This window comes from Prionailurus viverrinus, chromosome E3, assembly GCF_022837055.1.
Source record: "Prionailurus viverrinus isolate Anna chromosome E3, UM_Priviv_1.0, whole genome shotgun sequence".
Lineage (NCBI taxonomy): Eukaryota > Metazoa > Chordata > Mammalia > Carnivora > Felidae > Prionailurus > Prionailurus viverrinus.
The window spans coordinates 9,215,216-9,351,121 of NC_062576.1; the positions used below are offsets into that span (position 1 = coordinate 9,215,216).

General features: G+C 53.2%; 6 protein-coding genes and 1 long non-coding RNA gene across 16 annotated transcripts; 3 read left to right on the forward strand and 4 right to left on the reverse strand.

Moving 5' to 3' along the window:
* The first annotated feature begins 19,840 nt into the window (after positions 1 to 19,840).
* Positions 19,841 to 54,769, forward strand: PRKRIP1 (PRKR interacting protein 1). 4 transcript variants are annotated; one of them, XR_007147792.1, is made up of 7 exons: positions 19,874 to 20,414; positions 21,112 to 21,190; positions 22,460 to 22,560; positions 30,882 to 30,967; positions 32,263 to 32,330; positions 53,446 to 54,378; positions 54,422 to 54,769. XR_007147792.1 is itself a non-coding variant. In XM_047838754.1 (6 exons), exons 1-6 carry the CDS (start codon positions 20,139 to 20,141, stop codon positions 45,194 to 45,196), a joined length of 831 nt encoding a protein of 276 aa, XP_047694710.1. In that variant the 5' UTR covers positions 19,841 to 20,138; the 3' UTR covers positions 45,197 to 46,160. The 4 variants fall into 4 exon arrangements, 3 of the variants coding, with proteins under 3 accessions (XP_047694710.1, XP_047694711.1, XP_047694712.1); XM_047838754.1 differs by lacking the exons at positions 53,446 to 54,378; positions 54,422 to 54,769 and adding an exon at positions 44,976 to 46,160 and having other exon boundaries at positions 19,841 to 20,414; XM_047838755.1 differs by lacking the exons at positions 53,446 to 54,378; positions 54,422 to 54,769 and adding an exon at positions 47,240 to 48,280 and having other exon boundaries at positions 19,847 to 20,414.
* A 4,638-nt stretch (positions 54,770 to 59,407) lies between these two features.
* Positions 59,408 to 72,417, forward strand: ORAI2 (ORAI calcium release-activated calcium modulator 2). Of its 4 annotated transcripts, none has more exons than XM_047838759.1 (3): positions 59,408 to 59,535; positions 65,838 to 66,125; positions 70,593 to 72,417. In XM_047838759.1, exons 2-3 carry the CDS (start codon positions 65,901 to 65,903, stop codon positions 71,130 to 71,132), a joined length of 765 nt encoding a protein of 254 aa, XP_047694715.1. In that variant the 5' UTR covers positions 59,408 to 59,535; positions 65,838 to 65,900; the 3' UTR covers positions 71,133 to 72,417. The 4 variants fall into 4 exon arrangements, with proteins under 4 accessions (XP_047694715.1, XP_047694714.1, XP_047694713.1 ...); XM_047838758.1 differs by lacking the exon at positions 59,408 to 59,535 and adding an exon at positions 60,255 to 60,357; XM_047838757.1 differs by lacking the exon at positions 59,408 to 59,535 and adding an exon at positions 62,392 to 62,797.
* On the reverse strand, positions 59,423 to 62,479 carry LOC125154438 (uncharacterized). The gene is made up of 3 exons (XR_007147793.1): positions 62,404 to 62,479; positions 62,116 to 62,272; positions 59,423 to 59,510 (listed from the first exon to the last, which is right to left on the reverse strand). It is a non-coding gene; the product is annotated as an uncharacterized LOC125154438 (long non-coding RNA).
* Positions 72,418 to 76,360: 3,943 nt separating the features above from the next.
* Positions 76,361 to 82,717, reverse strand: ALKBH4 (alkB homolog 4, lysine demethylase). Its single transcript, XM_047838753.1, has 3 exons — positions 82,565 to 82,717; positions 80,026 to 80,223; positions 76,361 to 77,258 (listed from the first exon to the last, which is right to left on the reverse strand). The coding sequence occupies exons 1-3, from the start codon at positions 82,685 to 82,687 to the stop codon at positions 76,671 to 76,673; spliced, it is 909 nt and encodes a 302-aa protein (XP_047694709.1). The 5' UTR covers positions 82,688 to 82,717; the 3' UTR covers positions 76,361 to 76,670.
* Positions 82,718 to 82,777: 60 nt separating this feature from the next.
* LRWD1 (leucine rich repeats and WD repeat domain containing 1) lies at positions 82,778 to 89,544 on the forward strand. The gene is made up of 15 exons (XM_047838752.1): positions 82,778 to 83,009; positions 83,575 to 83,809; positions 83,910 to 84,026; positions 84,496 to 84,636; positions 84,876 to 84,980; positions 85,242 to 85,364; positions 85,450 to 85,564; positions 85,762 to 85,871; positions 86,058 to 86,265; positions 86,767 to 86,839; positions 86,922 to 87,062; positions 88,359 to 88,450; positions 88,834 to 88,989; positions 89,083 to 89,195; positions 89,276 to 89,544. The coding sequence occupies exons 1-15, from the start codon at positions 82,930 to 82,932 to the stop codon at positions 89,414 to 89,416; spliced, it is 1,950 nt and encodes a 649-aa protein (XP_047694708.1). The 5' UTR covers positions 82,778 to 82,929; the 3' UTR covers positions 89,417 to 89,544.
* Positions 89,545 to 89,822: 278 nt separating this feature from the next.
* Positions 89,823 to 93,324, reverse strand: POLR2J (RNA polymerase II subunit J). Its single transcript, XM_047838762.1, has 4 exons — positions 93,182 to 93,324; positions 91,994 to 92,083; positions 90,617 to 90,791; positions 89,823 to 90,002 (listed from the first exon to the last, which is right to left on the reverse strand). The coding sequence occupies exons 1-4, from the start codon at positions 93,232 to 93,234 to the stop codon at positions 89,967 to 89,969; spliced, it is 354 nt and encodes a 117-aa protein (XP_047694718.1). The 5' UTR covers positions 93,235 to 93,324; the 3' UTR covers positions 89,823 to 89,966.
* A 1,823-nt stretch (positions 93,325 to 95,147) lies between these two features.
* Positions 95,148 to 119,397, reverse strand: RASA4B (RAS p21 protein activator 4B). Of its 4 annotated transcripts, none has more exons than XM_047838747.1 (21): positions 119,217 to 119,397; positions 114,327 to 114,383; positions 112,197 to 112,310; positions 111,622 to 111,683; positions 110,342 to 110,474; positions 108,688 to 108,769; positions 108,048 to 108,179; positions 107,706 to 107,797; positions 106,335 to 106,452; positions 105,920 to 106,070; positions 105,599 to 105,663; positions 105,177 to 105,289; positions 104,743 to 104,935; positions 104,390 to 104,527; positions 103,702 to 103,846; positions 103,177 to 103,343; positions 100,532 to 100,669; positions 99,371 to 99,506; positions 97,758 to 97,878; positions 95,941 to 96,005; positions 95,148 to 95,793 (listed from the first exon to the last, which is right to left on the reverse strand). In XM_047838747.1, exons 1-21 carry the CDS (start codon positions 119,279 to 119,281, stop codon positions 95,672 to 95,674), a joined length of 2,409 nt encoding a protein of 802 aa, XP_047694703.1. In that variant the 5' UTR covers positions 119,282 to 119,397; the 3' UTR covers positions 95,148 to 95,671. The 4 variants fall into 4 exon arrangements, with proteins under 4 accessions (XP_047694703.1, XP_047694704.1, XP_047694705.1 ...); XM_047838748.1 differs by having other exon boundaries at positions 112,197 to 112,305; positions 119,217 to 119,355; XM_047838749.1 differs by lacking the exon at positions 119,217 to 119,397 and adding an exon at positions 115,149 to 115,358 and having other exon boundaries at positions 112,197 to 112,305.
* Between the last annotated feature and the right edge of the window lie 16,509 nt (positions 119,398 to 135,906).

Sequence of the window (135,906 nt, forward strand, 5' to 3'; positions counted from 1 at the left end):
GGTTCAGTCGGTTAAGTATGCAACTCTTGATTTCAGCTCAGGTCATGATCTCACTGTCTTGAGATCGAGCCCCGCATTGGGCTCAACACTGGGCAAGGATCCTGCTTAAGATTCTCTCTCTCCCTTTCCCTCTGCCCCTCCCCAACTTGTGCAGGCACACACGCATTCACACACAGACTCTTTCTCTCTCTCTCTCTCTCTCAAAAAAAAAAAAAAAAAAAGACATTTCTCCCAAAAACATATACAAGTGGCAAATCAGCTCATGAAAAAATGCTCAACATCATTAGTCGTTAGGGAAATGCAAATCAAAACCACAATGAGATACCATTTTACACCCACCAGGATGGCGGTAATCAAAAAATTGGAAAACACCATGTGTTGGCAAGAATGTGTAGAAAAATGGGAACTTTTTTATGTTGCTTGTGGGAATGCAAAACGGTAGAGCCACTTTGGGAAACAGCTTAGTAATTCAGAGTTACCAAATAACACAGCAGTTCTGCTCCTAGGTATATACCCAAGAGAATTCAAAGCGTATGTTCACACAAAAATGCAAACATGAGTGTTCAAAGCAGCGTTATTCATAGTAACCAAAAAGTGATGACAACCAAAATATCCATCGGTGGATGAATGGATAAATAAAATACATTATAACCATGCGATGGAATACTCTTCAGCCATAAAAAGGAGGAAGTATTGATACATGCTGCAACATAGGTGAACCCTGAAACATGCTAGCTGAAAAGAAGTCAGACGCAAAATGCTGCACATTATAATTATTCCATGTAGTCTGAAATGTCCAGAATAAGCAAATCCGCAGAGACAGAGAGTAGATTAGTGGCTGCCAGGGGCCGGCAGGGGGAAGAGGGCAATAGGAAGTGATCGCTCTGAGTACAGGATTTCTTCTGTGGGCCATGAAAATGTTCTGGAGTCAGATAATGGTGATGGTTGCACAGCTCAGAGAATATACTGATAACCACTGAACTGGTTACAGTTCAAAAGGGTGAATTTTAGAGGCACCTGGGCGGCTCAATAGGTTGAGTGTCTGACTTTGGCTCAGGTCATGATCTCACAGTTCGTGGGTTCAAGCCCCACCACCTCTGTCTCTGCTGACAGCTCAGAGCCTGGATCCTGCTTTGGATTCTCTGTCTCTCTCTCTCTCTCTCTCTCTCTCTCTCTCTCTCTCTCTTCCGCCCCAGAGTCCCCACCTGACTCTGTCTTTCTCTCTTTCAAAAATAAATAAACATTGGGGCGCCTGGGTGGCGCAGTCAGTTAAGCGTCCGACTTCAGCCAGGTCACGATCTCGCGGTCTGTGAGTTCGAGCCCCGCGTCGGGCTCTGGGCTGATGGCTCAGAGCCTGGAGCCTGTTTCCGATTCTGTGTCTCCCTCTCTCTCTGCCCCTCCCCTGTTCATGCTCTGTCTCTCTCTGTCCCAAAAATAAATAAACGTTGAAAAAAAAATAAATAAATAAATAAATAAATAAATAAACATTAAAAGGTTTTTAAATAGATAAACATGAAAAACAATTTTTAAGGTGAATTATAATGTAGATGTAAATACGTGAATTACATGTCAATAAAGCTACTGAGATAAATAATTTACAAATGAAGTTATTAAAGAAGACTTCATACAAATCTCAAAAATAATTCTATGCTTGAAAAAGGAAAAATTTACACAAAATTCTTTGTGTAAAATTTCAAGATAATTTTTTTAAACCTCCATATATACATATTATATTTAAACTTCTGATTTTCATTTTTGTGTTTTAAAAAATAAATGTATGATGGTGCCCCACTAAGTCAAAATTCTTTTTTTTTTTTTTTTTTTTTTTAATGTTTCACTGTCAGCGCAAACTCCAACGTAGGGCTCGAATCCACGAACCACAAGATCAGGACCTGAGCCGAAATCAAGAGTCAGATATTCAACTGGCTGAGCCACCCAGGCGCCCCAAGGCAAAATATTTAAATATCTGGAGTAAACACATAAAATGCTTTAACTTTTACCACTTCTAGGAAAATCCATGGATCCCAATATTCAAAATTAATAAGGCTTTGTAAGGTCCCAATACAGTATAACCGTACCTTGGGTTGGTTTGTCAGTTGCTAATCTTCGTGTTTCTGAAATGACTTATTTATGGAAAAAGACAGCCTCACTGAGGGGAGGTTAAACTGAAATACAAGAGAACAAGATCCCCAAAACAACGATCAGCAGCACGTTCTCCACCAAGGCTGAGGTCAAATGGGAAATGGGAAGTTTCTTTTTAAGTTACTTTAAAATCCTGCCCGGAGGTCATGCATGGGTTTAGATTTTTGCACCGAATTCAAGGTAGCTTACGATGTCTGTTCTAGTGACTGTGGCTGCATAATAACTCACCTCAAAGCTTCATGGCATAAAACAACAACAATCATTTTATTATCTCTCACGGTGGCTGTGCATCAGAAATTCACGAAGGGCTTGGCTGGGTGGTTCTGGCTCAGGTATCTTACGCAGTTGCAAATAAATGGTGGTTGGAGCCTAGCAGCTAGGGCTGGCCAGCCTTCTCATACTCTTCCAGTAGCCTTGGGGCCTCTCCATTTGGGCTAGTTGGGGCTCCCTTACAACATGGCGGCCTCAGGGCTGTTGCATTGCTTATGAGGTGGCAGAAGGCCACTCCAGGGGGAGTAATCTAGAAAGAAAGGAACTGAATTGCATTTTTATGACCTAAGCTTGAAAAACATCTGGTGTGGCTACTGCAAGGTTGGTTACAAGCCTGCCCAGAATTCAAGGGGAAGGGACTCAGACAGCATCTCTTAGTCGTAAAAGTGGTAAGGTCCTCAAAGAGCATATGAGATAGAAGATTTTTTTTTTTTTTAAGATTTTATTTTTAAGTAATCTCTACACCCAGCGTGGGGCTCGAACCCACGACCCTGGGATCAAGAGTTGCACGCTCCACCTCCTGAGCCAACCAGGTGCCCCAAGATGAAAGATATTGTCGTACCCATCATCGGAAGATAGAATGTGTTCAGTGCCCGTGGCTGTAGCTCTCATTTTTCTCTGCTGTGGCTCATTAAACTCTGAAGTATACCACCAACCAAAATGACACTATGGAGTTTATAAATAAAATATAAGGGTGGATGGGCAGCTCAAACGTATATTAAGCAAGGGTGCTGGTGGAATCTGTTTATACACTGGCTCTTGAGGAACTCGGATAACCGTATAACCATTCCGTGGACTTACGGAAGGTGTTTCATGTAAGTTTTCTCGGCACGGTTTTTTATTTTGGTAAGATGTGTGTACCTCACAACGTACCACTTTAACCCGCTTTAAGGATATAATTCAGTGGCATTAAGCATATTCATGTTGCGTAGCTGCCGTCACCAGCCCTTGCAGAACAGACTCAAACTCTACGCCTAGTAAACAGCAGCTCCCCATCTTCCCCCTCGACCCCAGTCTCGGGATGGTTTGTTTTGTTTTGTTTTGTTGTCAGTAGGCTCCACGCCCAGTACGGAGCCCAGCATGGGGTTTGAACTCACCATCCCAAGATCAAGACCTGAGCTGAGATCGAAACTCAGACAGTTAACCAACTGAGCCACCCAGGTGCCCCTTGAGATAGTTTTTTGGGTTTAAAAAAAAAATTTTTTTTTTTAACGTTTATTTATTTTTGCGACAGAGAGAGACAGAGCATGAACGGGGGAGGGTCAGAGAGAGAGAGAGGGAGACAACAGAATCTGAAACAGGCTCCAGGCTCTGAGCTGTCAGCACAGAGCCCGACGCGGGGCTCGACCTCACGGACCTCGAGATCATGACCTGAGCCGAAGTCTGATGCTTAACCGAATGAGCCACCCAGGCACCCCGAGATACTTTTTTAAATGTAGTATTTGACATACTTCTCTGGTACTTCTTATTAATTTTACTTAACATTAGTGCAATTGAATTTTCTGATTTTAGCTTTTATAAATTTGTATCTGCATTTATCTGCATATAAACACTAAAAGTGCCTATGATAAAGAAATAAATAAACAAGGGGCTCCTGGGTGGCTCAGTCAGTTGAGCATCCAACTTCAGCTCAGTCATGATCTCATGGGGTTCATGGGTTCGGGCCCCATGTTGGGCTCTGTGAGGCCCAACAGCTCAGAGCTGACAGCTCAGAGCCTGGAGCCTGCTTCAGACCCTCTCTCTCCCTCTCTCTCTGCCACTTCCCAGCTTGTGCTCTCTCTCTCTCTCTCTGTCTCTCTCTCTCTGTCTCTCTCTCAAAAATAAATAAACACAGGGGGTGCTCAGGTGGCTCAGTTGGTTAAGTGACTGACTCTTGGTTTCAGTCCAGGTCATGATCTCACAGTTCGTGGGTTCGAACCCCACATCAGGCTCCATACTGACAACACAAGAGCCTGCTTGGGATTCTCTGTCTGCCTCTCTCTCTGCCCCTCCCCGGCTCGAGCTCCGTCTCTCAAATAAATAAACATGAAAAATAAATAAATAAACATTAAAATAAAATGAATGGTAATTAATGAAAGGACAAAGCTAAGGTTCTAGACATCTGCCTGAGTCAACACGGGGTAGCATGGACCAAATTCACTCTCCATCTTCAGACAGTGCCATGCAGAACATTGGACAACGGGAGGGAACAGCGATGTCTGGCAGATGAGCTGCAAATGAGCTGAGCCCCACGAGGGTCCCAGATTACCGCCTGGAAAAGGTTTCCAGGCTGCGGTGCAGGGACGGGGGAGCCAGGAAGAGCCCAGCAGCCTCTGAAAGCTGAGGAAGCAGAGGCAGAAATCTACAAAGTAAGATGGCTACAGTCCGCAGGGCAAGTAGCGGGAAGAGCAAGCTGCATGGTGACAGAATTATGGAGACCGGCCGAGGGCCCTCCCTGAGCGTTCAGTTGAGAATACTGAATGCACCTGCAGTATGTGATGTGAAGAAACTACCAGAGGCCAGGAAGAGAGCCGCCTGGAAGGATCAGTGGGAACAGGGCGCCGTACCCACCGCAGGGCCAACAATAGTGCATGAGTCCAACAGCCAGAGTGGGAAACCTCCAAGTCCAGAGAACATCAGAGTGCAAGGCAGGGTGTGGCCTCAGCAGTGGAGAGAATCAATCCCGGACCAAACAGCACTTCAAGTTTAAAAGGAATAAACTGGGAGGGGGTGGGGGCCTGGGTGGCTCAGTCGGTTAAGACTCCGACTTCGGCTCAGGTCACGATCTCGTGGTTCGTTGGTTCGAGCCCTGCGTCGGGCTCTGTGCTGACAGCTCAGAGCCTGGAGCCTGCTTCGGATTCTGTGTCTCCCTCTCTCTGTGCCCCTCCCCTGCTCACACTCTGTCTCTCTCTGTCTCTCAAAAATAAATAAATGTAAAAAAAATAAAATAAAATAAAGGAACAAACTGGGGGCGCCTGGGTGGCTCAGTCAGTTAAGTGTCCAACTTTGGCTCAGGTCATGATCTCGCAGTTCGTGGGTTTAAGCCTCATGTTGGGCTCTGTGCTGACAGCTCAGAGCCTGGAGCCTACTTAGGGTTCTGTGTCTCCCTCTCTCTCTCTCTCTGCCCCTCCTCCGCTCACGCTCTGTGTCTCTCTCAAAAATAAACAAACATTAAAAAAGAAAAAAGAACAAATTGTCTCCAAGTAACAGAACAGTGTCCCAGAACAAAACTCAAGGATATTTAGAAGAATATAAAAATACCCATGGGGTGCCTGGGTGGATCAGTCGGTTAAGGGTCCGACTTCAGCTCAGGTCATGATCTCGCGGTTTGTGGGTTCAAGCCCCGCATCGGGCTCTGTGCTGACAGCTCAGAGCCGGGAGCCTGCTTAAGATTCTGTGTCTCCCTCTCTCTCTCTGTCACTCCCCTGCTCATGCTGTCTCTCTCTAAAAATAAATAAACTTTTAAAAAAAAGAAAAACTTAAAAAAAAAAAAATTACCCAGCATCCAACAAGGTACAGCTCACAAGGTCTGGCATCCAGTTAAAACTTAGCAGGCGTGTGAAAAGAAAAGAAAGTTTAACCCATAACGAGGAAGACAATCAACGAAAAGTGACCCAGAAATGACATTGATGGTAGATTAGGAGACAAGGAGATCCGGAATGGTTCTTATGAGATTCCACATGGTCTAGAAGCTATACAAAGCAGTGAACTCGATAAGTAGAAACGTGAAACATACAGCAAGCAGAGTGCCCAAAGCAAGCTGCTAGAGATGAAAATTACAAGGACTAAGAAGAAAAATACCCAAGACCTGATTAACAGCAGACTGGGCCTTGCAAAAGAACAGGTTAGCGAGCTTGGAGGGGGAGTAACAGAAACTAACCAGAGGGAAACTGAATAAAAATTAACGGCCCAGGCGTGAGAAGACAAATATTGTATGATCACACTCATTTGAAATATCTAGAATCTGCAGGTTACACAGAGACAGGAAGTAGATCAGAGTTTACCAGAGGCTGAGTGGAGGAGGGCATGGGATTATTGCTTAAGGCTGCAGAGTTTCTGTTGGGGCTGACAAAAAAATCTGGGAACAGTGTGGTGACAGTTGTGCAACACCGCGAACGTAATTCATGCCGTTGAATTACAGTCAAAAAGGTCAAAGTGGCAAACTATATATATATTTATATAAATTATATATTTTATATATGGTAGATATTATTTATATATACAACAGATATTATTTATATATAAATGTATACCTGTGTGTTTTGATATATATATATATAAGTAATATATATTTATCCACAATAAAAGAATTAATAAAATGGGATGCCTGGCTGGCTCAGTTGGTAAAGCATGTGACTCTTGTTATCAGGGTCATGGGTTCAAGCCTTACAGTGGACATGAAGCCTACTTAAAAACTAAAAATTAAGAATAGCTAATAAATAAAATTAAATAAGATAAGCTGTTTTAAAAATGAACAGAGCATCAGCGAACTGTAGGAAAACTTCAGGCTGCTAAACATCCATGAATTTGGAGTCCCCAAAGAAGGGGAGAGGAGAGAGAGAAGGGGACCAAAATATTGAAAAAATAATGGCTGAAATTTTTTCCAAATTCATAACACACTAAACCTACACATTCAAGAAACTCCGTAAATCCTAAGTGCAAGAAACATGAAGAAAATTCTATCAAGACATATCACAATCAGGGGTGCCTGGCTGCCTCAGTCCATTAAGCATCCGACTTCAGCTCAGGTCATGATCTCGCGGTCCGTGTGTTCGAGCCCCGCATCGGGCTCTGGGCTGACAGCTCAGAGCCTGGAGCCTGCTTCTGATTCTGTGGCTCCCTCTCTCTCTGTCCCTCCCTACTCATGGTCTATCCTCTCTGTCTCAAAAATAAAAAAACATTAAAAAAATAAAAATAAAAAGACATATTACAATCAAATTGGATTGATCACTAATAAAGTGAAAATCCTAAAAGCGGCCAGAGGCAGGTGTGGGGGGACAAAATAAGGTGGGAACAACTCACCTCTTCATGTTACACTATCGTCTTTTGGGTGTCATCCTGTTGACTAAGGACGTGGGTTATTGATACTTTTGCCCAACTCGCTTTTGCTCTCTATGTAAATGACAAACTGTCAAATCTAAAAAGGTCTGGTCATTTCTTTACCAGCCAAATCTGTCAGACCGGCCTGACACCCCTCAGTGAGTTCAAGGTTGAGCCATAACTTGGTCTGAACAGGGACTATGTTCTACTGTTCCCTTTACAGTGACCAGAGGACCCTCGAGGAGCAGGCAGAAGGGACAAAGAGCACCTGCCCAAGTTTCCAGCCACGGGAGGGGAAAAATTACCCACCGGCTGTGTTGTTGTTGTTGTTGTTGTTGTTGTTGTTGTTGTTTTAATCATTCTATTCACCTCTCTGCTCCCAGGTCTACTAGATGTCCTCTTTGAAACACGAAAATGATGCTAAACATTTCAGAAAGTGTGTTTTGCTCTCATAAAACACCAGAGTTTTGTTTTCTGTTTTGCATAGTAATTTTTTAAGTTTATTTATTATTTATTTTGAGAGAGAGCAGGGCAGGGGCAGAGAGACAGGGAGAGAGAGAATCCCAAGCAGGCTCTACACCATCATCAGGAAGCCCGACGTGGAGCTCGAACTCACCAACTGTGTGACGGTGACCTCAGCCGGGGCCAAAAGTGAGGCACTTCACCGACTGAGCCTCCCAAGCGCCTCTGTTTTGCACAATAATTTTGATTCAGCATTGTGTTCGGACTGGAACTAAGTTCTTGTCTCTAGCGTTTGAGGTGTTGGGGAAGAGTGCTTCTTTCGTGGAGAACCATCCAGACTACTGGTTTCCGGAAGAAACGGAGCGCTGTCCCTGGGAATCATGGTCTATGGAACTGGAGCGGCTGTCATGAGGGCGATGGTGTGAGATCCACTGGGTCACGAGGCTGGATGGACACAGTGCAGTCATCGAATAGTGGAGATGGTACGTTTGGGATCTGACTGAAGCAGGTCCAGAGAACACAAGTAAAAGAAGCAACTTCCTTTGCTTCTAGCACATCATCACTGTCAGCATCACCCTACGGAGGAAGGCGTGGGCAGTATCCCGAACTTGCCCATGTTCGCAAACCGAAACGCTCTCCCCTTTAAACACTAGCTCCCCATTTCCCTCTCCCAGCCCCTGAAAGGTGATTCCACTCTGTCTCTCTGAATTTGACAAATCCCGGGACCTCATATAAGCAGAGTCATGCAACACGTCATGTCTTATGTGTCTCCCTTGTTTCTCTTAACATAATGTCTTAATATTTTTAAAATTTTTATTTATTTTTGAGAGAGAGAGAGACAAAGAATGCACAGGCGAGGGGCGGGGTGGAGGGGAACACAGAATCTGAAGCAGGCTCCAGGCTCTGAGCTGTCAGCACACAGCCCGACACGGGGTTGGAACCCAGGAGCCGTGAGATCATGACCTGAACTGAAGTCGGACGCTTAACTGACTGAGCCACCCAGGCGCCCCTTTGTTTCCCTGAATTTAAAATGCCCTCTTCCTCTGGCTGTTTAAGAATTTTCTCTTTCTCTCTTCAGTCTACTGAAGTTTGACTTTGATATGCCAAGGTATGGTTTGCTCTGTATTGAGCCCATTGGGGTTTACCGCGCTTCTTAAATATGTGGATTCATACCTTTCATCGATTTTAGAAATTTCTCAGCCAGTAACTCTTAGTACTCTGGTGCTTTTTCTCCATCTTCTCCTGCTGGCTCTGGTTTTCAGCACTGACTCGCCTCCAGCTACTGGAGATGAGACGTCCCTTTAAGGGTTGCATCAAGGCACTGTCTCCGTGCTGGGTTCCACTGGCGGTCCTGAGCTTGTTATTTTCTTCCTTCAAGTTTTCTCGGGCGGTAAAGAAAAGTCAGCCAACGCCACAGTTCATAGAATTGCCATTGCCCCCATATCCTTCAGGATCTAAGACTCCAACATACGTGAGATTCTTGGCAACTGTCGGGCCACATCCACAGGAGCAGAGAGGCACAGACAGTTGAGGTGTGTGGCTCTCAGGGCACGTGGTAAACTCAAAGGTCAGCCAAAGAGATGTGGGTTATAGCTTCGATAGCATTATCTCTACAAGATAACCAGATGGGCAATGAGGAAAGCTCTTTAGAGAAAAATACCAGCTAATAAATGCCTAAGGAATGATAAAATTCAACATCTTATAGCACTCAGGGAAATAATGGATGCAGGAACAACCACCACGGGCTGCAAAAACCATTAGGTCAGGTTTTTGGAGCTTTATAATGGATGGATTGGCCTGCCAACTTCTAACCCCCAATCAATCCTATCATGACTAAAAGCGAGTCCTGAAGTGAGATGATGGAAAGAACATAGAACTTCTTATGAATCAAACAAATAAGCAAAAAAATTGAACTTGAATCCAATCACGTCTCTAGATCTAAATATGAGTTTATTTAAAAGATTATTGTAATACGGGGATAGATGAACATGTCAAAGAACACTTGGGGGGGAAAAGGGGGAGCCACCTGGGTGGCTCAGTTGGTTAAGCATCCTAATCTTGACTTTGGCTCAGGTCATGATCTCACAGTTCATGAGTTTGAGCCCTGAGTCAGGCTCTGTGCTGACAGCACGGAGCCTGCTTGGGATTCTGTCTCCCTCTCCCTCTGCCCCTCCCCTGCTTGCTCTCTATCTCTCAAAATAAATAAAAATAAACTTAAAAAAGAAAAAGAAAAGAACACATTTAGCCAAATCTAGAACTGAGAAAATCTACAGGAATATATACTCTGTTTCTTCAACAAATAATTGTCATGAAAAAGAAAAATGGGAGGGGATGGGGCGCCTGGGTGGCTCAGTCGGTTGAGCGTCCAACTTTGGCTCAGGTCATGATCTCACAGTTCGTGAGTTCGAGCCCCGTGTCGGTCTCCATGCTGACAGCTCAGAGCCTGGAGCCTGCTTTGCATTCTGTGTCTCCCTCTCTCTCTGCTCCTCCCCCGCTCACACGCTGTCTCTCTCTCAAAAATAAATAAAGATTTAAAAAAAACAATGTTTTAAGAAAAAAAACGGAGGGGAACTGACATAGATAAGATGTAGGAACTAAATGAAATCATCCAACTGTAAAAAAAAAAAAAACCCAGCATTTTTGAGACAATTGGCAATATGAGAACATTGGGTATTAAGCATAAAAGAATTCTTGTTAATTTTGTTAGGTGTGATAGTGGTATTACGGATTTTTTTTAAGGTTCTTATTTGTTAGGGACACATGCAGACATATTTACAGATAAGACAATATGATGTCTGGAATTCGCTAATATTCCAGTGGGGGTGGGGTGGGGGCAGGGACAGAAACGAAAGTGTTGACAGGTGTTGAAGCTAGGTGATGAGTACATGGGAATCACTTTGTATTCGCTCTTCTTAGGGCTATTTTTTATAACCATAATTAAAGTTTTCAAAAAGCACAAGTTGGATGGTGAGGAGAAGGAAAGCCCCTACACGGGGACGTCGAGTCTGGAGCATGTTTATATGTGGAAGGAGGGATAGAACGACAGAAAAAGAACTCCCCCGTGGAGCCAGGGCTGGCGGGTCCCGGGAAAAAAAGGATGCAAAGCCCAGGTGGCAGGCTTGACCTTGGCGAGGGTGGCAACTACAGTCCAGCCTCCGTTAGATGAATGCCAGCTTGTGCCCTATTCACACGTTTGATCTTAATTGGCCCTTATAGCCATCCCATGAGATGGCGTCATTATTCCCATTTTAGAGATAAGGAATCGAGACTCCGAAAGATGGGTGGCTCACTCAGGGTCAGACAGCCCGTAAACGGCAGATCCTGGATTGAAACCAAAGTTGCCGTACTTCCAAAGCTCGGAGCTGTGAGGCGGGATGAAGGTGGTGAGAGCGGAATGCCAACCACTGGAGGTGACAGAGGTGACAACAGACGCAGCCTGTGCGACTGGTCGCCTCTCTTCCTTGGGCAGCTGGATGGGAGCTGTTAAGGACAGGGTGCCCGCCCTGCTGGTCACACTGGGCCAGCCGGGGAGGCGGAGGTGTCCCCACAAGGAAATGCCACAGGGAGAATTGTCAGGGTGCCTCACGTGGCCCCCTCCCACTCGGCGGCAGCTTCAAGAGACAAAGGTGCAAATACAGAGAGTGTGAGTTGACCTGAGCTGCATATGAATCAGCAGAGGGTAGAAGGCTTCCAAATAAAGCTCATGCAAATTCAGCTGCTACCAAGAGCCCCAGGAAGGGGAGGCGATGCCCAAGACTACTCCCATCTCACGGTGCTGTGACTGCACCTGAACTTCCATTCTCTGTGCAGCTCTGCCCTGCTCCTGCGTAGACACCTGTTTCTGAGCCAAATGCACAGACACCGGAGGGGCTTCAGACAGAAGCTGAATGACCAGCACCAGACGAGCCATCTTGTCTACCTGGGGTTCGTTGTCACTTTGGATGCCTTCTGACTTTCGCAGCCTGCCTTGAGTTCGTGGTTGGCCAACCCGAGCCTGCGTTTTCTTCTCTCGGCCCTTCTGAAGCAGTTGACAGGAAACAGCCCACAGCATACTTCTCACACTTTCCATTGCTCCGAAGCCTTTCAAGTGCCATCAAGGCGCATGAGCGAACACACCTTCCACCTGGGTCTTGGCTCCATCTATCACAGGAGACAGCAGGAGCGATCACGCTGCTGTTGCCTGCTGGGGGTTGTCACCACCCCCACTGACCCCTCCCACAGCCTACCCAGTGCACAACCCAATCCTACAATCCCCTCCTGAGGGGCCGCTTTCTTGAGTCACTTCTACTACCAACTGTCTTAGCCTGGGTTCCATCCAGAAGGATGAGTCATTTATTTTGGGAAACGATCCCAGGGTGACAGAAAGTAGGGGACAAGGAAGATGGAAATAAGGAAGAGAAAGAGCCAATCCAAGAGAGATTGATTGAGCTGCTCCCCACTGTGGGCGTTCTGGGGCTGAAGCCAACTCGGACCCTCTGCGAAGCCCCATAGAGCACATCTCAGAATTTTCCACTCCAGGAGCGGAAGACAGAAGCATTTATCCATCAATTCCTGTCCCCATCGGTCAAGCACCCCACATGTAACGTTAACTCCCTTCCGCGACCAGCTCTGGATCCGCGTGAGTACCAGTGGGCCCCAGGGCATGAAGCAAGACTAGTGCCATGCTCCAGGGGCAAGGCCCATAATTAAAGTCGGGTCGGGAAGATCTGAAGGGAAGGACAAGAACAGTGAGGAAAGGCAGTTTTTTCCGGTAAGCGATGCTGGGGAAACCAGATAATGAGATAACCAGAAAGCGAAATTAGTTCTTGACTTTACCTCAAGCCCTGGAAACAGTTTTAGGTAAATCACAGATCCAAATGGCAAAGGCAAGCTAACGGAGTGGGTAAGAAAAGAATTTCTTAAAGTAGGACACCAAAAGGGGTGCCTGGGCGGCCCAGTCAGTTAAGCATCCAACTCTTGATTTTGGCTCAGGCCGTGGTCTCATGATTCTCAGGATCCAGCCCCACGTGGGGGTCTACACTGACAGCTCGGAGCCTTCGTAGAGTTTTCTCTCTCCTCTCTCTCTCTGCTCCTCCCCCTGCCTCTTTCTCTCTCTCTCTCCTGAAATAAATAAACATTAAAAAAAAAAACCTTTCACATAGGACACAGAAGGCATCCTGATGGCTAACAGACACATGGAAAGATGCTCAACATCGCTCATCGTCAGGGAAAGACAAATCAAAACCACGATGAGATATCACCTCACGCCGGCCAGAATGGCTAAAATGAACAACACAAGAAACAACAGGTGTCGGCGAGGATGTGGAGAAAGGGGGGCCCTCTTGCACGGTTGGTGGGAGTGCAAACTGGTGCAGCCACTCTGGAGAACAGTATGGAGGTTCCTTAAGACACTAAAAATAGAACTACCCTCCAATCCAGCAATTGCACTATTAGGTATTTATCCAAAGGATACAAAAATACAGGCTTGAAGGGGTACGTGCACCCTGATTTTCATAGCAACAACAGCCAGACTATGGAGAGAGCCCAAATGTCCATTGACGGTTGAATGGAAAAAGAAGATGTGATATATATATATATATATATATATATATAATGGAATATTACTTGACCATCAAAAAGAATGAAACCTTGCCATTTGCAATGATGTGGATGGAGCTAGAATGTATTATGCTAAGCAAAATATGCCAATCAGAGAAAGAAAAATACCATGTGACTTCACTCATACGTGGAATTTAAGAAACAAAACAGATGAACATACGGGATTGGGGGGGGCAATAGAAGAGAGGGAAACAAACCACAAGAGACTCTTAATGACAGAGAACAGACTATGGGTTGAGGGAGGGAGGTGGGGGGGGGATGGGCTAACTGGGTGATGGGTACTAAGGAGGGCACTTATTGTGATGAGCCCTGGGTGTTGTAGGTAGGTGAGGAATCACTGAACTCAACTCCTGACACCAGTACCGATTGCCCTGTAGGTTAAGTAAAATTTAAATTAAAAAAAAAAAAAAGGAAAAAAATTAAATGGGACACAAAAAGCCCTAACCAAAGGAAATGGCGATAAATTTGACCACATTAGAATAAAGAGCTGGGGCACCTGAGTGGCTCAGTTGGTTGAACGTTTGACTCTTGATTTTGGCTCCGGTCATGTTCTCATGGTTCCCGAAATCGAGCCCCGCATCGCCAGCGCAGAGCCTGCCTGGGATTCTCTCTCTGCCCCTCCCCCACTCTCAAGCACTCCGTCTTTCTCAGAATCAGTAAACAAACATAAAAAGAATAACGGGGAGCTCCTTTTTGACAACTGATGGCAGTAAACAAGTAAACAGGTGAACACAGAGTGGAAGGAAGATATTTAAAATGCGTTCTGATGGATTCCGAGCATGTTGAGTTTCAAACATCTGACCGACCACATGAGTTTTAGAGGCATATGGTTAGAGGGTGAAACTATAAAGATTTAAGAAAATCGAGGAAGCCATTACCATTCAAGCCAGAAGAGTGGTTACCTGTAGGGGGAACAGAGTCATGATTTGGACGATTGGGAGTGGCCCGTGGGCTGTGTTCTAGCCCTTGACGGGAATGGTGTTGTATGGGTGTTTGCTTTGTGTTCGTTCATCGAGCTGTGTTTTGTCTGCGTACATTTTTCTGCGTGTGTGTTCTATCTCACAAGATAAAAGTTTAAAATAGTGTCTATCTCAGAAGGTTTTTGTGAAGCTCTGCGTGAAATACTGCACAGGACCCCATCACAAAGAGCCTGGCGTATGGGAAGGTACCCGCCAAGGTTAGCGACTCTGATTATCGTTGGGCTGGGGGTGTTTTGAATGTGACCTTGCATGTGGAACTTCGCAGATTTGTGGGCGGTCCACATGTATTCGCGGACGGCCACCCAGGGAAGGTGTGTGGGACACAGGTGGGGCAGATAGTGTCGGAAGGGGAGAGATGATGGCCCAACCCAGATAGGGCAATTCATCTCTCCCATTGGGTCCTTCAACCAGCAGACTGAAGTCCCCTAACCTTAGGAGTCCAAGTTCAGAAATAGGAAGGTACTTTAGTAAGTCAGACGGGGAGCTCTGGAGGATGGGGATTATGCACCTGCTGCTCTAAGCCCCTCCTACCATTGCTCAGTGTGGCCTGGGTCAGAGAGAGCCCTGGGCTTTGGGGGCTGACTTGCCTCAGCCGGAGCCGCCAGGACCCTGGCCTGTGGGTGTGTGGGGCCCAGAGGCGGAAACATGGGGGCTTCATCCACATTGGCCTCTGGGCTTTGGAAAACCTATGGCTGCCACCCGAGCCCTTAGCCCCACTCTGGACAGGCCAGAGCAGGGCACGTATACAGGGTTTGAGCTGCCTCAGGTGAGCACGATGGGCTCAAAGCTGGCAGTGCTCCCCAAAGCCACCCAGACAATAGGGGGTTGGCACCTCTGTAACCTGGCAGGTGACTTCTGTTTATTATGTCGAGTGTACTGGAGTATAATTATCACACAATCAAATTCACCTTTTTACATTTTTATTTGTATTTTTTTTTACGTGGATTTATTTAATTAGAGAGAGAGAGTGAGCATGAGTAGGGGAGGGGCAGAGACAAAGGGAAAGAGAGAATCCCAAGCAGGCGCCGCATTGTTAACGCAGAGCCCAATGCGGGGCTCAAACTCACAAACCGCGAGGTCATGACCTGAGCCAAAATCACGAGTCAGATGCTTAACTGACCAAGCCACTCAGACGCCCCGTAAATTCACCTTTTTTATATAAAAAGAATTTATTCTTGAGAGAGAGAGAGAGAGAGAGACCACAAGCAGGAGAGAGACAGAGAGAGAGAGGGAAATACAGAATCTGAAGTGGCTTCAGGCTGGGAGCTGTCAGCACAGAGCCCAATGCAGAATTCAAATCCACAAACGGTGAGATCATGACCTGAGCCAAAGTCAGACACTTAACTGACTGAGTCATCCAGGCACCCCTTAAATTCACTCTTTTTAAAAATTATTTAATTTTATTTAATTTAATTTAATTTTAGAGAGAGAGCAAGCGTGAGTGGGGGAGAGGGGCAGAGGGAGAGAGAGAAAGAGAATCTCAAGCAGCCTCCACACTCAGCCCAGAGCCCCACATGGGGTTCGATCCCCCAGCCCCGGGATCATGACCTGAGTGGAAATCAAGAGTTGAATGCTCAACCGACTGAGCCACCCAGGTGCCCCAAATTCATCTTTTTTAAGCATATACTGGGACACCTGGGTGGCTCAGTCAGTTAAGCATCCCACTTTGGCCCAGGTCGTGATCTTGCAGCTCGTGAGTTTGAGCCTCGTGTTGGGATCCGTGCTTGACAACTCAGAGCCTGGAGCCTGCTTCAGATTCTGTGTCTCCCTCTCTCTCTGCCCCTCCCCCGCTCGTGCTCTGTCTCTGTCTCTCTCTCAGAGGTGAATATTAAAAAAAAAAAAATTTAAGCATATACTTCAATGAGTTTGACAAATGTGTGTGTTCACATAACCACAAGCCCAATCCAGACATACCACGTTCGTCACCCCCAAAAGTTCCCTTGGCCCCTCGACAGTCAATCCCCTCCCCCTGCCCTTGGCCCCTGGCCATCTACTGATCCGTGTTCTGTCCCCATCGTTTTCGGCTTTTCCAAAATGTCAAGTAATGGAATCATTCAGGTTGTAGTCTTTCAAACCTGGCTTCATTCACTAAGCATAATGCTTTTGAAATTCATCCATGTGGTTGCAAATATCAATAGTTCCTTCCGCTTTATTCCTCAGAAGTGCGTCACTGTACGGATATATCACAATTTGATGGTCATTTGGGTTGGTTCCAGTTTGGGGCAATTATGAATCAAGCTACTATAGGTATTTGCATACAGGTCTCTCACTGGACGCACATTTTCATTTCTCTAGGGTAATGCTTAGGAGTGAGATTTTTTTTTTTTTTAATGCTTTTATTTATTTTTGAGAGAGCATGGACAAGCAGGGGAGGGGTGAAAGAGAGGGAGACAGAGGATCTGAAGCAGGCTCCATGCTGACAACAGAGAGCCCGATGTGGGGCTTGAACTCATGAACCATGAGATCATGACCTGAGCTAAAGTCAGACTCAACCAACTGCACCACCCAGGCACCCCCCCACACCTTAAAAAAAAAAAAGATTAGATTTTTTTTAATGTTTATTTATTTTTGAGACAGGGGAGGGGCAGAGAGAGCGGGGACAGAGGATCTGAAGCAGCCTCCATGCTGACAGCAGAGAGCCAAAGGTGAGGCTCGAACCCACAAACTGTGAGATCATGACCTGAGCCCAAGTCGGACACTTAACCGACTGAGGCACCCAGGTGCCCTAGGAGTGAGATTTCTGGGATATATGGTACATGTATGTTTATCTCGATAGGAAACTGACAAACTCTTTTCCCAAGTTGGTGTATTCCACCTTAGTTTTTATTCCCCTTGGTGGAACTTTCCTCTTGTCATGTTTGGCAGGACCATTGTGGGAAGACCACTGACTCACTAACTCAGTGAGAAACTCAAATTATGGAATAGCCGTAAATATTTTTGGTGTTTCAGTTCTTTAAGCACCAACCACAACTCAAAGGATTAAAAGTAGGAGTGCCCACCCAGCTAGGGAAACTGACTTGCCAGTGTGCCCGAGATTCTCCTGGTTTTAACACTGAAAGTCCTGCATCCTGAGAAACCCCTCCATCCTGGCACCAAATGGGGATATGTGGCCACTGAATGCCAGGGCGCTGAGCATCCGTCACATCGTTTTATTCACGAGAAAGTGTCAAGGGTGGGTTTGTGCCCTGACTCGTGCATGAGGGAACAACCTTCTAGAGGTTAAGTTGCTTCCCCAGCCCACGCTCCAGAATAGGTGGAGCCAAACTTTGGCACCAGACCTGCCAGACTCCAAAGCATCCCCCCGGGGTCCTGGGCTTCAGGGGCACAGGCCAGCAGGTGCACCTGGGTAGAGCTCTGCTGCCCTCTGGTGGCAGCAGAGGGGGTACTCTGGGTCAGAGTCCGCTCTCGTGGGGCAGCCAGTGGTGGGAGCCGGAAGACACCCTTTCCCCCCAGGGAGCAGGACCTCAAATCTGGCCTCGGCCCTAGAAAGGTGCCACATGGAGGGACCCCACCAAGGCCTGCTGGGGGCCTTGGTCCAGCCGTCCACGAGTCACGTGATCAATCGGGCCCTCACAGACCTAGGGCCAGAGTGCTGGGTTTGAGTCTGTGTGTAATCCTGAGCCAATCACTCAGCCCTCGGGGCTTCAGTTCCTTATCTGTAAATCAGGATGATGAGCGTGTCGACACACTTAGACGAGGCTTAGACACTGAGGTTGTAATTACCAGCTCCATCACACCCACATGCCCCCCACCCTGGTGCACTCATTCACTCCGTTCACTGACTTAACTTCCATCCAGCAGCTATCTGCCAAGCACCAGCTTTGTGCCAGACCCGGAGGTGGAGGGGTGACAGAGACGGCTGCTCTCCTGGCTCTTAACTCAGCTGATCCACTATCTCATGCATTCATTCATTCCTGGAGTATCCATTTATTTATTGAGTGTTCCTTCGTTCTTTTTCAGACTCACTGAAATTCCTTTTTCATTCATTCATCCGTCCCTTGGTTATCACATTGACACATCCATTCTTTCTTTATTTTTTCAGGCAATTGTTGACTCCCCGCCCCCCTTCCTCCTTCCCTAATTCCTGTTTTGCAAGCATTCTGGAAGCACCACTCAACTCGAGGCCAGGATTAGATGCTGGCATTCTGGCTCAACCCTCCTCCCAGACTTGTGGGTAGGCAGATGGTGAGGACACGCTGTGCTAACTACCATATGCCAGCCATCAGGACCCAGAGCAGGGAGAGCACCAAGAAGGGAGCAACTGACTGCCTGGAGGAGGGAACAGGGGGGCAATCAGAAGAGGCTTCGTGGAGGAGTTAGCATTTAAACAAAGTTAAGAAGGGTGTAGGGCAGTTCTCCAGGGAGGGAAAGACACTCCAGGTAAAGTCTTTTTGTGTGTGTGGTACGTTTGGGGAAAAGTGAGGTACCTGGGTGGCTGGAGTATATGATGTAGGTCATGTGTCCATGACAACATCCAGGTCAGGCTCTCCCTAGGTTCCGGTGACAGTCATAGGCCAATCAAGGACTTCTAATCCCTCACCCTTGGGCACTGGAAAACCACCCACTATCGGGGGGGGGGGGGGGGTGGGCAGGAATAGCTTTAAGGCATTAACAAAACACCCTGTCACCGGGGTCACCTGGCTGGACTGGGACACTCAGTGAGAGAGCTGCCTGGATGAGCAGGCTGTGCAGACAGCAGCAACATTAGTATCTGAAGTGCCTGGCCCCCAGGATCCCATGGTCATCAGCAAAGGTTAACTGTGTCCTCCGTTGTGAGCCAGTCCTTGCCCCAGATGTCGAAATACAGCAGTGAATAGAATGCCCATTCTTTAGCTGGTGACGAATACAGGAGAAAACTAGCAAGTGTGAGGACCAGCAGAAATACACCCGCAGTTGAAAAAACAATTGGGGTCTGTTGCCTCTTTTAGGAAAGGAGACTACACTGACTTCAACAAGAGGGTGTGAAAGAGGACTTCTTGTAGCACTTGTGCTTGGGTGAAGTGATTTGGGGGAGGGTTCAAGTAAGTGGATTTAACTCTAGGTGCTGTCAGGAAGCAACACAATTCCATGACTGGCTGTCTTAATATTTAAAGAGAACCGGGGGGGAAAAAAAAAAAGAAAAGAAAAAAGAAAAAGGAAAAATAGAGAAAAAGAAATAAAGTGAACCGAGGCTAATGCTTTAAAGAAGCAGTAGTTACTCATAAGAGCCAGAATGAGGTTTCAACAATATTCCTGTTTTCATCTACTTTCAAACATGATTACAGAGCAGTCTTGTTTATGCCTTGTGTGAGGTCGGTGTTCTGGGAAATTGTTTACGTCCAACAGGAGGACATCAAGGTCTAGCTGTAAGTGCCAAGCCAGCTCCCAGACGGGAAGGGCCCTTTTCTCTTTCTCATAAGATTGTCATAAATGGGAGAGTGGACCAGCCCCGAGGAACGGCCAGGACAAAGGCCCGGGGGCAGGAGGAGATGCTGAGAGCCATTAGCAGGGCTCCCGGCGGCGCCACGACACGTACGCGGACTGGAGAGGGCGACTGGGGTCGCACCCTCGGGCGTGCAAGGCCACCTCTCGCATAGGAACTTGGGCTCTCGGCTGCCTCGATTTGTACAAACACAGGAAACGAAAGCAAACAGCTTTGATCAAGACAACCTACTCGGCCACGAGCTCATGAATATTCAGCAGGATGCTTCCGGCTTGCGACTCCGCCCCAGCCCCGCTCTGCGAGAAGACTGCGCTTGCCCCGCTTGCGCGCGGCTCTGTCGTCATAAGTACGCGCCGCCACCGCCGCCGCTCGCCGTGGGGAATTGGAAAGCTGTCATGGCGAGTTCGGCTGCTTCCTCGGTGCGACCGCCGAGGCCCAAGAAAGAGCCACAAGCGCTCGTCATCCCCAAGAATGCGGCAGAAGAGCAGAAGCTCAAGCTGGAGCGGCTCATGAAGAACCCGGTGAGACGAAGCACTGGTTCGACTCCTCCTCTGAGTCCCCTTCCGTTACGGCGCTGCTGGGGACCCACGGGCCCACCTCTCCCACCTCCAGACTTAGGAACTGAGTACCCGAACCCCAGGGCCAGCCCTTAGGAAGGAGCAGGCTACCTCGCAGACCTTGAGCTTCTTCTGTCCTTGTGTTGGAGCCCAGCCCGGATGAGGGTGCTTTTAGACACTTCGAGTCTAACCTTCTGTGAACAGAAGCGTTGACTGGAACGATAGCATTCATGGGTTAGCACAAGGGTTTATTAACTTCTAAACAGCACTGATTGTTAGAAAGGCTTTGGCTGAGCCACCCGGGGCAAATCACTCCCTCAGTCATAAAAATAATTGGGTGAGGTCTCTTACACCTTTGGCTAGAAAGGGTTGACTCCGCATGTAGTAGAGTTAGGGTTAGAAGTTTCCAGCCATAAATGGTGAGTTACGTTTCTGCGTTTTGTTTTGGAAAGTTAAGTGTAGCCCTGGCAAGGCCACGGGCTGTGGTAGACCCCAAAGATGTATGGGATGAAGTAAATCTAAGGCAGCGAAGAAAATCGGCTTTAGGTCCAAGGAGCAAAGCAGCCTTTCTTCACCAATCCAGTTAAAATGCCTTGGTTTTAAGAGATGTGATTGTCAGCAGGTTTGTGCTTAAAAACGCTTTTGTGTTTAAATGTTGCAGGACAAAGCAGTTCCGATTCCAGAAAAAATGAGTGAATGGGCACCCCGGCCTCCCCCAGAATTTGTTCGAGATGTAATGGGTAATGTCGTGTGTGTGTGTGTGTGTGTGTGTGTGTGTGTGTGTGTGTGTAAATATAGTTTTTGAAGCGTAGATCTAAAAATCCTGCAGTTAGCATTTAATTAAATCTATAATAGGAAAAAAAAGTTCACTGTTTCAGTAACTATGTACTTACAGCAAAGGGGTATTGTTGCTTACAGTTTGGCATTAGAGAATTTTCTTCTGCATTTAAAAAAAAAGTGTATTTATTTACTTTGAGAAACAGCGCAAGCGGTATGAGGCACAGAGGGAGAGAGAGAAATTCCTAAGCAGGCTCTGTGCTCAAACCTAGGAACTGTGAGATCCAAGACTGAGCTGAAATCAAGGTCAGGTGCTCAAGCCACCCAGGAATCCCTTCTGCATTGTTTAAATAACATATTTTTTTAAATCTAACTGGAAATAGCTTTATTATTTTGGGTGGTTGTAAATTAACATACTGATTATAAAGAGAACTAAGTAACAGAGGTCTGAAAAATTTTGAACCCCCATAATTCCATCATTCCTCTTATAGCATGCTGCTACAGCCTTCTAAACTCCCCTAGTCAAAATCACTCATGTGTAAGAAAAAATGATTTTTATTTTATTTTATTTTATTTTTAATTTTTTTTTAACATTTTTATTTTTTATTTATTTTTGAGACAGAGAGAGACAGAGCGTGAACAGGGGAGGGGCAGAGAGAGAGGGAGATACAGAATCCGACACAGGCTCCAGGCTCCGAGCAGCCAGCACAGAGCCTGACGCGGCACTCGAACTCACGGACCGTGGGACCGTGAGATCATGACCTGAGCCGAAGTCGGATGCCCAACCGACCGAGCCACCCAGGCTCGCCCCGGAAAAATGATTTTTAAAAATGTGGCCATTCTACACATACTATTTGGTAACCTACCTTTTTCCTTTAATATACATGGACATCTTTTCAGCTCAGTAGAAATTTAGCGTGTCAAGTGTGAAGTCATCTGGCAGGGGAGGGAAAGGTCTTAAACGATCTTCTAGGTTTCTGGTCACTTAACTGCAGACTGTTTCTCCTCTTACTACTGTGTTAGGGTGGAATTTTTAGTGACTTCCCCTTCAACATTCATGCAACAATTCTTTAGTGATGCCGACACTCTGCAAGTCACTGCTAGATTCTGGAGTTCAGTGGGGCATGGTCCTTTCCATTACTTCCAGTTTGGTTTTTTGGTCCTTTTTGATCAAGGGTCACCTGTGTCGGTAACTGGATTTCATTAAGAACTCTGGACTCTCCTGGCTATAGGTTCCAGCGCTGGGGCTGGCAGTGGAGAGTTCCATGTGTACAGGCATCTACGCCGGAGAGAGTACCAGCGACAGGACTACATGGATGCCATGGCTGAGAAGGTCAGTGAGTGACAAGGCTGGCTGAGCCCTTGGGTTTGGACAATGTACACTTGGGACTTTTAGGAAAAAGCTGCTGCTGCTGTTTTTGGCTTTTTTTTTTTTTTTTTTTTTAAAGAAAGAGAGAGTCCCAAGCAGGCTCTTGCAACACAGAGCCTGATGTGGGACTCGATCTCAGGAACCATGAGATCGTGACCTAAGCCTAAATTAAGAGTTGGGCGCTTAACGGAGCCACCCAGGCTCCCCAGGAAGAGGCATTTAAAGAAGAGAAGATACACCTGGTGTGAAGGCTGCCTTCTTAAGTCAGCATGGGAAACAGACGTCAAGTAAATCCAGGTTAGTGCTAGGTCAGATTCAGCACATCAAGATGCTCCCACTGGGAGATGTATGAGAGAAGGGAGACTTCCAGTTGGGGAGAAAGGACAGCAGAGGCCTCTCTCCCTTCCAGGCCATTTGCTGTGAAATGGAATAGAAAGCAAGATGTCCTGCATCACTTGAGTTATTATTTCTAATTCTGTTGTTCTCTTTTTGGCTGAATGCCTATAATTCCATTCAGCTATGTGTTTAGCGTGGATAGTGTGTGTGCGTGTGTCTACTTTGAGTTGTCTAGCGTAGAGACTGGCATTTCTTCATGACAGGTGTCAAATAAGAATTGGGAGTGGCTTTAGAAATTGAGGGGCACCTGGGTGGCTCAGGTGATTAAGGATCCGACTTTGGCTCAGGTCATGATCTCATGGTTCATGGGTTCCAGCCCCATGTCAGGCTCTGTGCTGACAACTCAGAGCCTGGAGCCTGCTTCAGATTCTGTGTCTCCCTCTTTCTGTGCCCCTCCCCCACTCATGCTTTGTGTCTGTCTCTTTCTCAAAAATAAAATCAGAAATTGTATCAACAGGGGTGCCTGGGTGGCCCAGTCAGTTGAGTGTCTGACCTTGGCTCGGATCGTGATCTCACAATTCGTGAGTTCGAGCCCCACATCCGGCTCTGTGCTGACATCTCAGAGCCTGGAGCCTGCTTCAGATTCTGTGTCTCCCTCTCTCTGTCCCTCCCCCACTCATGCTCTGTCCCTCTCTGTCTCAAAAATAAATAAACATTAAAAAAGATTTTTTTAAAGAACTATTAAGGTTTTTGTTACCTGACTGGAAGGGCCAGACACCTCTTTTTTATTGCTCTTAAAAAATGCTCTTTGGACATTTCGCTTATTTTATTTATTTTTCAGAGAGAGTTTTGCAGTTATTTTATCCACACCAAAAATTGTGTTGGATTTTTTTTTTTACTAGAATTGAGTTGAATCTGTCACTTAAATTGAATGAGAATGGATGTTATAGTGTTTAGTTATTCCCTCTAGAAACTTTTATCTTTTTTTGTTTAAAAATTTCTGTGTCTCTCAATGATGACTTATGGAGATTTGACACTTACCTCACTGTATTTGTTCATAGATTTTAAGTTTTGGCGGGGCTTGTTTTTAGGTAGGCTCCATGCCCAACGTGGGGCTCAAACTCAAGACCCTGAGATCAAGAGTCGCGTGCTCTACTGACTGAGCCAGCCAGGTGCCCCAAAGATTAAAAAATTTTTTTTTTTAAGTTTATTTATTTTGAGAGAGAGAGTGCAAGTTGGGGAGGGAGGGAGGGAGAGAGAGAGAGAGAGAGAGAAAGAAAGAGAATGAATCCCAAGCAGGCTCCACACTGTCAGTGCAGAGCTTGGTGCAGGGCTCGAACCCATGAACTGTGAGGTCATGACCTGAGCCGAAGGCGGACACTTAACCAACTGAGCCACCCAGGCGCCCCCAAGATTTTAAGGGATTTTTTTATTGCAGTGGTGCTAGGTGCTCCTTTATATTTTATTCTTGACTATTAGTAAAAATCAGAAAAAATCCTGATGTTTTAGGGCTCTTCTATTTTCCAACCTGGCTATTAATAAAAACCAGATATTATTTGGCAAATTCTTTGTGATTTCCCACATTTGATTTCTCCTTTTTAAATTTTTTTTATTTTTTATTTAAAAAAAAATTTTTTTAATGTTTTTATGTATTTTTGAGAGAGAGAGAGACAGAGCACGATTGGGGTAGGGGCAGAGAGAGACACACACACACACACACACAATCCGAAGCAGGCTCCAGGCTCTGAGCTGTCAGCACAGAGCCCGACACAGGGCTTGAACTCGTGAACCGCAAGATCATGACCCGAGCCGAAGTCAGACGCCCAACCGACTGAGCCACCCAGGCGCCCCTGATTTCTCCTTTTAACACGTATTAGAGATTGCCTCTCATTCTTAATCTTACAACATGCAATGTAGGACCTTTTCCTCACTCTGACTATGGTGCCTATTTTTTCATGGAATACGTTTGTGTGTTTTAGAGATTCACATGCTTTATTTTTATTTTTTTTTAATGAAATTTATTGACAAATTGGTTTCCATACAACACCCAGTGCTCATCCCAAAAGGTGCCCTCCTCAATACCCATCACCCACCCTCTCCTCCCTCCCACCCCCCATCAACCCTCAGTTTGTTCTCAGTTTTTAACAGTCTCTTATGCTTTGGCTCTCTCCCATTCTAACCTCTTTTTTTTTTTTTCTTTCTCCTCCCCCATGGGTTCCTGTTAAGTTTCTCAGGATCCACATAAGAGTGAAACCATATGGTATCTGTCTTTCTCTGTATGGCTTATTTCACTTAGCATCACACTCTCCAGTTCCATCCACGTTGCTACAAAAGGCCATATTTCATTTTTTCTCATTGCCACGTAATATTCCATTGTGTATATAAACCACAATTTCTTTATCCATTCATCAGTTGATGGACATTTAGGCTCTTTCCATAATTTGGCTATTGTTGAGAGTGCTGCTATGAACATTGGGGTACAAGTGGCCCTATGCATCAGTACTCCTGTATCCCTTGGGTAAATTCCTAGCAGTGCTATTGCTGGGTCATAGGGTAAGTCTATTTTTAATATTTTGAGGAACCTCCACACTGTTTTGCAGAGTGGCTGCGCCAGTTTGCATTCCCACCAACAGTGCAGGAGGGTTCCCATTTCTCCACATCCTCACCAGCATCTATAGTCTCCTGATTTGTTCATTTTGGCCACTCTGACTGGCGTGAGGTGATATCTGAGTGTGGTTTTGATTTGTGTTTCCCTGATAAGGAGCGACGCTGAACATCTTTTCATGTGCCTGTTGGCCATCCGGATGTCTTCTTTAGAGAAGTGTCTATTCATGTTTTCTGCCCATTTCTTCACTGGGTTATTTGTTTTTCGGGTGTGGAGTTTGGTGAGCTCTTTATAGATTTTGGATACTAGCCCTTTGTCCGATATGTCATTTGCAAATATCTTTTCCCATTCCGTTGGTTGCCTTTTAGTTTTGTTGGTTGTTTCCTTGGCTGTGCAGAAGCTTTTTATCTTCATAAGGTCCCAGTAATTCACTTTTGCTTTTAATTCCCTTGCCTTTGGGGATGTGTCGAGTAAGAGATTGCTACGGCTGAGGTCAGAGAGGTCTTTTCCTGCTTTCTCCTCTAAGGTTTTGATGGTTTCCTGTCTCACATTCAGGTCCTTTATCCATTTTGAGTTTATTTTTGTGAATGGTGTGAGAAAGTGGTCTAGTTTCAACCTTCTGCATGTTGCTGTCCAGTTCTCCCAGAACCATTTGTTAAAGAGGCTGTCTTTTTTCCATTGGATGTTCTTTCCTGCTTTGTCAAAGATGAGTTGGCCATACGTTTGTGGGTCTAGTTCTGGGGTTTCTATTTTATTCCATTGGTCTATGTGTCTGTTTTTGTGCCAGAGATTCACATGCTTTAAAATGATATATATTTGTATTGTGAAGTCACCACCTTGAGATCAAGACCTAAGCTGAGATAGAGTCAGACACTTAACTGACTGAGCCACCCAGGTATCCCTTATTTGCTTTTTATAAAGGAGGAAACCACTTTGGGCAACAGCGTGTGATTTTCCAATAATTTGCTTAAAAAAAAAATAACTCACTGTAGAACTTCTTCCTATATAAAGGAAATAAAATGCTTTAAAAATTTAAAATAATCATTCACAAGGGGTACCTGGGTGGCTCAGTTGGTTAAGCGTCCAACTTCGATGCAGGTCATGATCTCACAGTTTGTGAGTTCTAGCCCTGCATCAGGCTCTGCGCTGACAGCTCAGAGTCAGGAGCCTGTTTCAGACTCTGTGTCTCCCTCTGTCTCTGCCTGTCCCTAGCTCATGCTCTGTCTCTCAGAAACAAACAAACATTAAAATAATCATTCACAAAAATAGAATACTACTTAGCAATAAAAAGGAATAAACTATTGATATATACAACAGTGTGGATGATTCTTAAAACATATGCTGAGTGAAAGAAGCCTTGCATAAAAGAGACCACACTGTAAAATTCCATTTATATGAAGTTCTACAAGAGGAAAAACTAATGTATGTAAAAAAAAAAAAAAATCAGGGGCTCCTGGGTGACTTAGTTGGTTAAGCGTCCGACTCTTGATTTCCACTCAGGTCGTGGTCTCAACAGTTTGTGGGTTCAAGCCCCGCACCTGACTCTATGCTAACAGCAGAGGCTGCTTGGGATTCTCTCGAGCTCTCTCTTGAGCTCTCTCGCTCTGTCAAAATAAACATTTTTTAAAAATCAGAATAGTTGTTTCTGAGAGTTGGATAAGAAAAGGTACGAGGGAACTTTCTGGTGTGATTACATTGTACACTCTAGATTTGATCGTTTTGTTGTATGTATTACCTTAAGTGGAAGAAAACAGAAAAACCGTTAACAAATATTAAACTCTAGTTGATGATATGCATGCTTAAATCTTTAGAGGTGAAATGTCCTGGTGTCTGCAACTTACTTTGAAATGTGTTAAAAAGAAATAAGATGGATTGACGGAAGGATAGAGGGATAGATAGGTGGACAGGCGTGTGCTAAAGCAAGTAGCAAAATGTCTGTAGGACTTAGTGGTGGGTATACGGACTGTATGATTCCTTCAACTTTTCTATGTTGGAAATTTTCCAACGTAAAATGCCAGGGAAATTATTAAAGGGATAGATATGATACAGAAAAAAATATGTAAAAATTTACTGGAATGGCCAAAAATTGAGTTTGAAAAATACCTTTATGATTTTGGAACAGAAGGGAATCATTGCCGTGGTGGTTTTCACCTGCTGTTTGCTTGTCCTGCGTCTCTTGGCCCCCAGCTGTTGGTGGTTCTTCTCCAGCTACTGCCGTCCTCTGGATGCGGCATTCTCAATTCTAGGGGGGAGTTTCTGGTGGCTGGTCACACCTCTACCTGGTCACTATAGTGGGTTTTCCACTACCAAGAATAAATAAAACTCTATGTAGAAACTATCTGAAGCTACTTTTGCTTCATTTTGAAACTACTTTACATATTGAAACTACTTTAGAGGGAAGGAAACAGCAGGCTGTTGGCTCAACTACCATCAGCTAGTCTGGTTTTTATACATCGATTAAAGACCCAGGGAAAATACAGAAAAATGTTTCACAGACCTTGAATCCACACAGACACGCAGGTTCTTATTTCACACGGTGAAAGACAGGCTCTGAGGTTAGAAGAAACAAAGAGGCAAGGGTGTCCTCACCTTTCACGGTGACTAACAGGGCGTCGCCACTGGAAGAGCTCGTGGTGAGCTCAAGTCCTGCCAAGCCCGATGGGGCTCCGGTGGGTCACTTGTTGGCTGCAGCTGCTCTGGCAGCAGAGTGAGTTTACGGTCCAGCTGTGAACAGACCACATGCTTTTCCTTTTAAGTCGTTTGCTTTCTGGTGCTCTAATCGGAACTGAGTTCCTTGAAAGGAGACCCTTCTCTCTTTTTTTTCTTATTTACTTATTTATTATTTTTTACTTAATATTTTAGAGTGTGAGTGGGGGAGAGGGCCCAGTGGGGGGAGAGGGAGAGAATCTTAAGCAGGCTTCGTGCTCAGCGCGGAGCCCAGCTCGGGGCTCCATCCCACAACCCTGGGCCGAAATCAAGAGTCAGATGCTCGACTGACTAAGCCACCCAGGTACCCTGTTTTATTTATTTTATTTTTTTTAGTGCTCTCTGTACCCAGCGGGGGGCTGGAACTCGCCGCCCCGAGATCAAGAGTTGCACGTTCTTCGGACTGAGCCAGCCAGGCGTCCTGACTCCTCTTATTTCATGATCTCTGCTCTCAGAGTTTCTGCGTCACTCTAAGCAGAGCCACACAGCCCTGGCAGTGCAGGCCAGCAGAGGGGTTGAAGCCACCTTGTCCTCTGCTGGCCCCTTATTTACTCTGTTGACCTTTAAGGCTTTGACTAGAAGAAAGAGATGGCATTTTATTATTTTTTTTAATTTAATTTTATTGTTTGAGAGGGAGAGAGACAGCGCAAGTGGGGGAGGGGCAGAGAGAGTGAGACAGAGACTCCGAAGCAGGCCTCCAGGCTCCGAGCTGTCAGCACAGAACCCGATGCGGGGCTCGAACTCACGAACTGTGAGATCATGACCTGCACCGAAGTTGGACGCTTAACCGACTGAGCCACCTACGCGCCTCAGAGACGGCATTTTAGATCATTGTATCTTTGTGGTTTACAAGTGCTTTCTAGTAGGTTATCGTATGTTATCCTTTCTAAAGGCTCTGGGAGAGAGGAATTGGTCTTTTCCCCATTTTATAGGTGAGAAAACGAAGGCTCAGAGACAGGGAGCTGCTAGGAAGGGATAATACAAGGGTTGGCTTTGTATGGACGTGTGTACACTCACGTATTCCTGTGTGACACATGTATGTGCTTAGTAGCAGTGATGGCACTGGGTGTTGTCTTGCTGTGGAATCAGTCACCTGATGACTGTCATCATTAGGACTTGAAAATCCCATGGTTCCACCTCTCTGGCTGTTCCATCTGATGAGCCCAGGTCACCGTAAGGAAAAAACGTGCTCCTGTGTGTCTCCTCTACTCTCAGTTCTCTGCTTCTCTTCTGACACTTCTGGTCACCAAGTATGTGGGGATTTCTCTCACACCAAGCAATTCTGTGACGCTAGCTGAGCATCCTACAGTTTAACTCAATCCTGATGCCATCCACCAGGCAAGAATGTCCAATGCCACATGTTCAACGGGCTCAGTCCCATGAGACTGCCTCCCCGCCCCAACCACCTCAAAGGCCAGGCCCAGGCCCAGGTGTTGTCCCCTGTCCTTCTGACCGACTGGCTGTGGATTAGAGGTCCCCCACCACTCCCTCCTCAGGTTCAATTAAGTTGCTCAGAGGGACTCACAGAACTCAGGAGAAGCCAGGTGGAAGAAGGGGGCACAGAGCTTCTGTCCCCTCCCAGCCCCTCCGCATGTTCACCAACTCGGAAACCATCTGAACCCCATTTTTTTGGGGTTTTGGAGGCATTAGTACTAAGGCACAATTGATCAACTCATTGGCATTTGGCAGTTAGTTCAGCCTGCAGCTCCTCTCCCTCCCTGGAGCACAGGAGGTGGGGCTGAAAGTTACCCCGGTGACCAGCCCTGCTCCTTAAGGGCTTTCCAGAACTCACTCGTTAACTTAAACTCCTGTGGTTGAAAAGGGGCTTGTTATAAAAAAAAAAGACACCATTTCACCTTTCTCTTGGGAGCTATTTCAGAAACTGGGAACATAATTAAGTATTATAATAAAAGGTGCCCCTGTGGCTCTTGAATAGGAAATTTATAGGAGCTTTTGGAACCACGTTCCAGAAGTAATGGATGAAGACCAAATACAGTTGACTATTAGCAGGTGATTAGGGGCACCAACCCCTCCACTATGCAGTAAAATCTGTATATAACTTTTGACTTTCCTAAAACTCTAATAGCCTTAACTATTGACCCAAAGCGTGATAATGTAGTCAGTTAACATATTTGGTTACGTGTATTATATACTGTATTCTTATAATAAAGTAAGCTAGAGAAAAGAATGTTCAATAATAAAGTAAGCTAGAGAAAAGAATGTTTCTCTTCCCGAGGAAGAGAAAATACAGTACTGGACTGTATTTATCGAAAAAATCCGCATGTAGGTGGACCCGCACAGTTCAAACCTGTGTTGTTCAAAGGTCAGCTGTATACGTTTCTTACTATAAATCACAATGTCACACTAGCCAAGGCCCTGGCTACGTAGCCGGTAACTCTTCCTCTGCCTTCAGGGAATACACAGTGTGCACCTTCTCATGCTCTCGTATTTTGTGTATGACTGCCACCCTACGGAACGAAGTAACTTTCGCCATCGGAGAACCAGATACTGGGGGCATCCTCTTAATGGTTACAGTGGCCCCAGAGACCCAGATGTGCCTATGGCACCCCCAGTGGTGTGACTTCCAGAGCTCCCGTACCCAGCCCAGAGTGTGTCTAAATGATGTGTTTTTTCACAGCAAAAATTGGATGCAGAGTTTCAGAAGAGACTGGAGAGAAATAAAATCGCTGCAGAAGAGCAGACAGCAAAGCGCCGAAAAAAGCGGTAAGGGCTTTGTGGCTTCTCATAACCGATGAAACTTAAAGGCAGAAATGTGAAAGCTGGGGAATGAGTCGTCCTTGCGGTCAGAAGTTCACCTTATGACCTGTCAAGGTCTTAGGTGTTACCCAGTAGAGGCATGGCCTTTCTTCCAATAACCGAGAAGAGATTAAGTCACTTACTACCACTACATCCCCCTTCCCCCGTACAGATTCTCCATAGCTCAGGTCAGCTCTTTGGTGCTCACATGGATTTCTGGGTCTCCTTCCCTTCTGTATTTTAACACCAAGTTTAACAATATGCTGTGAGTAAGGTTCCCTTAGCTTGTTCCTTAAATTAGGGTGTGTGACCTCCCTCAGTGACATCATGTGAGCATGTAGACTGCATGTGTGTGTGTGTGTTTTAATAAATACTCCCTCGACCTTTAAAGAGCTGAGCAGGATTCTGAAAACAGTCCTTAATTCTTATTTATTTATTTACTTATTTAAGTTTATTTATTTATTTTGAGAGAGAGAGCACGAGCAGGGTAGGGGCAGAAAGAGAAGGGGTGAGAGAATCCCAAGCAGGCTCCACACTGTCAGTACAGAGCCCAACGTGGGGCTCGAACTCACTAACCATGAGATTATGACCTGTGCCAAAATCAAGAGTCAGACGCTTGACCGACTGAGCCACGCAGGCGCTCCTGAACGGTCCTTAATTCTTAGTCTGTTTCTGGCAATCTGTTCGTGTAGTGGGATAGTTCTTTTTCTTTTGCTTTCCAATAGGCATAGTAAAGGTAGTTAAAGAGCACATCTGTATGCTGCAACTTGATTACATCTTTTTTTCTGTTTTGTATTTTTTCTTTTATCATGTTCCAGTTTCTGCATGTAGAATTAAATAAGAAACAAAACCTGTAAAGCTGTAACATTTCACATGGAAATGCTGCCCAGCCTTCACCAGCTTCGGAAATCTGACCTTTGCTGATGGCTGCAATGAAGTGCCACCTAAAAAAATAAATAAAAATAAATAAATAAAAACAGTCCCTAAACATCTTGGAATGAAAAATCTCTCCCAATATTTCTGAGATGGTTTTAATCACCTCAAGACTCTGAAAGGTTGTTTCATTTTGATTCAAGAAGAAAACAGCTTGATAATGTTGATGGTGTTGGAGTAGCAGAATCATGAGAAAGTATTTCTTCCATTTCATTATTGTAGTGTTTGTGTAATCGTAAGGTCTTTAAACATTCCATAAGTAGTTATTTGTTTTCTAAAATATATAGTAAGGTAGTGGGGGAATTAATAGATTTATTTTATATTTGTAGCCAGAAGTTAAAAGAGAAGAAATTATTGGCAAAGAAGATGAAACTTGAACAGAAGAAACAAAAAGAAGGTGAGTGGTACCTGCTTTTCTTGGTTGGGATCTTTCTCACCTATCAGGAGTGAGATTTAGAATTTGGAGCTGGTTGGCTGGCCACTGAAGACACGAGGACTTATTTCCATTACTTAGGACTCATTTAATTGCAAGTGTCAGAATGTTAAACTGGTGTAAGCAAAAAGAAAGATGCTGACTGGCATTAAGTCAGGACAGACCTCCCTTCAGGGATGGCTAGTAAATGAGCTCAGTGATGTTACTGGCCTTCTTTGTCTCCCTCTGTCCCCTGGCTCCTTGTCCTCAGGCAGGTGCATGTCCTCCCTGTGGTTGTGGGGTACCTGGGGCTGCACCGTGCCTCATTCTTGTCCAGTAGGAAAGACTGAGGGGATGTCCCTCGCAAAAGTGCTTTTGTGTTTTTTGGGCCCTGATGGAGTCACTTGGCAAGTCAGTTAAGAATGCTTTGGGTTATAAAAAAAACAAACAAACCAGAAAACTAGCAGTAGTTAAACAAAGAAGAGTTCATTTCTCTCACTTAATAAGAAATCTGGTGGTAGGTGGCAGCCTCTTGTGGTTCAGCAGCTCAGGAGTGGCAGGCCCAGTATCCCCTGCACTTCTCTTGGCCTTTACTTTCTGGGTGTGAGATGGCTGCTGTGGCTCCTGGCATCATACCTGTGTCCAAAGGGGAGAGAAGTGCAGGGGATGCTGGTATTTTAACAGAAGAGCAGAAGATCCCCCAGAAGTGCCCAACAGATGGCATTTTATATTTCACTGGTCACTTTGCCATCCCTTGCTGCTATTAGGCTAGACGAATAGAAAACCGAACTGTTGTGACCGTGTTTAACCTGTCATGATTTATCCCTGGGAGCCGGGTACATTGCCACCCTGGACTGGGATGAGATTTCGTTAACGAGGAGGAATAGGGGTGAGTCACGTGTCAGTGTCCCACAGTGCTACCAGTCCTGTCCACCTCTGAGCATTCCACATGGCCAGAGGTGCCAACCGCTCCCCTGAGAGCCCCTGAGCTGAGAACCCGGGACAGAGGGGCCTCAGATGGAAAGGACCGAAGATGCTAAGAGACCAAAAAACGACAAGTGCGTACACATTACTGAATTGGTGGTTGTTCCCTGATTGACTAGGCATGGTTCCTGGTTAGATGGTTGTGAGTTTTGGTCTTAAGATAAAGTCAGACTTTCACTGACACACTAAATATGATTGGTCCCTTCCAGGATCAGTTTCCTTATGGTTTGTAAATATACTGCGTGACACCCTCTGTATGGTATAGTCTTAGACTCTTCCTCCCCATTTCTTAGAATCATTTCTTTTATAACACTGAAATGTGATTGCTAGGACCTCATCCCTGAAAGAAACCACCTCATTACTTTCCCAGCCCTCTTCCTCCCCACACACACAGGAACATCCAGTACTGATCCAAGGGCTGGAGGATTGGGCACAGGAGCCAATCTCACGGTTTTTGGTTTTTTGTTTTATTTATTTTAGAGGGAGCGAGCGCATGTGTGAGTAGGGGAGAGAAAGGAGAGAGAATCCCAAACGGGCGTCACACTCAGTGCAAAGCCTGATGCAGGGCTCAATCCCATGACCCTGGGATCATGACCTGAGCCAAAATCAAGAGTCGGACACTGAACCGACTGAGCTACCCAGGCGCCCCGAGCCAGTCTCATGTTATATTGAAGGAGGTATTGTAACTTGGACCCATGACATCAGGATATAGAAAGGTCCTTGGCTCTAGGTGATTTATTTTTTCTTTGTGTTGTCATTGCTATTATTTAGTGTTTAGTGAATTTCCTGAGCTAATTTTGTAAAGCCTGCATTCTTTATCGAGTCTGCTTTGTTAGCTTAGTGGTCAGCTGAAGAGTAGAGATTTCTTTGAACTTCCAAGTCTCACAGCCTTTGCCGAGGGGCTCTATGTATCTGTAGGAACATGCCTTCAACGTGTTGGCAGGTGGTTCACAATTTGCTTTAGCCTTCATGCCCTCCTTGCACAGAGCTTCAAGGTCAGCCAGAGGTGAGATTAGGACCATCACTTGTCTTTCTTAGACATGTACACAGCTCTGCATGTGGCTGTCTAAAGTCCCAACTTTTCCTCAGGTTTTGATGGATTTCTTGATTGCTCCAGCTGTTAATACCTTAGGCAGCTGCAATGTTAAACAGTTGCCACTGGTTGTTTTTGACGACCACCCTTGAGAAAGGGCTGTTTGCACTAAGGTTGAATGAAGATAAGCCTTGGGAGTGGAAGTTTCTGGGGAGCAGCTAGACAGCTCACATAGGGACAGTGCTCTGAGTATGGAACTTCTGAGGACCTTCCAACAGTTTTCTTCCTCCAGTGGCTGCCAGGCGGTTGGCTTCCACAACTGCTGTGGTGATGAGGGCTACCTTGGATATGGTGAGAGAGAGATGTTAGAATGCCACAGAACTTGCTGTACTTACCAAGGTTCAGCCGTTTTTCTTGAACAATCCAAGGAGCGTTTCCAGAGTTCTGAAAAAGTTGGTTTTGACAATTGTTGATGTTCTTAATTATTTTTATGGAGGAGCAGATTTTTAGAGATCCTTACTCTGCCATTCTGAAAGTGCTTCCATCCTTTTAGACTTTACCCTGCCTATATTTGAAATGTTTCTTGGGGGCACCTGGGTGGCTCGGTCACTTGGGTGTCTGACTTCAGCTCAGGTCATGATCTGACAGTTTGTGGGTTCGTGCCCTGTGTCAGTCTCTGCGCTGGCAGCTCAGAGCCTGGAGACTGCTTCAGATTCTATGTCTCCCTTTCTCTCTCCGCCCGTCCCCTGTTTGTGCGTGTGCCTCTGTCTCTTTCAAAAATAAACATTTAAAAATAAAATGCACTAATAAACTTAAAAAATTTTTTCTTCTGAATAAATATGTTTCATGTAGATATCAGATGTTTGAGTCATGGGTTTTGTTCCCCCCCATTCTTAGAGTCTCTACCTTTTTATATTGATATGTTTGGATTTTAGGGCTACCATTTTATTTGGGGGTTTTTCTGTTGTTCCTTCTGTATTTCTCTGTTTCTTTTTCTCTGTCTTTTGTATTATTTGAACATTTTTTTATCTCACTTTAATGTATTGTGTTTTTAACTATATCCCTCTTTCTAGCTTTTTAGTTGTTCCTCTGCAGCTTGCTATATATGTACTCCTTTCACAGTCTACTTAGAATCGGTATTTAAGTGGAATGTAGAAACTTGTCACCATATAGGTCTCTTGACCTTTTATGTTGTGGTTGTCTTAAGTATTACATCTACATACGTTGAAAACCCTAGTGGATAATGTTATTTTTGTTTTCAATCATCCAGTACATTTTGAAGATCAGGAGGAGAATTGTCTAGAATAATAATAGTAACCAGATAGTTAGATTTCTGTTGTTCTTCCTTTGTCCGTGATGTTCCAAGCTTACCTCTGGCATCATTTCCTTTCTGTCTGAAGAACTTCCTTCAGTCATTTGGTTAGAAGAGGTCTGCTGGCTATGAATTTTCTTTGCTTTTCTTCACATGAGGCTGTCTTTATATCTATCACCTTTGTTCCTGAAGGACATTCTCACTAGATATAAAATTTAGGGAGCACCTTGGTGGCTCAGTCGGTTAAGTGTCTGACTCTTGATTTTGGCTTAGGTCATGATCTCACTGTTTGTGAGTCCGAGCCCCACATTGGGTCATAATCTCACTGTTTGAGCTCCGCACTGTCATTGTGGAGCCTGCTCTCTCTCTCTCTGCCCCTCCCCTGCCTGCACTCGCTTACTCTCAGTCTCTCCCCCTACCCCTCTTTCAAATAGATGAACTTAAAAAAAAAATTGGGGAGGGGCGCCTGGGTGGCGCAGTCGGTTAAGCGTCCGACTTCAGCCAGGTCACGATCTTGCGGTCCGTGAGTTCGAGCCCCGCGTCGGGCTCTGGGCTGATGGCTCAGAGCCTGGAGCCTGTTTCCGATTCTGTGTCTCCCTCTCTCTCTGCCCCTCCCCCGTTCATGCTGTGTCTCTCTGTCCCAAAAATAAATCAACGTTGGAAAAAAAAAAAAATTTTTTTTTTTTTAATTAAAAAAAAAAAAAAAATTGGGGGTTGGCAGTTTTTTCTTCCAGCACTTTAGAAATACCATGCCACTTTCTGTGGCCTGCATGGTTTCTGATGAAAATTTTGTAACTATTGAGATTGTTCTATCATTATTTTTATCTGGCTGCTTTTAATATTTCTGTCTTTAGATGTCAAGAGTTTGATTATGATGGGTCTGCACATGGATTTCTTTGGTTTAATCCTGTTTGGATTTCACTGAGCTACTCCAGTCTGTAGGCCTGTTTGTCTTTTGTCAAATTTGGAAAATTTTGGAAGCAAAAAGAATATAAAAACAGGGAGGGGGACAAAACATGAGAGACTCTTGAATATGGAGAACAAACAGAGGGTTACTGGAGGGGTTGTGGGAGGGGGGATGGACTAAATGGGGAAGGGGCATTAAGGAATCTACCCCTGAAATCATTGTTGCACTATATGCTGCAAATTTGGATGTAAATTAAATTAAAAACAAATTTTTTTTGGAAAAATTTTTATTCAATCGTTTTTGTTTCTGGTCTTCTTATTGGATAATTCCTACTGATCTGACTTCAAACTATCTCTTTCCTATGCCATCTATTGTGCTGTTGATCCTTTCCAATGGATTTTTTTTTATCTCAGTTACTGTGTTTTTTCAGAAAAGTCCTGAAATTTCCAGTAGATTCTTCTTTATATGCCTTCTATTTGCTGCAATTTTCTCTCTTTCCATTCATTTCAAGAGTGTTCACTCTTCCCGGAAAGATTTCTAAGCAACTGCTTTAAAGTATTTGGATACTCCAGCATCTAAGTCATCTTAGCATTGGCATTTGTTGATTGTCTTTCCCCGTGCAAGTCGAGATTTTCCTGATTTTTCATATGTCAAGTAACTGTCTACTGTATCCTGGGCATTTTGAATATTCTATCATGAGGCTTTGGTCTTGTTGATACTTATTTTAGCAGGCAGGCGGCCTGGTTCTCGCCAGCCTTCCGTAGGTTGTGGTTGCGGCTCCAGTGTCGGTTGGGTTCTCAGAGCATTTGGTATGAGACTAGGGCCGCATCCATACGTGTGCTTGTCAGCGTGAGCCCAGGGATTCGGGAGTTCTAATCTTTTTCTCCGTGACTGCTCCTGTACTCTCCGGATCCCTAGGACTCTCCTTTTCAGAACTCCAGGCAGAAAGCCGGGGCTTTAGTTACCACTCTGGTTCGTCCTTCCTCCAGTTGCGCCTGCATCCAGGGCGGAGGGGGAAAGCAGCAGGCTTGCCCGGCTATCTTAGGACCCACAGCTCCTCTGATGGGAGAGAAAGGCTCCCCTCTTTGGAAGTGTTTGTGCCAGCAGGCCCCCGTTGCCGCCGCAGTTGCTGTTGCCGCTGTGACTCTGGCAGAATGGCCTGGGAGCTAGGGTGTGAGAGAATGGAGAACAAAGAAGCACAGAATTTCCCTTACTCTGAGCATCGGGAACCCCCTTTCTTACTCCTCAGACTACAAGCGGAGGGTTTCTTGTGTTCTGTCTGCGCCCAGGCTTCACTTCTGCATGTTGAACATCTGAGTCTGGACTGAGGGATACTGGAGTGGGGAAAAACCCTAGGAATTCAAAACTGTTCCAGTGGCACTTTGTAGGCTGGTCTTTTTCCGCAGTCTGCTTGCTTCTCAAGAGTCCATCATTCTGTCCAGGTCCTGTCACTATATTCAGTGGAGAGAAGGAGTCCGTGTGCTTGCTTTATCTTACCTGGAACCTTCTATTTGTTTTTTGTTTTGTTTTGTTTTTAATTCAAACACGGACTTTAGCTCTTTTGCATTTTAACTTGGTGCTCTTGGCTCTGTTGATTCAGGTTCCAAAATCCTTTTGAATTCATATCCTGAAATCAGCATGTTGCCTACCATGTCTTTCTGATGTTGTCATAGGCAGATTTGATAAACATAATTCCCTTGTCATTGATAAAAATGTTGAACCAGACTGAGCCTGGGTGGGGGCCAGAGCCCTTTAACATCCACAGGAGAGTTCCTCCTTGTAGGCTGGCAGGAACTGGTTTGTTAAAACTCTTAGTGTGGAGTTAATTCTCCCACTAAGAAATCCACCAGACTCCCTCTTCTTTCCTCTTACCAACAGACGTGGCATAAGAAACTAAGTGGTAATATGAGATCATGGAGTGAGTACAGTAGAGGTAAGTTCTAGAGTTAGCTCTCCCTCTGGCTCACCCTGACCTCAAACATCTGGGTTCTCTTATTTGAAATTTCTTTTTTAGCTTATAACTGATAAGCTCTTTCTCGATCTAAAATTCTGTAGTTTGATAACTTTGCCAAATGCCTTGCTGTAATTACTATATTTGGGGGCGTGGGGTGGTCCCTCACCAGCGAGTCTAAAAACTCTTTCAGAACAAGAAACAGGTGTTAGTTTGCACTTAATGAACGAACCTGTATTGGGTCTTTGGAATGGCATATAAACTTTTTAGTAATCGGTTCTATAATTGAAGGGGACCAGTGGCACCATCACAGAGCTGGGGCCTCTTGAATCCTCCTTTTCTAACCTCTTCTAGACATTTGGTACACCTGACCGTACAGTTTTCTGTCGCCTTTCTTTAATTTGCCCGAGGCTATGAAGTGTATTTGAGATCTTACAGCAGGCTTTAGTGTTTTCGGGGAGATTTCATCTGGAGCCTCCAGCCTCTTTATAGCAGCCTTGTGCCCTCTCCCTGGGTCTCCGCCTGTCTTAAACTTCAGTCCTATCAAAAAGACAGATGTTTGTCATAATGCCACATCCTGGAGTCACACCACAGTAACATGGTGTTTTCTCAAGCCGAGGGTGTGATCTTCACTCGCTATGTCATGCAGTTAGTTTTGAGGCTGCAGCTGTCATTTTGCCAGACATCAATAGAACAGACTAGAAATTGTCAGAGTGCATCACACTCTGGTTAAGTATTTGTGAAATTTTCTTTCAGATTCTGAAAGAATAGTGTCAGCTATGGGCTGCAGACCAACAAATTTGAAAATCATTGTTCAGATTCATGGGCCCTGCTCTTATGCTTAATTGTGAAGTTAGCACCTGTACGTACTAAACAGTGATCAGTAATAATACATGGTTGTGTGTGCTTGGTACCAGTGAGCAGGATAGAGTGCTGGTCATAAAGACAGTGTGTGTGCCTTTTACTGTGCCTTCTCAGTTTCCTTCCTTATTTTTCATATTGTGAAAGAAAATAGATCTTCTTGTCTGATTGAAATGAATAGAAACTTAATGTGGTGATACCGAGTTGTGCCACAAGGTGGCTTCTGTGCACCGCTGTGTTCTTGATGGGCTTGGACTGAAATCGTTCCAGCTTTTTAGGCCCTTCTAAAAAGCAGCAAGGGACAGCTGGTTACGAGTTCCATTCTGTTGTTCACGAGGAAATCTCCCCATTTGTTGTCCTTGCCGGTCCAGTAATTCAGTGAAGACACCCTGTAGTGCAGTCCGAACAACACCACGGGATGGCATTAAGCCAATCTGGATTTTTGAAACCTTGAACTCCTGGAACGATGTGTTCTAACACCAATGTTACTTGTCCTGACATAGGCCTCCCTATCAAAGAAACCCAGGGTGGCCTCAGGTGATTTGTTGTTAGGTATGTCAAGAGCAGTTTCTCATCCTCTGTGCTATCCTGCTATCAACATTTTGGGCTGAAAAATTCTTTGCTGGGAGGGACTATATCCTGTTCACTGTGGGATGTTTAACTCTACCTGCTAGAGGCCAGTAGGACCCACTGTTACCTAGGTTACTGACAATCAAAAAGGTCTCCAGACTGGGGTGCCTGGGTGGCTCAGTCGGTTAAGCATCCAACTCTTGATTTTGGCTCAGGTCATGGTCTCACGGTTTGTGAGTTCAAGCCCCACATCAGGCTCTGCACTGCTGGTGCGGAGCCTGCTTGGGATTCTCTGTCTCCCACTCTCTGTCTGCCTCTCCCCCACACGCTGTCTCTTGAAAATAAATAAAACTTAAAAAAAAAAAAAAAAAAAAAGGTCTCCAGACATTGCCAGTGGGGAAGGGGGGACAAAATTGCCCCGGTCAAGACTCACGTCAACTGGTGTGTTCAGAAGGAACTCAGTATATGTTTTGGATTGAACTGTTTGTTTCAGTGCCAAAATTCTTATACGCGCTACGTTGAGAAACTATTCGTACTGTTTGTGTCTTTTGAGAATAAAGATAATATACGGTCATTTTAGAAATTTTTGGAATATGCAGACAGTTCCTGATCTCAAGGTTTGTGAGCTCGAGCCCTGCCACTTGCGCTCACTCACTCGCTCTCTCTTTCTCAAAATTAATCAGTCATTTGATTAAAAAAAAGAAATCTGGGGGCCTGGGTCGCTTCATCATTGAAGCGTCTGACTCTCAGTTTTGGCTCAGGTCATGATCTCACAATTTTGTGAGTTCCCCCACATCGGGCTCTGTGCTGACAGTGCAGAGCCTGCTTGGGATTCTCTCTCTCTCTCTCTCTCTCTCTCTCTCTCTCTCTCTCTCTCTCTCTCTTTCTTTCTCTGCCCCTCCCCAGCTCACACTGTCTCTGGATTTCAAAATAAATAACTTTAAAAAAATAAAAATTTTTGGAATATGCAGAAAAGAATAAAGTCAAAACTTTAATCCTGGGGCTTCTGGGTGGCTCAGTTGGTTGAGTCTCCGACTTTGGCTCAGGTCATGATCTTGGGATTTGAGTTTGAGCCCCGCATTGGGCTCTGTGCTGACAGCTCAGAGCCTGGAGCCTGCTTGGGATTCTGTGTCTCCCTCTCTCTCTGCCCCTCCCCCACTCACACTCTGTCTCTCTTTCAAAAAGTCAATAAACATTAAGAAAACACACACAAAAAAACTTTAATCCTTACTGAAAATAGTGACTTTAACACTGTAATGACATGTTTTTTAATCCCAGTTTTTAAGTGTATATTATATAAATCCATTCATATAAATGCTATATTTATAGTTATTCTAATTTTATCACATAACATTGTCTCATAAATATTTTCCCACATCCTTACAATTCAGTAGTACAAGGAAGGATTTTTTTTTTCCTAGTCTGTTCTTTCATTTGTTCTTTTAAAAAGTTAATACTAGTTTTGGGGCACTGACTGGCTCAGTCAGAAGAGCCTGTGGCTCTTGACCTCGGGGTCATGAGTTCAAGCCCCATGTTGGGTACAGAGATCACAAAGACCAATAAACTTTAAAAAGTTGGGGCACCTGGGTGGTTCAGTTGGTTGAGCATCTGACTTCGGCTCAGGTCATGATCTCATGGTTTGTGGGTTTGAGCCCCGTGTCAGGCTCTGTGCTGACAGCTTGGAAACTGGAGCCTGCTTGGGATTCTGTGTCTCCCTCTCTGTCTCTGCCCCTCCCCCACTAGTGCTCTGTCTCTCTCTCTCTCTCTCTCTCTCTCTCTCTCAAAAATAAATAAAATGTAAAAAAAAAATTAAAAAACTAAAATTAAAATTTTTAAGTAAAAAATAAAAAGTAAAGAAGCAAAAAATAAAAAGTATCCGTTTCAGTTACACTCAATGGCATTTACTTAGTATTCCTAAAATATGTGAATAAAGTCAGATTCCTGGATTTTAAAATGTTATGTAAACAATAGTATAGCACTAATGGAAACAGCTCAAATGTTATCCTAGTAAAGTCTCTTTCTGTTCTTTTGCTTCAGTCTCTTGCCACATGCACGTGTCATTTGTATGTAGTTACAGTTTTCTGTTTTGCTTATTTTATTTAATATTGTGAGAATTTCCAGTCCTTCCTAATTTTTTCAGTGACTGATGACATCCAGCAGTTGACGTGCTGTGATACGTCTAACCTTTTTCCCTTTTGTTAGACATTAGCTTGATTTGGTTTTTGTCTTCTTTAGAAGACACTTTAGCGACTATTATATACCTGTCTCCCTTCCCCCTTTATGGTTTATTTCCTTAAGATCCATTTCTAGCAGTGGGAATTACTAGATCATCGAATCTAAAAAGATTCCGTGCCTCTTGAAATACGCTACTTTCCAAAGGAGTAGTTCCAGTTGTTACTGTCACCCACAGAATGCAGTGGGGTACACTTCTGCCATATCCTTGCCAGCGCTGGCTTTTAAAAAATTGTTCCTCCAGGGGCACCTGGGTGGCTCAGTCAGCTAAGTGTCTGCCTGTTGCTTTGGACTCAGGTCACGATCTCACGGTTTGTGAGTTCGAGCCTCGCATTGGGCTCTATGCTGACAGTGCAGAGCCTGCCTGGGATTCTGTCTCTCCTTCTCTCCCTGTCTCTCCCCTGCTTGCTCTGTCTCTCTCCAAATAAATAAATAAACTAAAAAAAAAGTTTTATGTTCCTCCGCATGGATAAGAATGTGACTTCAAACAAAATTCATCTGAGTCAATTTGAGGATCAAATTGGCTTAATTTTAAGCGATTCATGAAACTGACACCATCCCATCTAGCAAGTGGAGAGATGCCCCCAGGAGGTGTACAAAATGGAAGGTTTTTATTGGAAGGAGGGTCAGGCAAGAAGATACAAGCAAAAGAAAAGAAAGGATTGTTTCAAGCTGGGAAATCTTTGTGGGGAGGGCAAAAGGGAATGGCAGGGTTTTTATCATTCAGATGACCTCTCCCGTGTAGATCTGGAAATTTCAGGTCCACTGTTTAAAAGTCACATTCCTGGCATAGGTTGAAACTGTCATTAAGTCTTGTTTGCTGGGGGGGGGGGGGGGCAAATGACTCAATTTTGGGCTTCTTTTTTCTTTTTTAACATTATGTAATACCAGGGGCACCTGGCTGGCTCGGTCGGTAGAGCATGTGACTCTTGATCTCAGAGTCATGAGTTCAAGCCCTGGGGGTAGAGTTTACTTAAAAAAAAATTACAATAGCTAACGTTTATTTAAAATTTATTATGTACCCCTGGCTGTACGAGCTTTGTGAATATTAACATGATCCTCCCGACGACCCTGAGAGACAGGCACTGTGGTATCCCCAGTTTACAGTTGAGGGACCTTAGGCACCAGACAGTGCTGGCACCCACAGAGCCGGAGGGAGGGAGGGGACAGGGCAGGATTTGACCCCAGGTGATGCGGCTCCACGTTCCGTGTTGGTTTTTTTGTTTTGTTTTGTTTTTTTTAATTTTTTTTTCAACGTTTTTATTTATTTTTGGGACAGAGAGAGACAGAGCATGAACAGGGGAGGGGCAGAGAGAGAGGGAGACACAGAATCGGAAACAGGCTCCAGGCTCCGAGCCATCAGCCCAGAGCCTGACGCGGGGCTTGAACTCACGGACCGCGAGATCGTGACCTGGCTGAAGTCGGACGCTTAACCGACTGCGCCACCCAGGCGCCCCTTCACGTTCCGTGTTTACCCACGAGGTGACCCTGCTTGAGATCTAGTCAGCAGCTCCCACGTTCCCAGCTCTTCCTTTCCAGCCTCTCCACCAGTTGGGTCTGGCCACTCCCTTCCAGCGGTTCTCTGCCCTCGCCAGGTGTACCCCTCTGTTCTCCACCTCACTTCATGCGCTCTGGGCTCTGCGCTCTTTCCTTTTTCCCGCCCCCTGAATCCCCCTCTGCCCAAAGGGCTTGTAGTCATCCCCCACCTTCCTCTTGCCATGTTTTCTCTCTTTGTAAAGCCTTACCTAACCTCGCTCCTCAACCTAACCAAACTGCCCCCTCCACCTTGCTCCCAGAGGGTGCTGCACATGCTTACTCGGTTTATAGAATCTGCTAAATCCTGTAATGTAGTTGTCTATTGAAGGAGCCAGGATCGGGCTGTCCCAAGATGGGGCATGTTGGCAGGAACATTATTTTGAGTTTGTTAACCTTAAAAATAAAAATTGCTAGTAATCTGGGGCCCCTGGGTGGCTCAGGTGGTTGAGCGTCTGACTTCAGCTCAGGTCATGATCTCACAGTCCATGAGTTTGCGCCCCACGTTGGGCTCTCGGCTGACAGCTCAGAGCCTGGAGCCTGCTTCAGATTCTGTGTCTCCCTCTCTCTCTGCCCCTCCCCTGCCCATGCTCTGTCTCTCTCTGTCTCAAAAATAAATAAAAACATTAAAAAAAAAATTGCTCGTTATCTTAGCAGCCAAAAGGCGGTTATTTGGAAATAGAAAAGAACCGCAGTCGGGGCAGACAAGCTGCAGAAAACCATAGGCAAGTCTGGGGAACAAAGGCGAGGTAATGCTTTTTTAAGAGGACAGGGGTAAGTTGGGAAGGCCGTTACAAACCGGAAGTCCAGTGGAGTAAACTGAGAACTCAAAGTATGGTGGCTTCTCAGTGGCTGGGCTTTTGGGGGGATACACAGTAAAACATTTCTTCCTCTGCCTGGGATAGAAGAGTAGTAACCACGTGCAAAGTCAAGCCCATCTCTCCCTGTTGGGTCTGCAGCTGACCTTGAATGGTAGGGTGTGAGACCTCCGCCTGCCAAAACCCCTCAACTCCATTTTGGTGAGGTTTCCCGTTACTAGTTTTCATAAGTTAAAAGCAACCAAAACCTAGCAGATTCAGGAAAAGCTCTGTACCTCCCCCCTCAACCGCCTGCTCTGTCAGGAAGAGAGCTGTTAATAGAGATTCCTCATTACCTAAGAAATTATCTGCACAATAGGACAACCTGTGTTTTCCAAACATCTCCTATCACCTTCCTGCTAACGGTTTTCCGCCTCTTTGTATCCTCAGGCTCCTGCCCTCTCCTATGCTCAGGATGTCACTCAAGCCTTCATGTTGCGTGTTCTTGGAATTTTGTATCTGTCTGGATTCCCCATACATACGAAACTAAATTCGATTTTCTCCTATTACTGTCCCATGTCAATTTGATTCTTAATCCAGCTAGAGGGACCTTGAAGGGCAGAAGAAATTCTTCCTCCCAACACTATTCAGCTGTAATCCCAGTTCCATGAATGTGGTACAGTGTCCTTTTTTTTTTTTTAATAAAAACTTTTTAACATGGTTTTAGATTTACAGAAAAAGTGCAAAAACAGTACAAAGGATTTCCATATACTCAGCTTCCTTTGTTATTAACATCTGAAGTTAACCGTTCCTTTGTCACAATTAATGAACCAATTATTGATAGATATATTAGCTAAAGTCCATACTTTATTCAGACTTCTTTAGTTTTCACCTCTAATGCCTTTTTCTTGTTCCAGAATCCCATCCAGGATATCACGTTACATTCAGTCACAGTTTCTCAGACTTTGCTTGTTTTTTGCCTTTGAGAGTTTTGAGGGTCTGGTGTCCTGTAGAGTGTCCCTCGATTGGGATTGGTCTGATATTTTTCTCATGATGAGACTGGAGTTACTTATTTTGGGGAGGAAGGCCAAAGAGGTGAAGTTCCATTCTTAATGACATCATGTCAAGGCTGTATACTGTCAAGATGACTGGCCCTATTGATGTGTTGACCTCGATCACCTGGCTGAGGCAGTGCTTGTCAGGATTGCCTACTGTAAATTCACTCCTTTCCCCTCCTTCCCACACTGTACATTTTGGGAAGAAGTCACTATGTGCAGCCCGCACGTATGGAGTGGGGGATTATGCACCCTCTCTGTGTGGGTGGGAATGCTATTATTGGAAATCCTTCACAGATTTGTCCCTTCTCCCCGTTTGTCTATTTATATCAATATGGACTTGTGGATATTTATTTTATACTTTAGGTCGATTCCAGTACCACTTTATTTATTTTGTTACTCAAATTGTTATAGCTTTGGCCACTGGGGGCACTTTGCTTTGGCTCCTGTGTCCCTTTTACATACTCCTGTTATTGTGGGATTTAGGTGGGGTTTCCTTCCTTCCTTCCTTCCTTCCTTCCTTCCTTCCTTCCTCCCCTCCTTCCTCCCTCCCCCCTTCCTCCCTCCCCTCCTTCCTCCCTCCCCCCTTCCTCCCTCCCCCCCTTCCTCCCTCCTCCCTCCCTCCCTCCCTTCCTCCCTGCCTGCCTGCCTTCCTTCCTGCCTTCCTGCCTCCCTGCCTCCCTGCCTCCCTGCCTGCCTGCCTTCCTTCCTTCCTTCCTTCCTTCCTCCCTCCCTCCTCCCTCCTCCCTCCTCCCTCCTCCCTCCTCCCTCCTCCCTTCCTCCCTTCCTCCCTTCCTCCCTTCCTCCCTTCCTCCCTTCCTTCCTCCCTTCCTCCCTTCCTTCCTTCCTTCCTTCCTGGCACTATAAGCTATTCCAGACTTAACTCATGTATTTCCTGCCCCAGACCTAGAAGCAGCCATTTCTCTGAGGAGTCTTGGTTTGTTTTATTGGGGAACGGTAGTACAAACCGAGATCTGGGGGTTAGATGTGCTCTTCGCTACTGGGGTGTGGTTGTTTGTAGGCCAAGGAAAAGTGCACGTGTACTGACCAGTGTATAAGTGCATTTTTATAGTTATTTCTATATATAACCATCCGTATTAATCTATATTTCACTCAAGGTGAGTTTATCTCGATGTCTCCAACCCTAATTCATTGCCACATGGATCATTCCAGCCTTCTCACTTGTTTGCCTATAACCTCCCACTTGTGACAGTGAGTAACCTGGCCCCTACTACCTACCGTTCAGTTATTCAGTTGTTCAGTTCCGATGGACGTGGATCGTGGCTCAGAATTGGTAACTGGTTACCCGTGCAACACAACTTTTATCAGCTGGTGCAGTGTTACGCACAGTTCCTTTGCCTTTGGTCTTACAGACACCGCCGTATCCAAAAGTACGTCGGGGTGGCACCCCACCCCCTTCACAGAGGTTGTTTCCTCCATTTGTTATACAGTTGGATTCATGTGCCACTTTTTGCATTCATCCTGGGATCCTGGACATCCTAAATAACTCTTTACATTTGCACACGTTAAGATTGATTCTTTGTGCTGTGAAGTCCTGTGAGTTTTGACGAAGGCACGATGTCACGTGTTCACTATTACAGTATCACGCGGAATAGCTTCACTGCCTTAAAAAGAATCCCCTGTGCTTCACCTCTCCAGCCTCCTGCCACCCGCAGTCCCTGGCAGCCTCGATCTCTTCACCGTGTTCCGCAGTACCAGATAGCCGGGGTCCCGCAGCACGCAGCCTTCTCAGACTGGCTTCTTTCACTCAGAGAAATACGTTTAAGATCCATCCATGCTTTGGCCCGGCTCTATAGCTCATTCCTTTATTGTGGAATAATATTCCACCATTCCGTCGTACAGATACACCATGGTTTCTTTGTCCATTCGTCTATTAAAGGACATCTTGGTGGCCTTCTGTTTCTGGTGATCGTAATGAAAACCTCTACAAACACTTCTGTGTGACTTTTGTGTGGATGTGTTTCCAGGTCAGTTGACTGTGTACCTAGGAGGTGATTGCTGGGTCACATGATAAGCGCGTGTAGCCGCATAAGAAACTGACGGACGGTCTGCAGAACAGCTGTTCCGTGTCGCCGTCCCTCCAGCAAGTGAGAGCTGCCAATGTTGCACATCCCCGCCAGCAATTGGTAGCGTCAGTTTGCATAATTGAGCCATTCTGGGGTGTGTGTTGTGGTGTCTCGTTGTTTTCATTTGGGACAGCATCTTTCTGAATTCTTAGGTCCTAGATACTAAACACAGTAGTAATGAGCACTTCGTTTTTTATTTCTTTACTATGTTGAAAGATGGAGCGAGTGAAATAATTTTATTGAATTACCAAAGGACTCGAATGTGCACCAGACTCCTAGGTTTCTCCTCTTTGAGAGCAACGCTTCTAGGCCCTGACATGTTTCCCACATATAGGAATCAGTTGTGTTTACTATTAGGTGAGGTACCACATTTTCAGGGGTTTTTCCATCACAAGGGATGATTCGAGCCCTCCTCTTCTTGTTAGCATCTCAGGCTTCCAAAACACCCATTGCACAAACACCCAGGTTAGTCAGCATCTCACGGTTTCTTCAAGATCAGAGTTGAAGGGACACCTGGATGGCTCAGTTGGTTGAGCATCTAACTTGATTTCAGCTCAGGTCATGAACTCAACAGGTAGTGAGATCGAGCCCCAAGTTGGGCCCCACACTGACAGCACAGAGCCTGCTTGGGATTCTCTCTTTCTCTGTCTCTCTGTCTCTCTGTCCCTCCTGCATATGTGCGCTCTCGCTCACTCTCTTAAAGTAACTTTAAAAAAATAATAAAAAGTAGAAATAAAATAGGTTTAAATAGAATTTTTTAAAAAAAGATCAGAGTGGAAGATCAAATCCTGTGCTCCTGTCCTGTGTTCAGACCTGTGCAGGGGTGGTTGGTGGTTCTTAGCCTTGAGACAGACAGAATATGGGCTCCGCGTTGGAGCCCACGTTCTAGAGCAGGACTCCCAGCTGGTATGTGGGGAAGGGGCTACAAGCGGCAAAGACTCTGCCTCCTTGTTCTTCAGGGTGGAGACCGAGTGCCCAAGGTCTTGTAGGCATCGCGCCGTGTGCCATAGAAATAACGTCCTTTTCCGTTGAGTGCTGTGCTCAGAGAGCTGAGGGGTAGCATCTGGGGCTCAGAGCCAGGTTTTCAGTCCATCTCTAGCTTTTCATCTTCTTTCCATGGTATGCGTCTCTCCCTCTTTTTTTTTTTTAACTGTGGTGAAATAACATTTACCTTTTTTTTTTTTTTTTTTTTTTTTTTTTGAGAGAGAGTGTGCAAGTGAGTGAGGGTGGAGAGAGAGAGAGAACCCCACGAGGGGCAGAGAGAGAGAAGCAGGGCCCAAGCTCACCCAGTGTAGGACTCGAACTCACAAACCGTGAGATCGTGACCTGCGCCTAAGTCAGATGCTTAACCAACTAAGCCACCCAGGCACCCCTTAACATTTACCATCTTAACCAGTTCAGTGGTGTTAAGTACTTTCTCATGGTGCCACCATCCGTCTCCAGAACTCTTCATCTTGTGAAACGGGAACTGTATCTATTCAACCCTGACTCCCCCTTCTCCCTCCTGCCAGCCCCTGGCACCACCCATTTACTCTCATCTCTGAGAATTGGACTGCTCTGAGCACCTCACAGAAGAGGACCCAGAGGTATCTTTTTCTCTGGCTTATTTCACTTAGTGTCATGTCCTCAAGTTTTCTCCATGTGGTGTCTGTCAGGCGTCACGATGTCCCTTTCTAAGGCTGACTGGTATTCCAGTCACAGACCACAGACCACACCCTGCTTATCCACTCGGTGTGCTCACCTCACTCCTGTCTCCTTCTTGTTATGCTTTTGCCTCAGTTTCCCTGTGCACTTGCGCATGCAAGGTAGGCCGAGTCCTAGAGAATCAGTCAGGTTAGAGGCCTGGGTCTTACCGATTATGACACGTTGAGTAGCAGCTACTTACTCTCTCTGAACCCCGCTCCTCATCCGCGAACTGGATCTCTTGTCGTGGGACTTGTCCAGAGACTTCTGTTAGAGTGAAGCAAGGCGCTGCGTGGAGAGGTGTTCAGTGCTCACTGTTTGTACTTTCGGCAGGAGGTTGAGGAGGAGGAGGAATACCCGAAAGTCATTAAATCTGAGAGGTTTCCACCCACTGCCGTGAGTGCTCTTTAGTGTCGCGTCCCAGGGTGTGCAGGTGAATCGTAGGCTCTGCTGTGTCCTGGGCACCCCACACCTCCTGCCTTGAAGCTCTCTGATGCAGTGATGACAGCGTAGCAAAGCTCCGGGTGCCTTGTGCTCTGGGGGTGCTGGACTGAGCTCCTGTGTGTCTGCTGGGAGGAGGTCCGTAGGCGGGCCCGGGGAGCCCACTGTGCCCGCAAGGGGCTGGAGGACCCGGCTGCTTTGGTGGCTCTGGCTCTGCTGTTCCAGCTCTCGCCCACTGCCCTGCTCCCACGGAGAGGAGAGAGGAGGAGGAGTTGGGAATAAGTTGTCTCTCTGCTCTGCTGTCGGCCAGCTCAGCTGCACTGTGGGTACCGGCAGTCGTGCCGGGGAAGCACTGGAATTCAGAGCTGCACGTGGAGTGTCACGAGAGAAGGTTTCTGGGCCTGTGGGAAGAGCGGGGAAGCTGGCCTGTTTGTTGTGGGCAGAGCCCTCTGCTACACAGTTTTCGAATCCTTTTGTGGACTGTAGTGAGAGCTTGAGACCTCCACAGGAGCATTGTCAGCCTAGTGTTAAATGCTAAAGGGCTGGCCGGGGACATCGCGCTGCCATGTTGACAGACCTGGGTGGTGGGGGGGGGGGGGGCATATAAAAAGGCAGACTTCAAGCTGTATTACAAAGCTGTAATCATCAAGACAATATGGTACTGGCACGAGAACAGACACTCAGATCAGCGGAACAGAATAGAGAACCCAGAAATGGACCCACAAACGTATGGCCACCTAATCTTTGACAGAGCAGGAAAGAATATCCAATGGAATAAAGACAGTGTCTTCAGCAAGTGGTCCTGGGAAAACTGGACAGCGACATGCAGAAAAATGAACCTGGACCACTTTCTTACACCAGACACAAAAATAAACTCAAAATGGACGAGAGACCTCAATGTAAGACAGGAAGCCATCAAAATCCTCGAGGAGAAAGCAGGCAAAAACCTCTTTGATCTTGGCCGCAGCAACTTCTTACTCAACACGTCTCCGGAGGCAAGGGAAACAAAAGCAAAAATGAACTATTGGGACTTCATCGAAATAAAAGGCTTCTGCACAGTGAAGGAAACAATCGGCAAAACTAAAAGGCAACCGATGGAATGGGAGAAGATATTTGCAAACTACATATCAGATAAAGGGTTAGTATCCAAAATCTATAAAGAACTTATCAAACTCGACATCCAAAAAACAAAGAATCCAGTGAAGAAATGGGCATAAGACATGAATAGACACTTCTCCAAAGAAGACATCCAAATGGCCAACTGACACATGAAAAAGTGCTCAACATCACTCGTCATCGGGGAAATAAATATCAAAACCACAAAGAGATACCACCTCATGCCTGTCAGAATGGCTAACATTAACAACTCAGGCAATGACACATTTGGCGAGGATGCGGAGAAAAGAGGATCTCTTTCGCATTGTTGGTGGGAATGCAAACTGGTGCAGCCACGCTGGAAAACAGTATGGAGGTTCCTCAAAAAATTAAAAATAGAACTACCCTACAACCCAGCAATTGTACTACTAGGTATTTATCCAAGGGATACAGGTGTGCTGTTTCGAAGGGGCACATGCACCCCAATGTTTATAGCAGCACTATGGACAGTAGCCAAAGTACGGAAAGAGCCCAAATGTCCATCGATGGATTAACGAATAAAGATGCGGTCTGTATATACAATGGAGTATTACTCGGCAATCAGAAACAATGCGATCTTGCCATTTGCAACTACGTGGATGGAACTGGAGGGTATTATGCTAAGTGAAATCAGTCAGTCAGAAAAAGACAAATATCATATGACTTCACTCATACAAGGACTTTAAGATGCAAAACAGATGAACATAAGGGAAGAGAAGCAAAAATAATGTATAAACAGGGAGGGGGACAAAACATAAGAGACTCTTAGATATGCAGAAAAACAGGGTTGCTGGAGGGGCTGTGGGAGGGGGGGATGGGCTAAATGGGTAAGGGGCATTAAGGAATCTACTCCTGAAACCATTGTTGCACTATATGCTAACTAACTTGGATGTAAATTTAAAAAATAAATTAAAAAAACACCTTATGGGGCGCCTGGGTGGCTCAGTTGGTTAAGCGTCCAACTTCGGCTCAGGTCACGATCTTGTGGTCTGTGAATTCGACCCCACATCAGGCTCTGTGCTGATAGCTTGGAGCCTGGAACTTGCTTCGGATTCTGTGTCTCCCTTCCTCTGCCCCTTTCCTGCTCATGCTCTGTCTCTCTTTGTCTCAAAAATAAATAAATGTTAAAAAAAATTTTTTAAATGATAATGTGCAATTAACTCTTTCTTTTTTTAATTTTTTAATGTTTATTTATTTTTGACAAAGACAGAGACAGGGCATGAGTGGGGGAGGGGCAGAGAGAGAGGAAGACACAGAATCTGAAACAGGCTCCAGGCTCTGAGCTGTCAGCACAGAGCCCGACTCGGGGCTCGAACTCACAGACTGCGAGATCATGACCTGAGCCGAAGTCGGACACTCAACCGACTGAGCCACCCAGGCGCCCCAAAATTTTTTTTAAATAAATACCTTATAATACCTTAAAAGGAATTGCCTTTCAAAAAAAGACAGTGAGGCCCACTAGATGGGGTGTTGGGCTCTCTTTATGGATGCTCCTGGACCTTCTTCACAAGGATGAGATCCACCTGCCAGCAGTGGAAGAGTAGTTCTGTGACTGACCCTTTATACCCGAGAAGTGGCGTGAGGGACTGATGGACATGAGGACCCCCTCTGGCCCCTCGCTCTACTGTACGGGAACAACTACAGCTGACCCTTGAACAACCTGGGTTTGAACTGCGTGGGTCCATGTAGACATGGATTTTTTTTTTTTTACAGTACAGCACTATAAATGTAGTTTCTTAATACCATTTTTTCTCTCTAGCTTACTTTATTGTAGGAATACAGTATACAATGCACGTAACATACAAAATTTTTTTAAATTTTTTTTTAATATTTATTACTTTTTTTTTTTTAACGTTTATTTATTTTTGGGACAGAGAGAGACAGAGCATGAACGGGGGAGGGGCAGAGAGAGAGGGAGACACAGAATCGGAAACAGGCTCCAGGCTCCGAGCAGTCAGCCCAGAGCCCAACGCGGGGCTCGAACTCACGGACCGCGAGATCGTGACCTGGCTGAAGTTGGACGCTTAACTGACTACGCCACCCAGGCGCCCCAATATTTATTACTTTTGAGAGAGAGAGACAGAGAGCAAGCAGGGAAGGGGCAGAGAGAGAGGGAGACACAGAATCCGAAGCAGGCTCCAGGCTCTGAGCTGTCAGCACAGAGCCTGATGTGGGGCTCGAATTCACAGACCCCAAGATGATGACGTGAGTTGTAGTCGGCCGCCCAACCGACTGGGTCACCCAGGCGCCCCAACATACAAAATATGTTAATGGACTGTTTACGTTATTGATAAGGCTTCTGGTCAGCAGTGGGCTGTTAATAGTTACATTTTGGGAGAGTCAAGAGTTATACAAGGATTTTTTACTGTGGGGGGTGAGGGGTTGGTGCCCCTAAGCTCTGCATTGTTCTAGAGCAAACTGTAGATCCTAATTTTTCCTCAGTGCTCCTCCATTTTTAAAGTGCCCTTTGCTTCTCTGGGTGAATTTGTATGTCTCTAATCAAATGTCATATGATTACAGGATCTGGTCAGTCCCAGGAGCAGCCATCCAGTAGCTCCGAGGAAGTGTCTGGAACGGAGGAGGAGGAGGAGGAGGAACAGCCCAGCTTCATCATGGGTCGATGACAGTGTTTGCTGTAGCAACTCTCTGCAGCCTAATCCATCCTGTGACCAGGACCTCAGGAAACTGTCCACACAACCCGAGGGAAAAGGAATGTGTGTTTCAACTCAGTTTCCCTCCCAACGCTTTGCTGGAGAGAAGCAAGTGGGATCCCCTCCTGATCATTCCCAGCCCCACCTGTCAGCAGGACTCTGAGCCTGTGGGACAGAGAGGACCGTCTGTTGGACACTGTCTCTTGGACACTCAGGGCTGCCAAGCAGAGTTCATTCACGTTCCTGCTGATGGGGAAGATGTGTAACCTTCTGCCCCTGATCCCTGTTCTGCTATTTGGACAGTGATGAGTTTAGGCTTCTGTGAAAGAAATGTTTAGTAAAGAGCAGAAACATCTTAGATTTTGTTCAGACCTGTGAAATGTTGTTCAGAAGCTATAGGGAAGGCTGGGACATGGTGTGACAGGGATGGTCCTGTAACATGGACCTGTTTTCCACACTGAAGGAAATGGCCTTGGCTCTGGGGCCGACGGTGCACCGCAGGGTGCTTGACCGCCATTTCCCTCAGCTGCGGGGCAGACTGTACCCTGTGATTCGTGCTGCCGCCCAGCTGCCCCCTGTCCACAGGTGTGAATCGGGAAGCCCCGCACGTGTGCAAGGGGAGATGGGGGGCTTAACCAGGGGGCCGAGCCATAGGAAGGGTGACTTGGAGTGTGAAGAGAGCTTTGAGGAAAACAAGAAAAATAAGCAGGTTGAGAATCCAGGCTGGGCTGAACCAGAGCAGAGTATGGGGAGTCCTGGCACAACCAGAAGTGGGGTGGGGGGGGGTTGGTAACCAAAAGCTGTGTCTTCATCCTGCAGAAAAGGGGGGCTAAGTAAAGTGGGAGGTGGCCAGGGGCAGCCTTTCAGGCCAGCGGGAGGGACAGAGATAGTGTGAATGAGAGCCTTTGCTCACTTTGGATGATTTATCTCCAATTCCAAGTTTCTAAGTATATTTTGTGCCTTTTATGGAGTTTGATAGAATTAAAGATACAGTGGTTTTGAGTGAAGGGAAACTAAGAAACATTCTACTTGTTTTTCATTTCTGCGGTATGGATTTCCCGGCCCCGCCCTGAGCCGGGCGACATCTGTGATAACTTCTGTCCTTTAAGCCATTCAAGCCACAGGAATTTTTCTTTCCCAGGAAGCTGAAATGGAAAATCAGCCCTAATAAATGGGCACGCCCCGTGGCTGTACGTTTGGAACCTGTGTTTCTCTCATCAGGAACTGGCTGGTTAGTTCTGTGCTGGTTTTTTGTTCTGCTGTCTTTGAGCCGCTGGTCTCCTTATCTCCCCGCAAGATGTGTGTCACAACTCTCGCTTTGAATCTGCAGCCTGGATCCTGTGGGTGTTCGCTTGCCCTGGAGGCTGTCGAGGGTGCCAGAGCTCGGAACCCAAAGACCTAAGGATTCCAGTTCTGACACCACCTCTGCCCGGTTCACCTGGTCAAGAGCTTAGTGACACAGCAGAGCAGATTGTGTTGGATGGGGCGGCATGTGCCAGAGCAGGTAACAGGGTGCCAGACTGGAGGTTTATGTTCTGCACCTTTACTGCATTTCAGAAGAGGATGTTTAGCTAGGAAGTGTCTGTGGCAATTTCTGGTGATTTTTAAGGTGCCGTCATACCTTCGGTTGAATGACTCTTGGTCTTCGGTGTATTGTTCGAGAAAAGAGAACAGTTAGGTGTCATCATTGAGAAGGGAGTGGGAGATACAGAGAGAGACACCCCCCCCCCCCCCGCCTCAAAAAAACCATGATGAGGGGAGAATCATTCAGTAATGTCCTCGTTCATTGGCTTGTGGGTGGAGAAAACTCTGGAATTGATCGACACAGGTGTGTATAACTTGGTCATGTCAAGAAACCTCAGGTACAGGAATTCGGACTTCCTCCCCACACTTATTGAGCACTTAATGAGACAGCCCTGCGCCAGCCAACGTACTTGTATTAGAGTACTCTGTCCTTCGATTAGATGGCCTTATAGGTTTACCAGACAAGATTCATGAACACAGGTCTGGAAACTTGCCCAGGTCACCCAGCCAGTAAGTGTAGAGCTGGCATTTGAATCCCAGCAGTGTGACTCCAGAACCCACCATTCTAGCCCCTGCACCACAGCACTGTGCTGCTCTGGGGAGACGCTGTGTGCAGCCCGGACCTAGTGACAAGGGGTGCCCGTGCACTGCTCTCTTAGTGCCAGAGCTATAGGCTGAAGGCCGCTTTTTTTTTTTCTTTAATATGAAACTTATTGTCGAATTGGTTTCCATGCAACACCCAGTGCTCATCCCAACAGGTGCCCTCCTCAGTGCCCATCACCCACTTTCCCCTCCCTCCCACCCCCCATCAACCCTCAGTTTATTCTCAGTTTTTAAGAGTCTCCCTCTCTTTTTTTTTTTCCCTTCCCCTCCCCCCTGGTCTTCTGTTAAGTTTCTCAGGATCCACATAAGAGTGAAAACATATGGTATCTGTCTTTCTCTGTATGACTTACTTCACGTAGCATCACACTCTCCAGTTCCATCCACGTTGCTACAAAAGGCCGTATTTCATTCTTTCTCATTGCCACGTAGTATTCCATTGTGTATATAAATCACAATTTCTTTATCCATTCATCAGTTGATGGACATTTAGGCTCTTTCCATAATTTGGCTTTTGTTCAAAGTGCTGCTATAAACATTGGGGTACAAGTGCCCCTGTGCATCAGCACTCCTGTATCCCTTGGGTAAATTCCTAGCAGTGCTATTGCTGGGTCATAGGGTAGATCTACTTTTAATTTTTTGAGGAACCTCCACACTGTTTTCCAGAGTGGCTGCACCAGTTTGCATTCCCACCAACAGTGCAAGAGGGTTCCCGTTTCTCCACATCCTCTCCAGCATCTATAGTCTCCTGATTTGTACATTTTAGCCACTCTGAGCAGCGTGAGGTGGTATCTCAGTGTGGTTTTGATTTATATTTCCCTGATGAGGAAGGCTGCTTCTTTAGTAACCTCCTGGTGCGTGCCTGCACATGCGTACATGTGATTATATATGATAATTTTAAATACAGTTGCCCCCCCAGGGGCGCCTGGGTGGCTCAGCCAGTTAAGCGTCTGACTTCGGCTCAGGTCATGATCTCACAGTTCGTGAGTTCGAGCCCCGCATCGGGCTGTGCTGACGGCTCAGAGCCTGGAGCCTGCTTCAGATTCTGTGTGTCCCTCTCTCTCTCTGCCCTTCCCCTACTCATGCTGTCTCTCAAAAATGAATAAACGTTAAAAAAAATTATAGTTGCCCTTTACCCACTCACAGGTTCTGTTTGTGAAGTCTCCTGTTCATTAACACTTATTTGTAACCCTAAGATCAGTACTCATGGTGCTCTGTGGTCATTTGCAGGCACAGAGTGGTGAGAAATCGGAGTTGCCTAATGCCCTGTTCCCAGCTGAGTTCAAGAAAAAACATTGTTTTTCTTGTTCAGCTCAAACACATCATTTAGTAACAGTTTTTTTGGCTTTTTCTTGATTTTGCCTTTTTTTAAAAAATTTTTTTAATGTTTATTTTTGAGACAGAGAGAGACCGAGCATGAACGGGGGAGGGTCAGAGAGAGGGAGACACAGAATCTGAAACAGGCTCCAGGCTCTGAGCTGTCAGCACAGAGCCCGACGCGGGGCTCGAACTCACGGACCACGAGATCATGACCTGAGCCAAAGTCGGATGCTTAACCGACTGAGCCACCCAGGCGCCCCGATTTTGCCATTTTTAAAACGGCCCTGAAGCATAGTGCTCAAAGTATTTTGTCTAGTGTCCTAAGAGCAAGAAGGCCAGGATGTGCTTTCCTAACGTAAGCTTTGTCCGGGCATGAGTTACAGTGCTGTTGGCTGCAAGTTTGTTGTTAATCAATATAAACGAAAGCTTTTTTAGTTTTATCTTTTAAAGAGTTTATTCTTAATCTCTTCAGCTAGTGTGGGGCTTGAACTCACATCCCCGAGATCAAGAGTCGCATGCTCTGCTGACTGAGCCAGCCAGCCACCCCCAACCAGGAGTGCTTTTGAACAAACACATAAAACAAGGTTATGTGTTGATCAGTTGACGTGACCAAGTCCCATGTTTCCCCAGATGGCAGCGGCCGGGCAGTCACTAACACTCAGTGCTCACAGTGACTTTGCAGAATGGAACTACCAGGAATAATGAGAACCGGCTGTGTATGTGTCAAATGTGAGCGAGCCTGGGCTTCCAGAGAGTGGTGTTTGCTAATGCAGGGGATTGGACTTGACTGGTGTGTTCCCTGCGTGAACGGTACTTATCTCACTGGGCATCAGGAGTTGAACTCCTCAGTCCCTCTTGGCATGCAAGACCACAGGTGTCACCTGGGAACCGGCACCCCCCCACCCATCCTTAGGTCTTCCCGAACAGGCTCATCTCCCACCATCTGAAAGGTGCTTTTACAGCACCTCCCCCTTCAGCAAGTAGCTCTCTTAGAGCAGAGAGAGCAGGAGTTCAGGCCAAGCCCTCATGCCCCAGGACTTCACACACCTGCCTTGGTTGCCCTCCCTGTCGCTGGAGCCACTGTCCCCCCCACCCCACCCCACCCCCGCCCCAACAACCTCCAGCAGTCATGGGGTCTCCCATTTGTGGCAACAGAGCAAAGCTCCAGGTTCTCCTGCACCTACCACGCCATTTATCTCCTCCCTTCTCAGCCCAAATCCCAGAGTTCTTCCGCCTCTGCAAGGTTTCACCCCCAAACTGAAAGCCTTCAGTTTCACCACATCCAACCCGTGGAGGCATCTGCACAGTAGAGAAGCCTGAACTCTCAGCATCTCTGACAGTGCTGCCTCCTGCCTTTCTTCCTGCCTTTCCCTGGCTGGCTTCTCTGCTCAAACTCTAAATGTTTGGGTGACCCAGTGCGCTGCCTTTTGTCATCGACACCCAGGCCCCAGGAGATCTTAACCTGACCCGGGCTTCAAATACCATCCTCGCTGATGTGTTCTGGGTTTGTGGCTTCAGGTTCCCTTTGGAGCCTCAGCCCGGGTCCGTACCCCACTCCCCTCTCGCTCTGCCTCTTCCTGTGCTGTCGGACCTCAGCTTTCCGCCCACCCTGTTCTGTTCCATTCTCTTCCTAGCATCCATCTCGTTGACTGGTCTGTACCCTGCCCCACTAGCACCCCTCCCCTCCCCACCTCAGAGCACCACGAGAGCAAGGACCTGCCTGTTCTGTCCTCTTCTGTACCTCTAGTGCCAGCACAGTGCCCGAGACACCACGGGTGCTCGATAAATGAGGGGTGACTGAGCAGATCTGTGACGGAAAGCAGGCAGGGAAGTTGCTCATACCGGAAAAATGGCTGCTACGGCAGGAAGAGCCTGAACAGGCGCACGTGGTCGTGTCTGCCGGAGGCCACTGGTGCCATGGCCCCGGCCACCGCGGAGCCCACCTCTGACATCTGGACTCCCCGACCGCGCCCCAGAGACCACCTCATGGCAGCTCAGGCATTTGGGACGGGCACCCCAGCAGATTCTGCCACAGGCCCCCCTTCGGAAACACTGGTTTAACCTATCAAGGACTGTTGCTAGCTTACTCTCCTGTTTTCAGCATTAACCCTTCTGGAAAAAGCGTGTTACTTAATTGAGTTAGAGGAGCGATGTTGCTTTTGGGAATGGGAATATCGCTAAATCAGTTTCGAGGCTGCATGGAAGGAGAGTTGTGAGGACAGGTGTGCCTTCTCCTCCCCCGTGGAAGTTTGTTTATGTTTAGTCTTTGGCACACTTGATTAAAGTGAGCTACCGTTACCGTATTTTAATATATTTCAGTCAAGAGAACACCCCGGCGCAAGTCCTGAAGCAGTTTTCTTTTTCCACAGAATATAGCAAATTGTTGAACACGACTGAAAGCTTAATCTGAAGGTTTCCTGAGTGTACCTGGCTCAGCAGTGGGGACGATGGTGAGCAAGACACAGGCCTTGCCTTTAAGGAGCTCCAGATCTGATAAGACACAGACAAGAAAAAGGTCAGCACAGTTGCACACAGCACAGGGTACAGCGTGGCATGTGACCCAGGCCTCGGGGATGAGGGCAGGTCTGAGCTGAGCTCCTGGGTAGCCCAGTAATGCAGGAGTTCTAAGAAACCAAGCCGAGGAGAAGCAGATGCCCTGTCATGGCCCTCAGTCACTAGGTGAGGGGACTGGAGTTGATCTAAGGCCCCAGGGAAAACCGAAGGGCTCAGTGGGGGCAGGGGAGAGACGGGAATCTTCCACTTTGTAGTGTGCAGATTAGATGGGAAGGGGACAGGTGGAAGGCACTTGCAGTAACACAGTGCAGAGGTGACGAGGGCCTGAATTAGTCTGAGACCTGTGGAGACAAATGGGAGACTTCACAGGACTGGATGGGGATGGGAGTAATCATTAATGACAGATCTGTAATGTCACCAGCTGCGTAGCTGCTGGGACTTCCTGACACAGGTAACCCAGGGCGTAGAGCAGACATGTGAGGGAAGATGGGGAATTCAGCTGTGAGCATGGTGAGGTGGGGGCCCTTGGGCCATGCCCTGCCGGGCTGGGGTGACCATTTGGAGTCAACAGGCTGCTTGGCACAAGGGGAATGGATGAAACCAGTCAGGGGAAAGTGGAGAGACATCCACATCTAGGGGACAGAAGAGGAGGAGACTGCACAGAGGTTTAAAAAAAAAAAAAAGGTGAGGTCACCAGAACAAGGAAAGAGATGTTTCTAGCTGGAACGACGGGTTCCCAAAGACAGAAAAGGGCACGGCTGACATCTGTCCCAGAGTCAGCACCATGCTGGCAGGCAGCTGCAGAGGGGCCGAGAAGGAGATGGTAAGGAGAGGTCACTTGAGAAGTTGGGCGTGAAGTGGAACGTGGTGGAAGGAGAGGTTGCGAGGGCTCAGGCTGAGTCAGAAAGGAGGCTGGGGGCAAAAAGCGGGTCTCAGCAGAGTCCAGGAAGCGAGGTGGTCGGCTGAGGACTGGGTGAGAAAGGGTCAGAAAGTGAGAGATGGGAACTGAAGATCTCATAAGGGGTAGTGACGAGGACTCAGCCATATGGCCAAGGGGACAGAACTGTCCGGACTGGTTACATAGTCCAGGGCAGCTGAGAGGCCCTCTGGATGAGAAGACTCAGGGAAGGGGACAGCAGGGCCACAGTCTTAGCTGAATAAGGGTATGCACTGATGGGGAAGATGAACGCGATAGGCCCCCGGGATGTGCCTCCAAGAATTGGTCTTTTTCAAACTGAGGCCTTGGGCAAGGGAGCAACTTGCCATGGCCAAACAGCTAGGGAAATCGCAGCCCAGACTGTCACTCAGACAACCCAACTGGGTGGCTGGTCCCTGTGGGCCTTTCCCTCACTTCTGTGTAACTCATGCTCAACTACCTGTGCACCTGAGGGGCCCTCCAACTATTAGTATTGTAATTTGTACCACCTTTCAGCATGGTGCCAGCACCTTCCTTACTCGTCTAGGTGGGGGTGGGGGGGGGAGCCATTTTCTGTGTTTGGTTAGGAAATGGACTCTGAAAAGTACAGGTAATTATGACTTAGATTTTCCTTTTGTCCAGACATGCTGGATAAATGTGCTTGAGGGTGGAGGCATCACTGACTAGTACCGAAAGCCTTCTAAAGGATGTGCAGTCAGATCGGACTCCAACGGTGAAAACTTAAGCAAGTGACTCTGTTGTGGAAAGAATGTTCATCTGTGATGCAATTACTCTAGTTTACCAAGTGTCGTCTTCCTGTTTTCCACATCATTTTACAAAGAGCTATTGCTTTTTGAGGATTTTGCCCTGTGAAATTCAGATGATCCCTTTCCTATAGCCATCTATAATGTGTGTGTTGATGGGGGAAGGTCGGTAATCAGACCCTGGGATTTCCTTATGCTGTGGTCTGTTTTTAAGTGTCTTCCTGGATTAAAAGGTGTCGTTCTGGCTCTCAGCAATGGCCTCTAAAATGCGCCTTGAGAGATTAATGGATTTGGCCTGACATCCGTTAACCTCTCCTCTTACAATTGTCAGAAACCTTGGACTGGTTGACACAAGTGGAATTTTTCTTTCATTTGGATAAATGTGTCACTGTCAGATGATGTTGTGACAGATGGAAAAATCCTATGTAGGGCACGCAGGAAGGACTGTGAGGAAGGACTGTGAGGGGCCCTCTGGCACAGGGGTTGATATGAACCCATCCTGCCTCTTATCGTGTGCACTTCCTGAAAAACGTTCCTGTTTTAGATCTCAGTATAACAGCTTGGTGGAGGTCTATCAGGGGCCCAGCAAGCTGCACCCAGCCTAGGACCCCAAGTGTCTCCCTAGGCCTGTGGGTAGGGGGTGCGGCGGATGACCACCTGACCAGCTCCTGCACCCTCTACGGAGTGCCACGGTCCACCCTGGCGAGCGGGTGTGGCTGCCTGAACCCTTACCAAATAGAGCCTCACCTTCCAGCCCTTTACCGCACTCACCTCACACCCACCCGCCCTGTGGCCTGGTAATGGGATACCTGTCCCCTCTCCCCACGGGGCGTGCCCTTCTGGTCTCTCCCCAGCCCTCCACCTGGCCCACAGCCAGTCCTGGGCATCCTTTGCGGCTCACCCTGGGGATTCTGTGCTCCTTTCCTCTACTCAGACCCACGCACTCGGGCCGACCAGGGCTCTCACCCTGTCCTGGACCTGTTGTCCAGATCCAGGGACCCAGAGAAGCGCTACCACATTGTCCTGTGTTCCATCGTCAGGGCCGGGCGCCCGCGCGGCTGGGGGGAAAAGGAAGGGAGGATGGTGAAAGCGAGGGATGCCCAGGCTTCCGGCCCCCTTCGCGGCAGCGCCAATCCGAGTGCACTGTAGCCCACGGCACGCCCGCCGGGGAAACGGGAGAGATGCGCACCTTTTACCGGTTTCCGCTCCCCGGCTTCCGGCCGGGTGGTCCTGGCTAGAACGGATCCCCGAAGCCGGGGTGTAAGGCAGGAGGGGCAGCGAGTCCCGCCCCTCCCCTCCCCTCCCCTCCCGGCCAGCCAGATCACGTGGTCCGTAGCGCCCCCAAGGGCCAGCCACGTGACGGCGGCTCGCCGTTGCCTTGGCAGCGGCTGCGGTGACCTGCGGGGGTGGGGCAGCCCGTGGGGGCGGGGCCGGGGAGGGGGGGACCCGGCGGGACGCACGGAAGGAGGGAGGGGGCCGTGCTCAGCGCCCCGGCCGGGCCACGGGGCCACAGGGCAACACGGCCACGCCGCATGCCACAAGCCTGAGTGGGAGCGGAGCCGGCCGGCAGGCAGGGCAGCTCGGTGAGTGCTGGCCGTGGGGGGCGGTTGGCGGAGTGGGGGGGGAGGTACCCCGCCCTGTTGGGGGACCAAAATTGCAATGGGAGACTCGACGCGGGGGAGGGGGTGGGCTTTCTCCTGGGCTGGTTTGGGATGGGGTGGCTGCGGATTTGGAGGGTGGCCGGGTGACCCCAACCCTAAGGGATCCTTGGGAGGAGTGCGGCGCTGAGAAGACTTGGAAGTCCAGAACAGGGGCCGAGTGCGGGTCCTGCTTCTACTGAGGCTTTCCTAGGGGAAGGGACAGAGATACAGGTAGACGCTTCTGGGAGAACCCTGTGGAGGCTGCAGGGGCCCCTGCGCCCCCGCCCCGCGCGCGCGGGTGTGACAGAGTCAGACTCGCCATTGCTCATGCCCCAGATGTTTAAAGGAAGTTAGGACAGGCAAACCCCAAACCTACCGCCTAGAAATGTTTCAGGCAGGCCTGCCAAGGAGAATAAATAGCTCATCTTTAGAGACACCATTATTCTTCAAGAGCTTTTTTTTCTGACTGCTCCTTACATATAAAAAACAAACAAAAAAGCCTCCGTGAAGTTTAGCCAGGAGGGCATCCTTTGAAGCCTCTGTCACCCGACAGAGATGTCAATTTTCATCTTGTCCCACCCCACCGCTACCCCAGCCCAGAGTGTGAGAACTCTGCCTCTCCTGGGGCAGGGGGAGGAGGCCTGGCAGAAGGTAGGACACCTGGACTGGGACGGTTAGGTGGGATATGAATCCAGTCCAGGCTACTCCTTCAGCAGGAAGTGGCCTCTCTATCTCCAGGACCCACAGGCCTGCCTCAAGACCCAGGCTCCAAGCAGACGGACAGCCTGCCCTTCCTTCCACTCCCTGCCACTCAGAGGACATCTGCAGGGCCAAGACTGCCCAGGCACTACCCAGAGGCCAGCGTCAGCCCTCATTGCCCCCAAAGCCCTCCCTCTCCACCCTCCAACTTGAGCCCAGCCCAGGCCCACCGATGGCCCCTGGGCTTGTCTTTTCACCCTTTGGAGGCAACCAGGTCCTCCTGCTCCTCCCAGGCAGCCAAACATTTCAGCGGACAACCACCCAGACCACACCGACCCCAGGCTGCTGCTCCCTTCACTAGCTCCCTCAAAGCCCCTGCAGCCTGGCACCACCGTAGAGTCCAGCAAGGTCACACTGCCTGGGCTGCCTTGGTCCTTGCTCCCTAGCAGGGACCTTCTCCCTGCCCAAAGTTGCTCCTTTGTCCTCACACCCCCTCCACGAAAGCAGCATTTAGCTCATTGGGTGAAAATCCCCCCCCCCCTTATGTTGCTTCCCCACCCAACTCACAGGATCCTCACCGTTTTCATCTCTGATGCCTAAGTACCAAATGCAGTCTGACCTTAAAGCCCAGTAAGAAGTGTCTTTTGGATGGAGAATGGAGAGATGGATACTCTGTGAGGGCAAAGGTTGTGCCTTTCACCCATCCACCTGCCATATGCTGTCTTCCTCATACCTGTTGGCTGGCTTCTGTTACGTATGGATAAAGAAAAGAGGAAAAGTCAATTTCCAAATGATGCCATTCTAAATTATTTGGTGCTAACCAATGGATTAGTGAGCAACGTTTCTCTTAATTCTCCCCGAAGGAAGGGACGGTCCAGTGATTGAAGAGCTGGAAAGCAATGCTTCTGGCTGCAGACAGGGGCATGGGGCAGTGACCAGGGCTCCCAAGCCAACTTTCCTAGAAACGACCTAGTAATTGGTATCCCCTGGCAGAAATAGGAGAACACAGAACTGTTCCCCAGGGTCCTGTTGGCCAGTAAAAGCTGTACCTCTGCAGCCTAGTAGAGAACAAAGAGGAAGGCACCCCAAAAGAGAGAGCTCTTCTCCACCTCTAGGACCCTCCCATAGAACCCTTTCAGAGATTGGTGTGGATAGATCAAGTTTGGGGCATTTCCACAGCCACTGACCCTGGCAAACACCCCTTCTACCACCTACCCACCCCCAGCTCTGCTCCCTGGGACCTAGAAACACTGATCTGTTTGTAATAGCCTTAAGTTGGCTTTTTGTGGGGCCTATGCGGGCCTGAACATACAAGTTCACATCTGATGCCAAGTGAGCTGCGAGGTGCCGATGCCCTTGAAGTCTGCCCTGCAGATTAATTAGAACCGATCCTGGCGTGCTGCTGCGCGGGCCGGTCCCTTGGGCCACATGAGACCGCCAATCCCCTATTTGGATTAGTGGAGATTTGGGTTTAAATTCACAAGTCTTGACAGATCGGCCCTTCTGATCTTCATTCCGTGTTATTGTCAAACCTGGTATCTACCTGGGATGACCGCAGAGGTCTCTGGTCTCCGTTTCTCTGTAACATGTGCTCATGTCAGTTGGTGGATTCAGCTTTTCCTTTTGCTCAGGGTTTCCACCGCAGCCTGGATGTGGCTTTTCCTTCAGTTATATAAACCAAGTATTTTGGGGGGTGAACTGCGCTGATTAAAATTTAAATTGGATTTGAGAAATTAGCTGCTGTTTGGAATTATTATTTTTTTTTCTTGTGGTTGGACCCTAGACACTGAAAAGCAGTTTTGAGTCTTTGGGTCTGTTATTTTGTTTAAGAGCCTTGTAAGGGTGGGGATGTCCCCCATCTGAAGATGCACAAGGTCAGAAAGTTCAGATGTCGTGCTCAAGATCACATGGTAGATTAAAATCCAGGCCTAGCCACTAGGTCCTAGGGTCTCTGTAAATGCTATAGCTCCCTATTCCCTGAGGATAGCAACAGATTGGAAGGTTCCTTAGGTGCTTTGGGGCTGACCTTAGAATTCCATTTACCCACATTTGACTGGAGCCTTTCTAACATAGGGATGGAAGGCCGGATTCTAGCTTTGTGGAGGGAGGCACAGTGGACACTGTGGTGGTTCGTGGAAGTGTACTCCTGACCCTCCTCTCCCACAGATGGTCCCCACGGTCCTGTGTTAGGGATCAGGGTCCCATACTCCCACTACCCCCCAGTGTCAGGTATAGACAGCAGGTCCCAGAGAAGGTCAACTTGCTTGGCTTCTGGCTTTTCCAGGTCCCGGGAACCCTCGGGGATGCCTGAGAGTATCTGCCTCCTGCCCCCAGCCTGGCTCCCACCATGAGCGCCGAGCTCAACGTGCCTGTGGACCCCTCCACTCCTGCCTGCTCTGAACCCGGCCACAAGGGCATGGATTACCGGGACTGGGTCCGCCGCAGCTACCTGGAACTGGTCACGTCCAACCACCACTCTGTGCAGGCGCTCTCCTGGAGGAAGCTCTACCTGAGCAGAGCCAAGCTGAAGGCCTCCAGTCGGACCTCTGCCCTGCTGTCAGGCTTTGCCATGGTGAGTGCAGACACGTGGTGGGGAACGCGGCCTGCAAAATGGGCTTTTGCTGTCGAGATCCTATGATGCTTCAGGGAGCAAAGCACTCCCTCTAGGCCCCACTGGCAGACAGGCTGGCTGCCAAGGATGGTCCCCAAGCAGTTACCTGGCAAGGAGGTTGAGAGTAATCAAAATAGCTTCAGTATGCAGGGAGAGAAGTACCCCCTGTGTGCTCCCACCTTGGGCACCCCTCAAGACTTTGGAAAATCTGAAGGATTTGAGCAGGACTCTTGCAATGATTGGGGTTTGCTCAGTTTGGCCCAACTCAGGACGCAGATGCCCCCCAAATGTGGCCTCTGGGGTGACAAAGCAGAGCCTCTGACCTGACTCCTGGCTGCCAGGCCACTGCCTTCCTTCTGAGTCATTCCCCAGCACAGGAATCAGTCTTGGGCCAAACTGCGGGCCCCGAGAAGGGCCATGTCACCTGTTGACCTCAAAGTCCCTGACTCACATGCCTTCAGGGAATTGTCCCAGAAGGTGAAGATGCCAGGATTCAGAGTGAGAACGCAGGGAGGGCCACCCCTCTTTCTTCTCCATTGAGTGGAAATAATTTTTTTCTTTTAAAAAAAAATTTTTTTTAAATGTTTATTTATTTATTTTTGAGAGTGAGATAGAGAGAGAATGTGAAGGAGGGGCAGAGAAAGAGGGAGACAGAATCCGAAGCAGGCTCCAGTCTCTGAGCTATCAGCACAGAGCCCGACACGGGGCTCGAACTCACGGACCGCGAGATCACGACCTGAGCCGAAGTCAAATGCTTAACTGACTGAGCCACCTAGGCACCTCCCCCCCCCCTTTTTTTTTAAAGTTTATTTTTGAGAGAGAGAGACAGAGAGAGTATTAGGGGAGGGGCAGAGAGAGAGAGGAAAACAGAATCTGAAACAGGCTCCAAGCTCTGAGCTGTCAGCACAGAGCCTGACACCGGGCTCGAACTCTGAACAGTGAGATCATGACCTGAGCTGAAGTCGGATGCTTAACCAACTGAGCCACCCAGGTGCCCCTTTAAAAAATTTTTTTAATGTTTATTTTGAGAGAAAGCAAACATGCAAGCGGGGGAGGGGCAGAGAGGGACAGAATCCCAAGCAGGTTCCATGCTGTCCGTCAGCACAGAGCCCCACTTGGGGATCCATCCCAGAAACCGTGAGATCATGACCTGAGCCAATATTAAGAGTCAGACACTTAATCGACTGAGCCACCCAGGCACCCCCAGGTCAGTAGTTTAAAGCAAAGGCTTTATTTATGTGTTGTATTGTGTTATTTATTTATTTTTAACATAACACCAAAAGCATAAAATCATATGGTGCACAACTTTGGCATATAGTTATTTTCTTCCTGTGGTTTCCATCACATGCAAAAGATAGAATGTTTTCTCAAGCTTAATTGTACAGAATGCGGGTAAGAAGTTTAAACGACTCTATGAAGGCTTGTTTTCCACATGGCAGAATTACAGTCTCAGGTTAGGTTTGTCTGGCTCGCGCTTGTGTTTTTAACTCTGGAAAACACACTGTGAGAAGTGCTGCGTGATGTGATGCAGTAAGACAGTTTCCTTTATGCGCGGGCCCGGGTCTCCGAAGTCACTTCCTATCTGCAGCTGTCTTCTTAGACCCCCGCCTTCCCAACACTCAGATCTCCAAACTCTGAGAAGCTTCGCGGTCTTCCCCAGCCAACGAAAGGCTCACCCAAGTTGAAGCCTCCCAAACTGCTTGTTTAAAGGCCCTGTGCATAAGGTTCTAAAACCTAGATCGAATTCTGGAGGACTAGTCTGACACTTACCGGCAGCCCGCAGGGGTACGAAGTGGTCTTAGGTTGAAGATAGTGACCGCAGGCAGAGACCAGGATGGCAGGGCCTGGATGCATCCTGCAGGTTGCTGTCTGTCCTTAGCTCGGCAATGGCAGTCACACTTGCCAGTGATCAGTCGTTCGTTTCTTCAACGTTTATGGGGCGTCTCCTCTACCAGTAAATGCTTCCTTAAGCAACCTGGGATACACTTCAGAAGCCATGCGGTGCTCTCACCTTCTCTTCTAGAAGGTTCCTCTCATGGGGGCGGCCACGGCCTAATACGCACCGGACATTCAGTGGTAATGGTGAAAACTGGAAAGCAGCAGAACCAGGGGTGGGAAAGCAGCAGTGGGCCCACTAGATTAACACGCCACCTGCAGGCCAGGTAACTATTCAGACTGTGGAGCAGCTTGCGAGAAAAAAGACCAACACAGATCATCGGATAGGATCTCAACAGTGGAAACCATGGCTGAACAAGGGCGGGCCAAGAAAAAGTGAAGAGTCCGTTTGCTAGGTGTCCCCGATTAGAATTGCAAAGCTGTTCTTTTGCCCCACAGCGAGCATTTATGCCTAACCTTAAGCCCGTTTGTTCATGTTTATCCTTCTGCTAACACAGAGCCAGTGAACCGTGGCCGCCTCATAAAATCTTTGCATAAACACATTGAAAAATGGCCTTTCGGCCTTTTCTCTCCATGAGGCTGAACAAAACTGCTTTCCTACTGCAGGCCCTTTAATTATCTTTGTTTCTTACCTCAATGCCCTCTGTGTTTTACAACGCCTTTTTGTTGAGCCGTCTCCTTTGTGGTAACGAGAGCCTGCCCAGGCCACAGGGGTCACTGAGAAAAGACCACCCCCTCAACGCGTGTCCTGTGGCAACTGTATGGAGCAGTGGTCAGTTCTGAGTTTCTGTTCAGCTGTGGTCCACTGGCACTGCCGTATCTTCTTTTTACCAACCAAATGTTCCATCTGTGCTGAAAGGATGAGTCTCTCACTCTAGGAGGCAGGACTTGCTAGAAGTTGTGAAGTTGTCTTTCTTGTAAAAATGTAAAAACAGAAGATGGCTCGGATCTAGGAAGCGAACACAGTGGGTGGAGAAGCCTTCCTCTGGCTTCTCTCTGCCTCCCCGTCCCCCTTCCTTGACTGGTCTGGTTTATTACCTGTGGGCCCCTGGGGGAAGACCCTTGGTGAGCCCCGGAGTCCTTGCCAGGCCTGGACTGCACCATCCACTGGGGGTGGTCCACTGTGCTGAGGGGCAGGGGAATGCCAGGCCACAGAGGGAGTTCTCGGTAGCCTGGGTCTGCCCTGGGGGAAGTGGGGGAGGGCCATGTTGCCCAGCCTGTAGTGTGAATGCCCTTAGGGCCTGTGGTGAGCAAATCCTGCCTGACTGGCTGTAGACATTCACTACTACAGCGCTAGGCTGGGGCTTCTGGTTCCCTCTGTGGGTCTTTTTTCCCTTTTATTTAAAATTAGTTTTGGGGCGCCTGGCTGGTTCAGTTGGTAGAGCATGTGACTCTTGATCTCGGGGTCATGGATTAAAATTTTTTTTTTTTGTCGGGGGCACCTGGGTGGCTCAGTCGGTTAGGCGTCTGACTCTTGGTTTCGGCTCAGGTCATGATCTCATGGTTCGTGGGTTCGAGCCCCACATTGGGCTCTGCGCTGACAGTGTGGAATCTGCCTGGGATTCTCGCTCTCCCCCTCCCTGTATGTTCCTCCCCCACTTGGGCTTTCTCTCTCTCCCTTTTGCTCTGTTCCTTCGTCACTTGTGCTCGCTCTCTCAAAATAAATTAATTTTTTTAATTAAAAAAGTCTTTTTTATTTTATCAAAATGAATACGTGCATGCAGTTTAAAACCAAACTGCTGCTGCAGGGCAGGTAAGCCACCCCAGCAACCCTGGCTGCCCACCCCCCGGCCAGCTGCGGCGCCCTCAGGCTCTTCGTTCTGAAAAACTTTCTCCAGACTGCTGTTTCCCGATTTATCCATCTCAGGCATTACCTATTGGCCCGGGCTTCCTGGGACTGCGGTTGATGACTCAGCTTTTTGCCCAGCCCAGCCCCCTCCCCACAGCCTCCCCCCCTCACCGTTGCCCTCGTTTTTTGTTTCCATTCCTGGCCTTTGAGATGCGGGCTTCTCCCCCGGGGCTTCTAGGGCTGTGAGCTGCACCCTGTGGCCTGTGTGAGGCTGTCTGGGCGTGCACCTCCGAGTCTGGGAACCTGGGGACCCACGGGAGCCTCCACGATTTCTTTTTTTTTTTTTTTTTTTTTTTTACTTTTTGAAAGGTTAGCTTTTAGTTTTTGAAAAACAGCCATTGTCTTGCAGCTAAGTCAGCAGCAAAGCCACCTGTTCCCAGGGAAGGGTGGCCTCCTGGGTCAGAGCTCGGTACCCCAGGTACCCCAGGTACACTCTTAGTTCTGGGCTGGGAGGGCCCCCCCGGGGGGTGAGCCCCACCGCCCACCACCTTGTGCTTTAATCTCCCCTGCATTTTCTGGATTCTTCCTTAGTGAGATGTGTCCTTCAGCTCATCAGAAAACAGGAGAATTGGAAGTATGTGGACAGTGAGGTGGGAGCCCTCTGCCCCGAGTGGGCCCGGCACGGGGAGGTGGGGGGGCGGCTGCGGGCACCCCGGCCCAGCCTCGCCTGCTCTGCGTTGCAGGTGGCCATGGTGGAGGTGCAGCTGGAGACGCAGTACCAGTACCCGCGGCCGCTGCTCATCGCCTTCAGCGCCTGCACCACAGTGCTGGTGGCCGTGCACCTCTTTGCCCTGCTCATCAGCACGTGCATCCTGCCCAACGTGGAGGCTGTGAGCAACATCCACAACCTCAACTCCATCAGCGAGTCCCCGCACGAGCGCATGCACCCCTACATCGAGCTGGCCTGGGGCTTCTCGACCGTGCTGGGGATCCTGCTCTTCCTGGCCGAGGTGGTGCTGCTCTGCTGGATCAAGTTCCTGCCCGTGGACGCGCGGCGCCAGCCCGGCCCCCCGCCCGGCCCCGGCGGCCACACGGGCTGGCAGGCCGCGCTCGTGTCCACCATCATCATGGTGCCCGTAGGTCTCATCTTTGTGGTCTTCACCATCCACTTCTACCGCTCGCTGGTACGCCACAAAACCGAGCGGCATAACCGCGAGATCGAGGAGCTGCACAAGCTCAAGGTGCAGCTGGACGGGCACGAACGCAGCCTGCAGGTCGTGTGAGGGCGCGGCGCCCCGGGCACAGGCCAGCAGCACCCCCCCTCCCCCCCTCCCCCCCCCCAGGAGCCAGCATTGAGCTGCTTGCCTTCTGGGGAGCATCACACGGGAACGTGGGGATTCCTGACAAGGCTGCCTAGGCACTGCCAGAAAGTTCCAGACCAAAGTCTTGTCCCTGTCCTCATGTCGGAAAACCTGGCTGGATGATGCTCCCGCAGAAAGTGGAAATCTGTAGTTAAAAGAGAGACTCTGTTGCCAAGAGCTGAGAGCAAAAAAAAAACAAAAAACAAAAAACAAAAACAAAAACCTGAGTCCTTGGGCCTGGGGATTCTCTGCGGCAGGGGACAGGGCTCCAGGCAGCACCCAGGCGTCATGGGCAAGGGCAATCTCAGACACGTGGAACAGGCGGCCAGCAGAGGTGGGAGAGCAAGGGGAGGGCGGAGAGTTTCAGAGAAGGGATTGCCCGGTGACACGTGAGGTGGGTCTCCTGGTGGCTGGGTGTCTGATGAGATGGGGTACAGACCCACAGCTTTGCCTGGTGGTTTCCTCTGCTGCCCTGGGGGGAGTCAGTGGCCTGGCTCACAGGAGGAGGGCAGGAACCTGGAGCACTGGTCTGCTCAGCTGGTGCTGCTGGTGTTCAGCCGGCCATCAGACTTGTCAGGCCCCTGGGAAGACATCCAAGGATGGAGGCCTGCTGGGGCTGGCAAGGCACATCTGTGGGCATCCCGTGTGAAAGGCCCTCTTGAGGAGACTTTTAACTGAGGGGTGCTCTGAGGCACACGGGGCTCAAATTCTCTCTTTCTAGCCAGCCTGGAGCCCAGTCACAATGACCCAACAAAGCCACTGGGTCAGGGAAAGGGCTCAAGTCCAGAGTTCTCCATGTTTGGGCTACAAAATGGCCTTGGAGCCCAAGTCAGCTGCCTCTCCAGGCTATGGCTGCCAAAGTCACTTGCTCAGGAAGCAGAGCCTGCTTCCTGTCTCCCTGCTGCCTTGTGACCCCAGGAGGCAGGAGGGGGCAGCCTGGGGGACTTTCTGTTTAGACAAGGCCATTGGCCGGCCCTGGCCAAATGCGGGTCCCGTTTCTAATGGAAGGCGAATCCCCATATAGTGTTCCCCTGCAGCAACCCCCAGTCCTCCCAGCTCCATGCAGGGGCCCAGCTCCTACATTTCCCAGGCCTTGTGCAGTGTGGGTTCTGCTGTTTTCATTAGACCATAGCCCATGTTCTTGGGTCATGCACATACATACTACAGCTCAGCTCAGGGGGAAGCATGCCACATCCTGAGCTGCTTTCAAAAACCAGGCTTACCACACTGGCCAACAGCCACCTAGAGAGGGAGACTTGTTTTCATAGTCCTCGGACGTCATGCTCTGATGGCATTTCTGTGGACAGCTTACTCTCTGTGGGGTCTGAGTCGCCCACGCCAAGAAATCCTGGCTGGCCTGGCTGAGGTTGCTGGGAATGTGACACACTGTTGAGGACACAAACCTTAACACGTAACCAAAATGCCAAGGGGCTGCCTGGGAGCTGTGCCGAGAATCAACCGTTGTTAAGTCGGGACATTGTGGGAGCCTGGACAAGAGCCTGGCATCTTCCAAAGGGCGTGTTCCTTGCATCCTGCAGATGTCTGTCGTTAATTTGCTTGCTCTCTGGTGCATGTCTGTTCTTTCTTGGGGTCTTGTTGAAAAGGCTTGTCTGGCTTACTGTGTATTTGCTTTGTGTCTGCGTCTCTGTAAGACAGCCACTCTGTCCTGGACAAGACAGGCTGGCTTCTCCCCACGGCTGGGAGTGGGCAGTAGGCCCTTCCTCCAGCCTGGGCCTTTTGAGAGGGGCCATCCTGGCCTCACTGTCCTGGGCCATCTGGTGCCTCCGCCCCAAGTGCACCAGATGTGCCAAGCTCCCAAGACTAGAAAGCACCCCCCGGTTCCAGCTAGGAGCCAGCTGTTAATGCCTGCTCCATGGGCAGAGCCTCGGGCCTGACTGCACAGGGCTACACACTGGGTTACCTGTGACTGGCACATGGGCAGGAAAGGTGCCACATCTCGTTTTTAACAATGATTGGAAGAGTGTAATTCTTGCTCTCTTTCATCCAGAGCATTCTCCCAGCTCCCAGAGGCAGGGGGCAAGCAGAGGAATTTCTGTGGGGACAGAGAGGACCATGGTCTGGGGACTGGTGGTCAGCAGGGAACCTTCCTGGTGGCCCCAGAGCTTCTGGGGAGATGGAAGGACCAGCTGCTATTTGGAGCTGCAGACACGACTCAGCGAGGTGGGTTGGGGGGAGGGGAAGGCACATTACAAACTAGAAAGTCACTTTCTGGAGGCTTAACCTGATTGTGAAGCGTTCCAAGTGCAGCGGCTGCCGGGTGGTGAGGCCACGCAGGCCGCCCCGGAGCCGGCGTGGGCTTGCCCTATTTTCCTCTGAGCGGAGCCTCCCCCACAGGTACGCTGGGGCCCTTTCCAGAGCACAGTCTCCATTTAATACCTGACCAGAAGTTTCAAAACTCCAGGTGTTTCTATTTTAGAAACTGCGAGGGCAGGATGTATCCTAGTGTCTTCTAGGAAAGCCTGCTGAGGCTAAAACCGCGTGAGCCCGGGTGTCGGCGGCTGTTCCGTCTTGCGCTGATTGACTCATTATGCATGACGCTGCCGAGATCACGTGCGGTGTACATAACCCCCGTCCCGCATGTGGGTTTTTAAAACAGTTGCCCTGGAGTGAGCTGAATAAACAGGTAAAGCTATGAAGCCCCTGGCTCTCCCCTAGTGTCTGATGCATCCTGGAAGACTGCTTCTCCTGAAGCCCCTCCTGCCTCTTCCTAATCGCTGGTCACCGGCCATGTGTCTCCCCGGACCAGGGCGGTGGACTTTTCTGGAATGGACAAGTGGGGGGGCCTGGACCCGGGCACGTTGCGAGGCTCCCTTCTGGCGGGGCCCCGGGAGAATGGGGCATCTCTGCCTGCTGCTTCCCTTCCCCAGCGGGCTCTCCCTTTCCAGAAACACAGCAAGAGACGGCCTCAGGGCTAAGTGCTGAAGGGGTCGGTTTGAAGGTCCCCGGATCGCCCAGTTGAAAACACTGGGGAGCCGCTGAAGCTGTGGTCTCATGGCGCCTTTTCCATCCCAGGTACCTGTGGCTGCGGGGTCCAGCCAGCCAGGCAGCAGGAATCCCTCCCACAGCCCAGTGACACTCATGAGGAAGCTCCCATTCTGTTTTGTAACTGTTTTCCACGGAGGCCTCCACCTAGGAAAAGATGTCTTGTATTATTTTTAACTTGCAGGCCCTTGAACCTAGCAGCTCCTAGGAATCAGGTGTGCAAAGCAACCAACACTGCTGTATGGACAGGTTCTGCCAGCCGAGGGGGGCCCTGCCGCTGCAGCTCGGGAGGATGACTTCCAAGGCCCCCCGGGTCTAAAGAAGCCTGTGTCCAGCGAGCCCACTCCATGGACCATTTCCCAGTGAGTGCGGCCAACCCATAGAAGGCTCATCGAAGTCTTGACTCATTGCCCCCAGTAGGTGGAGAGGTAGGGTCCACAGAGCCGGGTGTAGGGGCTCAGCGGGGTGAGTGGCACAGGACCGAGCCGGGATTCCTTGTTAGACCCTTTTAAAACCTGCTGAACCCGCTTTCCAACCCCGATGTCTCCAGCGCCCCCACGGTTACTGGGGACAGTACAAACAGGGATATCCATCTCAACAGGGATAACCCAGAGGATGCTTCCTGGACAGAGCTCAGCGTCTCCCAGCCCCCAGCTCCAAACAAGCAAATGGCCCTGAGCTTCCTTAACATCTTTCAAAACAAGCCAGGCTGAGGAGTATCAGCTGAGCTCTCCCTGGCTTACTCTGGAAGACCGTGCAGGAAGCCACCCTCAGAGCGGATGCTTCCACAGGAATACAATCCCATAAGGCTCATCCCTTCCTGTCGCCTGAGACGGTCAGACCATTGCAACAGACACGACTGTCTGCACGACACACGTGTGGTGTTTTGAGAGCACGCTGGCTGCAGAAACGGCCACCTGAAATACAGGGTTACTACCCCTCAGGCAGTGGCTGAACCACCCAACCTGGCCATCCCCAGCCCCATCCTAGTTGAGGGCGCAAGCAGTGGATGCGTAGGTGGACACACGGAATCTGATGGTCTTCATGGTGTAGTTTCAAGAACAAACCCGATGCAGGGTCACCGGTTTGAACGTGACATGATGCACGTCCCGAGGTGGGCTCTGCGGACTGTGCGGACCAGGTGGACCTGAGGTGCGCTCGGTAGGGCTGGAGGAAGGGCCCACTGTCAGATGTCTGGCAAGCACTGGGTGATTCTGGGAGAAGTGGGCTGCTTTGCTTAGTGGCTCTCCCGGCCCTAACGGGCCTCTCCCCAGCAGGCCTGGGTGTGCAGTTTCCCAGACGTACGTTTCCCGTGGAGCCCTTCATTGGCAGAACACCTTGCAGGCTCCGCGTACACGGTGCTCCAAGGCCCAGCCTGTCAGGGCAAAGGCCTCACAGGCCCCATGGGGTAGACCCCCCCCCCTCCCCACCGCCCCTCGCCAGCTTGCAAGCCTACTGCGTTGCTCACCGGCAGGCCTACATCTAAATGCCCAGTGCGGGGTCTGGGAGGGTCATGACCTTGGGAAGAAGCTATCCTCTACCCTCCTGCTCCAAGTGAGCTTAGGGAGCCACCCGCCCCGCAGCCGGGCTCATATAGCCACTGGAAACTCAGCAGCCTCTCCATGGGTCTCCAGATCAATGCCACTTCACAGTGTGTGGTGGCCAGTGACTCCCCCAACCTGACAGGTGATAGAAGGTTCTAGAATGAAGACCAGTGCCTACCATGAACCTTTCTGGGCTACGATGGGGCCCTGGTTCCAAAGTTTGGCACTGAGCACGTGGCTAGCGAGTATATTTTGTCTCATAAGCAGAAGAGGGCTGGCTGAGCATCCAAGGTGAGCACCCCACAAAACACCAGCGCCAGGAAGCGAACTACACTGCGCCTTCCCCTACTTTTTAACAGCACGGGATGGGGAGGTGGGACCAGACTCTCCGGAGACTTCCCTCTCCTCATTGCATCGCCCACCTCCCTGGGATCAAGCATGACCTGGGCAGAGCCTGGCTCAGAGGCCATCACCAGCTCTGAAGTCGGACATAATTTCAAATGTTCTGTCGATTCTGTTCTCCAACTCACTTCCCAAATGAAAGGACTGGAGAATGGGCTATCAGGGAACTTCATTAAGAGCGAGGGATAAAGGAGAAAACGGTTTCAGGTGGTACCAACGTGTTTAAGCTCAAACGATCCCACTGCCCTCAAACTGTGACAAGCCACACAGGTGGCCGCGGTGCGGGTCAAAGAGGACTGACCCGAGGCGCATTCCCATCACAACCAGCTCCCGGGCAGGGCTCACACTGTCGTGATGTCAGGGTGCTGAGCAGTCTTCTCTGAAAAGCTAATCGGCTGGGGAGAAAGCCCCTTGTGCTGGGCTTCCCGCCCTTCCGTCCTGGCAGGCAGTCAACTCTGGAGCTGGCGCCCTGGCCAGGCCCAGCGCCAGCTCCCGGCCCCAGGGAGGTGGCTCACATAGGTCTCCCTTGAAAGGAGAGAGAGATCTGCAGGAGTTCCTGCCCCAGTTCTTGCTGCCTCCCGCCGGGACGGAACTCGGCCGACAGCTCCCTGAAGGTGGCGCACACGCGGCGGGCCTCGATGTGTCTGCGGTGGATGGCGTGTTTCCACTGGTGCCGCGCGGCACCCGTGAGCACGAGCAGAGAGCGGCGGGGCAAGGGGACGGCCACCTCCACCTCCTGGCACAGGACGGACCTGCTGGGAGCCATCACACCCTCCACCAAGGCCTCCGGGAAGCCGGATGGAGCCAGACAGAGCAGCAGGCTGCCGGGCGCCTCCCGGGACATGGACAGCACGGTCGGGGACAGGAGGTTGAGGCTCACCAGCCGCTCCCCCCACAGCCAGGCATCGTCCAGGTGGGGGTCGATGGCCGAGCCCCGCTCAGGGCAGTAGTCCAGGTTACACTGCTCCACGGGCCGGAAGTCCTCCAGGATGGGGTACAGGCCCATCCTCCGCACCACCTCCCGGCTGAAGCTGGGGAGGCCTCTGAAGCCAGCGGTCTTTAGCTTCTGTTTCCTAAAGTTGACTTTGGGGCCATAGTCCTGAAGGGGGCGGACAAAAAAGAAGCAGAGAAGCGTCTTGAGTTTATAGGAATGGCTATCACAGACCAGGGCTGAAGAATCCGATCGCGGTGACCAAGACAAGCAAAAACTCCTGACTCCGTGGATCAGGATCTTGCTCTCCAGCAGCAGGAGGCCTGCACCAATGACAAACAGCCAACACTCAGACGTTGGTAAACACTAAGGGAGAAAATAAAGCAGGAAAAGGACGTGATGTGCTCAGGGGGATGTCTTAGACTCCATGCCCCCGAAAGCAGAGCTAAAGACAGAAGGCCCATATGCAGGTAGGGTGTTTTGGGACGGGAGACCAAGGGGTCGGGATGTGGGTAGGAGCGGCGAGGGAGGGCGGGCTAGCCCGAGGCAGCCTCATCAAGGTGATCGAAGCTGGGGATCAGAACCACGAGAGAGAAGTTAGCACACAGCCCAGGAGTCAAACTCCCAGCTCCACGCCCAGTCCCCAAAACACGGCCATGCAGACACTTGCCACGTGGGCATTCAAAGCAGCACTAGGGCACAATGGCCAGAAAGCGGACAACCCAGTGTCCGCAATCGGACAGATGGATGAAGCAATGGTGGCAGAGCCGCATGACGGAGGAGCTGTTTGTCCAGCTGCAAACAGCGTAGCACCGACACAGGCCGACGTTATGGTCAGTGAGAGGAGCCGACGTAAAAGGCCACATGTGATACAATCCCATTTGCATGAAATATCCAGAACAGGCAAATCCAGAAAGAAAGTAGATTAGTGGTTGCCAGGGGACAGGGGAACGGGGAGCGACTGCTAATGGGTACAGGTTGCCTCTGGGGTGATGGGCACATTCCAGAAGTAAGGCAGTGGAGATGACTGTGTGACATTATGAATATACCAAAACAAACCGTACGTGTTAAATGGGCAGATTTTACAGTGTGTGGGTTCTATCTAAAAAAAATAACCCCAAAACAAGTGTTAGGGAGGAAGCTTCTAGAATACACCTCAGACCTGTGGCCCAAGGGATGAGCATTTATCCACCGCCTCCTGGCCCCTGCAGTCCCCCTCTAGTGGAGGGGGGCAATGTCTGGTGGAAACATCTTTCTCCTGCCGGCTTTGGCACGACTGAGTGGCTGGGTCCCCCAGGCGGTGGCAGGCTAGAAGGGAGGGCTTGACGCTGGAGCATCTCAGGAGTACGGAGCAGGCTGCTGTGGGGACATCCCAGGAGCACCAAGCAGCAGGGGAAGCCCAGGCTGGGGTGGAAGGCCTGGCGGGTTTGTAGCAGAGCAGTGAGTCCATCTGAGGGGGCGTCAGTGGGGGTCACCTTCCTCTCCAGTGGAAAGTGACAGAGAGGGGTAAGGGAAGCTCCTGTGGGAATCCCAGGGACAGATCTGGGGGCTGGGACCTAAGGGGGTGGCAGTGGTAGGGGTGCTGTGTTCTCAGATCCCGAGTATGTCTGAAGGAAGAGAGCTGACGGGGATTACCAAGGAGACACAGCGAGGAATCTGGAAAGCTCCACGGTTGCCAGCCTGAGCAGATGGAAGCTGGAATTTGCCAAGGTGGGGACACTACAGGGGGGCACGGGGGTGGGGATGAAGACTCAAAGCTCAGTTCAGGTCTGACAAATAGGAGAAGCCGGCCAGAGACACGAACGTGGGAGTCGCAAACACGCACTCGTGTCAGAGCCGTGACTCATGGAGCCCGGCGAGGGGGCGTCTGGAAGAGAAGAGGCCCCAGGACTGAGCCTGAAAGTCGGCCACAGGGTTTAGGGCGCAGAGGCCGGGATGGAAGTGCTGAGTACAGTAAGCGGAACAGGAGGAGAGGAGCTGGAGACGGAATAAACAACTCTTCTGAGGAATCGGGCCGCAGAGGAGAGAGCTAGAGCTTACTGGCAGTCTGGTGGAAAAGACCCAGTTGAGGCAAAACTAATGTCGGAGAGAGAGGGGAGCAACACCCGCCAGCATCTTCTGAGTCAGAGGGGGCTCGGCGGAGAGCCGGCGGCGGGGGGGGAAAGGGAAGGTTTGGAAGGAGAGCCGCAAAAGGGCCACCTTGGGGGAGGTTGGCATGACCTCCAGAGCAGGACAGCCCAGCTCAGGGTTGGAGAGCCAGGGCTGGGAGGCGCCCAGCGAGAGGAGCCAGACTTGACGGGGGCTGTGGTTTAGCGGAAGGAGGATAGCGAGGGACAAAAGGGCACAGGAGCAGCAGAGGAAGTGGTGTGATAACTGGCCAGGCACCGAAGTGGGGACGGAAAAGCCCACAGGAGGGGGAGGGAAGGAGAGAAGGCGGCCGATGGATGGCTCTCCGGTCCTGGCCGACAAGGCTGCAGAAAAGAGGGGCTGTCATTCCTGACAAAGAGGAGGCCCAGGACTCGGAGCCCAAGTATCTCGAAACGGATGGGGAGAGGACTTCGGTGGGAAGGCGAGCGGCAGCCTTCCAGAAACCCTCTGAGCTGGGCACCAGTCTGCCTTACGGCCCGCCTCACCCGTCTCACCGAGTCTGGTGCGTCTGGGGAAGCGGAGCAGGCTGGGCCCTCCTCTGCCCCTCCCTCCGCCCCTCCCTCCAGCACACCCACGCCCCAGCTGCCAGAGCCCCAAGGTCAGAGGAGCTCGCCCCCTAGCGGCCCTGGTGAGGGGGTGTCACGGGTTGTGGCTGCCGAGAGAGGCGCTGGGAGGGAGGTGAGCAAGGCACAGGGCAAGGAGTGAGTGTGCAGGGGCCCAGCAGGGTGACTCCTCTCTGACCAGCCAGCCTGGCCCTCCTGGAGTCCCCGGCTCTGGGCCGTCCTACCTGCTTCCTCCGTCCAGACTGGGAGAGCTTCCAAGGCTCCCGGTCCATCAGCTGTACCATCTCAGCTTCTTCCTCCCGGGTCACGAAGTCCTCTATCAGCGTCACACCGGGGAACGGGAAGGCCCAGCCTTCAAAGTCAGACTCCTCAGCCCCCACGGCCCAGCCAGTGTCAGAGTAGTAAATGAAGCGGTGTGTTTTCTGCAAAAGAAAGACGAGGGACCTGGAGCCGCCGAAGCCCTTCCTCACACTGTGTGTGCACCTTCCGGAGGCCCCTTCTTAGGAGCGGCCCCTGCCGAGAGCTTCTCCCTCCCCTGGTGCCACTTTGGGAAGCAGCTGGAGTCCAGACTAGGCTGAGAGAGGCAGGGATGCAGAAGCCCTGCCTGGGGCCCTCTCCTTTGTCACATTCCTCAGCTGTAGGTGGGAAGAGCATCCATGTAACCATTTTCTGTTCTGTTTTAAAGATGGGGTGACCCAGGACGAATGAAGTTAAGGAACCGGCTGAAGGCTGCACAGCCCAAGGCTGCCCGCGAGTTCACACTGTTCTAGCGTCACTGTGGGGTGTCTCCTGCCCTCCCCAGCGTCTAAAGGAAAGGACCCCGGAGCTGTTCAGAGGGCGAGCACGTTGGACAGCTAGAGGGAGAGGTGGGGAGGACTCCGGGCCCGGCCCTCCTCTGTGGTTGCACAGGCACTGCCTCAATCTCCCTTCGAAGGAGAGAACTTGCCAGTCATCCTGGAGGAGTGCCCGGCTGACCCCCTCCTGCTGCAGTGCCTTCAGAATCTGCCCCATCCGGGTCCCAGGCAGCCCCCGGCCAATGACTCAGCGCAGGTCTGGCTTTTCATACCCAACATGGGACTCCTCTACCAGTCAGTCGTCTCCGGAGCTCCCAGCTGGGTTGGCCATGACTCTGTCCCAGCGGCGTGGCAGCACGAAGCCCTCCCTGCCCAATTAATTCTGCTCCCTCCCCTTTTGCATTTCATGGCCTGTTGCTTCCCACCCCATTGTCCTCTGTCTTCTAGCACTTCACACGGACATGTTACAGTTAGGGAGCCATCCTGGACCTTCTGCTCATCCCACAGACATCAAGTTGAGCAGGTGCTACCCCACAGTGCCCTGTGTCTCCACACCCATGGTCACAGGCAAAGTTCAGACTTTTGGCACTTTTCACGCTTTAATTGTGGTAAGAAAAAAAAAAGTATATATATGTACACACGCATATGTACATATATGTACACATGTAAGTATATACGTATATATATACATATATACATATGTGTATATATATATGTATATATAACGTATTCACCGCCTTCACCACCAAACCTTCACGTTGTGCACCCATCTCCAGCATTTTTTCATCACGTAAAAGCAAACCTCTGTACCCATTAAACCACAACTCCTTCTTCTCCCCCAGGCCCAGGCACCCATCATTCTACTTTCTGACTCTAAGAATCTGATTACTCTCTGAACCTCATATAAGTGGAATCCTACAACATTTACCCTTTTGTGACTGACATTTCAGTCAGTATAATGACCTCAGGATTCATTCATGTTGTGTCAGAATGTCCTTCCCTTTTAAGGTGCATAATATTCTACTGTACATATTGTGTCACATTTTGTTTATCCACTCATCCACTGATGGATGCTTACATCGCTTCCACTTTTTAGCTACTGGGAATGAGGCTGCTGTGAATGTGGGTGTACAAATCTCTCTTCAAGTGTCTGCTTTCAATTCTTTTGGGTGTATACCCAGAATTGCTGGATCATACAGTAATTCTACTCTTAATTTACTGAGGAATCACCATACTGTTTCCCAGTGACCCTTCCAAGCTTTTGCCAGGGACACTGTGACAGTTTCTTCCTTGGCTTCCCAGGCTCCATACTTTCCTATCCTCCCCTCCCCCTTCCAGGATCTTTCTAAAACTCACGTGTTAACTTCCTTTAAAACCCTCAGCAGCTCTCCATGGCCCTCAGGACAAATCCAGGCTATCCAGCAGCCACACACAGAGCCCTCTGTGATCAGGCCCCACTGATCACCCCCCCAAGCATCACCCTCCTTCCAAACACACGCACCTACCCCAGGCCTTTATCTAAGCAGCTCCCCCAGTGGAAATGTCCTCGTCCACCTCAAAGGTTCTAAGTACTTTTTCATTAATTAACAGGAATTAATTTCCTCCTTGCCCACTTCTGCTCAACGGTTTCTAGGACCTTCGCCTTGCCTGGTTTTCGGCATCCTTTCCTCTTTCCGGTTCGTCTCCCCACTCCGTGAAGCTCCTGGCCCCACGGGGGTTACGTGGAGGTCCGCTGTCACACTACCCCCCCACCCCCAGGGCTCAGAGGAGAGTTGCAGTCAGATGGCACCCACTCCAGCCCCTTCCCCAATCCAAACCCCCCTCAAAGCACTCATCTGGTCCTGCAACGCCCCCACGGCGAGGGTCTCTGACACGGGTTGAACCGGGGCCCATCTTCGTAGCCAGTTTGGGCCTCAGTTTCCCTATCTGAAGAAGGGAGTTATGGCACGGCCCCTCCCCCAACCCTCACCTGCGGGGGGTGCTGCCAGGGCGGGTCACCTCCGCGCTGCCGCTCGCAGATCAGACAGGTCCGGATGCCCTTGCAGCCGCATTCCCGGAGGACTTCGGGGGCCGCCACCGCCGCAGCCGCCATCGCCGCGTCCTGGCGGCCAAAGCGCAGGCGCGGGGCCGCGGGGGCCGCTGGGAGTCGTAGTCAGCCCGCGGGGCACGAGGTCCGCCGGGCCGCTTCCTTCCGGTCGTCGCCAGCGACGGGCTCGCGCGGCGCCGCCTCCAGAGCTCCGCCAGCCGCGGACGTTAACTTCGGTCTCCAGGAGGCACGGACTCGCTCGGACGCCGGTGCCGCCGACCGGCCAGCGCGGGTCGCGTCTCCTCGCCATGGGCCCCCTCTCGGCGCGGCTGCTCATGCAGCGGGGGCGTCCCAAGAGCGACCGGCTGGGGAAAATCCGGAGCTTGGAGTAAGAGGCGGGCCGGGGGCGACGGGGGTCCGCCGGGCCGGGGGTGGGGAGTGGGGGGCGGGGCGGGGGACACACAGCCCGCCACCCGGGCCTGCGTCGCCCGCTGGGAGTGAAGAAAGTCTGCGACCCATGCCCACTCCCTCCCTGGCCCCGTTATCGCCTTGTCGGTTAGGCGGAGGCTGATCACTCGGGCCAAACTCAGGGCTGCCGTTATGAGAGGGGCCGGCTGGGCCCTGAGTGGCCTTTTCCCTGAAGGGGGCCCGGGCTTAGGGGGAGACAGTCCTGCAGAAAGGGTATTGAGCAACCTGTTGAGCTAATTCCCGAGGCCCAGGGCAGCACAGAGGAGTTCCCATAGAGGATGAGGGAAAGCGTTCCGGAGGTGCCAGCTGTACTCAGTTGTAAAGTAGTTACTAGATTTTAAGAAGGAAAAGCTGTGCACGAAGGTGATCCTCTGCCGGAAAAGGCTTCGGAGGCACCCTGGACTGTCCTTGGGGGGGGGGGGGGGGCTCCTCCCCTCCCCTCCCCTCCGCCCTCCCCTCAGCCCTCCCTGTCTGCCCCCACCCAGCTTGTCTGGCCTGAAGCTGCTCTCGGAGCACTTGGACCCCAAGCTCCTGAGCCGCTTGACGCAGCTGCAAGAGCTGGACCTTTCCAACAACCAGCTGGAGACGCTGCCCGCCAATCTGGGCCTGTCCCACCTGCGCATCCTCCGCTGCGCCAACAACCAGCTGGGAGACGTCACTGCCTTGTGTCAATTCCCGCAGCTTGAGGAGCTGAGCCTGGAAGGCAACCCCTTCCTGACTGTAAGTAGGGTACCCCCTCCCCCACCTGCCCCGTACCCAGGGCCGGCACGCTTGGGCTGAGCCACAGGTGGACACTGAGCCACTCTCCCTCATCCCCCAGGTCAGTGACAACCTGAAAGTCTCCTTTCTCCTGCCCAAGCTCCGTAAGGTCAATGGCAAGGATGCTTCCTCCACTTCCTCTCAGGTGGAGAACCTAAACCGGGAGCTGACCAGCAGGGTAAGGGAGCCAGCGGGCTTCTCTGGTGTTTGGAAACGCTTGGGGACCTTGAGGAATGAGCAACACTGGGGGGACCCCGAGTGAGGGTCACGGGAGTGCTCTGCCCTGATACTGAGTGGCCTTTATGGCCTTTATGTCCTAGCCTGACATGTTGCTCTGAGCATGGCTGTGGTGCTTGGTCTCTCATCCTGAGAGGTCTGGCTCTCCAGGTGTGGGGGCGGGGCCTGGCCAGGGAGGCTAAGACACTTTCAAGTAACCTTACTCTGGGCCAGCTTCTCCTTGGGGCTGTTGCTCACGTGTGGGTTGTTTAGGACTGTGTATGCTGCGGCTAAGAAGGTGTGGTTCAGGGAGACTTCCAGGAGACAATGAGGTGGAGACAATTGGGGCCAGAAGATTGGATGCAGAGTTCCACAGAGGGTCCAGGAGATCTGGGGTGGGCTGGGCTTGAATCTGGTCCCTCTGGTGGCAGGTCACCGCTCACTGGGAGAAGTTCATGGCCACACGGAGCCCAGAGGAGGACGCAGAGAAGGCCCAGGCTGACTTTGTGAAGTCCGCAGTCAGGAACGTCCGCTATGGGCCTGAGTCCCTCAGCGAGTTCACCCAGTGGCGGGTATGGCCTCACCCTGCTGTGCTGGGAGTTGGTTCTCCCAGATCCTCTATGGCTCCCATGCCTTCAGCTGCCCCGGAAGCCTCTGGCCATAAGGATTTATGGGGGAGTGGCATGGGTCAGGGGAGGCTGACTTAATGGTTGCATGGGAAGCACAGGCTGTTTGTCCCAGCAGTGGGGGAGGGGCTGGGGGCCCCTAGGACTGCATGCACCCAGCTTCCTGATGTCCCGGCCCCACATAGGTGCAGATGATTTCTGAGGCGCTGGTGGCCTCTGGTGGGACCCAGGTGCATGAGACCGGCATCCCGGAGAGGCCTTCAAAAGCCACAGCCGCCCAGGAGCCCAGGGTAGGTGTATCATGCAGCTCTCAAGGCTCTACAGGCCTGTCTTGGCCTTTCCCGCCTAGGGAGACTAGAGGAGGGAAGGGGAGGGGTCCTGGAAAGGAGCCCAGGAGATGGCCTCTGATGCCTGGGCGAGTTCAAGCTGACCTTGGGGGCCAACCTTGGCTTTCTACATCCGTGGGAGAGTGATGCAGAGGAAGGAAGCCCTGGGAAGATGGGCCCATGGTCACCAGGCTCTTCTCAGCCCAGCCTTGACCCCCTCCACAGGCCAGACTGATGGCCTTGAAACGGTCGGGTGACGTCTCACTCAGCTTGTCTCCCAGCAAGCGGGGATGCCCCTCCCCACCGGCCCACGTGGAGGGCAGCCCCATGGGCTCCGATGGCAGCCAGGTAAGCTCACAGGGGCCAGGAAGCAGCTGGGCAGCTGGCAGGGAGAGGGCTGGGGCAGCTGTGAACCCCACCTCTGCCCCCACAGCCTTCCCTGGACCTGGAGCCCCTGCACTTTCTGCAATGTCACAGCAAGAACAACAGCCCTCGGGACCTGGAGACCCAGCTCTGGGCCTGCGCCTTCGAGCCGGCCTGGGAGGAGGGTACATCCTTGTGGGGCAGGCAGGGCCAGGGTGACAGCCAAGGGAACAAGCAGGAACAAGCTTTCTGGTCAGGGGGCCGCCTCGGTGGATGGGGGACCTGCGAGAGACAGCTCATGAAGTGTCGTCAAGGCCAGGAAGGAGCTGCTGGGGCAAACCTCACAGGAAATGCTTTTACTTAGGCTGACCCCTCACAACAGGGCAGGCAGGGGCCACATCACAGACCGTGGCCACGTGTGGCGGGGAGGCCGTGTGTGTGATAGACTGCCAGACGGGCATCGTACTGCACAAGTACAAGGCGCCTGGTGAGGTGAGTGCCGGGGCCCTGCTCGTGCGGGACTGTGGGCAGAGTGCCGGGGTTGGGGGCCCAGGCTCGGCCACCCGCTCGCTAGGTGACTCTGTTCTGCCGGGCTTCAGTGCCGCAGGCCTGACCTTGCAGGCACCGTGCGCACGTAGCCCTGCCCCTTAGTGACGCCTTCTCCCTCCTCTCCCCCAGGAGTTCTTCTCAGTGGCCTGGACCGCCCTGACAGTGGTCACGCAGGCAGGCCACAAGAAGCGCTGGAGTGTGCTGGCGGCTGCAGGCCTGCGGGGCCTGGTCCGGCTGCTGCACGTGCGTGCTGGCTTCTGCTGTGGAGTCATCCGGGCCCACAAGAAGGCCATCGCCACCCTCTGCTTCAGCCCCACCCATGAGACCCACCTCTTCAGTAAGACCCTCTCCCACACCCCTGAGGTGTCCCCAGCACCCAGACGCCTCAGTGCGCCCTCCCCAGCACAGTAGGGAGCTCCTGCGGCTGGCGGGATTCATGGCTGGCGCCACGCTCTGCTCTGGCCATAGTAGAAACAGCGTGGCTTTGCGGACTGACAGGGCGTCAGATCCTGGCTTTGCCCCCAGCTGCTCCATGGCCTTGAAGCTTTCCCACAGCCTGGGCTGCTCTGTGACTTGGGTGGACACCCCTGCTCCCCAAGAGTGGTAAGCCAGACAAGGGTGATGTGTGAGCAGAAGCCTAAGAAGATGGCTGCCTGACGTGGGGCATGTTAGATTAGGGCGAGGTAGGCAGCGTAGGCACTCGAGCCCTCCGTGGCCCAGGTGTGGCCTGGCCTGCCTCGGGCTGGCCTTGCGACCACGGCCTCAGCCTGGAATGGAGTCCGCGGGAGGGAGCAGGGCCTCCTCAGAGCCGCCTCTCCCCTTCCCATCCCCTGCCCAGCGGCCTCCTATGACAAGCGGATCATCCTCTGGGACGTCGGGGTGCCCAACCACGATTATGAATTCCAGGCCAGGTGATGATGCTGAGGGGCGGGGGGGGGGGGGGGGGGGCCGACACGGGGCCGCGGCCTCACACTCTTCCCCACCTGCCGGCAGCCAGCTGCTCACACTCGATGCTGCCTCCATCCCGCTGCGCCTCTGCCCTGTGGCGTCCTGCCCGGAGGCCTACCTGCTGGCTGGCTGCGAGGGTGGCTGCTGCTGCTGGGACGTGCGGCTGGACCAGCCTCAGAAGAGGAGGTGAGGCCGGCCCGGGAGGCCTCGAAAGCCTGGCCGCGGCCAGTCCAGACGTCTGACCCTGAGCGGGTCTGCCGGGGGTGGTGCCCAAGCTGTGCCCCGTTCTGGGCAGCCAGAGGCTGTTTTCAGGGGCCTCTTCCCAAGTCTGGTCTGTCCCCACCTCCTGCCAGTCTCTCGAGGAAAGCCTTGTGACCCATTCCTTCCCTGGTGGGGGGGGGGGGGCGGGGGGACCGGGCCGGGTCACTTCTCTGAGTTGTGATCACCTCACCTTCGAGGGCAATGGGGAGGCGCGGGGCTCATCTGTACCACCCGGTAGGCCAGAGACTGAGCTCAGCATAGCATCCCTGCCCTTGCGGGGCCCACAGCCTTGTGGCAGAGACAGGCATTAAAAAAGATGGCCCGTTACCCCCAAGGTGTGAGATCAGGTGCAAAGGAAGACTAAGGTACCATGTGAGCCTAGCAGGGAGTCAGGCAGAGGGAGGAGGTGCTCACACAGAGGCAGCAGCCTGTGCACAGGGTGGGGACAGCTGCCTGACCTGGGAGGTCTGGCCCAGCTTGGGAAGCTGGAGCAGATGGCACAGGAGGTGGTGAGGTTGCTCGGGCCGGGGCCACTGGCCGTCGGCCCCGGTAAGATTGTGAATTTTGTCCTAAATGCAATCGATGACCTGGGAAGAACCTTAGAGGTGGGTGACCGGAGTGAGGCAGCTGCTACATGGAGGCAAATCCCAGAAGCTTCAGCATGGGCTGGAGCAGTTGTCTGGCCCAGTGCCTGTGGTGGCCCTGTGCCACACCTGGTTAAGCCCTGGGCCTGCCCCCTACCCTTTGCCCACCCACATCTGTCTGGGGTCCAAGCCCTGTGGTGGCCCATGCCTCAGATGGGTATGCTGCTCCTCAGCTGCCTATCTGGCTCCAGGTGGCACGGGGACCGTGGGCAGCTGCCGGGCGGCCTTTCCAAGCAGCGTCGACCCCATACGCTTCTCAGCTTGGAAAAGTGCAGCAGTCACTTCCCACCACCCTCTGGCTCCCGGCACCGGCCCAGAACTGCCTGCCTCTCCAGACCATTCCCGGCCCCGCCCCCCAGGATGGGGTGGGAGAACCAGCCCCTCCTGCTCCTGAGTTCCCACCACCTGTGGCCGTGTCCCCAGAGGTGCTGGCTCCCCTTCCAGGGCAAAGCCGAACCCCTCCAGGGCCCGGGACAGATCTTGTCACATCTCCTAGTTGGGGCAGAGGGCATGTCTAGAGGCACACAGCTCCTGTCCATGCAGGGGTAGCTGACTGGCATCTGCTGCTGCCCCACAGGGTGTGTGAGGTGGAGTTTGTCTTCTCCGAGGGCTCAGAGGCACCAGGGCGGAGAGTGGACGGGCTGGCGTTTGTGAATGAGGATGTCGTGGGTGAGTGAGCCCTGCTCAGGGACAGCCTGGCTTCCTGAGAACCAAGGAGAGGCCCCGGTAAGGCCTTTGTGGGTCGCTTCTCCCTGGGCTGGGTTTTTTGGTTTAAAATTTTTTTGAGAGAGAGCACAAGGGGGAGAGGGGCAGAGAGGATAGACAGAATCCCAGGCAGGCACTGCACCATCAGTGCAGAGCCCGACGTGGGGCTCAAACTCCCCAACTGCGAGATCGTGACCTGGGCTGAGATTAAGAGTTGGATGCTTAACCGACTGAGCCACTCAGGCGCCCCTCCCTGGGCTGGGGTTTAGGGGCTCCTGAGGGGTCCCCGCTATGCAACAGAAGTGTTTGTGGAGAGGGCCCCCCCCAACCCCAATTCTCGCCCGCAGCCTCCAAGGGGAACAGCCTGGGCACCATCTGCCTGTGGAGCTGGAGCCAGACGTGGGTGGGCCGGGGCAAGCAGTCCACACTAGCGGTGGTGGTCCTGGCTCGGCTGCAGTGGTCACCCACCAAGCTGGCCTACTTCTCACTCAGCACCTGTCCTGGTGAGCCTTCCCCCTCCCCCCACCCGCCCCATCCTGCCCTCCACCTCCCGGAGCTCCGCCCCACCTTCGATCTCAACGTGTGTGTCCTGGCAGATGAGGGCATCGTGCTGTGTGGAGACGAGGAGGGCAACGTGTGGGTCTACGACGTCAGGCACATCCTGACCCAGCAGCCTCCACTGCCGGCAGCTCCGCAGGCCCCAACGAAGGTAGGCACCGCGTGTCCCTCTCCTGCCGCCGGGACTATCGTGCAGGAAGCAGGAGCCCAGCCCCCCTGTCTTCCCCCCAGATCCTTAAGTGGCCCCAGCCCTGGGCCCTCGGCCAGATGGTGACCAAGACCATGGTGAACACAGTGGTGGCCAACCCCACCTTTACCTACCTCACCGCTCTGACAGACTCCAATATCGTGGCCATCTGGAAGAGACCGTAGCCAGAGCAGGGCCTCCTGCCTGTCGCGGAGCACCAGGGACACAACTTAACTTATTCAGCTTTGGGGCTAATGACAGGGAGCTTTTTATCGGCGAATGTTTTTATTAAAGTCTCTACTGTTTAAGAGAAGACTGGAGAGCGGTTTGTGGCCCCGTCTGGCGTTCCTAGTCTGAGACGGGCAGGCGGACCTGGCAGCTGAGGGACTCCTGGAAGCACTGCCTCCCTGGCCGCCCCCCAGCTTTGTAGTTGTTGGTCTAGAATGAGGGATCGCGCCACCTTCTCAGACAAAACTCTGAGTCTTCCACTCTGAAATATAGCCCCAGAGTAACCGTGCAAGAGGTCATCTACCTCCATGGAGCCTCGCAATCCACGTGCTGTGTGGTCACCTTGCTTTAGCCCACATCCAGGTCTCTTCCTGCCACACTTTTATTTGGAAGGTAAAACAGACTCTATGTACATACACATTGGCTCTGGAGGGAGGGGCTCACCAGGATGTCCCCAAAGCTGGGGAAGGTTGCAGTGCAGGTGCCAAGCAAGACCCCTCCAGCTTTCTATTCGATGCCTTCTTGCTTGTCTTTGATGGCCACCTGAGCAGAGAGGGGCAGCAGCGCACTTAGCCAGAGAGGCCCGGGGGTGGGTGCCGGGAACACAACCCCAGGGTCCCTGACAGAGGTCTGCCAGGGAACTGCCACCCTGGCCCCTCTCCTGGGAGCCGGGCAGTCAGCAGTCATGTGGAGTGACCATTTCTAAAAGGCCTGCAGAGGGTCTGGTATCTGGCTTAGCAAAGGTGCAAGGTGCAGATGACACAGATGTTAAAATCTGACAAGCCGTGGATGTTTCCCGCTCTATCTTGGGTCTAGACTTTGAGCCCCCCTGCAGGGACAGGTGTGGCCATCCCCCCCCCTCCAGAAATGCCCTGGAAGCAGCCAGGCCTTACAAACCAGAGTAGCCGGCACCACAGAGAAGACTTGGGGGAGGAGCCCCAAGGGGCCATAAGAGCACCCAAGGAAAGCCTAGAGCCCTCAGTAAGGTCCCACCCATGCGTGCAGACAGCAGGCTCCAGACCTCAACTCCATAACCCCTTAGTCCACACTTGCTCGAGACTATAGTCACATCCCTGCTCTGTCACCACCTGCCCCCAATGGTTGCCCGGATGTGGGCACGAGAACATCCCCGCTCCCCTGCACAGCTGGCTCCTCACCCGGAATCGCTCTTCCAGCAGCGAGAGCTCGCTGATGAGGTCTGTGATGGCATTGGTGAAGGCCTCCTGGGGGCTGTAGTCCGGTGTGGTCTGCACCCGAATGATGATCTTGTGCTCCAAGGGGTGGGGGACTTTGTAGCCCGCAAACAGCACCTGGGGGTCCTTCAGCAGCTGTCTGGGACACACAGATGGCCAGTGTGACGCAGGGAGGCTGAGCCTAGCACCCCTGGGGATTACCAGGCCTATAACCAAGGAATCTTCCCATTGGGTTGAAACCTATAAGCAAATACAGCCGGGGGGCTGACCCCAGGTGGCTCCCTGCTCTTGATTTCCCCAAAAAAATCCTGAAAGAAAACGCTTCGAAGATAGACCACATAGGGAAGCCTCTCATAAACACATCTGTGGGAATCCCACGTCGTAAGCAGGATTTCCAGAAAACTTCCCTCAGGGGAAGTCAAAACCCTCCCTAGGCAGCCAGGATTCAGTAAACCAGAACACAAAATACGAAGCCCGGCTTCCAGCCCGATGAGAGCAGTAAAGGCAGCAGGGGGAGAAATCGAAGTCCTCTGGGCAACACGGGCTGGCAGCTGCTGTCCGCACACAGAGGGCCCCGTTCTGCAAGGCTGTGGCGAAGTGAACTGAAGCCCGGGGGACGTGCCTCGCCTTGCATGGGAGCAGCGAGGCCCCAGGAGGGCCTGAGCACCACCACCTGGCTCAGGGCAGGACTCGGCCAGAGAGAAGACAGGCGGCCAAGTTCACCTCCTCCTTTCAGCCGGGAGACCGGGCAGGCTCCTGCCCAGGGCCTCAAACCTTGGAAAGACCCGGCCTCACCGATAGTGCTTTTCAGCAGTGAAACTAATCCTTGGGCCAGAACAGCAGTCGCATCTGCCCGGGATCTCACTGGCGTAAACAAACACCCACCAACCAATATCCGCACTCTGTCCACAGGGGCGCCAGATCACCACAGCCTCTCTCCCACCTCTTTCCTTTACTCTGTACGTTACAGTCTCTGGCACGTGTTATCTTTGCATGCCAGGTGTTACTGGGGTCACCGTGACAAACCGGGGTGGCCGGGGTGGGGGGGCCACTAATCCTGACTGCTGCTCCGTGCCCAGCCCCAAAACACAAGTAGGCCTGCTTTCCTCTGGCTCACTGCGCGTTCGCTTCCTTTCCTCAGCTAGATGAGCCAACACAGAAACATGGCTACGTGAACCGACACGGGTCAGTGTCCTGCAGAAAATGCACGTTTACGTGTGAGCTGCCAGAACAAGCACCCAGATCTTCCAGTAGCTCAGAAAGACCAGGAAATCTGCAATTTCTGCTCTGCCTCAGAGAGCCCCCTAAACACTGCCCAAAAGCCTTTGACTTGGAACTTACGATTTAATGATGTTTCCTAGCGTGTGGTCTTCTTTGTTGATGGTGAACAAACAGGCATTGGGTACCTTGGTGTCCTTGTTAATGGTAATCCTAGGAAGAGACAAGAGCAACTGATGGGGAACAGGGTCTCTCCTCCCCCAAGTCTAAACCCTGCCCTTCAACGCTGGCTCAAGTCCTACCTCCTCCTGGAAGCCTTCCTCAATGTCTTCAACCATAAAGACCTCTGACTCAGAGCGCAGGGTGGCTACGCCCTGATTCTGCCGGGACCCTCACCTACTCTGGACTGTTCCTTGTTCCTAAAGCAGAGTTCCTCCACCTTGGCACCACTGGCATTTAAGGGCGGATAGTTCGTTTTTGTCAGGGGCTGTCTTGTACGCCGCAGGACATCGACCGGTATCCCTGGTCCCTACTCACTAACTGCCAGGAGCACCCCCTTCATGACAACGAAAAATGCAGACACTGCCAAAGCCCCCGAGGGGGGCAAAATGGGCCCCAGTCAACCCCTACTCCCAAGGGAGACTGGCTGGTAAGGGCTAGACCACAGAGCCCTCCCTGCATGCCAGGCTGTTAAGGAAAAGCCGATGCTTAATTGGCTTTCCGTAAATTACCTCGTTAAGCTCCCCTAAGAGAAAATCCTGTGATTGAATACAGCAAGAAGCCCATTTTCCAGAGGAGGCTTCAGATTAAGTCACTTGCCCAAAGGTATGGAGACGTTAAGTGGGGGATCCAGGAGCCAAGTCCAGTCTGAGGCCACGAGACACCCTTCTCCTTCCCCCTGCAGGCAAGGGGTCACCCAGGGTTCCCCACGGGCGAGTGAAGATCGGACTAGAGCCTAGGAGTCATCACTCTGGCTGCATCAGGAGGATGAAAGCGGCGGCCAGGAAGAGAAATGAGGAGGCTGTCGGATCCCAGAGGAAAAGCACTCTGGCATCAGGTACTCTGAGTTCCGATACAGACCGCCACTTCCTGTGTGCCGGGGCAGTTACTCAGCTTCTCTGAGCCTCAGTTTCCTCCTCTGCAGAATGGAGACATTCACCACCGCCCGCCAGGGCAGTCTCAAGTTTGGCGTACGCAGGGCGAAGCGGACGGGACGCCCAGTAAAAGCTGCTTCCGTCCTCCCAGCAGTGGACGAGCCGGAGGAGCCCCAGACTCTGCCCGCGACCCCCGGCCCGCCCCGCCTCCACTTACTTCTTCTCGCCCTCGAAGAGCAAGAACGACTCGAAGGCGGGAGGGGCGTTCATCCTAGCGTCGCAGCCGCCACCACCGCCGCCGGCAGAATCCTATAACACCACCTCTTCCGGGTTAGAGGCTGCTTCCGGGTTACTCCGGCCGGGCCGAACCCGTGTGAAGACCGGCTGATTGCCCCCTATCGGCCCGGAGGATGTACCGCAGGCACGAGAAAAGCCCATGGGACCGAAGGCGGGGGGGGGGGGGGGGGGGCTGGTGGTTCTGCGCATGCGTAAACCCGGAGTCGGCTCCATGTGTTCCTTCCCCTGTGGGCGCGCTTCGGCCCCCGCTCGCGGTGCTGGCAGCTGCTCTACTCGTGCTGAGAGGGCCTCACCGGGCTAAGCAGCAATGTGCCCCTCTCCGCTTCCCCGTGCCCCTTGATCCTTCTTTGGAGATGTGCCCTCGGAGTACCCAGCGAGGCCCTCGGAGGATGGAGCCAGGGCGCAGTGGGCAGCTGTGGCCGGCGGGGGGCGGAAGACGCCTCACGGGCTCCCGGTCCCCGGGCCAGTGGGTTGTGAAGCCCCGCCAAGGCCGCCTGCCACGGGCCCCCGGCTGTGCCGTCCCTGGCTGGCCAAGGGGGCTTGTGGCCTAATGAGCTTCTTGTTAGCCAGACAGCGGGTAAGGGCTGGGGACAGTTGTATCCAAGGGGGAGAGAGGAGCTTGGAGGGGCAAGTGTAGGAGTCCGTTTTCATTGGTTGGTATTCGGCAGACTACGGTTTAGGGGTTTTTGGTTTTTTAATGATTGCTGTTGAGATCTATCCCAAAGCCAATTTAATCTTTTTTTTTAATGTTTATTTTTGAGAGAGGGGTAGGGGGACAGGATTCAAAGTGGCTCTGTGCTGACAGCAGAGGGCCCCACGTGGGGCTTGAACTCAGGAGACCGGAGCTCATGACCCTAGCCAAAGTCGGAAACTTAAAGGTCAGAGGTTTAACTGAGCCACCCAGGCGCCCCTACTACTGTTTAAAGGCCCTGCCTGAGCTGGCTGAACCAAGGGCCTGGGTCTCCCATAAGCTACCGAAGCCTCAGCAGCGGAGGAGCCCCCAAGGAAACCTGGAGCTTCCACACCACTTCCTGGGAGGGGCTGTTTCCTCCTGAGCTTTGGGCCCCTGGGGTGAGGAAGTGGAGGCTGGCACTGGCCTGCAAGCCAGGCCACACCAGGCTAAGTAGGTGGGGAGGAATGGAAGGCACAGAGGGTGATGATGCCCTGAGGCTGTAACCCGCCCTTCTGGCCATCCTGGGAAAGTTTGGACCAGGGATTGCTACTTAACTGTTCTGGGCGGGGGTGAGGGGAAGAGGGGATGTCGTTTTCACCCAAATGGGACCTCATTCCCTGCCTGAGAGACCCTGGGGGTGCGGGTACATGGCCAGGCACTTTGTTGTAACCCCCTTTGGGCTGCAGCAGCCGCCCCACCCCAGGACCCTTTTGGAGGAGAGGGTGGTGGGTGACACTACGGGGCCGCGTGTATGCGGTTAAAGCCTGGGCTTCTTGTGGCAGCCCCTTAAGTGCACACCTCTTTCCCCTTCACTCTGCATTAGGGCACAGCAGACCCTGGGGTCCACAGTCCCTGACCACAAGGTTCTTGAAACCCAAGGAGATTCAACAGGTGTGCGGACTTGTGTGAGGCCCTAAGGAAGCAGCCAGAGAACAGACGCTGCTGGGGGGCGCAGCCTCAGCACCCCCTATGCCAGGAAGGGAAGGGGAGACAAGTCAGGCTCTGGAGCCTGTGGGGGATGGAGCCGTGGGACCCAGGGGTGTGGTGGGGACAACAGTTGTGGGGAGGAGGGAATCCCCCCGGGATTTGGGGGTGGGAGACAGAAGGGATACACAAAGGCTATGCTGGTGGCCCCAGTCCTTGGCCACCCACAAGAGCCACTGGAGTCCCCAGGCCCACTCCCTCCACCGACCCCCATCACAAGACCCCAGAGGCCAGGCAGTCACAGCAGGTTTATTGTCAGCGACAGAGCACCGCGAAGCTCTCCCGGGGGGCCCAGGCAGTGGCCGCAGGGGAGCAGGTGGGGGTGGCCAGGAGCGAAGGGGATGCTGAGGTGGAGGCCTGGCCTCCTAGGATCCGTGTCCCCTCCCACCTCTCTGGGCCCAAGAGCATCAGTCCAACAGGCAGGGGCCATCCTAGGGGTGGTTTCTGGCTAGATCTGTCCTGGGCAGGAGGGGTCCCCAGAGCCTGGGCCAGTAGCAGCGAGGGCTGCAGGGTCCGCGGGGAGCAGCCAGGCTTCACGGAGAAGCAGGAGCTCCCCAAGTCCCCTAGAGACTTGAGGTGGGTGACAATGGACCCCCTGCTGCCTGGTCCCTTCGGATTCACCCAGCCGAGGAGAGCCCTGAGCCTTGCTCCCCAGGGAGGGGGACTGAAGTGAAGAGCCAGAAGCACATGGGGGCGGGGGACGGGGTCTCCAAGCACCGGTCAGGGGGCTCGGCAGGGAGTGTGGGGCAGGCCTCACGTCTGCAGCTCCAGGAGGCAGCTGGGCTCGGAAGGCGGTGAGCTGGCTGGGCTGGATCTGTGGGCCTCCTGGAGGTCCCGCAGCACCTGCAGCAGCTGGGCCAGTGGGTCCTCAGGGGCTGGAGGCAGATGTGGGATGGGGGCAAGGTGGGGCCAAAGGCCAGAGAGCCCCTGAGAGTGGGACCCCGCCCATAGCAGCCCTGAAGGGAGCTCGGGCCCCTGCAAGAGTCCACACGGGGGGGGGGGGGGGGGGGGGGGTGACCTACCTCCACCAGGGCCTGTGAGCACAGAGCCCGCCTCTGTGCCCGCGCTCAGCTCCCGGTGCTTCTCCCTGCGGGGGAGGACAGAGTGAGGGCTCCTGGTGCCCTGGCCAGGAAGGCTGGGTGACCCCCCTGAGCTGGACGGGGTCCTAGGACTGAGGGGCTGACCCTTTCAGTCTGTGGGGAAGAAACAGAGGCCCAGGTCTTGGTCCCCTGGCACTTTTCCTCTTCCAGCCTCCTCTGGTCCTCCCCACTTTCAAAATGGGGCAGCGGGGGGGGGGGGTGGGGAGCGGGGGGCGGTGGTCATCAGAAGGCACCACTCCTATTTCAGAGGGCCCTGGGGAAAGGGGCCAACTGGGGCCTGAAAGTCCCTACTATTAACTGGCTGTGGAACCAGCTTCTTTCTTCTGGAAATAGGAAACTGACAATTCAAGCACGGTTCCTAACCGGGGTCCACCAGACCTGGGCCACCCTGGGCCCTCTCAGGTACAGTCCTGTGAGTTTGCACAGAGGGAGAGTGGGCGGCCAAGTGGACCCCAGGCTTGAAGTTCCTTAGTTAGGAATTCGACTGGCTTGGCCCTTTGGATGGTCTCCCTGATCTGTTTTGGAAGAGAGGTGTCCCTGTGCTAAGATCTAACGGGGTCCTCTTCCTCAGATCCCTTCTAGGTCCTGCGGGGTCGGTCCAGGCCCTCACCTGCTCTGTTCATTTACTTATTCGACATTTACCACGAGAGAATACATCTGCGTTGTTTCTGGCCACCAAGTGTCCAGTAATTGGTACCAGCAGCCATGGGAAGTGGGTACAGCAGGGCTGAGGACAGGCCACCATGTCAGTGGATCAGAGGTGCGGGTGGCAAGGAGGTGGGCACAATGAGAAGGGTGGCCGAGGCGTTCTGGAGGTGGGAGAGGCTCTCCAGGCAGGGTGCTGTGATTGGGACTATGAGCCCTGGTCCCGTGTTGGGACCACCCGAACACAAGGCTGCTTGGGTTCAAACCTTTGCCACTTCCTGGCTTAAATGGGGGTAACCGTGGGTCCCAGGAACAGAGCAGACAAGGTGGTGGCTTCATCTTGGAGGTGGAAGATGAAGTCCCTGAACAAGGGGGCCAGAGTAGGGGGTGGAGAGGGAGCTGGTGACAGGGCCCCACCGGCAGAAAGGAGGTGGCTGCAGGGTGGCCTGGAGGCTACTGGTGACTGTGGCTCACAAGGGGGCAAGTGGTTCTAATCTGACCGCATGAGCTTTGAAGGGTTTTGAGGAAGAGAGTTAACTGCTGGAAACAAGGAAAAGTCGTGAAGGAGCGAGGACCGTAGCCCCCCTCCCCCAGGGCCCGGGGACAGGAGTGTGGGAGAGAAAACCACCCCCATTCCGCAGACTCGGGGAGGCAGTACTCTCAGGAAACACCGGGTTGCTTAAAAATATCGCCATGCTGGCCTTGTCCTCCAGAGCCTCTGAGTCAGTGGGGTAGGGCGCAGGCATCCCGTTGGTTCCTGAGCTGGGGAGCTGGGGCCAGGGCTGGGAACCAGGGCACCACGGAGGTGGCTGAGGAACTCGGAGAGGTGGCCGAGGGCAACCCCTGAGCCCGAGGGCACAACAGGAAGGCTGGACAGGCTGGGAGGCTGGGGCTTCCACAGCCCATGGACCTTTGCCCTAAGTGCCTCATGCCACAGAGACCTATGTGTCCCTCCCCAGGTGTGGCCACCAAAGGCAGGCCCGTGCCGGGCCTGATGCGAAGGGAGAGACCAGCCACACAGAGCAGCCCTGAGCCCGAGTCCCAACTCTGGGCCTCGCCTGGCACATTCCCTGGGGCTGCACGGGCCCCCTCACCGCAGCGCAGGCTCCACGCCCAGCAGGTGCCGGTAGATGAGCTGGGCCTCCAGGTCGTGATCGAGAGGGTCATTCCACTCCTGCAGGGTCACCCGTGACCGGGTCTTGTCACAGCCCAGATCTGGGGGCACAGAGAGGGCAGGGTGTGGGCAGGCCCTGTGAGAGCTTACGTCCAACTTCCTGGGAGTGCAGGTGGGGACACTGAGGCCGGGAGAGGGACAGGAATACACTCAGGGGCCCCAGGAGGGCAGCAGCTCATCCCTCGGATTTGCTCCTGAGCCCTGGGACACACGAAGGCAGAGCGTGGGAGCTGCACAACCTTCTGGAAGGAAGAAGGGAGTGCCCTGGAACCGTAAGATCACGAGGAGGGAAGCTGAGGGGTTTGTGCCTTGGAATGAGCTGGCCCTGCCACTTGCTGGCTTTACGACCTTGGCAGAGGTACTGGCCCTTGGTAAGCCTCAGTTTCCGCCTCCATAAAATGGGCTACCAGACCCTGCCACCTAGTGCCCTGGGCAGCCCCCCTCACCAATGACGAGGGTTGTCACCAAGGTCAAAGCCAACGGCTCCAGGTCAGGCCAACTGACCAGCGACACCCTTGTAAAGACCCACCACTGCTCAGTCCCACACGCGGGCCCGAGCTAGAGTGGGTGGGTCAGCTTCCGAGGGCCTCCCGTGCCAGGCTCCAAGGGCTGAGGCTCTTCTGTGACTGGGGAGCAAGAATTTTGTGAAGCAGCCGGAGGTAAGGGAAGATCATCACAGTTCCAGAACTGAGTTGTGCGACAGGGTAGCCACTAGCCATGCCTGGGGGGGCTCAGTCAGTTGAGCATCCGACTTCAGCTCAAGTCACGATCTCGCAGTTTATGGGTTCGAGCCCCACATCGGGCTCTCTGCTGTCAGCGCAGCGCCTGCCTCAGATCCTCTGCCCCCCTCTCTCTCTGCCCCTCCCCTGCTCCTGCTCTCTCTCGATGAAACGTTAAAAAAATAGCAATACTAAAATAAAATTATATACGAGAAAACAAAGTTAAAACTCAGTTCCCGGGCCACACTAGCCACATTTCAAGCCTAGACACACGCTCACGACCAGCACGTACTCAGTACTGGGCAGCACAGACACATACCGTTTCCGTCATCACCGAAAGTTCTAGCAGAGGCTCCTCCCGGCCAGCCCTCTAGTGCCCAGGGTCCCCCCGCCCACAGCTCCGGTACCCGACTGCGAACTCCGGGGCCCTCTCTTGCTCTCATCAGCAAGGAATTCCTAAAGCGCGTTCCTTGGAACGCTGGTTCTGCAAGAACCTCAGTCCCTGGGCAAGACAAGGCTTCCTGTCAAGTGAGTTAGGGAGCCCTGGGTCACAGGGTGTTAGAAACGGGATCCCAACTGGGCTTCAGGCCACCACAGGGCCTTCCGTGTCCCCTCACGCGGCACACACACCACACGGCATTTCCCAAACCAGCCAGTCACGAACCCTCCTTGCCCGGAGCACCTGCAGGGGCCGGCCGGCCTCTGGCGAGTTCCCGCAGGCGCACAGGCGGCCCCCCAAGCCAGGCCAGCAAGCCAGGGCCTGAAGGCCCCGCGTGGATGGGTGCAGGGTAGGGGCCCGCGCCTCCTCTCCCACCTGACTTGTCCTTCTGGTGGCAACAGCTCCACTTGTCCCCGCGGAAGACGCCAGGGTGGTAGGAGCCGAGCAGGCCAGGGTTGCCGATGCTCACCTTCCGCAGCGCAGACAGCCACTGGTTCAGCTCGTTCACGCACTACAGGCGACACGGGGGGCGGCGGTCAGAGGTCACCCCCTCCGGGAAGCCCTCCCTCCCTGGCACTCCCAGGCACGTGGGCCAATGCACAAAGCGTGGGCTGGACCGCGGCCACCACCGGCCCCCTCCGCTGTCCCTGGGGCAGCATACCCCCTGCCGACGATATGTGGTGGCCCTGCTGTCACTGTTTCCCCCTGTGGCTTGGGACAGTCACTTCCCACAACAAGCCAAACCCCTCCCACTTCAGCCTTCCTTCCTGGTCCCTGCGTCCCCCCTAGATGGTCCCTCCTTCACAGTGGCCCTGCTCAAATGCCACGCGTCGGGGGTCCTCCCCCCGCCGAAGCCTACTTCATCCTATTTCCCTCCCTAAGTCTCCTTTGTGCTCTTGAAGGCACTGCCACCATTTGACTTTTAAATATTTATTTAACATCCATCTGCTCCCCTGGGACACGAGCTCCACCAAGGCAAGGCTGTGTTCCGCCTGCCGCTGAACCCCCACCGCTGAGAACAGCCGGGGACCTTGCAGGTGCTCACCAGATATTTTTTAGATGAGTGAATGAGTTAATACGTGAAAAGACGAGAAGGCGGTTTGAGGTCACGCACTCGGGGCCACACACTTCCGTAAACGTGTGATTATTACGTGTTGATACACACACACAAACACACAGGCACCAACACACATACTCAGAAATCCAGTTTCCTGCAAACAGGTACAACACGAAGCTCCAAATCATGGGGACGTACACGTCCAGACGCTGGGCCTCGCACAGACCTACATGTGGGTAACCGGACAGGCCCAGGGAAAGGCAGGCACGGCACCCCGAGTCTAGGACACAGACACACGAGACGCGCACACACACACACACACACACACACACACACACACACATGCCGGATCTCACACCCTGCTGGACCCGATGTGGCCAACAAAGGGGTAGGGGACTCCCTGGGGCCTCCGTGTAGCCGCCCCCCAGGTGGCCATTCCCACAGCGCCCCTCCCCTCCAGGGCCCTCCACGGCCCCCACCCTGCACTGCAGGTAGACCGTCTGGGGCTTGCCCGCATCGTCCTCGTAGATGAGCTGCATGACGTTCGAGCTGCCGAAGCTCTTCTCCTCCACCTTCTCCGCCGCCCGGATGCTGGCCGGCTTGATGAGGGCACTTTTCTGGAGTGGGTGGAGTGGGCAGTCTCAAGGTCCCAGCCGGGGCCCCGCCATTTCCTAGTTCTGGGCCTTAGTCTCCCTTTCTGCAGCAGCGTGGGTTGGCGTAGAGGACCCAGCTCTGTGAGTGACCTCGGCCAGATGCAGTGCAGACAGATGGTAACCGATGCCTGGCCTCTCGAGGGTTCCCGGCGGCCCCGGGAGGTCTGAGCATGGGAAACATTGTCTGGAATCCCAGCATTCCCCAGGGCTGGAAGGTAGCACCTGCCGGAATCAGACCCTGTGGCTTTTCCCTTATGAATAATTCCCCAACTTGCCTTTACCTTGCCCAGCTCTAAGAGTCACAACCCACCTTCTGGCCCCTTCTCACTCCTGTCGTCATCCAATATGGTAAGACACAGACGGGATGATGCGGAGTTCTGCGCCTAACAGATCTGCATCCCCGAGGGGCCCCCAAGCTGCTGAAACTCCGCCTGTGCCAGCAGCCCCCAGCCCCTTGTCTCTCCCATCAGAGCTTGCCGGGGCCCTTAGCACACAAATAACCAGTCCCCACGGCCCTCTGGAGAGCACCCACACCCCCCAGCCTGGCATCCAAGCCCACCAACCCCTGCTGGCCTCAGTGATGAGCAGCAAGTGGGGAAACCTGGAGGGGAGCCTTGGGGACACACATCTGAGCCATCTTGGGGTAGAGCCTCCCAAAGGGCAGAGGATGGAGGGGCACCTGGGTGGCTCAGTCGGTTAAGCATCTGACTCTTGATTTCGGCTCAGGTTATGATCCAGGGTTGTGGGATCGAGCCCTGCACAGGCTCCATGCTCACCGTGGAGCCTGCTTAAGATTCTTTCTCCCTCTGCCCCTCTCACATGTGCTGTCTCTAAAATTAAAAAAAAATTTTTTTTTTCTATTTTAAAAAATCAGGGGCAGGGCGCCTGGGTGGCTTGGTCAGTGAAGCGTCTGACTTCGGCTCAGGTCATGATCTCGAGGTCCGTGAGTTCGAGCCCCGCATCGGGCTCTGTACTGACAGCTCAGAGCCTGGAGCCTGTTTCAGATTCTGTGTCTCCCTCTCTCTCTGCCCCTCCCCTGTTCATGCTCTGTCTCTCTCTGTCTGAAAAATAAATAAACGTTAAAAAAAAAAAATTAAAAAAATCAGGGGCGCCTGGGTGGCTCAGTCAGTTCAGCATCTGACCAGCTCAGGTCATGATCTCACGGTTCGTGAGTTCGAGCCCCGCGTTGGGCTCTGTGCTGACAGCTCAGAGCCTGGAGCCTGCCTCGGATTCTGTGTCTCTCTCTCACTGCCCCTCCCTGCTCATGCTCTGTCTCTCTCTCTCTCTCTCTCTCTCTCTCAGAAATAAATACACATTTAAAAAAATTTTTTTGGGGGCGCCTGGGTGGCGCAGTCGGTTAAGCGTTCGACTTCAGCCAGGTCACGATCTCGCGGTCCGTGAGTTCGAGCCCTGCGTCAGGCTCTGGGCTGATGGCTCAGAGCCTGGAGCCTGTTTCTGATTCTGTGTCTCCCTCTCTCTCTGCCCCACCCCCGTTCATGCTCTGTCTCTCTCTGTCCCAAAAATAAATAATAAAAATGTTAAAAATAAATAAATAAATAAATCATTTTTTTAATCAAAAAAAGAAAAGGGCAGAGAATGTGCTGCCCATTCTGGGGTACACCTGCTGGAGGGGAGACAGGAGGGGGGCAGACGGGGGTGGTGCTGCACAGGGGGATAGGCGGTATGTCCACAACAGGGCAGAGCTCAATGCTGAGCCCAGAGGGGGATGAGGGAAGGTCCTGCTGGGCTCTGCTGAGGCTGAAGAAAATGCTGAGGGGACTCAGTGGCCAGGCAGCTGCTTAGAGTGGAATGCGCTGGAAAGCGAGAGGCCCAGGCTGAGGAGTCACCCAGGGAGCTCAGTTCCCCCATCGGCTGCTCAGGGCTGGATTGGGCATCCCCGGAAGACCGTCCCCAGAGCCTGACTGACTGGGGGCCGGGTCCGCCCAGCTCGGGGTCAGCAGGTCTGCCCAAGAAGCATGCCCTCCGCCCCTCCTGGGAGACAAGCACAGAGGGACCAGCCCAGGGCCTTCAGTCATTCCACTGGCCAGGATCCCGCCCCGTGCAGGGCCCAGGCGCTGCACCTCAGAGCGACCATCTCCTCTATCCTCAACAGCTTGGCACGTAGGGACCGTCATCCTCAACTTGAAGGCCAAGGCAACAGGGCTCAGAGCGACTGAGACCCTTGCTAAAGCTGGAAACCAGGACTCCTCCCAGACCCTCTCTAATTCCTTGATTTCCCGGAAGCACCCCTCAGCCCCCCACCCAATTCATGCACCAGGAAGCCAGGACTGACACTGCAGCACTGTCCCCCCACCCCCGGCCCTTGGGGAAGAGAAGCTTCCCTCCCGTGAGTCTTAAGAGACACTGTGGCTGCCACCCGAACAGGGTCCTGCCCGACCCTGGGATGGGCTCCAAGGGAGGGACAGGTGCCTCCAGGGTGCCCCCGCTTGCCTACCTCCTTCCTCACCCACCTTGGAGTTGGGCGTTTTGGCGAAGCTGAGGGCCTCGGTGGTGAGGGAAAAGTGGAGTTTCTTGAAGGAGGACATGAGGGGACCCTTGCCCTTGGTCCTGTGGATGAAGAGCGGCCCCTCCTTCACCGGCGGCGCCTGCAAGCTCAGCGCCCGCTGCAGGCCCAGCTCTGGCGGGCAAGGGAGGGAGGGCAAAATGTGAGCCGAGACCAAGCTGAAGCAGGGACTCGGGCAGAGCAAACATCAACAGCAGGCAGTGGGCAGGGCCTCGAGGGGCACAGGCGGCAGCGGGCAAGGCCATGGGGCAGGGAGCGGGGCAAACATGACCAAGAGGCCGCAGACGCAACCAGAGAGGCGCAGAGGTAGGTGGGGACCGGAGACACAGGGCGGGGCGACGACACCTGGAGGGCTGTGGGCGGGGCCGGAGGAGGATCCGGTGTGGGCGGGGCCACCAGCCGGGGGGCGGAGCAAACGCGTGTCTGGGGCGGTTGCGCGGGGCGCGGGGCTTCTCTCTCCGGGAGAGCTCACCCTCCTTCTCCTCGATGTCCACCAGCTTGGTGATGAAGTCCTTCAGCTGGGCCACGCCCTGGCGCACGGTGGGCTGCAGCGGCTCCATCCAAGCCTCCTTGGCTCTGGAAGCTGGCGCGTCCATGTTGCCCACGTTCTGAACCGCCTGAGGGGGGACAGCCGCCGAGGGGGGACAGCTCTGCTGGGTCAAGGGCCCACCCCTGCAACCTCCCCCGCCCCACCACCAAATCTGTGCTACCCCCACTGTAGAAGCAGAGGTGGAGGCAGCACACGCACTGCTCACAGGCCCATTCCATCCCCATTGGGACTCGGCGCCGAGCACCCCATGGAGTCTGAAGCCTTTCGGGACCCGACAGTCGAGGCTACTTGAGCCCAACCGGCTGGCCTTTCACAGCAAGTTTAATATCAGCCTGTTCCACTGGGTGTGACGACCCCAGCCTGGGAGTGAGTAGAGCTGGAGCTACAAGGCCCCCTATTCACACGCAGGCTACACGGCCTTGGGGAACCTCTTGCCCCTCGGAGACCCGTTTCCTCATCCACACGAGATCGGTGCCCGTGAAAACGCTTTGCAAACTATAAAGTGCGGTGCTACAGGTGTTCCTGGAGCCAGTGGGGAGCACACCGCTGTCCAGGCAAGGGCCCCCCGGGCACCCGGTCGGGCATCTCGCCAGTGTCCACGGGCCCGCACCTTGGCCAGCAGGAGCAGGGTGCGGCTGGTGCGGGCGTCCGCGTGCCGCTCCCGCAGGTGGAAGAGCTTGGGCGCCATGATGGCGGGAGAGACGAAGCGCAGGCACAGGAAGCTGGTGACGGCGATGAATGGCACGTTCTAGGGGGTGCGGGAGAGCAGGGGCTGGACTCCCCGAGGCCGGGGCTCGGAACAGCCCGCTGGGTTTTGGTGCTGTCCCCGCCTCTCCCTCTCCCCACGACCCCGCCAGGCGCTTCGAAGCCCCACCCCCCCAACACCGCGCCTCCGGGCGCCACAGCTGCCCCCTTCCCCACCGCTTTCTTCCCTCCGCCCGGCCCCACCGGCAGAGGGCGCACCTCGTGCTGGGCGCTGGGGAAGCGCTCGCGCACGCGCCGGAAAAGCTGGCGGAAGGTGGCGCGGACCACGGCGGGGCATGCGCGAACGGAGCGACTGAGCGCGCTCAGCAGCGCCGCCAGGTGGGCGCGCAGCGTCTGCGCGCTCTGCTCCAGCACCTCGGCCTCTGTCTGCGGGCGGTGCAGCCCCGAGCACCTGCGTTGGCCCGCAGGGGACCCGCAAGAGAAGGTCGAGGTCAGCGCCCGTGCACACGGCGGCACAGGGGCTCCTGGAGACAGGCGCAGTAAGGCATCAGCGGAGACAGGGGCACACAGGCAACGCACAGGTGGGCAGAGCGATGAAAAGGTAGACCCAGGCCCAGGCAGAAAGGGCGAAAAACATACATTTGCATAAAGGGCCTGACACCCCCGCCCCCAGGGATCGCCCCCGGCCTCACCCTACGTCCTTGACTTCCACTTTGCTGGGGTCCAGCTCCACGTACTTCTTCTCCTCAAACACCTTGTCAATGATGGGGCCCAGGACGCCGTGCAGATACCGCATCCCAGCCACCTGGGGGCGGCGGTGAGTGGCGTTGGTCCCGTCTCCCACCTCCAGCTGCCTGCCATCTCCCTGCAGCTGACCTCCCAGCCACCCCCTACACCATCTGCCTGCTGTGTCTACTCAGGAAAGAACTGGGCACACGATGGGGACGGCGCGACACACTGCTGCCACAGGATGACTGCATGGACGGATGAAGGCAATTCTTAGCCTTAAAGGGCCCTGGACACAGGAGACTGGAATCTAAGCTCCCACTCTGCTTCTTGGCCCTTCTGAAACTCCTCATCTATGAAACAAAGAGCACGTATCACTCAACCTCACCTTCAGAAAAGACTCCATGGACTTCGAGGCCAGAGAGTTGCTCCGGAACAGGGTGTTAGCCTCACCTACGAGCAGAGGTTCTAGTGGGTAGGGGGGTTGAGAGAGGGACCAGGCTTTGGGGGAGGACAGAGGACCTTGGGATCCCCCAGCCCACTGCCCCAACTCTGCCTTTTGCTCTTTCCTTTGCCCCCTAATCAGATCAGGCAGCTTCCTACAGGAAGACTTCCCAGATTTCTCCCCTCTCAGCATCTCTGGAGTCCTTGGCTCCTGGCTCCCCTCTCCACCACACCCTCAGACAGGCCACTCCCTCCCAGGCCTCACTGGTACGACCCAGCTCCAGCTGGAAGAGCAGGTCCAGAAAGTCTTTGGCCAGTCCCTGCCCCAGGAACAGTTTGAGCAGGTTGGTGGCCACATCCTGGCGGCATTCGGTGCTTGTTGTCTCCTCGATAAGTGCTATCAGCTGCCCTGGGCCCTGCAGAAGGCAGCAAGGAGAGGCAGGGTCAGAAGACGCACAGGGGAACCCAAACCCTTCACTCTGAGGGCCTGGGACCACCAAGGGGAAGGGGGAGGGGTGCTTTCCCACAGAATGGCGAGGGACCCTGGGCATTGGTTAATTCCTTACCATCCTGAGAACTGAGAGTTTTGCTCTTCAGAGCAGGTTTAGAAGGACAGGGAGAACAGGGAGAACAGGCCTGCTGTCCCTGGACCCTCCCACCTTCCCCCGGGGCCCCCTCACCTGGGTGCCCAGCTTCACCTCACGGCACAGCAGCTGCACCAGGGGCTGGTAGCAGCCGGAGGGCAGTACCGTCTCGTCCCGCAGCCGCACCTCCAGCTGCAAGGAGCCCAGGTTGCCCCTGGAACGGGCAGCCTGTGACCTCTCCACCAGGGACCCAGGCCACCTGGGCCGTGCCCCCTCCCGCACTGCCCCCATACTCCCCCTTGGGGCCTGCCCTCCACCTTGGCTCCCTGCACGGCACCCCTCCCACTTTTTCCCCAAGGTGCTCTCTGCTTGGAAGGCCCTTCCCGCCTCCAAACTCAGGGGAACACCACCCATTTTCACCGCCTGGCTCCCTGTCACTTCTAGACGCCTTGAACTCTGCGCTTGACCCATATGGACATGCGGGGCTCCCGGCTTTGAATCTGTAAACTCTCAGAGATCCGCTCCTCCACATACACAATCCCCAACTGTCATAACAACCTGCCAGGGGAAACTGAGGCTCGAGGGGATTAAGCAACTCGCCATAATGGATCTAACTACCAAGCTCCTCTGCTCAGACCCCTTCTGGGGAGGGTGCTGACCAAGGCTTAACCTCTCTAAGGCCCCCACGTCCAGAAGCACAGGACAGTTCACCAAGTGATGCACTAGCACATGGTCTCATACACAGTCGAAGCCGCCAAAACGGCTCGTCCCATGGAAATGCCTGCTGCGGGACTCAGCCCCTGCCCTGCCCCTGCCCCGCTGATGGTGGGGATGGGGGGGTCTGGGGTCCTCTGCAGAGAGACAGAGTGAACCATCCAAGGTGGGGGACACTGCTGATCCCCTACTTCCGGGCTGAGTGGTGAGCGAGGAGGCCAGAGGGCTTCCTTGAGGGGGTTGCCAGATTTACCAAAATAAAAATACAAGAAACCCAGTTAAATCTGAATATCTTTGGTAGAAGTCGGTCCCCGACATCGCACGGACATACTTACACTAAAAATTAGTCATTGTTTGTCTGAAACTCAGCTTTAAGGGGACAGCTTGTATTTTATCTGGCAACCTTGTTCCTGGAGAATTTGGGGGGAGAGTCAGAGCTCTGGGGACTCAAACTACGGTCTGAGGTCTGCAGAGAAACCCTTAAAGGGAAAGGGCTGAAGGCCTGTTCCAGAATCTGCCAGAAGGTGGAAAGCAGGAGACTGCCTTGGAGGACAGGGCTGAGTCCAAGGCTGTGAGAAGCCAGAGGCGGCAGGATAGGCCAGGATAACGGAGCCTGGGCCATCGGGCAAGCGCAGAAAGAAACCTGGAGCTGCGTCAGCCCCTCCCCCCACCACACGCAGCCCCGCCCATTGGAGCCACTGTCCGCGCCCCCCTGCCCTGGGGACCCCGAGCCCACCAGCCCCAGGCACTCACTCTCCCCGCTGATTCTTGGACTGGTCGGGCTGCAGCCGGAACCAGCCCTCCTCCTTCTGGGCCGCGCACAGTTTCTGGACATTGAACACCACCTGGGGACAAGGCAGAGGCAGGGGGGCCGCGCTGGGGCTGGGGCTGGGGCCCTCAGGGCTCTTCCTTGCCAAGGAATCTTCCTTTGGGGGAGTCCCTTCCGGGGGTCCCTGAGCACCAGTGGCTGGCCCTGGGGAGTGCCCCTTTGAAGCAGCAGCAGGGCGGGGTGGGGGAGGAGGGGAGGAGGGGAGAAGGGGGGTGGTTCTGGAATGGAGGCGGGGCAGGTGCAGCCAGAAGGGGCAGGGTGCTCACTTTGCCCAAGAAGTCATTCCTGCTGACGAGGTCCCAGTCCCAGGCTTCCACACACAGCGCCTCCGCGGCCCCCTCCTCCAACTCAAACTCAAACATCTCGTTCCAGCGTGGGTAGCGTGATTTCTTCACGATCTGCCCAAAACGGGGTGAGTAGGGGTGGGGTGACCCCAAGGGGCCCCCCCAAGGCCCAGCCACCCCAAACACCCCACGTGGGATCCCTGCAGGGCCCTTGCAGCAGGAGAGGTATAAACTTCCTGTTCAAACCTTCCCCAAACCGGGAGAAATTGGGGCTCAGAGTGGGTAAGGCACTTGTCCAAGGCCACACAGCAAAAAGGTAGCAGATGGCACTGAGAAGCCAAGACTCCACCCCCTTCTCCTCCCAGGGTTGCGCCCACCACCCCAGAGGTGAGGAAAGCCATGCGGGGAACTGCTGGACTGTGCAGATGAACCCCGCACTGGTTGTCTCGGCCCAGCCCGCAGGGGTTGGTGCCAGAAGGGCTGGGATCTGTTAACACCCCCACACAGGTCACCCCGCTTTTCCAAGCCTCTTCTGTGGGACCGTAGTCCCAGCCTGACCTCCCGGGTGATGAGGGCCCAGGCCAGACCCTGAGCCTGCCTGCCCCCTCCCCAGCCCCCTCACCGAGGTCTCCTGTGTCCGGCCGCTGTAGCGCACTCGGACAAAGGGGTCAGAGGCACCATTCCGGTCCTTCGGGGCCAGGTCCCTGGGGAAAGTGGAGCATCCACTTGTCACATGACCGTTGCGGGGGTCATCCGGGCCCACCGGGTAACTATGCACAGCACCCCTCCCTTTTCTGGACCCTGGTTCCCACAGCGTTCACCCCATGGGCCTCCGGGGGCACCCACACCAGACCAGGGATCCTCTGACTCGGCAGGACTAGCTGCTGCTCTGGGGACTGGGGGAGGTGAGCGCATCCGTGGAACAGCCCGGGCCGTGCCGCCCCACCCGCAATCTGTTCCCAGGGCAGGACTGAGCTGGGGCCACCTCTCTGAGCCTCGGTTTCCTTGTCAGTGGAATGGAGAAGATCGCCCCAACAATTGAGATCACGGGCTTCTAGAAGGCCTGCCCCACAGGGCCAGGGGGGTTTCATGAGCAGCCCCGATAGGCCATCCTGCCCTGTCTCCACAGCTGGTCCTTTGCAAGGCCCAAGGGCGGTCAGGCGCCCCCAGCTCAGGACCCTTTGCGCCAAAACAACAAAGCCCATCCTTCTTCCATCTACTATAAATATTAGCTTCTGCTCTTTTTGGTATTTTCAGCTCAAAGCCTCTCATGCCTGGTTTTTTTTCTTCCTCAGAACCGTCTAATAGGAATCCCAGAGCTTGGCCTTGAGGACCTGCCCAGAAAGATGAGAAATGTTCTTTCTGCCTCTGCAGCAAAGGCAGCTTCGTAGGCCTCTCAGGACCCCAGCAGGGTCTGAGCTGGGGGCGGCGGGGGCCAAGGCCCCTCACACTTTACAGAGAGGTCTGGACAGACCACTCCTCCCACCCAGGCACCTGCTGAGCGGAGGCCAGGCTGGAGCCTCGGCCACCCACAAGTTTTCCGTGTGTTTGTGGCTGTTCCACGTTCCAGCCCCAGGACAGAAAATAAAGCCCAGGGGAGCCACAGTCCTCATTGGCAGGAGAGAGATCTTCCTCCCAGGGAAGCCACCCACCCACATGGGGTTCCACTCCCCACCCTGCCGCCCCAGAGGCGAGCAAGGACCCTGTGGAGGTGGGCTGGAGCCAGAAAGGAAGGCGCTTCTCATGGAACGTGTGTGACTCACACTCAGGCCCAGATGGGAGGGGAGCCTGCAGCTAAAAATAGCCGGGGTGGGGGGGGGAGGGGGAACCCTGTCACAGGTGACTCAGGCCCACCTTCCCACCCAAGCCTCCCTCCTGGAGAGAACCCCGCCCCTCCCATCTGGAGTTTTCCAGCAACTCCTTTCACCCCCCCACCCCACTGAGGACCCCGCTACACATCCATGCTGTATCAGGTCAAGTTCATACTGGAGTTAAAGGCAGCAGAAGCCCAGTCTTAGCACTGGGCCTGCACGTTCAGAGTTTGGGGTCCCCTCTGTGATGCCCAAAGCTCCGCCATTAGAACCTCACCCCTTTCTCCAAGAGACATAGCCTCCCGTGTGCGGTCACCCAGGAAACCTCTTCGGGTCCGAGGCCCTCCTCGTGGGAGGAGGTGCAGGGCCAGGACGTGGAGGGGGGGACGGCACACCGGGAGTCCTAGCCGGTGTCCCTAGCTGTGTGGGGCCCTCCGCCCCGCTCCTCCGCGCCTCCCGTCTCACCTGGCCTCCAGCACAGAGCAGCGCAGCAGCCGGCGGGCCCGCGGCCCCGGCACCACCTCCAGGCGCAGGTGGATCTCGCCCTGCACCTCCTCATCGGGATCGACCTCCGTCAGGTGCGCCCATCCGCTGAAACCTGTAGGGCTGGCGGCTCAGCCGGGGGCCTGGCCCTCTCCCTCAGCCCCGCCAGGTGCCACCCGGCCCCCTCTGCAGGCCCCTCGGGGTCCTCTCAAGCTCCGTGAGGCGGGGGCTGTTGTCCCCACTGACAGATGAGGAAACTGAGGCTCAGCAGCTGAGCAACAGCACTTGGAAGAGGCTTGATGAGCATCCAAATCCGGTGACCCCTGTGTCCTTACTATTGTGTCACAAGGCATGTGACGGCTCTGACCCTGACTCACGACGGGACTGCCTTCTCTGTCCTCAGTTTCTCCAACTTAAAACAATGGCTCTTGTCTAGGGCTGCTGGAGGAGGAACTAAGGCCAGACGGGGAAGCAGCAAGGGAACAGCATCACTTGGGCCACTGGACCCTGAGGGGCTGGTGGGGGCGGCGGGCAGGAAAGGCCTCTGGCCTGGCAGGGGCCAAGAGGCTCCATGAGTCAGCAAAGTCCCCCCCACCCCCGCATGCCTGCCCGGCCTCACAGACAGGAGCAGGTGCGTGCCGGGAAGGCCCCGGGAGAGTCCCGGGGACTCAGACAAGCGGAACCTGTACTGTCTGAGAGCTCCTGGCCTGAACCCTCCCTGGCAGATAGGGACCCAGCCCAGAGGAGGCGCCGGGTCACACAGTGAGGCTGGGAAAGAGCTGACCCTGGAAACAATGTCAGCATCCCGGCAGTCACCAAAGGGGCCCAGCCCAGCCGCAGGCTGACCCTTCACAGGCTTAGGACACGGTAGCACTGGGGCCCAAGCTGGGGGGACTCCAGGGGTACAGAAAGAGCCAGCCCGATTGGGAGGAGGGGGCCTCTACACCTCAGCAATGGAGCATAGAGAGGCCCTTCTTCTGCCTGCCGAGGCTTCAGGTCCCACTGCTAGCAGCCCCCCTCGGCCCTAGGGGGTTGCAGTCCCAGCCAGGGGGCAGAATGGGGCCCAGGGCACAGAGGCCAGGGTGCCGGAGCTGGCCAGAGGCCCTTCTAGGGAGGGCAGACATGGCTCTCCCTGAGCACGGGCCCTGAAGCAGCCTAGAAGAAGCATCTTTGAAATGGGGGAGGCCAGGGACAAGCAGAGCAGTGGGGCAAGAGAGGAGGGAGGCCAGAGTGGGCCACAGGCTCCCTCCCGGGGGTCTTACCCTTAGGGTGAGCGGCCAGGGTGTCCCTGGTAAGGCAGACCTTCCCAATAACGTCGTCCCGGCTGGAGGATGAAGAGGGAACCAGAGCTGGGCAGGGCTCTGCAGGGGGCTCAGGACCCCCCTCCTGCCCAGTTCAGGGGCCCTGTGGGAAGCAGGGAGGCTGACGCTCGTCACTTACAGGAGCCTACTGCAGCAGGACCCATGACCCTCCCGTAGGCCCTGCATTCTGGACCCTCTCGTGGGTATGTACCCTGTTTCTGTGCACGGATGGACACGTGTGCCCACGCATCTGCCGAGCTCATGCTCTGTGGGTTCTCTAGCTCGCAGCCCCCACGCGCGGCCCAGCACACCCGTGCCTGTGTCCCCGCACACGCACACGTACGATGTGGTGTGAGCCCAGTGAACCCTCCGCCCCCACAGACACCCACACGCTCAAACCCCGATCCCTTCCAGACCCTTCTGGGCTCCCCCTCCCGCCAGGCTGTAAAGAGGATGCCAAGCGACCGGCAGTCCCAGCAGTGAAATGGGCAGGTGGTGGGGTCTGGGCCCCAGCCAAAGAGTGGGGGCCCACCCACCTGAGGGCATCCTCATCCATGACGTAGAAGGCCACCGCGTGGAAGGCGGGCGGCAGGTGCACCTGGTACTCCTCACCCCAGAACGGGCACAGGGTCTTCCACACAGTGGCTGTCCTACAGGAGAGGACCCTCAGCACCTGTCTGGGCCCCCCGCAGGCCCCAGGCCACGGCAAGACGGGGCCGTGTGACCTAAGTCCACCTTTCCCCACATCTCCTTCCACTCCCGGGAACAAGTGCTCTGCCAGTGGATGGTTTTCCTTGTCCTAGACCCTACTGCCCACCATTAATCATTCCTTCCTGACCTTCCTTGCTGCTCTGGGCAGGGCACAGGGCCGCATCCATCAGGCCATTTTCCATCTGGGGAAACTGAGACCACAGGTGGCCGTAGCTGGCCTCAGGTCCCGTGACGGGGCAGTGGCAGAGCCGGGACCAGAAGCCCGGCCTCCCAGCCTCACCCTGGCTCCTGATGCTGAACAGACTTACTAAGGGTGGGAACAGGGGGATGGCCAAGTTGACCCTGGAGCTAGACAATCCTCCTGGGGGGGGCCTGGGAGCCACGGTCCAGAGCCTGACCCAGAGAGGTCTTGCGTGGGCAGAGCCTCACCCAGCTCTGGCCAAACCCCCAGGGCAGCGCCCCTCAGCTCACGGGACTCGGCAGGGCATGTGGGGGCGGGGGTGGGGCAGAGCTGAAACCCCCAAGGACCCGGATGAAGGCTCAGGGCGTCACCTTCACCCCAACCACTTCTCAGGTAACTTGAACTCTGGAGCCTCGGTTTCCCTGTCTGTCACAGAGACAACCAGAGCCATCCTGCCTGCCCCCTCTTGGTATCGTGGTTTGGAGGGAATGAGGCAAAAGACCTGAGGTCCTGTTTGCAGTGGGGGGAAGAACCGCGAGTCTGTCAGCCTTGGCTGGCGGTCAGCCATGGGCGCTCAGGTGGGCGGAACAGGGGGGCGGCTCTGGCCACGAAGTCCGGGACACGGAGGGCACGAGACCGCAAAGGCCCTGCCCAGAATCGTGGAGCCCTTTTGTCCACACCCAGGGGAAATGGCCCTTCTGGGTACAGGCTGGGGCCCCCTGGCTGGAGCAGCCTTTCTGGGGTACAAGCACTGTGGGAGTCTCTCAGGAAGCGGGAGCAAGGGCCGGGGAGGGGGAAGGAGCTCTGGCTTTGGGCTCCGCCAGATTTGGGTTCCAGTCCGAATCTGCCACCTCCTAGGTAGGTGACCCTGGGCAGGTTACTTAGTCTCTCTGAGCCTCCGGGCTCCTCATCTGCAAACGCGATTTAATAATATCACAGCCAGCTCGTTGTAAGTTTTCAAATGGGCTGCAAAAGGTGTAGCACAGGGCCCGGCAGACTGTACTCCGTAAACGACAGCTGCTGGTCCTAATCATCATCCTCTGTCCCTTTTGAGGGCTGTAAAGATTGTAAACGGGGCGCCTGGGTGGCTCGGTCCAGTCCGTTAAGCGGCCGACTTCGGCTTAGGTTATGAGCTCACGGTTCGTGCGTTCAAGCCCCACGTCGCGCCCTGTGCTGACAGCTCGGAGCCCGGAGCCTGCTTCGGAGTCTGTGTCTCCCTCTCTTTCTGCCCCTCCTCCGCTCACTCTCTGTCTCTCAAAAATAAATAAACGTTAGGGGCGCCTGGGTGGCTCAGTCGGTTGAGCTTCCGACTTGGGCTCAGGTCAAGATCTCACGGTCTGTGAGTTCGAGCCCCGTGTCTGGCTCTGTGCTGACAGCTCAGAGCCTGGAGCCTGTGCAGGTTCTGTGTCTCCCTCTCTCTCTGACCCTCCCCCACTCATGCTCTGTCTCTTTCTGTCTCAAAAATAAACATTAAAAATAAATTAAAAAAAAAAACACAAAGGGACACATGTGCCCCTATGTTTATAAATAAATAAATAAATAAATAAATAAATAATAAACGTTAAAAAAAAAAAAGGGCAGAGTTGGTGAGAAGCCCTTGGATATAATCCCTGGATGGGCGTCAAGGTCAGTCATTAGCATGAGGAGTTACTGGTCGGGTCAGGTCTTTCTCCCCTCCAAGCGGGTATGTCAGGGCATTGGGGGTGGGGGCGGGAAACAGGGGATTAGATGCTCCAAGACCTCCCCCTTCTACCCCCCACCCCCACCCCCGTACCTGATGATGGGCTCATTGTCCACCTTCACGATGCAGTAGGGGTCGCTGCTGCCGGTGCTGCAAGACAGAAGGCCAGGGAGGGGCGGACTGGCGTCCAGCTGCAGGCAGGGTGAGGGCAGGGGTTCCCAGCCCTCCCCTCGGTGACCCCAGGAGAAAGACAATCAAGTCTGAGGTACCAGGGCCCGGGCTGGTGCCTGAAGGCTCCTCAGGCCAAAACGTGTGCCCCGCCATCAGTGTGGGAGGCGCCGAGGCTCCCCTGCCCAGATGCAGGGGAAGGGGAGAAACGGCTCACTGCCCCCCCCCTGCTCATGAATGGATGCCTCTTCCTGCCACCCTTTCCTCCCGCCCTGCCCTGTAACGGCGCCCAAGGAACAGCCCCGGGCAAGCTGGAGAAACCCCTATCCTCAACACCCAAGTCAGCCGATTTTCTCCTCTGAGCCCTTGAACCCTTACCCCTTGCTACTGCTGCTCCCCAGCCTGGACAGCGAGGCCCACCTCCCAGCCTCAGCCTCCCCCAACCCCCCCCCCCACCTACCCCCCCAAGAGCCCTGCCCCGTCCCAGAGGCAGGAAGTAAGGTCTCCCCTTCGGTCCCACTGCCTACAAACTCTCCATCTTCTCTCCATCCCGGGACTGCTCGTGAGTACTGTCCTCAGCTGCCATCCCCACCTGACTACCTGAGCGCAGGGGCCACTTCTGCGTCCCCCCAGGGGCTAGGACAGGGGTCCCAGGAATGTTTCCTGGATACACGAATGAATGAACAAATGTAACAGTCTGCCCCCGAGCTCTCGGCCACCCGGGAGAGAAGGAAGGGGCAGACCAACCTGGGACTGCTCAGGCGCCCTGGTCTCCGTGGGTGGGGGATTCCTGGGGTGGTCTAGGCCTAGGGCTGGTCCCAGGCAAGTAAGGGGGTGAGGACTGTCTCCAGAAGTGCCTTTCAGGCCCAGTGTCCATTAAAAGGAAGTGTATTTGCTTGTTGGAGGTTGGGGAAATTCCAAGTCTTGCTTCCCTTCTCAGAAGGGGCCCTTCCTGCAGAGGAAGCCACGAGATGCAAACATCTCCAAAGATCCTCCTGATGCTGACCGGAAATGTCTGCCAAGACTCAGTTCCCCACATGGCACGGTGGGGCCACGACGGTGGCTCCCGGCTGCCTCGGGCCCTGACCTTCGAAGAGGGCCAGCCAGTGGGAGAGGTTCAGTAAATGTTGGCACCGCCCTAGACGCCTTGCTCTTCTTCCTGTAGCCCCTCCCCTTGTCCTTTAGGAGCCCCCTCCTCCAAAGAGCCCCTGGGGAACACCCCAGCTTGCATCCCACCACCCCAAAGCCAGGGGGCCGTAGGCCTCCAGCAATCAGGGTCCTGTGCGCCCCAGGAGCTGGGCTGGGCGGCAGGGCCCCGGCAGCTGCGTGCATGTTTGCACCGGAACTCCGAAGGAGGGAGACATCGGTGTGGGCTGAGGCCTCTGGGGGGTGGACCCCCTCTACCCCGCCTCTGCCTTCACCCCTGGCACCCCTGTAGCCCAGCTCTGCCCACAGCGCAGTTCTCACTCAGCGAATGAATCTCTGAATGAAGAGTGAGGTCTGTGGCTTGTGTTACAGGCAAGGTCGCTGGAGTGGGTAAAGGCCCGGAGGCTGGAACAGACCTGCGTGTGCAGGGGCAGGGTGAGCTGGGTGGCTGGGTCACAGGGGGGCAGAGGGGCCGGTGTCAAGAGCGGGCTGAAGCCAGAGGCCCGACCACAATCCCTGGCCAGCTGCTGGGACCTGTGGCCCTGCCCAGTGCCCTCTGCCCTGATGAGGCCCCTGGGCTGGTCCCCTGTCTGACTTCTCCTTCCCCAGCCTGGCTACTTGCAGGGTCTCTATATTTAGGCCTTTGGCAGTTTCCAGGCCGTGGAAGGGGAAGGATCAGGGCAAACCCTGAAATAGTTCCGGGCCCGTCCCCAGGGCCACTGGGCGTGGGAGCCAGTCACCAGTCATTATGAGACTTAGCTCCTGTCTGGCTGACCCAGGCACCCAAGGATGGGAGACGTTAGAGGGAAACAAAACAGGAACAGGTGGGCTCTAAAAGCTGTCGGTGATGGGGAGCACAGCTGTGCTCTGTGCCCTTAAGAGAACGAAAAGCCCATGAGTGGAGGTGGCAGGGAGGCAGGCCGCGGCCGTGTGATGATGTCTCCCTCCTTAGAACAGTCTCAGTCAACGTGGGCCACCATAAAGGTAGTGAGCTCCCCGTCCTCAGAGGTGTGCGAGTCCCGGCTGGAAGAGATGCTACTCAGGAGACAGGCCGATGAGGCACAGTGAGGCAGGCTCACCACCACCCCTGCCTCCAGCACTCAGTGCGGGGCCTCCGGTGATCTTCAAACCCCTGACATCCGGGAGCTAAATCATTTGCATGGCATTTGCAAGGCTCAGTCCCCACAGAGCCCCACAGCAGGCCTGAAACCTTGGTCCAGCCAGGATTCTTGGCTTGTCAGCAGCAGAAAGAGTGGGTTTGAATGCTGACTTCCCTACCCAAATGCTGTGTGGCCTTGGCAGGTGACTTGCACACCCTGAGCCTCAGTTTCCCCTTCTACAAATTGAGCAGATCTACTTTATAGGACAAATAAAAGGATTAAATGGAAAGGTCCTCCACACCCCTTATTCCCCACCCCCTACTGTGGACCAGGCGACCCCAGAGCCCCAGGAATGCCAAGATGAATGTGTCCCGGTTCCTACCCTCACCCCCAGGCTGCCCAAGAAGCAGCAGCTGCCACCAAGGGCTTCATCCTAACTGCCCCCAAACTGCTGGGGGACACAAAACAGCAAATGAACAGCCCTGCCGGAGGGCACCAGGGAAAGCCAGAGCGGACGTCTGAGAGGGGTCCTGAAGGATGACCAGGAGTTTTCTGGAGGACTCTGAAGGGGCGTGTTTGAAGGCAGAAGATCCTAAACGTGTGCACAAGCAGGGCCGGGAAGAGCCCAACCCAGAGAGGCTGGCAGGGGATGGGAGCCGGGGTCACAGCTAGATTTAAGAGCCAGGTGACAGGTCAGAGCCACTAAGGGGAGGGCGGAGGAAAGGAGGTGAGGGGAGGTGAGTAGGGAGGGGGGCAGGGCAAGGAAAGAGATCCCGGAGGCAAATCAACAGGCCTCGGTGGCCACTCTCCCAGGGAAGGAGACCCAAGGCCCCTCGGCTGTGCAGAGGCAGGGCTGGCCAGAGAAGCCGGCACCTTGGCCCCCTGGTAGACGAAGTCCACGGCTTCACCACCCAGGGCTGGGGAAAGCCTATGGCCAGGCACTAGGGCCTGCGGGGATGGTGGCGGTGGGGGGGGGGGGGGGAAGGTGCCAGACGGAGGGGATGCTCCTCCCGGCAGCCACCAGCCAGAGGAGGCCCAGCTGACCTAGTTACCAGTGCCAGCAAGGGGGGTGCTCAGAGGCTGGGCCTGGAGGCTAAGACCCTCCTCGGAGTTCATTTGCCCGCTCTCCCCAGAGACCACAGGCTCAGCTCCGGCCCCACCTACGAGCTCAGAAACCCACCTGGAGATGGCCCTCGCAGCCCCCTCCCTCACCCATTGCCATAGCAACTGCTGAGTCTGGCCTCGCCTGGCCCAGGGGGCCTTGAACTAGAACTGCTCAAGGCGCTGAGAGAGCGGGGAAATTCACGGGGGCCAGGGGCCACTGCGCCTATGGGAGAGATGTCCGCGCCCCAGCCTCCTGCACCCCTCCCCATTCGCATCCAGGTGCCTGCTGAGGAGCCGGGGTTGGGCAGAGGAGGGGTGTGGAGGGGGGCTCCCAGACAGTAGACTTTGGACCCAATGCCGCCTCTGGGCTCCCCTTCCCCCACACCCTGCTCCAGGCAGCCAGCGCACCTGGAGCTTTGTGCTTAAGAGATTTTATTTTATTTTTTTAAGATTTCATTTTTAAGTGAACTCTACACCCAACCTGGGGCTAGAACTCACAATCCCGAGATCAAGAGTCACATGCTCTACTGACTGAGCCAGCCAGACACCCCTGTGCTTAAGGGATTCTGACCTCCAGTCTACAGAAGGGGAAACTGAGGCTTCAGAGATAAGATGTTGTCTAAGGCTGTATGCGAGGGAGGCAAGGATTGGATGGGGCAACTCAGCTCTGGAACCTACTGAGAAAGGGGCTGGGACAAGGGGCCCCTAAAACCTCCTCAAATCTGGCCAGGGACCAGGGAAAGCCCTAGATGTTGGTGTTGGTTAGGAGCTCTGGCCCCAAGATGGTGCTCAGCCATTTGGAGCCAGCATTTCACGTCTCTGAGCCTCAGTTTCCTCATTTGTAAAATGGAACGATGAGAGCGGCCTTGCTGGGCAGTTGTGAGGAGGTAAAGCCACCGCATGGCTCAGCCACCCCATCTTTGCACGGTACCGGCCTCCTGACCTACAGGTTCACCCTCCACGCCAGCGCGCAGCTGGAAGCCCCGGGACAGCCCCCCCCGCCCTGGGGGCGTGTTTCAGGTGCACACTCCCGGGTACTAAAGGTTTCGGAATTACTGAGGAAGACCCCTAGTTTCCAGGGGGCACCCCCACCCCCCCAGCCACACCCCCCGCAGTTCACTGAGGCATCTCCTAGCGAGGTCTCCCCCACGCTCAGCCCCTGTCCTGTTAAAGCTCTACTCTTCCTTTCTTGAGCCGCCGTTCGCTGTCTCCCTGCTAACTAAGGCCCCTTATAGACCCCCGTCCCCTCCCCAGTCCACAGCCCTTCCCTGTCACCCCCTGCCCGGTGCCTGCAACAAATCTTAACTGTCCCCATTTCCCTTCCAGTCCCCCACCGCGGCCACACTCGCCACACCCTCGCCGCTGCTCCACTTGTGGGCGGGCCGTGCGGACCCCAGAAAGGTCAGGCACAAGGGGCAGCGCCCCTCCCCAGAAAGTTGGGGCCCCCACCCGCGGCAGCGCTCACATGTCCTTGGCGGGCAGGTTCTTCCCCTCCACGATGCGGATGGACAGCGAGCTGCGCTTGGCCATCGCGGGTCCGCGACGCGGGATGCGGGTCCGGGAAAGCCGGACGCCGGGGTCGGCTGCCGCGGGCGGCCAGCGCGGGACTGGGCGCCGGGGGGCGGGGGGGCGGGCCGCGCCGGGCGCGGGAGGTAAGCGCGGGGGCGGGGGAATCGCTTCCACTTCATTCACCCCCGCCCCCGCCCCACGTGCGGGGGCCAGTGCTCCCCGGAGGGCCAATCGGCGGCCGGGGCTCCCCGGCGTGGGCGGGGCCGGCCCAGGCCGCCGCGCTCATTGGCTGCCTGGGGGGATGGGAGGGGCCTGCGCCGAGATCTGTTGCCCTGCTGGCTCGGGGGCGCGGTGGGGCTAGGGGGCGACGGTCGGCGCCGGTTGGCCCGTGCCACGGGTATGTGTGGGCGGCGGGCGTGGTCCCAATGGCAGTTCCCAGGTGCACGGGGGCAGTGGGCCCTAGTGTGTACTCAGAGGCGCGGGCAAGTGCGGGGACACGCGGGCAGGGGACGCGCGAGGAGGACAGCCCTGGCCACCGGAGCCTGACGCGTGGGACGCGCTGCGTAGGTGTAAGATGAATGAATGAACAATCGGACGAACTTAGCAAACAATATGTGTGTTTATGTTAGAGCCACCTGGACACAGAAGGAGGCAGCCAGAGCCAGGGCAGTCCAGAGCTTTGGGGACAGTGTATTTGAGTCTGAAAGACCAGGATTCTTTTTGAGAACCTGTTTGTGAGGAGGGGGCTTTCTCAGTGATCACCTCACTTAACGCCTCCTCCCTCCCCCGAGGTGGGAACTTGGATGAGGAGCTCAGGTTTCTAGAATTGGCCCCTCGCGGTTTTCTCCCAGATCTAGAGGTCACAGTCCTGGGACTGGCACAGCCATAACTGGCCCTGGGCATCTGTCCCCCCTCCCCCCGCCCTTCCTGCTCCGAGGGCACCGTCTGAAACATCACTGCAGACTTGGATCCTAGACCCAGCTTCACCACTCCCTTGCTGGGTCACTCTGGGTGGCTTTCTGAACTGCCATGAGCTGGTTTCATTTCATCACCAGCAACAAGGGCGCAGTGACACCTGCCAAGGATGCCCAGGAAACACTATGTGTGGGTGCCTAGCACAGGTTCTATTTTCTCTTGCCTTCTGTTTTCTTTTCCTATTTTGTTATTTGTACAACACACGCACACTTTACCAAGTTCCAAAGCCGTTGGATATTTACAATGCTTTCCAATGCTTCCTTTAAAAAAAAAAGAAAAGAAAAAGAAAGAGGGTGCCTGGCTGGCTCAGTTGGTAGAGCATGTGACTCTTGGCCTGGAGGTTTTGAGTTCAAGCTCCACCTTGAGTGTAGAGATTGCTTTTTAAAAAAATGCTTTCAGGGGTGCTTAGGTGGCTCAGTCGGTTGAGCGTCTGCAGCTCAGGTCACAAGCTCACGGTTTGTGAGTTCGAGCCCCACATCGGGCTCTTTGCTGTCAGCACAGAATCTGCTTCAGATCCTCTGTCTCCCATATTCTCTGCCCTTCCCCCACTTGTTCTCTCTCTCTCTCTCTGTCTCTGTCTCTCTCTCTCTCTCTCTCTCCCCCTCTCTCTCAAACATAAAAAACAAACATAACAAAAATGCATTTGGGGAGCCTGGGTGGCTCAGTCAGTTAAGCACCCAACTTCAGCTCAGTTCATGATCTCACAGTTTGTGGGTTCAAGCCCCACATCCGGCTCTGTGCTGACAGCTGGGAGTCTGCAGCCTGCTTCGGATTATGTGTCTCCCTCTCTCGCTCCCTCTCTCTCTGCCCCTCCCCAACTCACACTCTGTCTCTCTCTCTCTCTCTCTCTCTCTCCAAAATAAACATTAAAAAAAATTTTGGGGGGCACCTGGGTGGCTCAGTCGGTTAAGCGTCCGACTTCAGCTCAGGTCACGATCTCACGGGTCCGTGAGTTCGAGCCCCGCGTCGGGCTCTGTGCTGACAGCTCAGAGCCTGGAGCCTGTTTCGGATTCTGTGTCTCCCTCTCTCTCTGACCCTCCCCTGTTCATGCTCTGTCTCTCTCTGTCTCAAAAATAAATAAACATTAAAAAAAAAAATTAAAAAAAATTTTTTAATGCTTTCAATGAAGAGCCAGTCTTTCTTCTCTCCCAGCCACAAATCCCCTCCTCCAGTGAATCCACATCCCTAATTCTTTGTCCTGCCTACTGGAGACAGTCTCTGTCACAATGGAACAGCAGACATATATGTTTTTCTTTATTTTTTAAAATTTGTTTTTAGAGTTTACTATTGAGAGAGACTGAGAGACAGCAAGAGCGCACGTGTGTGTGCGAGCCGGCGGGGGGCAGAGAGAGAGGGAGACATGGAATCTGAAGCAGACATGGAATCTGAGCTGTCAGCACAGAGCCTGAAGCGGGGCTCGAACCCACGAACTGCGAGATCGTAACCGGAACTGAAGTCAGATGCTTAACCAGCTGAGCCTCCCAGGTGCCCTGAAGCCAGGCTTCTCTTGTCCACTTCAGGATCTAGTCCCTGCTCACCCCCAGTGCTGGGGAGCCCACCTCCTCCACAGGCAGCCCTGTCCATCTGCAAAGACTGTTCCAGATGTGAACAAGGCCCGGATCCCCACCCCTCCGAGCTGCCAGAGTGGCCCTCGAGGCCTAAACCATGGCTGTTCTCCCCAGCCGCCTCAGCCCCAAGCCAGGCTCCCCTCCCCTGCCATGAGTTCTAGATCCCACGCTGCCCCGGTCACTGTCCCTAGAAAGCTTCCAGTTTGTCACAGGCCTTTCTGGAGTGGAGCTTTCAGAGAGGGGCTGGGCCTCCTTGCTGTGCTGTGCCACGCAGAACAAACATGAACAGACCAAACCCTCCTTTTGTCTGGGCGCTAGACCTTTAATGATACCACCCACAACCCCCCCCCCCCCCCCCCTTAGCTTTTTTGGGCTGTACTGCCCTGGTTTCTACTTCCAAACAACAGAAACCAGCTCTGACTAATTTAAACAGAAAGGGATTCCTTAGAAGGCCATTGAGCGTGTCACAGATTCTGTGGGAGGGCCAGAGAACCAGGCCCAAAGGCCACACCCAGCCGAAAACAACGCCCCAAAGCACATGCCGGAAGTGACTCTGTGCAGACACCCCCAGCGCCGGCCGTAACCACAGACCCCTCGTCTCACACTGACACCGGAAGCCAGGGTGTTGCACTGAACTGTGGCATCCCCCCTGGTCGCCACAGGGCTGGGAAAGCCAATGACAGCACACGTCTGTCCTGGGAGAGACCTACCTCAGAAGATGGGTTCGGGGTGGGGGGGAGGGAGGAGGGGCTTGCGGAGAGGAAGGGGCTTGAGGGGCTGGGCATCCCCGGGAGTGACGATATTCACCGCACGGTCTCGAATTGCCATGTTGCACCCGGATGACATCTCTTTAGCACCCACTAGATGCCACCTGGTTCCTCTAGATGCCACCCACACAGGTTTCTCATTTGATTCGCGTGACACCCCGAGCCTCAGGTGCTGTCATCCCCTTTCCCCAGAGACGCCCGCGGGGTGCTCAGCGTCCTGCAGCGCACCCACTTTACAAGGAAGGAGGGGGCTGTATGGGGGCTGCTCCCGCCCCTCCTGCTGACACATGACTGCTCTCCCTCTGCACCACCTTGGCCTCGGCCTTGCAGCCTGGGAGCACAGCTTCTGAACGCGGGGACTCCCGGGGCAGAACATGGTCAACGCGGAGGATTCAGCCAGGGAGGCCAGCCAAGCTGTCGGCGTGTTCCCAGAAATCGGTCTCTGGGGAGGGGTGAGTCAGAGGGTGGGGCCGGGAGGGGAGCCCAGCCCTGGCTCCCCCATCGGCCCAGACCCTCCGTCTGTGGAGGCCTGCAGAGCGGACCCCTTTGTGGAGCAGACCACTGCCCTCCTTTCCAATCCTCCTTGCTCACTCACTCATTCATTCACTCGGCCGCCCGCTTGTGTGTTCGGCATTCACTGAGTGTCTGCTGTGTGCCAGGCCGCCTGCTGGGCACTGGGGACCCAGAGAACAGCCAGCTGTGTTCTGTGCCCTCAAGGGGTTCACAGCTGAAGGGAAGAAATGGACATGCAGGGGTGGGTAAGTGGAGGGCGGAGAAATGAATGAGAGGTATGGAGGTGGTGTGGGCTCAGGAGATCTCACGGAGGCTGTGACACTGAGCTGGTCTGGAAGGATGGGGAGGCGGTGCATGATGCGGTCACAGTGGGAGGGGAATGCTCCCCGTGGAGAGAAGGTTTGGAGCAGAGGAGCGACGTGGGTGGACGTGGGTGCTGGAGATGCAGGAGGCTGACATTTTGAGGCGTTAGCATGCGGGTCTCCCTCCCACCCTGAACTTCTGTGCCCCTGCCCCACGTGGTCGGGCGAATGGAGTATCTCCATGCACCTGTTTTTAGGAACCCACAGAAATGTTTTAGAAGGACAAAAAAATGAATATAATCTAGTGAATATATAACAAATGAGTCCAGTCAGGACTGTGTTCATCTTTATACCAAAGCAGTCATAAAATATACGTCTTTTGGTTTTTGTTTTGTTTGAGAGAGAGAGAGAGAGAGAAGCAGGGCTCACCCCATGTGGGGCTCAAGCTCACCCCGTGTGGGGCTTGAACTCACAAACTGTGAGATCACGACCTGAGCCAAAGTCAGATGCTTAACGACGGAGTCACCCAGGTGCCCACTCATTTAGGTTTTAATATCTTGACCCATGCCAGTCAAAAGTACCCAGGGCTCATGAAAGCCAATTCACAGCGGATCAGAAAGGTGGGAAGAAGAACGTGTTGGAGTTGCAGAGTCTGGATGTTGGAGCTTCAGAGGAGCCTTGCAAGGGGCCGGCAGGACCAGTGACGGCCTCCAGGCTCCGCAGGGATGGGGAAAGAGCCCTGGACAAGGGACAGCCTTGAGATCAAAAATGAGTGTTCGATCGAGATTACATTGAGTGATGGGGCGCCTGGGTGGCTCAGTCGGTTAAGTGTCCGACTCCTGGTTTTGGCTCAGGTCATGATCTCATGGTTTGTGGGTTCGATCCCCACATAGGACTCCACCCTGGCAGTAGGAGTCTCCTTGGGATTCTCTCTCTCTGTCTCCTCTCTCTGCCCCTCCTCCACTTGCTCTCTCTCCCTCTGTCAAAATGAATTTAAAAACTTTAAGATGACATTGAGTGATAGAAAAATAGTTTTACTTGGGGAACCCCCCCCTCCACCAGCTTGCACGCTGAATGCCTTGCCCACACACGGGGCTATTTTTACACCTGCCTCAGCCAGGGCTCCACTCCACATCCCAATAAAAACATTTAAAAATGCACCCAGTGCGGGGCAGGTGAAATGAGTGAAGCTGGTCAAAAGTTCCAAACTTCCAGACATAAGGTCAAATAAGCCCTGAGGATCTAACCGTAGGGCCTGGTGACTGTAATTAACAATACCGTGTAGCGTATTTGAAAGTCGCAAAGGGCGTAGATCTTAAAAGTTCTCATCACAAGAAAAAAAAAATGATAATTACGTGAGGTAGTGGGCGTTAAGGAAACTTCTGGTGGTGATCACTTCACAATGCGTACCTGTGTCACATCATCGTGTTGTGTACCAAAAACGAATACGAGGTTATAAGTCGCTCACATCCTTGTAAAACTGGAACCAAATCGATTAAACGCACCCATACCAGGTTCCTCCAAAAATTAAAAATAGAATTACCACATGATTCATCAATCCCACTTCTGGGTATCTAGCCAACAGAACTGAAACCAGGGTCTTGAAAAGGTATCTGTACCTTCAAGTTCATTGCAGCATTTTTGGTAATAGCCAAGAGATAGAAGCAACTTGAATGTCCATCGGCAGGAGAATGGATGGAGACAATGTGTTACACACACGCGTGCATGCACACTCACACACGGGAATATTATTCTGCCTCAAACAAAGAAGGGACTCCTGGAGGCTAGAGGAGAATATCAACTCTTTTTTTTATTTTAATTTTTAAAAAAAGTTTATTTATTGTTGAGAGAGACAGACAGACAGACAGAGCATGAGCAGGGGAGGGGCAGAGGGAGAAGGAGACACAGAATCCGAAGCAGGCTCCAGACTCTGAGCTGTCCGCACAGAGCCTGACATGGGGCTCGAACTCGCGAACCGAGAGATCATGACCTGAGCCGAAGTCAGACGTTCAACCGACTGAGCCACCCAGGAGCCCTGAACATGCAACTCTTGATCTCAGGACTGTGGGTTCGAGCCCCGCGTTGGGGGTAGTGTTTACATTAAAAAAAAAGAAAAGAAGGAAATCCTGTCACATGCTACCACACGAATGAACCTTGTGGCCATCACGCCCGGTGAAATCAACCAGCCATGAAAAGGCAAACACAGCATGCTTCTACTTATATGTGATACCTGGCGTCGTCAAATTCTTAGAAATAGTAAGTGGGATGGTGGCTGCCAGGGACCGGAAGCTGGAAGGAGGGGGGATGGGGAGTTGTTGTTTCATGGGTATAGAGTTTCAGTTTTGCAAGATAAGAACGTTCTGGAGATGGGTCGCCCAACAATGTGAATGCACTTGATACCGCTGAAGAGTGCGCTTAAAAAAAAAAAAAATTCGTTCAGGGGCGCCTGGGTGGCTCAGGCGACTCTTGATTTCAGCTCAGGTCACGATCTCGCAGTTCGCGGGTTCAAGCCCCGAGTCGGGCTTTGCGCCGACAGGGCAGAGCCTGCTTGGGATTCTCTCTCTCTCTCCCCCTCCCTCTCTCTGCCTGCCCCTCCCTTGCTCTCTATCTCTCTCTCAAAATAGATGGAAAAAAAAATTTTTTTTAAATAAAAAATAAAAATTGCAAATAGACCCCAACTTTATATGTATATTTTGGCCATAAACATATTTGAAAATAATGTTCTAACTTAGCTTTCGAAGCTACCTGGGTACAAGTAGCTCTTGGGATTTGCTGCTGGCCTTGATTTTTCTGCAAACGCCACGCATTCTTGGGAATCTTGGGGATTTTTCCAAAGTGAGAACATGCGACCTACAAATTGTTTTCACGCGCAGTGACATGTTTTAAAATACCAAGTGTAACAGTGGGTGAGGCTGACGGAGTGTTACTTCTAGAAGAAAGTTAAGTAAACATTTACTATCGTTTTCGGTTTTGTGGTTTCAATATTTTGGAGCCATTGCATTTGCCCCAACCAGACCTCGTGGATTTTCCTGAGCTGGAGGCCCACGCCCACAGCGCTTCCTGGGGAAAACTGTCACTGCCCAGAGGAAAGGCCTTGTCATGCCACCCTGCCACCCCCCACCCCCACCCCCCACACAGTGGCTGCTGGCACCGTCCCTTCTACGGGGAGGAGACAGGACGGGGGCGATGGCACTCGGACATTGCAGCTCAAAGGGGGTGCTGAGACGGTGGGTCAGGGGAAGGAGGGGGAATGGGGATCCCAGCAGCTGGGCAGATGTGCTGAAGGCGGGGAGGGCCGCCCCCCACACAAAGGTCAGAGAGGCCCAGCTGGGCACCCGCGAATTCCAGGCGCAGGACTCCGGACTGAGCCCGGGGCCGCAGGGAGCCCTGGCAGGCTCTGGGCCGAGTGAAGCCGTGTGCCAGGCAGTGTGGACTCAGCAGCCATGAGAAGTCTGGGGGGGCGGGGGGGGGGGCAGGTGGAAGGGCATTCACAGGCCAGATGGGGCTCTGTTCCCAGCTTCCCCTCTTTCGGCTGGCCTTGACACCCCACCCACCCCACGTAGACAGAGGGCGTTAAATACAATTTTTAAGGGGCGTCTGGGCGGCTCAGTTGGTTAAGCAGCTGACTTCAGCTCAGGTCAGGATCTCACGGTTCGTGGGTTCGAGCCCCGCGTCGGCTCTGTGCTGACAGCTCACAGTCCGGAGCCTGCTTCGGATTCTGTGTCTCCTTCTCTCTCTGCCCCTCCCTCACCCATGCTCTGTCTCTCAAAAATAAATACATATTAAAAAAAAATTTTTTTTTTAAATACGGTTTTTAAAACTGAGGCCCGTGGTGAAGAGTGTGGACACTGGAGCTGTAGCACTGAGTTCAAATCCTGAATCCACTACTCCAATAGGACTTGCTGTGTGATTTTAGGCGAGTAACTCTGCCGCTCTGGGCCTCACTTGCCTAATCTGTAAAGTGGGACAGTGGCGGCTGCACCCCGTAGAGTGAGTGGCTGTGAAGACGGCATGCTGATGTCACCAGACCTCAGGAGGCACCTTCCAGTGCGGAGCACGTCAGGGACATTCTTTTTTCAGTGCGAGGGGATGAGGAAACCACAGACAGAGCCCCTGAGGACAGGCGCCATCGGCTCTGGATCCACAGCACAACTCGGGCCTAAGTGCTGGCATCACGTCTGCTTTATAAACAAGGAGCTGCAACGTGGCTTTGACAAAGCTGTCCTCTCCTAGTGGGGCCCTGTCCTTGTCCTTGGCAGGACAGAGAGAAGACCCGGCCCGGAGTGAAAGACAGAGAGAGAAATAGGTGGAGAAAAACATTCAGAAACAGAGCGAGAGAGACAGGAAGTCAGAAAGAGAAAATACAGAAAGAGAGGGGACCGTCCTAGCCCCCGGACTGAGGTGGGGACAGAGGGAAGGACGATATGGCCCCTCAATTCTCCCCAGGGACCCCTTGTTGGGGGCTGGGGTGGGAACAGGCTGCGGGTCCCTCTGGGCTTTCCAAAGTGGTTGAGAGTGGTCTCGGGCGAGAAGCCGAGGTGGGCCGAGGCAGGGAGATCCCACCAATGACAGAGGGTGGCTGCCAGCAGGGAGCTCAGAGGCCCCTTTCTGTGAACCCCCTCAGCCTCAGCCCCTGTGGGTAAAAACTACTTTCCCACCACCCCCAAAGTGGGCAACTGAGGCGTGGCAAGGCGAGTGAGACACCAGGAGTCCTGGGTGTTGCAAGCTGAAGACCAGGAGTCCACGGTCTTGGGTCCAGATCTCCGCCAGGGCCTCTAAGAAAACCAAAGCACACCCTTCCTACACAGGGTGGCGGTGTTCTGAGTGGGCTTCCTGGAAGGGGTGACACCGGGCTGGATTGGAAGGAGTAGAGATGGGGCCAGGAAGTAGGGATGAAGGGGCCAGGCCCAGCTCTCGGGGTGTCCCCTGAACAGAAACGGCCCCCCGTTGTGGGGACGGCATGATCGCGGGGAGACCCTGGCCTCTTGGGCCCCGACCGGGCCTCTTCCGGCTCCAAGGGGAGAAGGATGTATGTGTGAGACAGGAACTTGGCTTGAGCGCAGGGCAGCCGCAGCCAGGACATAAACCTGCTGTGGCTTCTGGCGCCGTCGCCTCCCCGCTCCGCTCCGCACAGGACCCTGGCTGGGCTGACAGGAACCGGGGGTCTTGGGGTAAAGAAGGGAGGTGCAGGGTTGTGGGGGGGACACAGGAGGTGGAGGCGGCTCCCGGTTCTCAGCCTGACTCCTGCCCGGAGGCTCCAGCGCACCCCTCACTCCCAACCACGGGCAGTGCTCCCCACCGCCCCCTCCTCCACTCCGGTTGCTCCTGGGGCGTAGCGGGCACTCGGGCCCCCGGCCTCACTGGGGTCTCCTGCCCTAGCCGCCCCCTGCAGGATCTCCACCGTCCTCCTACACCTTCTGTGTGACTGTCCCCTCTTCCCCTGCTGGACCCCACGCGCTCTCTTCCTGGCCCGCGTCTCTCTGGCCTGCGCCTGGGGGGAAGGGCAGCCTGGCTGATGGTGAGGGTGGGCGTGGGGGGGGGGGGACCAGCTCCTCTCTGGGTCAGGGCCTCGTGGCCACGGTGCCATCCGTAGAGGCTCATGAATAAACACGGACCCTTTCTCCTACAGTAAAACACACAAATCTCTTCTTTCTTAATGTTTATTTACTTTTGAGAGAGAGAGGGAGAAAGAGAGACAGCATGTGCGAGCGAGTTGGGGAGGGGCAGAGGGAGAGACAGAATCCCAAGCGGGCTCCGAGCTGTCAGCACAAAGCCAGACGCAGGGCTCGAACTCACAAACTGCGAGATCATGCCCTGAGCCACAACCAAGAAATCTAACGCTTCCCTGAACCGCCGGGTGCCACCAAACCCACACAGATCTTAAGCGAGCAGCTTAATTTTTCACACATGCATATACCTGGGTAACCATCCCCGAGACGGAGATCTAGAACATTCCCAGCCCCGAGCTGGTTTCCTCGCGCCCCCGTCCAGTCACTGCCTCCCCCAGAGACAACAGCTATCCTGACAGTCTTGCTTGCTTTTGACCTTCAGATGGATGCAACCATACAGAATGTACTGTGTTCCTGGCTTCCCACAGTTTCCTCCAATTTCTTCTCCCTTGGCCCGTGGAGAGACACCCGCGCTGTGTTCAGTTTGGGGGCTGTCACGAGTAAGACGGCGGTGAACATAGCTCGTGTGTCTTCTGCTGGACACGAGTGCTCGCTTCCCTTGGGGAAATACCTCCCAGCAGAATTACGAGGTCCTAGGGTAGAATCCTAAACGGGTCAACTCTTAAGGTCCTTCCCAGGGCATTTCACGCCTGTCCCCACCTCTGCCCGGTGGACCTACCAGATGTCTCCTCCACCGGCCCAGATTCTTCAGCCTTGTCTGGCAGAGAAGGACACCTCTGGCATCATTCCGGCCACCTCATGAACCCAACCCCCCCCAAGCCAAAGGGCCCGCCTGACCGGTCAGCAAGGACAGAGCGCTTCCTTACCCCCAAAAGGACACCCCTCTGTCTTGGCTACCCTCTGCCCCCTAGGACAGGGACTGTGGCCAAGCTGTTTCTGCCCCCGGTGCCCAGCATGCAGCCTGGGAAGGACAACAGGCAGCTGGGGACATGGAGAAAGGTCGAGAGATAAATGTCCCCACCTTGGGGACCAAGCCTGAAGACGGAGACTCAAGGTCCAGTCTGTGTGCCGCTCTTAACGCCTTGGGACCTTAACACAGGCCTGGGATCCCTCCAGGGTCCTGGCGGGATTCCGAACCTGTTCTCCCCTTTACCCCTGTCAACCGGGCCTTAGACCCAAGGCAGGTGAGTTGGGGACAAGCAGAGTCTGTCAGCCCTGAGGTCCCACCTCCCAAATAACCCTGATTGGAGCAGGTGCGCAGTGGAAGAGAAGGGGTCTCTGACATTCTTGGGGATTCCGTGGGGGCCCTTGGCTGGTCAGAGGGGCTCAGCTGTGGCCCTGGGACAGCGGGTAGTCAGGCTCCGTGACCAGAGATGCCGTTGGCCACCCCACCCTTGGCCTTCAGCCCAGATCCAGGTTCCTGTCTTCCGAGATGTTCATCTCCTGATTGCAGTTCCGTGCTTGGCTCTCATTAACCTCTTGAACCTTTCCGAAAGGAGTGGAAAGCCCTGCCCCATCCTCCCGCTGAGGAAGCTGGGGGAGGGAGTTGGATGTGGTAAGGGGACCACCCAAGCTGCTGTCTAGATCAGAGGCAGGGGTGGGAGCCTTGGGCACCCCGAGTCCCCTCCAGGAGCCCTCCAGCCCCATCCCCGCCAGCCAAGCTCTGAGACCCTCCCTGCCCCACCCCAAGCTGGGTTCCCTTCCCCTGTGTTTCCTGCCCTGGTGGCTCTCACCATGCCTCCATTTCTTCATCTGTAAAATGAGTTTATCATGGGCTTGCCTGAGGATTTAGGGGTTCACGTCTGGGAATTGTTCGGCCCGTTCCTGGGACCCAGTAAGTGCTGTGCCATGGGTCAGTCCCTCCTGTGACTCACCGAGCCCTCTGTGGGTGGCATTCGCTGGGCTGGGCTGGAGTGACCAGGGGTGGCTGACAAGGGTGGTTTGCGTCTCCTGTCTGTTTCCCCTGCTCCGCGTCTGTCTTTCTTGGACCCTTCACCCCACTAGGGATGGATGGACAACCAGGGAATATTCTTGGAGTCCTTGAGATTCAGGGGGGACAAATAACTTGCAGTGAAGGGGTCACAGGTGGCCGCAAGGAGAAGGGAGACGTACAAGCTGGGCTTGAAGGGCCAGGAGGGTTTGGGGTCTCCATGAAGGTGGCAGGAGGCGGGAACAGCATCAGCAGGGCAAGGGGACCATCACGTGTGAGCCCCTGGGCCATCTTGATAGGAACCTTAGACCTGACTCTGGGCGGCTCAGACCCACCCAGCAAGCAGAGATTCTGGCCCCTGAAACAGCACATCCCCAGGGGGATCCCAGGAGCACCTGCTCCTTGGCCTGGGATTCACCAACGGATCCTGGGAGGGTGGAGGAGACCACCCCCCTGGCTGGACTGTCCTCCCTGGGAGAGGCCTCCCAACAGGGTGACTGGGACCCTAGAGAGACCCCTCTCTCAAGTTGGGGTGCATTTTGGCAGCTCAGGGTGGAAACATCCCCCAGGGAGTTTAAGAGGATAGGGTCAGATGCAGAAGCAGCCCCCTCCCGGACTCTAGGACTAGCTGATTCCCTCCTCTCCGGGGCCTCGCAGCCCTTCCTGCCTGCCTGGCTTCTGGCATCACCCAGGCCTTCAGACCCGTCTGTGCGAGCCAGTGTTCCCAGCGGAGCTGGGTCCTGTGCCAAAGATGGGGTGCAAATACCCACGGGCAGGGAGGAGGGGGTGGAGCTGTTTACATTCCCGTGACAGTCCACGAGGGCCACCTGGGTTCCTGCTGCAGGGGACAGCTGGGTGTCTGGGTGTCTGCTCCATTTTTGTCCTCTTCCTGTACTGAGCCCAACCCGGGAACAGAAGCCAGCTCTCTGATTTTATCCCGTGTCCACTGGGAGACGGTCATGCCCGTCTCTGGGCCGGCTCAGACAGCTTCCTCCAGGAAGCGAGCCAAGTTCCCATGGCTTGTCCTGGGGGGCTCAGTCGGTTGAGCGTCTGACTTCAGCTCAGGTCGTGATCTCACCGTTTGTGAGTTCGGGCCCGGCGTCGGGCTCTGTGCTGTCAGTGCAGAGCCTGCTTCAGATCCTCTGTTCTCTTCTCTCTGCACCTCCCCCGCTTGAGCTCGCTCTCTCTCTCAAAAATAAACTTAAAAGAAAAAAAAAAAGAAAAGAAAAAGTGAAACAGCTAGCAAGGCAGAAAAAGGCCCCTGCCCGGATCCATTTGTCCGTTTTTCAGCCTGATAGCAGGTGACATGGAGACCCACTGGACATCATTTCATGGCTCAAGACGATTGTCCCCAAGCCCGTGTTCCCCAGGTTTATACCCCTGACAGCAGGCATGCTGAGTGGGTCAGCGGTCAGTGTCACCCCACCAGCTCCTGCTCCGTCACATAAAGGCCCCCTTGTTACCTCTGTGCAGACCTAGCCCCCGTGAGGCCAGGTCTCCCTCCATGTCTCGTGCCCGGCGAGCCTGAAGTCAGTGAGGGTCTGCTGGGCATAGGAGTGAGTGGGTGATCGGGGAAGGGGATGATGGGAGCTTGTGGCCCATCTCTTCCGTCCTTCTCATGGACGAAAAGAGCCAGGAGGGTCAGGCAGGGGGCCAGGGCTGGGGCTGGGGCCAGGGCACGGACCTTCCCAGGGCCCTGACCGCCATGTGACTCTCCCCGACAGCGGGTTCCAAGACACAGCTCCGGAGCTGAGGTTCCTTGTCTGCTGCATGGGGATTGTGATCAGCAGCTTTACGGGGCCACCCTGGCTTGGGCCTCCCCCTCCAGCCAGCCCCGAGCTCCCAGGCCCCGGAAGAGCTCAGGGAAGCAAACCCAGGCCTGTTTGAGGCTCCACGGGAGCTCGGGTGGGAGAGAATCCCGCCTACACGTGCTGGGCTCTCCGCATCCCTGAGCTTGGGATCTGAGCTCGGCACCAGGCAGGACCCGAGGAGATGGCTTTGGCCTCGGGGCCTGGCTGTGCCTGTCACCGAAAACGGTGCGTGTACTCAGTGGGGGCCTGTAGTTAAGGGGAGAGGTTCATCAGGGGCTTCAACATTTGGCCTGAGGCCTGGAGGCCCAGGGCACCAGGAGGAGGTGGGGGTCTGGGGGCAGATCTAGGTTTGGCTATGGAGGTTGTATGGTGGCCCTGGGGGCCTCTGGGATCTCCCGTCAGAGGTCCCTGTCCTCCAAGACTCCGGGATGCGCTCCTGCAGCGTCCCCTCTGCATGCGCCCACCCCCACTCTGGCCTCAGGCAGCCCTCTGTCTGGGACAGGACTTTCAGGTCACCTGTTTGCCCTTCTGTCTGGAGACCACAAAGGCGGGGAAAGGGTCTGATTCCACAGGCTTGGCACAAAGGCGGTCTGTGACCCTCTCTGATATCATCATGATATTGGGGCGCCTGGGTGGTTCAGTCAGTTGAGCACCCGACTCTCGATTTCGGCCCAGGTCACGATCCGGGGTTCATGGAATCGAGTTGCGCATCGAGCTCTGCGCTGAGCATGGAGTCTGCTTAAAATTCTCTTTTTCTCCCTCCGCCCCTCCCATTCTCACACTTGCTCTCTCTCAAACTAATGTGTGTATTTATTTAATTATCTTTGTTCCTGATTCCCAGCACTGAGCTCCTAAGAGTCTTAGAAGTTTTTGAATGTTAGGGGAGACAAGAAGGTCCTTTGTTTTCAGACAAGCTTCTTTCAACCACACCTGAGCCCATGCTAATGAGGTGACTCTTGGGGGGGCCCTGGGTGGCTTCGGGATGGGGCTGGTCACCAGAGGCACCAGCCATGCGCTTAGATGGTTGGAACTTCCAGCCCCACTCCCACCCCGCGACAACCGCTGGCGAGGATCGAGGGGCTGCAAGTTGAGCCAGTGATTGAATCAACCATGCCTCCGTGATGGAGCCTCCAGAAAGACCCTAGTCGATGGGGTTCAGAGAGCTTCTTCTTCTTCTTCTTAACATTTATTTATGTTTGAGAGAAAGGGAGAGACAGAGCATGCGCAGGGGAGGGGCAGAGAGAGAGGGAGAGCCAGAATCCAAAGCAGGATCCAGGCTCTGAGCTGTCAGCACAGAGCCTGACGCAGGGCTCGAACTCATGAACCACAAGATCATGACCTGAGCCGGAGTCGGGCGCTTAATGGACTGAGCCACCCAGGCGCCCCTGTTGGGAGAGCTTCCGGGTTGGTAAACATGCTGGGAGAGTGGGGCACCCAGAGAGGGCATGCGAACCTCGCACCCCTCCCCCCATACCTCACACTAGGCGGCTCTTCTATTTTGCTCTTCAGTTGTAGCCTTTATGACAATCCCGGAATAGCAAGTAAACGGTTTTCCTGAGTTCCGTGAGCCGGTCTAGCAAATCAGCCAATCCGTGGATGGGGTCACAGGAATCCCTGAGTTGCAGCCCAGTTGGACAGAAATGTGGGTATCCCTGAACTCAGTACTTGTCAGCAGTGTCTGAAGCCGGAGGGGGCAGTCTTATGGGGCTGAGGCCTTCACCCATCTATACTAACTCCAGGGAGTTAGTGTCAGAATGGAATTAAATCATAGTACACCCGGGCGCCTGGGTGACTCCGTTGGTTGAGCATCTGACTTCGGTTCAGGTCATGACGTCACAGTTCACGCGTTCGAGCCCTGCTGTCGGCATAGAGCCTGCTTCGGAGCCTCTGTCTCCTTCTCTCTCTGCCCCTCCCCCGCTCTCTCTCTCTCTCTCTCTCGCTCTCTCTCTCTCTCTCAAAAATAAATAAACATTTAAGAAAAATAAATCATAGTAGACAACAGAGAATTGGTTGGTGTCAGAAGTGCTGTGAGTAAAACAGATCACAGGAGTCCTCTGTTACCCATTTTTGGTCCTTCTCTGTCCCGCTCTGGTCCCAAGAGGGTGGCACATGGACCACATCACCCAGAGCCCCCTGCCCTGTTGTTTCTGGTTAAGTGTGGTCACGAGACACCATCGCGAGGTCAGAAGGCAGGAGAAAGGGGGGTATTTACTCGCCGGCTCCCTCTAGTGGCTGTGTCCTTCTATCTCCAGCCCCTGCTGGGCAGACCCTCGCCCACAACTCCCGCTCACTGGCCCTGGAGATACCACTCCCCTCTTGTCAGCCCTTGAGGTACGGGAGTGATTATGTCCCCGTCATAAACACTGGGTCCGGGCCTCTCCTGTTGGCTCCCTTAGCACGCTGACCACACCTTTGTAAACGCTCTCAATTGCCCTGCCAGACAGCAGGCCATCTGTTTCCTGCCAGGCCTCACCATACAGGGCGTTGGTTTGTGCAGTAAGGGCCTTAGTCACCCAGTTCAACCCTCCCTTTCTACAAAAAGGGAAACTGAGGACCAGAGAGGGCAAGGGACGTGTCCAGGGTCACCCAGGCCCAGGGTTGGGGCTCATGGCTGCTCTGAAAAGGCTCTGGAGAGGTCAAGGCTGACCTAGGCAGGGGGCGGAAGCCTGTTTACCCCCCTCCCCACCCTCACCCCTCCCAGCCTGGAACGGGATGTGTCTGCACTGGCTATTAAATCAGGGCCATTTGCCCCTCCCAGAGACAGGCACCTGGGAACCCAGCCAGCGCCCTCCTTCCCTGCCCCCTGCCCCAAGGGGCATGTGGCAAGGGCCGCCCCCCGCCTCCCTGCCATCCCTCACCCCATCCTCAAGCCACCCAATCCTGCCCGCCCACCAGCCCCTAGTTGCTTCCAGGCCTTTGCATAGGCTGCTGCCTCGACCTGTGCCCCCTTCCCGTGTCACCTGGCACAGCACTGCTCCTTTTCCAAGGACACACCTGCCCAGCAAGCCTCTTGTGAAGCCTCATCTGGATCTGGCACCTGCATCCCCTCTAGTCCTCGAAGTGCTGGTGTCCCTCTACTCCCCCCACCTCCCTTCCCGCCCCCCCCCCCCCCCCCCAGCATGGGGCAACTTGAGGGCAGAACCCTGCTCG

What these genes read in the sequence shown, in the direction of transcription:
- LRWD1 (XM_047838752.1), top strand. Translation starts at nt 82,930, where the DNA reads ATGGGCCCCCTCTCGGCGCGGCTGCTCATGCAGCGGGGGCGTCCCAAG. An exon ending in TGTGAATGAGGATGTCGTGG is followed by an intron (nt 88,451 to 88,833) that starts GTGAGTGAGCCC and finishes TCTCGCCCGCAG; the next exon opens with CCTCCAAGGGGAACAGCCTG. An exon ending in CTCACTCAGCACCTGTCCTG is followed by an intron (nt 88,990 to 89,082) that starts GTGAGCCTTCCC and finishes GTGTCCTGGCAG; the next exon opens with ATGAGGGCATCGTGCTGTGT.
- PRKRIP1 (XM_047838754.1), top strand. Translation starts at nt 20,139, where the DNA reads ATGAATATTCAGCAGGATGCTTCCGGCTTGCGACTCCGCCCCAGCCCC. An exon ending in AGCGGCTCATGAAGAACCCG is followed by an intron (nt 20,415 to 21,111) that starts GTGAGACGAAGC and finishes TAAATGTTGCAG; the next exon opens with GACAAAGCAGTTCCGATTCC. An exon ending in ACAGAAGAAACAAAAAGAAG is followed by an intron (nt 32,331 to 44,975) that starts GTGAGTGGTACC and finishes TTGTATCCTCAG; the next exon opens with GCTCCTGCCCTCTCCTATGC.
- ORAI2 (XM_047838759.1), top strand. Translation starts at nt 65,901, where the DNA reads ATGAGCGCCGAGCTCAACGTGCCTGTGGACCCCTCCACTCCTGCCTGC. An exon ending in TGCTGTCAGGCTTTGCCATG is followed by an intron (nt 66,126 to 70,592) that starts GTGAGTGCAGAC and finishes TCTGCGTTGCAG; the next exon opens with GTGGCCATGGTGGAGGTGCA.
- RASA4B (XM_047838747.1), bottom strand. Translation starts at nt 119,281, where the DNA reads ATGGCCAAGCGCAGCTCGCTGTCCATCCGCATCGTGGAGGGGAAGAAC. An exon ending in TCCAAGAATCAGCGGGGAGA is followed by an intron (nt 106,453 to 107,705) that starts GTGAGTGCCTGG and finishes TGCCCGTTCCAG; the next exon opens with GGGCAACCTGGGCTCCTTGC. An exon ending in GCTCACAGGCCCTGGTGGAG is followed by an intron (nt 95,794 to 95,940) that starts GTAGGTCACCCC and finishes ATCTGCCTCCAG; the next exon opens with CCCCTGAGGACCCACTGGCC.
- POLR2J (XM_047838762.1), bottom strand. Translation starts at nt 93,234, where the DNA reads ATGAACGCCCCTCCCGCCTTCGAGTCGTTCTTGCTCTTCGAGGGCGAG. An exon ending in CTCTTCGAGGGCGAGAAGAA is followed by an intron (nt 92,084 to 93,181) that starts GTAAGTGGAGGC and finishes GTCTCTTCCTAG; the next exon opens with GATTACCATTAACAAGGACA. An exon ending in TGCTGGAAGAGCGATTCCGG is followed by an intron (nt 90,003 to 90,616) that starts GTGAGGAGCCAG and finishes CTCTCTGCTCAG; the next exon opens with GTGGCCATCAAAGACAAGCA.
- ALKBH4 (XM_047838753.1), bottom strand. Translation starts at nt 82,687, where the DNA reads ATGGCGGCTGCGGCGGTGGCGGCCCCCGAAGTCCTCCGGGAATGCGGC. An exon ending in CCTGGCAGCACCCCCCGCAG is followed by an intron (nt 80,224 to 82,564) that starts GTGAGGGTTGGG and finishes TTTCTTTTGCAG; the next exon opens with AAAACACACCGCTTCATTTA. An exon ending in AGTCTGGACGGAGGAAGCAG is followed by an intron (nt 77,259 to 80,025) that starts GTAGGACGGCCC and finishes CGCCCCCTTCAG; the next exon opens with GACTATGGCCCCAAAGTCAA.